At 38.8% G+C, this 127,288-nt stretch overlaps 1 protein-coding gene across 2 annotated transcripts; it reads right to left on the bottom strand.

Annotated features, from left to right (window-relative positions):
- Positions 1 to 51,568: 51,568 nt before the first annotated feature.
- Positions 51,569 to 113,809, bottom strand: LOC139456411 (acetylcholine receptor subunit beta-like 1). Of its 2 annotated transcripts, none has more exons than XM_071238234.1 (6): positions 113,427 to 113,809; positions 60,566 to 60,699; positions 57,232 to 57,276; positions 55,624 to 55,733; positions 53,854 to 54,826; positions 51,569 to 53,514 (listed from the first exon to the last, which is right to left on the bottom strand). In XM_071238234.1, exons 1-6 carry the CDS (start codon positions 113,497 to 113,499, stop codon positions 53,353 to 53,355), a joined length of 1,497 nt encoding a protein of 498 aa, XP_071094335.1. In that variant the 5' UTR covers positions 113,500 to 113,809; the 3' UTR covers positions 51,569 to 53,352. The 2 variants fall into 2 exon arrangements, with proteins under 2 accessions (XP_071094335.1, XP_071094251.1); XM_071238150.1 differs by lacking the exon at positions 113,427 to 113,809 and adding an exon at positions 74,423 to 74,839.
- Positions 113,810 to 127,288: the final 13,479 nt, after the last annotated feature.

Raw genomic sequence — 127,288 nt, forward strand, 5'->3', positions numbered from 1 at the left:
TGAAACTGACGCGGGAACTAATACAAATCAGAATTTTTGCATTCGAATTCAGTCGACTATCTGAACTAAACTTACAATAAGTAATATAGCTAGTCAAAAAGAACTGGGCCCACTTGCACAGAACATGTTTTAGTTTCGCCGCTATTACAAAGGATGTTTTTCAAAGGACCTTTTCAAAACACAGTAAGACGGGAGATTTAAGAATGCATGTACGGGAAATAAGAATAATGAATGATGTTTCAAGAAAGCAGTTGTTTAATATATATTCACTGGGTATTAATTACATATTTTTAAAAAGTGTGAATTTTACTTTTGCTGTTTAAGGGATATTTTACACAAACTTCAAATGTCTCATCATGTGTAGTTGCTTGTTTGATGAATATTTGTATTAGTTTCTTATGAATTCAGATATTACAACCGCTCGAGCCCGTCCCACTCTATTTTAGATTTTAATTTGCACTTCAACTTGTGTTTACTTGTAGATTAATTTAATGATAAACTAAAGACAAAATAACTGACACGAATGTGACCCAAAAGATATATAGGGGGAGCTCGGCGGTTCTACAACATTAATACACTGGGCAAGGTAGATTCTACGATACTTATACCAAGGGAAACCACTCCCATCTAGAGTATAAACTATGATTAGCTGCCCTTGATTTATCTAAAAGGTCACGGACGTTACAAATCGCTTGCAGACGACTTAGGTTTTATCCTTCCCTTGATAAGGTATGTTGTTTCAGACTTCCTTCAGCATTGAGACGGGTGTAAATGGTACTTTTAGCTATCGACTCGATAGTTATGTGGTTCACTATCGCAATTAACAATATTTCTGACGTTAAATCTGTGGTGCGGTCTTCGTGTTGTTGAGGTGTCGATTCGAATCATAACATTTAACAAAATAAAGAGGCACTGTTTGAACGTAAAGCAGAATATTAATGTGAAACAAGCCCTGTCTTACACGCCATTTTGTCAGGGACTACAACGATCTCAGCTTCTTAAGATTGGTCCGGACCAATTGTAAGTTTCGATTGTAGTTTACAATGATCTTAGCCTACAATCGCTTTGTGCAAGTGGATGGCGATTGTAGCCGAAGCCTAAGATCGCGATCTTAAGGATTTACAATAATTGTAGCGCTAAGATCGCTTTGCGCAAGTGGACCCTGATCAAGTAAAGCTGCGAAAGATTACGTTTTGAGTATGTTATAATGACTATACACATTTCTGGTGAATTGTTGAAAATACAAATATGTTCCATTTCTGGCATGTACAATTTATCAAATGAAAAGTGACACACATTGACCGTCATGTGTTTAAGCTACAGTAAATTATATTTACTGGAATAAATAGCTGTGTACCAAGCTATCCATCTTATTCAATGTTTTACGGACAAGCGCATGATCTATACTTTGTGACTCTTTCTACGCAGTCATTAAGAATATACGTATGATCTATAACGACAGTACGCTTAGTCAATGTTTCGAAAACCATATATTTTTGTCAGGATTCGCAAGAGATTCAATAGCCAACTGAATGTACCTGTCGATGAATATAGTTTCGACATACTTCACCACTTCTCTGCCACAGGTTTATGGACTCGTACATTTTCCTTCTGGTGTAAATCGAACGAAACCCATCCAATTAATACTTCCTTCTTGTGGTATCCCTTGCATTATTGGATAACGATTCGTTATGAGTTATAACATCTTGGTAGTGTCGCAGTGTCTCGCTAGAGGGAGCCAGATGCTCACACCCATCAGCTCTCTTTTGTCGAGGCACGTTCTGTTTCGAACTGCCCTCAAGCGGTGACCCTGTAAACCATGGCACATTACCCAGAGGAAATAATCAACAAAATTGCTAAAACTCGGGTTTTCTCTTGCACCTAATCCAGATCGAAGACGCTGAACAAATGCTTGAACAAGATTGAGAAGATTGATCTGCGGCTAATGGGGGTCTGTGTGTTTGGGCCATCAGGTCAGTGGACTGCACACACACACACACACGCACGCACGCACGCACGCACGCAAGCACGCACGCAAGCACACTGTCAATACTTCATTGTGACGCCCCTTTAGTCGACTTGTTCGTTTGAGAAGTTAGATATATTAAAGCAACTTCCAAATCATCACTGAATCAACCGCTGTGGAATAATTGTATATTTATGTTCGTTCCCATAAACAGAAATATAAATAGAGCAATCATCATGCTCTTCATATTCATATTTATCTGTCTATTGGTTTAGGAGGGTAAAAACAATAACATAAAGCAAGAATGTATTATCATTTAAAATGGGAACGAACAATTGGATGTGTCAGTTTTCGCAGTTTTACAAACCAAAATAGGAATGGGGTGATACTCATCAACTGTGAGTGTTTGGACGGGCCCCACGTCAATACAGCACTATAGTACCACGGTCACCTCTGATAAATGACTTGGAAAGTTCGGCCCTTGGGTAATGATGTGAAAATAAGAAAGTGAGGGATGGCCAAGGGATATGGTGGCACAACACGTCTGACTTAGTGACTTGAGTCAAATGCCATGTGGAATGTATCATCCACTACTGATTGCGGATCCAAGGATCTCCGTTGCCACTGTCTTTGATTAGTGCTGCGGAATAAAATGGTTTTCAGGAATCAGTTTGGTGATCGTTGCTCTAGACGTGGACCACGTTGAAGCCACTTTAGTCCGATTGAACAAACTAGGCTTTACAGTGCTGGCTGTTCGCAAAGACAGGCATGTCAACGAAAGACTATTAGCTGTTCTGTGTTGCCATGGATGTCCTAGGCAAACTGCAGCAATTAGTGCGTTGGAAAGTTGAAGGAGGGTGATTCAACAGACATGGATACATTTGTTGTCTCTGTATCTAGTTTTGAAACAATGAGATTAACTCAGCTAAGAAGCCAGATACTCAATCAAGTGAAATGTTTTCCGTGACATGTAACAAAAAAAAAAGTACTGTAAGATAAAAAATACAAAAAGTCAGATTAATCACAGAATTCTTTTTGCGGTTACATGCTTGAGAATAGCACGATCTCTATCTACCTACCCTACCATAAGTGCATACAAGTATTTCGGATTATTACGCATTGGTAATCGAGTTCGATCAGTCAGATATAAAGACATATACAAACTTAAGACAGTATACCACGAGTTTTTTAAATACACTGTTGGGGCATGTCACAACTAGAAGGCCAACGGGATCAATACAACGGGTGGGGTCGGTTGGACAGAATGGACGGGCTAGATAAACGCGGGAGAATTGAACGTTCATCAGCAAACATGATGATTGTTTTAGGGATTGGTTCTTGGGAAAAAAATACTGTTTCTAGGGGTATTAGAGTTGAACAGTTATTGTTGTTTAAATATTGATCATATTCTTGAATGAATATTTCAGTTCAACTAACCACTTTGAAAATTGGGCACCCTCTGTGAGCGTCATGGGAATATTGGACAAGCATTTCATCGCAAAGAGAGTTACATACATAGACATGCCTCCTGAAATTAAAAGACCCTTAAAGTTTAGAAGTGAGAACAATTCTTTATACACGGGCTACCCATCATGGCTGTATATACTCCATGTATACCTGAAGCTTAAGGTAAACCTCTAGCCAAATAACCTTGTTTGGGCTTGTGTTGATCAATACGAGCAGAAATTCCGACTCTTGTGCATAAATAAAGTGACAAAACTGTTTCCATATTCATTAGAAATGTCTGCCGAAAGCAGAGTCGATTGCACGATTCCGACAGGAGCTTGAGCATGTGTTTATAAATCACTATCAAACAGTGGTGATACCAGGTGTTCGCGAACGGTGAACGTATCCTGCCCTACCGATTGCACCCGTCACAAACACATGCAAAGGCCAGTCGGTTATTCATCTACAAAACACAGAAACATAAGTCAAAATAGGGAATTGCATCATTCTTGTTACTAATGCGTCAAATTTGAAAATCTAACCCAGCTGGAGCTGTAGAAATCTTGCTCGACACAAATGGAAAGTTGAAGTCATCCTTCTTGACACATACTCTCCTTGAGAGTGTTTTGTCACTATGGATCTTTTTGAGGCGGTCTCACTGGTCTCCTTTTATTTCTTTATTTCAGGTGGGTAAATCAGTGGAGTGAGTGAGTGAGTGAGTGAGTATGGCTTTACGCCGCTTTTAGCAATATTCCCGCAATATCACACCGGGGGACACCAGAAACGGGCTTCACATATTGTACCCATGTCGGAACTCGCTTTAACCACTAGGCTACCCGACCGCACCGTAAATCAGTGGAAGGGAATTGGCTATTTGATGGTTATTCAACGATATCAGATCATCGATATACCTGAAGCTTAAGTTAAAGTTATCTTGTATTAACTCTGCCAATTCGAGCAGAAATTACGATTCATGCATCAAGAAGGGGAGCACAGTTGGTCTTACCCCCAAATTATGCATACATCTGACTATGAAACAGCTGCGTAAGGGGATCATTACCTACATATACTTCTTTGACAAGAACCCGTAATACATCTGTGAGTCGGAACTGAAAAACGTGATTATTGTGTGTGATCGTTAAAAGTGAAGGTTGATCAATCTTTGTTTCCAGTTGTGATAGATATCACGCAGATACGGGGCTTCGGTGACATATTGAAACTTCATATGCAAATATTTGATAGGATAAAAGTGTTTTCAGAGGTGGGACGTGTAGTCAACTGCAAGTCGTGCACTGCTGTTCGCTCTGCAGATTTGCAGACCTTATATAAGGTCATGTCTTCGAATTTCCTGTTCGACCTGGTTTTGCTTGATAGTTTCAGCAAGTGGTAAAAAGTCACTCACTCATCCAACCTCCCACTAAAAAATACACACTGACACTCACTCATTCACTCACTCTGATATTGATATATACCCACCGCCAAAAAACCCGCGAGCCATAGAAACATATAGAGAAGTATGTACGTTGAGAAGAAATGTTTCCAATGTGTACCAATTAATGACAAAACTAACAATCTGTGTTACCACAGAGTGACGTTATTCTTATCACGATATGCTGCACGTGATTTCCAAACTTTACATGTTACGCCTGCACGAGACAAATGATGCATCTCTAATCAAATGGACCTATGACGTCACATGTGATGCGTTAATGAGCATCGGTCCACACAACAGACAATTATGTTCGTTTGTACATCGAACCAATCTAATATCTCTTAAATATGAGTGAGGCTTCATCTACTTACCCACATGTATGGTGTTCGCGTTTCTTTGGGCGGTGAGTATATACAGAAACAAGTCCTTGACGCAACCTTTGCAGCGTAGAATAATGCTTCAGGTATAGTTACATTATCTTCAACTGTATCGCAATCGCCTACGTAACTATGGAATATGTATATCTGGGCAAAAGCATTGAGGCTATCGCAAAAAAGAAAATCCCCCCCAAAATATGTAAAGTAAACAACAGATAAGGCATAGAGCAGTCATCTAAAATTAATCCAAAATAACGCAGTAACGAGGAGTCGATGGTTATTTATGAGCATGTTTTTCGCTTTAGACACTGACAAGCTGTCTCAAATGCACACAACGAATGATATAACGCGTGAAAGACGAGTTTAAGCCAAGTGATGAAAGCCATCAATTGTCTTAATGGAAGAACGATACACTTGATCTAAAGTTAATATACAGTAAGATGATACTATTTCCAATGTATTTTCCGCATGCACTACCTGTGTATGTACTCGTATATATAACAAATTCAATAACAGGGGACAGTGGCAAAAGTTTTTTTTCCGCCTTAGTTCGCTGAGCAGAGTTGCGTCCTTTGTTTGTGCAAGAAACCTAGGATTGTGGGTTCAAAACCCAGTTCATCATGATTATGTTTCTAGCTTTATCAACACGATACCCATGCTCGTAGGTTTCACCAAACTAGGAACTGGTGATCTCTTCTTTCGTTCTGATGACTCTTTTTGCAATCAGAAATGAAAAACAAATTGCAATCAACAGGATAGTTACATATAAGCTACCTGGAATCGTGTATAAATGTTTATGGAAATTATGGTGTTTCTGTGACGCCACTTTAGAAGTCTATGACGTCACACGCTTGTAATTCATAGATGAATTTACCCCTTAAGACCATTGCTTTCGTCGATAATTTCCTAAGATTACAGCTCAAGCACGGTGTCGCGGTTTCATTCACTTGTAATCATGTCATTACTATTGGGGATAACGTTCCGTTTGAACCAATTATCAGACACATTCGTATGTGTATACCGATTCATGATTCATGATCACATTGACGATGGGAATATACTTATTACAAAATTTTGTTGCATTTCCTGCTGAGACATATTTCAGCAGCAAATGGCGACCTAACTGTAATTTGAAAGAATTAGCTTGTCTGTTTTCCTGTTTACAGGAGAAAAATCGATGAAATTTGTATCAGAGCGATAGTTTGTATGTCCAAACATTATTATTTGAGAAGGAACTATAACCTATGTAAATAGCGCCTCAGTAATTGAAAATTGGTGACTCAGAAATACTTTTGATGTCTTTTACAACTAGAAATGAGTGTTGGAAGCTAAAGTACTGGCGTTTATGAATTACATCATGTGTTTAAACATATTTTCATGCTCCATCACATATGACTTTCAAGTGCTTGGAGACTTCATTCTGCACGGTTGCGGGGCCTGTTCCGAAGCAACTATACTAGCCACATAAAGAAACTGTGCACGGAGAAAATATATTCTGGATTGAAATACAACACAGCAAGAACAAAATGATGCAGACGCTGTAGCAGCTGAATGATCGGACCATTAGAAAATGTCAACGGGACCTGAACAACATCTATTACGATGACGTCAGAAGATCAAAATGGAGTAGGGGGTCAAACGACAAAGTCACAAAGTCAATAACGGGTATGACCACCCTGTGCATGAATCACAGCAGTGCATCGGCGACGCATGGAGTCCACCAAATGGGCATGGAAGGCCTGGGGAATGGCCTGCCATATCCTCCTCAAATCCTGTGCCAAGTCACGGACGTTATCTGGAGGATGTGGAAGACGACGCAGACGGCGCTCCGTTTCATCCCACACATGCTCTATTGGGGAGAGATCTGGAGAATTTGCAGGCCATGGCAGTAACATGACATTGCTATGGTGAAGGAAATCCATTGCGACCCTAGCCGTGTGAGGACGAACGTTGTCCTGTTGAAATGTCAATCTCGGGCCATGACGTTGCAGGAAAGGAATGGCCACAGGCCTCAGAATCTGATCTGGGTGGTCGGCAACGTCATTTGTGTTCTGATAACGCCTCACCAATGCCGATATCGTGTTACGATGGCATTGGAAATGTGTTGCCACCTGTTGTTGCCTCATTCCCGCTCGGATCATTCCAATGGCTTCATGACGCTGTGCAGCTGTCAATCTTGGCATGATTTGCTGGTGATATGCTTGTGTCTGCGCCTGAGAAGTTTTGAATTTTTGAATGACCACAGATCATGCTTTCCAAAGTGACAGCGAATTTTGAGTTGCACATGCTGTGTACAGCTGCACAGGATGCACGTGCAGTAACACATTGCACGTCCATAGGCCACCATCAATGACGTCATATCGCATGGCACGTGCATGAGCGTTTGAATGTCTCCAATAATTGCTGTGTTCAAACCTATATTTCATATGTGGACGGTGTGCCCTTATATCTATATTTTGTCCGTGCATAGTTTCTTTATGTGGCTAGTATATTAAAAGTTTTAATAGTTCGGGCAAAATAACGGTCATATCGATACAATCATGTACTCTTCATCGGAATATCAGAATGGCTGGCAGAAATTGGAAATCGAATACTGGAGTCTGCTTTTAGCAGAGATGTCTTATGGTTATGGTGAGGGTTTGGTCGATTTTACTAGTATATATATATTCCTGGATAGATTAATAAGAACACTGATGTAACTTGATTGAAAACTGGAAACTTGCACATTCTTACTTTTGCCCATTAATATTTATGCAGGTGCTGTTGTCCATAGGAACATCCTGTGTGTGACAGGTTGACATAAAATGGTACACATCTCATACTTTTCCTGGATAGATTAATAAGAACACTGATGTAACTTGATTGAAAACTGGAAACTTGCACATTCTTACTTTTGCCCATTAATATTTATGCAGGTGCTGTTGTCCATAGGAACATCCTGTGTGTGACAGGTTGACATAAAATGGTACACATCTCATACTTTTTTATATATATTTTGCTCTAAACACTGCATATAGAAATGTTCTTCCTCAATCATATTCATGTATTGTTGAGACACCCAACTTCAATTTTAATCGATGAGATGACGTTCTTAGCATTGTAACAAATGTACGTCTGCAAACGTGTACGATATGATGAGACTGTTCATATGCAAAAAATTACAATTTACATAAAAATATAAAAAAGTATCACTTAATTTACAATCACTGAGTTTACATGTCGTTTAACTTATGTACAAAATAATTCCGTTGTCCTATCTTTCTTAAGGGATATCTCAGAAAATGGATCACTAATATGAACCACTGCAGGTAACCTATTAGTAATATAGTGATATGAAAGAAGCCGGTGTCCTTAACTTCTTTAGAGTAGTATAATGTATTATCCGTTTCTTCTTTCAGTCGATGTTTCTTAACGTATCAATTAACAATGGGGTTCGATCTCATCATTCTCGTGAAGGGGCGTCTCTGATTTCTGTTTTCAAATTGTCTTTACAAAGAAACATTTTTTTACTGGGACAGCAGATACAATACTTCAGTGCACACCTAATCATTTAAACATAGTGCCATGAATACCTCCTTTACACTAATGTACGTCGTAAATGAAACAATAAAATGGAGAATTACTCAATCAGGGAGAGTTGACATAAGCTTGCTATGATTATTATAAATTAACGCATAATTATCATGTCATGCGTTTTGGCGTACACAATAATTGATTTACAAATTAACAAATTCGAAAATAAAATGTACATTAAAACAGCATAACTAGACAATAAATCGTCGCTGGAACCATCTGAAGATGTTCAACGTCATGTCATTCTTAGGCTGTCGTTGGTTCCATGAGAGCTCTGCGAACATCAACTGCTGAAGTAAAGTTAATGACCAAACAAGAACGCGTTGGCAGGAGAAATATTAATCTAGCATTTCACATCCAAAATCATATGAAGTCCTGAGGAATTGATGAACTAGACATCGAGAAATCATTTCATATTGTCTAACTCGGTGTGACTGCGATTTGAACCCATGAAGTGACACGAGTACAAGATGTTATTGATGGCTCCTCATTTCATCAGATAGACTTTGACATCACCGCTGGTGTGTGATACGGCCTCGGATGACGGCTGTGCCGCAAGAGGTCGTTATATGATATATCATTTGAAGAAATCAGATCGAAATGGCGCGCCGCGCGGTCCCTTTGGCATCAATATTGCAATGTCGAGATTGGAGAAGAACACATAGATTAGGGCAAACATTACATTATGTAATTACAAATTTATTTGGCAAACATGATCGCTGGTCTAAAACAATAAAACAACAAAAAATAAAGCATATTATTTAGTTTTATTGACAAATATATCAAAGATATTCACCATTCACCAGAAATGATATCTTGACGCTGTAATGAAATGTGGCATTTACGTGGCGACATTTTGAACTTCAGATTGGTAAGGGAATATAATATGCCTATACCAGCGTGCCCATGATTATAAAGGAGTATTTTATCATTTAAAATGTAACCTTCGGCGTCGGGAATGCTACGGAATGATTTATGAACGATATAGATATGCATATCGGCCTACTCACTTTAATATATTCCAATTCCGTCCAGTGACTTAGAAGATGCTCATGCGATTGTCTTTGGAATTCGTTAATGATGGTTTTATGTTATGGCCAATTGAACCAAGTTCGTGAAAATAATGACAGTTCTATTGGTCATTTTAGATTTGCTGTTGGGCTGCAAATAGAAAATTCGATTTCTTTTAACCCGAATATAACGCTAACTGAAATGTGGCGTAAAGATGAAACAGGCTGAAGCGGTTGTGATGTATAGAGTGTCTCAACTTAGGCCCGTCTGATACCAGCTTTGCTCTGTCTTGTAGCGCTGGACACTCCATGTCTGCAGTGAAATGACAGTGCCTGAAGCTGTCGCCTCAGGTTTAATCCAATAACAACATAAAAGAAGTTGAAGAGTAGATAGTCGGCAAATTTCTTTGATGTACGAACAACGACCCCCTTTAAAGTGCCAATCAAAGACATCCCCTAATGAATGCACCTCTATTGATTTGTGTACACTATTTCAATAAATCGCAAAAGTTTCACCGATTGTAGAATGAGGGTTTCTGCTACTCATTTCCCGAGAGTACTTTGACTGATTGATTGAGTATAAGGCCAAAAGCTGTCATCATAGATGGTCTGCGCGTGTCCACAGATTCACTGCCCTCTAGATCAGATGCAGATGGACACACATGCTAAAGCCATAGGTATTGTGTCACGGCTATTGATGTCATTCTATATTTGTAAACTAAGTACCTCCAAGAAGTACACTGGGTAATAATAGTAAGTCACATATATTACAGTCGTAGAGTGCCTCACAGTAGGCACATATCATTTTAACATGGAACATATCATTAGCTTGAAATGCATGCCGAATATGAAGTCGACTGAGATAGACTTAAAGTAGAGAATGTCTTTGCTTGGCACTTTAATAAGGGAGCAATGTTCCAGCAGCTCCAGTCTTTGGTGTGTATATTTCACACCTTTTAAAGAACAATTTAGCATTCTCTTTCTACGAAGATTTCAAAACGCGCACAAAATATGTTTGTACAAGGTCAAAACATTCAAGGCCTCAGTAAAGCTTTCAAACGTAATATAGTAGTTAGTGAATGACATTCCTAAATTTGACGCATGTGACTAAAATTATGTCTGATGCGATTCCCCATTGCACATTTGTTCCTGTGTTTCTTCGGGTTAACAACTGACTTGCCTTTGGAAGTGATTGTGACGGATGCCACCGGTGGGGCAGGATACGCTCACCTTTTCGCGAACATCTGGTACCATCACTATTTGATAGTGATTCCTAAACACTTGCCTATGGTATACTTGGAATCGCACAATAGACTCAGCTTTCGACAGAGATGTCTTACGAATATGGAAAGGGTTTTGTGGCGTATAAAGGGAGTCTAAAAAAAGAATGTTAGAGAAAGATTCAAGCACAGATTTCTGATTAATGTTTTATCGTCTTTATTGCAAATGTGACATGCGCTCTGATTCCCTTTGCTGAAAAGTAAAAATGCCAAGAATGTGCTGCACAAGACCATCGTCATAATTTCCTCGGACGCCTGGAGGTAGGGCTAACCCATCAGGTTGTTGCTATTGGCCACGAGTGTGTCCAGGGCGACCATGTGCAGGTTGTGGTTGCGATACATCACTGCTGGGACAATCTCTGATACCCAGAGGACCGAAAAACGAAGAGTCATCACATTGCACGTACATGACCACAACGACATCAGCACCTTCGATATAGCTTTAAATTGTAACCACTCACCATGGTGACGCATTCTTGAGATTTCGGATCACACGAGCGTAAAAACCTGACGGAAGCTGGGACGTCGAACCACAAGGCGCAACATCATGACGCCACGTCTCTACGTTCAATCTTTACATTGGTTGTGACGGATTTGAGTCCTGTTCCGTGGTGAGTCACGTTATCTGCTGTGAAGTGCTGACGGAAAGTAATCTGTACATGCAACTTAACGAACAGTTAGTCCTCTGTGGCTTCGTCAGTTCGTTAATCATTATGTTTTTGATTGTACTACCATATGTCGTACTTATTGTCTGAACTTGAAATTGGAAGTAATTTTTCTTTTTCGGAAGAGTATATACAGTGAGTTTTCTCATCACCACACTCGTGCTCACCATATTCCTGCTTTTAACTGTTAAATGCTTTAGATATGTCCTGTATAAAACAGACACAGACAGCAGACACGGCGTTAAACTTCATTTTTCATTGTCCCTCTCTTTACCTCTCCCTACCTCGGCCCTCTCTATCACACACACACACACACACACACACACACACACACACACACACACACACACACACACACACACACACACACACACACACACCCTCTCTATCCCTTTCTGACACACTTTCTGACCGTGGTAATAAACTGACAATAGTCCGGACCAGTACAAACAGCCACACACACACACGCACGCACGCACGCACGCACGCACGCACGCACGCACGCACGCACACTGAACTGGAACAGGAAGAAAGAAATTGTATAAAAACAGAAAGAATAATCATGCAATCTCAGGCAGAATGGATAGAAATTGGCGAAATGCCAACTGAATACTTTTTATCCTCAGAAAAGGAAACTATTTGAATAAGGCTATAGTTAAGCTAGAAACACAGAATAGTATAGACCCTGCTTACAAATCGGGTCACTCTTATTAATTCCCTTCTAAACAACACAACTTTTTTTAAAGAAAAAAACAAAAACAAAAGAAGTAAATTGAAAATACAATAGAACAATATTAAACTTATGTCGATGGACAAGGCAATGCCAGATTAAATATAGATGACAAATATGTTTTCAAAACACAACTGTTGATGATAAGCGGTCAAACTATGAAACATTCCTCGGAGAAGAAACGAAAGCGAGATCAGAAAGAAAGCTACTTACAAAAACATATCGAAGAACTCAATCTAGATACCTCAAAGGATATACAAATTAAAATGAAATATCGAAGAAACGTAAAAAGGCAAACACCGAATTGGAAGAAAGAAATTGCATAAAAACAGAAGGAATAATCATGCAATCCCGGACAGAATGGATAGAAATTGGCGAAACGCCAACTGAATTATTTTTATCCCTAGAAAAGGAAACTATTTGAATAAAGCTGTAGCTAAGCTAGAAACAAAGAATGGGACATACCATAACTGCAACAAAGATATTATCAACGAAACTCAAAGTTATTTCCAACATTTGTACACTAAACAGACATGTAAAAACGAAAACCTAGATGATATGTTTAATGACCTAAATATTCCAAAACAGAGCACACCACAACAATTAGGCCTTGGAGGTGAGTTATAGTTATATAGTGTTTTATATATATATATGATATATATACTTAACAGCAAAAGTTCCTGTGACACCAATAATTTAGTGTATTTTTCAAACAAGTAAAGTTTGATTTTTAATATTGTAGTACATGTATGGAATCAAGTCAAAAAAACGCAACAGCTACAGAAAAGCATGCATTCCATGCAAAAGTTGACTTTAATGCAAGCCCCATGCATTTCACTACCCAAGAATGGGTATAAAAAACAAGTGCGTTAACGGGATTCCATTAATATTGTTCAGCATCGTACTGACGACAACCACTCACAAAAAACAACAAAATTACGCAATTATTCAACATTACGAAATGCCACGCCTGTCCGAAAATGAGCGTCTGCGAGCCATTGGTATGCTTGAAACAGGATCGAGTCAACGTGATGTTGCAAGACAAATTAACGTCCACAGAAACACCATTTGGTGTTTATGGCAACGTTGGCAACAGACGAATGCAGTCAGAGACCATCCTCGGAGTGGAAGGCCACGCGTAACCAATAATCGACAAGACAACTGGATTCGAACAACACACCTACGAAATCGATTCCAGCCAACAACAGTGACTGCAAGAAGCATCCCTGGCCTTCGACGAATATCTTCACGAACTGTACGTCGCCGCCTCAGATGTGCAGAGCACATGTGGGATGAGATGGAACGGCGCCTTCGACGTCAACCGCATGTTTCACAGACACTCAAGGAACTTCGAAATATGCTCCAGCAGATATGGACAGATATCCCACAGGACTTTGTGCGACGCCTGGTCCATTCCATGAGGCAAAGATGTGTTGCTTGCATTGCAACCAGAGGTGGATACACACTATTGATTTGTAAATTTACATTTTGGCATGTTATGAAATCACGCATTTTCTGAAGTCAGTATGGCAAATAAAACCTTTGAACTCTTACATGAGTCTTTTATCTGTTGCAAATCGAAATTGTTTCAGATTTGGTAAAAAACATAATTTTGCATTAAATCTTATTCAATGTTACAGGAACTTTTGTTGTTCAGCATATATATATATATATAGATATTGAGTTTCCTACTGCATCAAAATTATCCCGCAAAGCTAATTGAAGATAGCATACAGAAGGCGCAGTATTAAGCAACTAAAACTGAGAGAAAAGTCTGAAGAAAACAATAGGGGGAATAATTTAACTCTAGTATCTACCTTCAATCCTAATCATGAAAAGATATTAATCAATGGTTCAACGATACCTGCCTATTTTGAATCAGAGTATTATAATGGAGAAGATATTGAGCAAATACAAAATTATCAACAGCCAAAGACAACCCAAAAATCTTAGAAAGATTTTGACAAGTTCTAAATTTGATTCTGTTGTCATCACTCCACAGGTTTCTAAGTGCGGTGACAAACGTTGCCTAACTTGCAGCAATATAATAATTGAAGGCTGTTCAGTCCAAATTACAAAGGACACTAAATTTACTGTAAAACAAAATATGACTTGTGATACTAGAAATGTTATTTACTTGATTGTTTGCAGTGGATGCAATGAAAAGTATATCGGAAAGACAGAACTTAAATTAAAAAGAAGAATGAATCTTCACCGCTCACAAATAAAGCAGCCACAGAACCGCACGATTCCACTCAGTGAACATTTAGAAGCATGTGGAAACGGAAACTTTTCAGTTTTCCCGCTATATAAGCTAAATTTTGATCATGAACCTACATTGTTTCAAAAAGAGCAACATTTCATTCATAAATACGCGCCTAAGTTAAATGTAAAGGCGTAAGTTATTTGTCCATTGTCACATTGGTATTGTGACGTCATAGTTTCCTAAATGTTATGACGTCACGTAACTATATGTTACTACTTCGTGTCCGTTATTCAGTTATGGCCTGATGAGACTCGTACGTGGTACGAGTTGAAAGCGCTAGCCTATTAAAACTGTTCAATCTTACTCCACTTATTTAATTATTACTATATTGTGCCTGGGAGTTAGAACTTTACTGTGCTTTTTATATATATATATATATATATTGTGCACTATGTTTCCACAATGTCAAGCTTCAATGGCAATTATGCAACATCATGTTTATCTGTATATAGGGGCTAGGCGGTAATAAGTGTTGCATTTGTGCCCAATCCCTTTGTCTTTTTGGACAATAAAATAGGTTTACTATAATACATGCTGATGATATGGTCAGAACCGTACAATGGGCTGTGGTTTTAGCAGCGATTGTTTATGCTTATGGATAAGGGTTTTGTAGCTTTTTTGTATACAAGTAATATGCCAGCTTAATCTTATCTGTAAAACGACGATTGGCATGATTATATACATGACATTACTCCTTACTCTGTGCCAATAACACAGTTCCCCTTCACAAGAACTTATATAAATAATTTGATACATACTTATTTTCTGTCTTGGACGGAAACCCGACAGGCGACAACGAGATTCTCGTATGCATCATCTCTGGCAGTTTGTCTATTGGAGAAGTTCAAAGTTTGTGCAACACAGTCGGTAGAGGTCAAACTTTATTGACAGTTGGTTCGATTCTTTTGGTCAGATCTGTTTGAAGGACAGTTAGTTCAATTGTTTTAATAACAGTAATTATGTTTTCGCTGGTTGTGTTCATATACTGAGGACAAAGGGATTTTCTATCCATGATGACCTTTACGCTGATTCCCAGGGTGAGTGAAACTGTATTGCCCATGAATAGACATTTGGAGTTCATACAGTCTAATGATGTCTGTGTTTCCTCCTGTCAACCTTGGCAAGGAGGCTGATGTTTGCTTTATAAATACATACCCTTGATGCGTATTTTGCCCGGTGTAATAAAATCAACTGCCAAAAGGTTAGGTTATTTTTGTATGAAAAGATGGTGTTTCCAACGACCAATCAATAAATGCGTTGATGTCCCACCTGGAAGATAATGGAGATTGAGGCACACCTGTACATTGAGCCTTTTACAAGCTGCACACCCGTGAACTCCATGTGTTGTCCCTAACATAATGATATATACTCCACCATGTTAGAGTCTGCCGAGGACATTCTAACCCCTATCTGGTTTTGCTACCAATGGTGTGAGTTGGTGGTATATGTAACATTAATCGTCATTGACCCCCACGTGTTAAAGGTACACGCTGACATATAATTGTGTCTGGCATTGTATCTGGTTTTGTCATCAGTGGTGTGAGTTGAATATTCAACATCACTTTCCTATTGATTCTCACGTGTTAAGGGTACAAACTGACAATATCGGGTCTGGCATTGTATCTGGTTTCGTTCCCGATTGTGGAGTATTTTTTGATTCTCGGACCATTGAGGAACCTTAATATTCATGTATGCATTCAGTTGTGAAATTACAATGATATATCACAACATATATTGGTTTATCATTTGCAGCAGAATATATTTTCGGCCAATGTTTCAAGACATCCCATTGTTAATTCAGCAAACAATTCGTCATGCCGACAGAACGTTTTCTTCAGATCTTAAAGTAAACAAATATTTCTTTTCTATTTCTATTTATTTCTCAACCTGAGACCAAAGTTTTTTCCATAATACTCAGTTAGAAATTAATGTTTTTGAAATAAACATTGCTACCACCCCGACACAATATGAAACGGTCTGGATCAAACAATCCAGTGAAAGCTATCCACGGTGTGGTGGTACGATGACACGCTATCAACCAAGTCACCGAACCTGATCAAGCGATCTATTTGGTCGCCTCGTGCGACTAAAACATAAATATATTGCTGGAGACCCATTCTGATCCGGAATCCCAACGGAGTTGCCGAGTGTGAAGCTACATGTATGAGATGCAGATAATAAGGTGGAGATGGGCAACATAATTATTTCTAAACACAATAGCAGATATTTCAACATCCTTAAATGACAGATGCACATAACTCATTTGAGAATCAACGCTTTCTGTCTGCAGTATACAAGATATGTATATGGAATATGTATGATCGCACACGTTAGCTTTCTTCTGAATCTAGTCAAAGGTACCGTCAAAGACCATTGTTACTCTTATAACCCAGGGAAACCTTTGAATTAATATTCCGTAAAAAACTACTCATTCATAAGTCCGGAAACTGACAGAGGGGTTTACACCCACAAGTAGCGTGTGAAATTACCGCTTCCTTTCAAACATGAAATCTAATGTACACAGCTCTATTTTCGATGAAAGATGGGCATCACAAGAGCACTTTAGTCTAAAAGTATCCACAGGTCTGATATGAACGAGATCAGGAGCGTGTGATGAACTCCGCTTTCGGTTTCGAAAGGGGAAAAACTTTTGATTTACGCTCAGTGGGCGTCTTGGGTCCTGCGTGGCGAAACGGTAAAACGTCTGTGAGCTATTGTCCCGTGATAGTCCGTCCAACACGAGATCCCCGACTGTGGATTATATATGGTCTTCATGGCTAGCAGGTTCTATTCAAAACACGCTTTCTGTGTTGGAGAAAATATGAATTGAATAAAGTAATTTGTTGCCGTGATTATTTTGTGCACTCAAACAGAGAATAACGTTTGTGAGTTATTGATCACCTGACATGTCATGTGACAAACTGCCGATATTTTCCTCATGACTTGTTACACGAAGCTGTTATTGAAAAGCGCCAGATGAATGTCATAAAAACGTGTTTGTACAAATAGGCTAAAATATTAAACTTTTGTCGACGCATTCTGCTCCCGAAAAAGTCCTCAGCTCGAGATGCTGTGATTTATCAATAAAAATGATCATTAATCTGATACATCGAACGACGTCAAGCAATATTGTATCCGATAAATTATGGAAACATTTCTTATTAGCCTCATGACGCACGCTGTAAAATGTCTGAGTAGGGAGTATTACATTGACCAACGGGAATCAGGGAACCAATCAAAATGGCTTTACAAAACATTGTGTGTGTACATCCGGAGCAGGACAGTCATTCTGTAGCAGGAGGCGAGGTGCCACCATGCGTTGGATATGAAAAGTGACTGACAGCTCTGGATTTTAGCATTATGGTCAGATTTTGCAATTACATGCTAATTTGAGTTCGAAAACTTTGCGAGGCTAACCAAAAAACGTTCAATACATATCATAAATGTGACAAATTTGAATCGAGCTGAAACCAGATATTTTAATCTGACGATCTCAGGATCAACGTTTCAAGAAGACACATTACTGGCACATAAACACATGTGCCTGAGCTCCTATGGCTTCGGGGTTTACATGCCGTTTTAATTCAATTAAAACTTACTCAAATAAAGCCTGTAAGATTGGTAACAAATATATCACTTTTGTCATTAATTATCTTGCTTACAGGCAAAGTAACTGATAGATCGGTCTCTACATAACCCTTCCTGACATACTTATCATAATGATACATTCCGTCCGGTGTAGATTGCAACAATTACATCAATAAACAGTGGTTATGTCCATCAAGTACACGTAGTTTTGCTATCACAGATGAGGGCCGCTTGTCTACTGTACGTGATTAGTGAACTATAATCAGGGTCTCGGTTACTGTTAGTGCTTCATGCAGACTTCCAGGAGTATCAGCGCGGCTAGAGCATCCTGGACTGTTGCGAAGCACCCTCATTATCTGGTCAGCTCGCTGCCGATAACTACCGAGCGTTTGTGGTGGAAAACGCTAGCCGAGTATCCGTCGCACAGGCGTTTGAACGGCTGTTGATGTTCGTAAACACAAGTAAAGTCTCTCAATCTTGCAATTAATGCAATATTCCAGCAGTGTCAGGGCGGTGGACACAAGATATTTGCTTCACACATTGTACCCTTGGGGGATTCGATCCCGGGTCTTCGGCGTGACAACTAAACGCCTCAACCACTATCTTGGCTACCCCATGCCAACACTCCTCGATGGTAGGAATCTTAACACAATAATATTTTGACATCTCTATTTATCACATGCGCAGAGACATACTTATTTGTACATTTCAATATTGCAGTTATTTGGTGATCACTTCATACATAAAAAATCATTGAATCCTTGTCTGTGTATTGATTTAAAAACTGTTAACTATTACATATTCAAAGTAAGCATTAAGTGGCTACATTATCGTCAGTGCTGGATACAGGCATCACCGAAATTAAACCTTTGAAGTGGGTACTATGTAATGTTTGTATTCGCAAAGCATATACATATTGTATTGCACATATAGGACGCCTAACGGTAACCTGCTATAGCGACATTACCAAAACAAATAACATACTCATTATGCTAATATTTCCCAGAATGCTGCATATTTTCCCAAATGTTTGGGAGAGTATATTTTTCTATTTTCGCTGTTCCATGCTTTTGAGGGCAGGAGATACCAAAAAATATGCTTCACACGTGTTGGACATCAAACCCAGCCTTTCTACGTGATAAACCAACGCTTTATCCGCTACGCTACCCAACCGTCCCTTTCAAAGATGAGAGAGTAGTGAATACACCGGTTGTAGAATTAATTCAGCGACGTCACGGCGGGGCTCACCAGAAATAGGCTTCAAACATTGCACTCTTATAGGGAATCGAACCCGGGCCTTCGCCCAAAGGAACGAATGCTTTGAATAAAACGTTTTCCCACTGCACCTAATGTGAGAGAATATGAAGGACGTCAACGGATATTACTGAATAGAGGAGAAAATGACAAACTTCTTACCGGACAAGAGCAAAAAAGTTAATTAACTTCCTTATAATTTATGAGTAAAATCCTTCACACAAAAAAACAATTATAAAATAACCTGACCTATCCCCTACTATTAATTATAATTAGTCCCCTGCCGTGTTCCATCATACATGATGGTGGTAGGGCCTTATGAGTCGTTTTTTAATCAAACGATACCAAGCTAAATAATAGGAAGTTCAGCTGCTGTGATGTCACGTCATATTAGTTTAAAATGAGCTTACGAGGCAAAAACATCGGCTAGTAATTTATGTTAACAACACTGTCATTTAAAACATCCTAGAAAATTACAATGTTGTTTTTCCTCCAGGTTAAATGTCTCTCATTCATAGTATTATATTACTCACTGTTTTAATGAGATGAAATGAATAACACCTCTTGGGTTTGTGTTTGTGACCGTTGGGGCAGGATACGCAAACATATTCTCGAACACCTGATACCATCAGCCTTAGTAAAGCTTTCAAAACGTTTTATGGAAGACATGTGGAGGATATTTCCAATTTTGACCCATCAATGACAAAAATGATGTCCCATGCAATTCCGTATTTGACCTGTACCATATTTTCCCGTGCTTTTTCATGTGAACAATTGACTTGCCTTTTGCATGTGTTTGTGACGGGTGCCACCGGTGGGGCAGGATACGCTCACCTTTTTGCGAACACCTGGTATCATTACTTTGTGATATTGATCATTCATAAACACCTGCTTATGGCATAGTCGGAATCGTTCAATGACGATGTCTTATGATTATGGAAATGTTTGGCCGCATGTTTTAAAGACACTGATTCACATATGTTTCGCATATGGGATTCAGTGAAGTAACCATTTCAATCTCCAAACAACATATTCACCATTGCAGAAACCAAATACATAGTATCGTAAACGATTACCTGTCGGTTTCACCATGTTTGTTCGTGACAGTGGGTGAGTGGGCATGTGAGTGCGTGAGTGATGTACAGTCTAGTGACTCGGATTCCCAACAGGAAGGTTTACATTGTTACACACCTGTGAGTGGAAGTGATTGAAATAATTAGTGAGCTGGGTTAAGTGAGTGAGCGAGTATGGATGTACGCCGCTTTTAGCAATATTCCATCAATATCACGGCGGGGACACCAGAAATGGGCTTCACAAGAGCTGGGTTTAACGCCGTATTCCTGTCATGTCATGGCGTGTCAGCTTAATGTGGGAGGAAAGTCCAAAGTGATCTAAGGACGTTTACCACGTTGGTGAAACCCAAGAACACGGCGGGTATGGTGGTGACAAATGATAAAATGCACATCCCCTGAAATGATCCCCCTGGTTCATTACATGCATCTATTGGTTGAGCTTACAGGTAATGTAACTTCGTAACTTGGTTTGTAGTATTTAGTTTACGTAATTGCTGGTTTTAAGTTAACCAAGGTGGTATACGAGAATGAATCTGCAAGTAATGTTTAAGTCTACAATATGGTACAGACTATTTGCTAAAATGTGACAGGTGTTTTCCTCAGTTACCTCTACGTACGTTTTACATTTTTACCCGATGTCCGTCGCAACTCAAGAAACTCGAAACTCCTCTTAAATATGCTCATAGTTCTGTTCAAACTAACCGCCATTCTGAAGTCCCGCGGTAAATATATCCAGCGAATCCGGTGGACCTAGTGGGGACAAATACTGGTCTCCTAATCAGACAAAGGGCGACTGACGTCAATCTGGCACCTAATTCTGATGTTTCAATTCACGAACACTCGTATTTCAAGGATCGGTTACAAATCAATGCCTATCAGGGAACGAGGAGGGAGCATGTATTGATATCTATTGCCCTGTTACCCGACGTCTAATTACCTTGTCGGGGGAATTGTCCAATATGTGTGTAGACCTATGTCTAGAAGGGGGACAAGAGGTTACTGGCAGGTTATCGTTAGTTTTCAATATGCTCATGTCTCTTTCAAACGGATATGGAGGGGCCTTTAACGCTTAGGAAATACATTCACACTACTTAGGCTGGAGGAATTGATATTTACGACCCCTAACAGCAATTTATAACTTGAAATGTCGATTTCATTGTATGGGCTCTCTATTATGGTCTGTCAACATATTTTACTATGTAAATTATATTTCGACGTTCCCATGCTCGGAATAGCTTTTTTCTCATAAATACATTACTTCAATAGGATTCAATAGTCACTTGTCAAACCAACGTAATTAAAATCCTTTAAAAGGCCACTCTAGACCATGCATAATATATCCCATTTCATCTCATTATATTTAGTTCTTTTAAAATCAAAACAAAACATATTTAAAGTACAACTAAATCAAAATGCCAGGTTTTATTGTGTCTGTGGAAATAAGAAATAAGAACCTAATTAAATCAACTGTCATTTCTTGAAGCCCTTTTGTCGAAAAAACGAAAACATTTATTTCCTTGAGTGAAACATGCCCTAACGTGCGAATAATGTTCACTGAATTTTAGGATTTCATCTAAATTAACCTCAGCAATGAGAGTATTCGCAGCTGTTGTGTTGGAAAGGACGAAAAGATGCTTTGGAATTCTTTTCTGGCCGCGGGCAGTTTGTCTGTTTGGACGCAAAATCCTGGCTAAGAGCAATGTTTGTTGAAAATGAAGCCCACATTTACGGCAAACAGATCCAAAGGCCTCATGAAACAAACTGATGTGGCCGTCCACCAGCAACACACCAATTCAAAATCAACAAAAAAGGAGCCCATTGCATTTAACCAATGAAGCAGATTACTGTTTTCCATTATATTTTTTGCATGGTTGCTTTTGTTGGCATTATCGTAGCAAGCCGGGGGCCAAGTTGCATCCATAGGATGACTCTCCTTTTTATGTTAACGAGAGAGAAACCTGTAATATGATATATTTCCAAATACAGCAATATGCCTTTGAAATTTATCAAAGATTTCATACAAATTTGTTCATGAATGAAATGTTTTCAAATTAATATCATTATACGTGTACAACATGTAAGGGACACTATTCATAAACAGTAAAAAAACCCAGTGCCAATACATTTGACCCACGGGAATCCATTATTATGATAATGATACAATATTGGCGATAGTTTGTGTTTCCATATTGTAGACTGTTGATTCTAGGTGTATATTTGACATCAATAGGATGCTAGGCTTCATGTGCCAACCCATTAGTCTGACAGACAGTGTTCAATTGGGCATAATACTCCAGCACGAATAAGATCCAGAGTGTGAAATTACTGGACAATTCTGTTTTCAAGTTTTGTGAATTAAGGCCCAACGCATGTAAATGCCTGGGTTAATGTTGTCCCGTAGACGTACATGTAGCATGATCCGGTGTAGGTTTGTTCACATTCCAGATTCCATCTGATCGTGATCATGTGACTGCCAGCATCGTGGGGTTTCCTGGGTTTCCCTAAAGCGGTAAACGTCTACTACATGAAGCACCACAAACTGTTCTTAGCATTTCGTGTGTTCATTTGTTTTGGGGAATTTTGTCGTCGTTCCCTACGTTCAGCAGGCTGTGGGTTTGAATCCCAAATGAACCCCGGTAATGAACCTCAATTGGTCAGAACTACACACATGCTCATGGGTTCACTTATTAAAGTGGCAAACATTAACGACCGACCTATCTTTATGTTTTCTACCTACATTGAGTTGATATGCAGTCACACAACTGACACACTGTACCGAAGCGGCGTTCAACAAAACTCACTCACTCATTGAGTCCATGGATAACCCATTATGGTGCCATCACTGATAATACGCTTACAACATTTCTGAACAGCATGAACAACACACCAATTCCATCAACTTAACACTTTCTATCAGTCAAGCAGAATATAGAGAGAATGGTATTGAAGGGTCCAGTATATCCACTCGGCATTTGCAATAATCATTCATTTCTTCTTGCACAAGATTTATACATGTGAGCATACAAGAGGACAATAAACACTACTTATAACAAACTCCCAATTCATTACAGACCTGTTCTCTGGGAAAGTTTCAGTCATCTAGTTGCAAAATGAAGTTAGCAATCAATATAGTTGCCATTGCCCCCTTGTGTGAGAAATGTACAATGGAGCCACATCGATCCTTCCCATCATATTTTCTTAGTAATTCACGATGCGATCCATACCATCATGGGACACTAGCCTCAAGGCTGTAGCTCAAATTTGATTTCTTGCTAAATTTTCTGCAGGACTACCCAGGACCAGTAGAAATTGTCTACATCGCTGTAAGACCTCTGGTGGGAGATGGGCTGCTCACTTGGCTCATTCTGTCCCCTCCTAATGAGAAACGGCCTACAGGGCCCACAGGAGCAATAAAGCAAATTTCTAAAGGCACTGCTCATGTTATCAAAAGGGTCTTGGAATAAAATCATCCGATCTCAAAAGCCTCTATGAATGAACTTCCTCCCGAAAGGCCTGTTTGTATGTATGAGACATCTGCCGGCTTTTACTACGGATTATTTGGTCACGTAATACCTGACTGTATCACCCAAACCGTTCTAGCCCGCTGAGTTGAAGGGATTTACATTTCAGGGCGTATTCAATAACGCTATAAAGACCGTCTCTGACGTGTTTGGTCAGAAGTTACTACCTGCGGGCGTGCCAACTACGTACGTGTACAACACCGACAACAACGTGTACAACAACTGTACAAATTAGTTCCATGTAGTTCGGTTTTACCCCAAAGCAGAAATATTCCATCTACGTCATGGCGGGGAAAACAAAGAATCGGCTTCACATATTGTATCCACGGGAATCGAACCCAGGTTTTCGACTAGACTCAACCTTTCCTTTCCAAGGTGAACAATGTCATGTGAGAAAGCACGATGTATGAAAAACGTGAAGGGAACCAAAGTACAGTATCTCAAAAGAACTTGACATGGACCATGCACTGTGGACACGAATTGACTGCTAATTTATTCATTAAAAATACCTAGTTAGTTACCATGTTGTTGAAGCCAACGTCCACGGGTATGGTGACGATAAACCAAACATTATAAACAGTTTGTTATTAGGATTAAGGATTCGAACACCCAAGGAACGTGCCTTTGCTTAGGCAATTGTAGCTTCTTGGCCAAGTGGGCCATCGGAGTCCCTGAAACTGTTGATGGAGGCTCTGCTGTATGTTGTGTGTCAGTGAAGACAGTATTACTTGTATTATTGCTAGTGCTGGTGATCTTCAGCGTAATCACACCAGTGCATATTTCATGTCAAGATATTTAACTCTTCTACAGTCCTGCGACAGCTATCTCTAAAAGAAAATTCATAAATGGTTTACGCGGAACTCATCGTCATATCATGTACATTCTTTGGCTGTAATATTGGACGAGTCCACGAATTGATACAGAGAGTTCCCCAGGCGATTGCACATATCTGTCAAACAGACAAAGCGACATCACTCAACCCTTACACAATCTTAACTCAACATCAATCAGATTATTGAGGACGACCACCGTATCCACTCTGTTTGGGGTTGAATGGCATTAACATGTTTGAAATTGATGATCGCCACTTGAACTGGAATCCCTTTGTCAATGATCGGCACATTGACATAAGGGTGGCGTAATCTTTGTTGATTTCGTCACTGATGCTACCTCTTTGAAACCAGAGATCGCGTAATTGAAACAGTTAAGTACAACAGAGATGGACTTTATTCCTGTTTTACGCTGATCGTGTTGGTTGGAATTGACATTAGTGAAGGGTTCTTCATTCTAAACAGAGTTCCGTGTTTTCAGCGTTATTACACAGGATTGTCAGCTATTGCAAGGCAACTGACATGGGCCGTGTTGATGATGAGATAATAGGCAATCTAGCATGGCAATAAACTCGCCGGGTGTCAAGTAGAAGCCATTTCATCCTGTCCCAGATTCGATCAGTTGAAATGAACATGTCAGGAGACTGGTCCGACGAAAAGGCTTCATTTACTGCTCTTTTGAACAAGGGGATTTCACACAGTCACTCATCTATGCACTAAACTGGTTTGGTGAGAAAAACGGAGGGGAATGGATGGTTCCCGGGGGTTATTTTGCGAAAGGCATTCACTCGAGGGCTTGGGTACGACAGAAAACTCAAAATAGTGAAAGGTCCGAGCAGCGAGCGTCGAAATTGGGAAAGAATGTTGTATTTTGTTATGCTCGTGTTCCTCAACACCTTATAGTTTACAACATTTGGTTGTCAATTAGTTTACAAGTGTTCTTTTAAACCTTACACTATGCACGTCGCTATATAACAGAAACAAGTCTGATTGCATGTTAGTACATGTTTCGTTTGTTTTTTAGTTCGAATTCGACCTGAAAATGACTATTGATGTGTCACCGTCAAGTACCCGTGCTTGTAGGTTTACCAGAGTGGAATGTCTTCTTACATACAGCTAAAATGAAGTTTAAAGTTAAATCCCTAGTCACGCATACATTTACGTGCGGTGTACATGCGCTGACTTAAATATACAGAGTTAGTAGTATGTAATTACTGTGGTTGTATGTATGTATGTATGTATGTATGTATGTATGTATGTATGTATGTATGTAAGTATGTATGTATGTATGTATGTATGTATGTATGTATGTATGTATGTATAAAATGGAAACGACATTTCACAGAAATGAAAAAAGGCTTTTCTCAGTGACTTTAGTTCCAAACTTAAATCAGAAAGAACACAAATAATAAGTAATACATTTGTCTTTTCTTGTCAGATAACATATTTGTCTCATCTGATGACCTGAACAAAAATTGTCAGATCACTCGATGAATTACAAAATTGTCAGATCACTTGATGAAATACAAAATTGTCAGATCACTCAATGAAATAAAGACTAAAATATCCTTCTATTATGAGAGGAAGACGGTTCTTTCTGAATGTATCTGTGAAATGTTGACTGACTGGTATTACATTATTTGGTACCCATGGCGCTTCTAACAATAGAACACACAGTTTGCTTACCGGACTCAAATAAGATCAAATACTTATAAATCTTATTACATATCTAAAGTTGACCAAAGAAATGATACAATTAAGTCAGTATAAAATCATATATTAAGCTCTGTAGAAAAAGGAAAAATATTTACTCTTTCACACCAAAGACCGACCTTTTGACACATAATTATGAAATGAACAAAAAAGAATCATAGAATCATCGTTATACAAGCAGTTGGCTCCGAAATAGATACCACGATCGATGTTATCTGTACTAGGGTAATCCTTGTGTTAAATATGTGGTGACAAGTAGTTCCCATCACAACTGTATCTGTACTGCAATGTATTATTATTTCAGTTAAGGATTCCATGTCTGCGAAGAAGACGTACTAAAATCATTCGCTTATCCATCTTTGTCAAGTGTCGCTTCGTCTCAGATGAACATGACATTCTGATTGGCCAATGATTCAATCAAACAGATTCATGTTGATCTGATTTGTCCACGTGACGTTTATGATGATTAACGATCATAGATTTCCATGCCAAAATTAAGACCTTACAAAAACAAATAATTGACAGAGAAAAATCACAGTCGTCTAAAATAACATGTATGTTTGTCTTGGGCACGGATCAATGCAGATACACCTTCTTGAATCCAAGATGGCGACTTCCTGTATGTCCGCACGCACTTGTTTTCCCATTATTGATTGAGTAAGTTTTACCCAATGAAAAGAAGCGAACATAAGGAAGACAAATCATGTCATTACTTTACCACTTGTTCGAAGAGGAACAGAATCGCTCAAGCGGTGTAATTTTGGCGTAGCAATTATTCTTGTCATAAAATTCGATTATAGAAATGTCAGTAAACCTATTTGAGATCTTGAATAGCATGACTGGAAGAGCCAATAAGTTTTGATGGTTGTAAATACTGAAGTGAAAAATATTAACGTTTGCTGCAACCATTCCCATTCGTTTTCTTAGGAACCGACATTCGTCTGGTCCAGCGGAAACACATTTGATCTTGTTCGTAGGCATGAAGTCTACCAATAACACTATCAAAGGTTGTTATATAACACTGCAAATATGCTTATGCTTATCTGCATCGCTAAAGTACGTTTCCCGTAGCATACTCTCAATATTGTCACGAATTAACACCTATCCATCACGATGTCACACACACACACACACACACACGCACGCACGCACGCACGCACGCACGCACACAAAACAAACCCGGAATGATCTGTTATTATAGACCCTAATAAATCCAAATTATGTCGAATATTTTTTTAATAAATGTATTTTATTCGGCTTTTTTTCGTCATGGATCTAACTGAAAAGGTTTTTATAACTGCAAATAACGACACGTTGTTTGCCCGTGGCCATGGTTCGTGTTGATCTGCAAATAACCTTATAGATTTGTTCACTTACGCCAATCGTTGTATGAGATCATGTTTCATGGCAGTAAATATGCCTTATACTTCACCATTGACATATGTCAATCAAATTTGTTATCACTCAAAGTTGACATTGATTCATCTTCTCGACTCTTGTGTGGTGATAGATTGCAGCTAACAGTCGTCATATCCCTGCGTCTCTTTTCCGTACTAATTTCCCATCACTTTTTAAAAAATAAATCTCCTATTTACCTGATGTAATTACATTTAAGCGAAAGTATTGACATATATATTTGTTTTGTGGGAAAAAGGGGAACATTTGTTTGCGTTGGAACATAGTCGTCTGAATGTAAATAATGTCTCGACGAGAACGTTAAAGTACGGACGGATAATATTAGTTTATATGTATGACTAAAATAATTAAACTGTGGAATCTGAGGTTCTAATATATATTGATATTTATTTATATTTTGATCAAAACGAATAGTTATTTGAACAATAGACTGGTTTCTGCATGTGTTATTGGTGGGTGCCACCGTTGGAAACAGCATAGTTAACTTTTTCGCGAACATTACTATTTGATAGTGATTCTTATGATATACGCGAAATCGTACAATGGACGTAGTATGCTTTTATATGAGATTTCTTATGATCATGTAATTGTATTTGCCGCTTTTATTTTAATGGACATATTGCTATATTACAACTAGACAAATGTAGATAATTGATAAAACCAAGTTAAATATTTCTTGTTTTTTGTTTGTTTGTTTGTTTGTTGTTTAACGCTAGACTCAGCAATATTCCAGCTTTATGGCGGCGGTATGTAAATTATCGATTCTGGACCAGACATTCTAGTGATTGCCATCATGAACATCGATCCACGCACTTGGGATACGATGACATACATCAACCAAGTCAGCGAGTCTGGCAAACCGATCCCGTTAGTCGCCTCTTATGACAAGCATAATCGCTTTTTACCGAAAGCAGTGGTTGCTAAAGACATATTCTACCCAAGATCCTCACGGGTCTGAATGTTTCTAATATAATGTAGATATATCCTTTTGTTATGTCGTATTGAGGAATTGCTTTTCCCGAGACAGAGGATAATCTTGATGTAGATTGCCCCCTAATATGATATGTAATATATATGTTGGTTAACTGCTACAGTATCATTTCACAGTTCGTGTCATACACGATGACCCTCTCAGTTGCGCCCTAATATGATATATAATGTATATCATGGATAAATATCACAGTATCATATCAAAGCTCGCGTGATACATAATGGCTCTCAATTACGCCCTAATATTATGTAAAATAAATTATATAAAATACATGGTTAAATGCAACAGTATAATATTGTTCGTGTAATACATAATGACACTCTAACTAACGCACGTTACAACGCTCCAAACGTTTGAAATAAAGATCTTTTTATCCGATATAGAGATCATGTATTTTTTGTTACCTCAAACGTCTTTTCATCAATAGTATTGAAAGAATCTGCGATTAAGCTTCAGAAGAACGAATCATTCATCGTATCAACGTCCAGATGCTTTTGTCCACAAAACAATGAGAAGACTGATAATTATACTGACTCTACCGTTAAACAGTCATCAAACAAAATACCGTGTTTTGTTGACCCGTTTTATGTTTCCATATTATGTGATTTTTTTTATGAACTGATCAATGTTACCCGTTGGTTAATGAGTACTTTCAAGAAGCAACATCGTTGAAAACAAACGACAATGCAGCTGGCTTTTCGCATCCTTGACCTAGCGGCAGCGACAACCTAAAACAAAACAGACTGCTGTGATTAGGAGCTACAGATCTGCATATACTTTATGACATTGCCATCATACAACCACCTTGTTATTTCGCTATAAAGAAGATGATGTGCTTAGAAGCTTCCACTGTGATCAACGCTGTGGGATCCCCGTCAGCACGGCGGTGTTATGGCAGATGGCTGGCTGGTCACGTTGTTGCAGTTATCGTAATTTGGCTCTCATCGCGATGTTACGTACGGCTGTACTCCTCACAACATCATCCTTTGAAATATGACGAACACTTTTTATCTAGTCTTGAATCTTGACATATCAGAGTCGTAAAAGGTAGCATTCAACATCAAAATTAACGTCGAACACTAGATGCCAAAGGAGTAAGCACCTGCATGTTTTTTTTTATCACAAGACACATGGAAGGAACAGTTATAAAACAAGACATTCATGAACTATTGTATGTTCATTGTGTGCTATTGTGAACCACGTGAAGACACCAGGATATAATCACATAGTATGATACTGCGAAAATACTGAAGTGAACAATAACAAAATATTTGCTATTTCCAATGCAGACTTAGAAAATGAAATTAAATATTCGTTTGGATGGATAGTGATGTAGTGTAAAATGATGTTTAACTTTGCTTCCGAGATTTTTGCACTTACATGTTCATAAGCGACGTGTGTGTGCGTGCGTGCGTGCATGCGTGCGTGCGTGCGTGCGTGCGTGCGTGTGTGTGTGTGTGTGTGTGTGTGTGTGTGTGTGTGTGTGTGTGTGTGTGTGTGTGTGAGGCCGTGCGTGCGTGCGTGTGTTTCAGAGACGGAACTGGACTGTTTCTAGAATGTTTTTGGTACTACATTACGACAGACATTTTTTCTCTGAAACGAGAAGACATTTTTATCTTAATCCTCCACAACGAACATTTAGGACATTGAATTTTTCAGTCAACAATTATCTTTTTTCGGTATAACCTGAAGCAAAATGTTTTTCACTTAGTTTTTTAAAGTATTCTTTTGTTTAGAGTAAGTGCACCACACTGCACATGCTAGTTCGTGAAACTACTACTTCTGCTTCTGCTACAAATGTTACTCTTACACCATTTACTGCTATTGCTACATGTATTATAGAAACTTGGGGAACGGAAAAGGGTGACAATTAACAACCTTGTGACATAGCTTAGCAAGTCGACTATCAACTCAAAACGGCAAGTTTACTAAAGACCATGAAAGAAGGCCCCATACAGACTGGTTGTTTTGAAGATTGTGTAAATTATGTTACAGTTGACTCCTCCTAACACAGGGCGCCTCCGTGGTCTAGTGGGTAGAGAGTAGGATATAGGGATTCGATCCCCGGCCGCGTCATACCAAAAGACAATAAACATTATACTTCAGCTAACCCAGCGCCATACATGCTTGTTGTTGAATTCAGCGTAAAACCATTTGATATGGGTAACCCGCTGCTAAATAAATTTGATGTCTGCGCAAGACCAATAGATATTCTTGACAAAAGTAGGGGACACACGGAAATAACTTACAATGACACCTTACAGCCGGTAGTGAAATATGACAGTGGATTTTAATACCGCCAACGATCCTGAAGGACGATAGGCTTAAGATTTGAAATTTGAAAGTTGACGTTTTTTGGATCAGTCGTGCGAAATACCGCCACGATTCATTCATTCACTCGACGAGGCATACTGCGTATGAATCTCCCAATGGCAATTTCAGGGAGTCTGTCCCACTTCTCTTGCACCAACGTATGTGGTTGGCGGCACATGACGTTGATGCACACATTTCGCTGTCATGTCCCGGGCGTGTTCAATGTGGGAAAGGTCAGGATTCATTGTTGGCTATGGTATCCTATGGATGTTGTGGTGCTGGAGGTGAACATTGACGATTCGTGCACGGTGAACGCGGGCTTTGTCGTTCTGAAACACACATCGTCGACCCACACGCCTTCCAAACGGGACAACAAAGGATGTCAGTATGTTGTCCCGATAGAATTGTCCAATGGCCCTTCCTTGCACAATATGGAGTGGGGTTACGTCAGTCATAGGGATCCAACCCCACACCATGATAGATCCAAATCTGTTAGGTTGACATTGGCTTGATGTTCATTTCGACGTCGCCAGACACGACCAAACCTATCAATGAAGTGCCAAGTGAATCGGGACTCATCTGAAATCATGACACGTGACCAGCGACGATCACCCCAGTTTTGACGTTGACGTCTGATGGCAATATGACGATTTGTAAGGGCGGCACACCACGTGACCGTTGAGCATGGAGATGACCTGCATGATCAAAGTTTGCAGCAATTTGATTCGCCGTGAAGCCTTCTTTCAGATTAATCGTTCCTGTACTCTTGACATTGACCCGGGAAACCCTGAACGGAGTCGATCTTCAACATTTTGGGTTTGTTGATACCTCTTCCATAGTCCACAGACTGTGTAACATTTAACATATTTGCCACTGCACGTTTACAGCATACCAATAGCCCGTAGACGCCCCGCGCGTTGCAGACGCCGCATCGCTAGTTCATACACAAACAATGAATGAGATCAAGTAAATCACAACTGTATCATAAGCATAAACAACAATAAAATTAACACAAATAATGGCCCACAGAGATTTATCAACCTTCTTTGACAGTGTGAAAATCAGGTATGACACCCTTCGCACGTGTGTGGCCCTTTCAAGGTACGTTCAAACTGCAGGATTTATGGGTGTAAAGTTCTACGTACAACGTTCTTGCATAGGATGTTTGTCCTCAACACTTCTGATACTTGGTATTAACATTTATATTTCATGATCCCCCTTTTTTGAATAGTCGACAATGTAGACGGCTCATTTACATGTATGTAACTGTGCCAGTGCTGAAGTAGTTCCAAGACCATCATGCAATCATGTTAACACGGCAATCTACATCGACATAAGTATCGGAGCAAGACGAACCGCTATTCCTGTACAGGTGAAATTTACTATTCGATCAATTCTAGTATAGCAAGCATCAGCTGATGGCGGATGAACCTTCGCAAAACGGGGATGCCAATATATCACTGTTCTAAGCAGCAGATTGATGATGTAAAGTAGAAAACATAAAAGTGTCTAGCGTAATCCAACACGTGTCTTCAGGTGACAGAAATACATTAACAGAGTATATGCCTGTAGTTTCCCTAATGCACCTAGCGGTAAGAAGAAAGTGGCAAGAAAGAAATATTGACATAGACTACTTCAGTTAAAAAACATAAAATATCTAGTGTATCCTGTATCCCATTTCACATGTCTTTGGTCAATTTGGACATTTTGACGGAATTCAAATGCTGTGATGTGAGCGTGTCAAGATGCGAATTTACAAATCCGTAATAATTCCGAGGCTTTGCGTATCAGGTGTATCGACGCCCGAACAATGAGGTCCAAGTTTATGTATTTTGAGGTTAAGAGTTTAGTGGTGTTGTGGAGGTTCGAGCTAAGGAGGGTCAAGTGTATCAATTCTGATAGCGAGGCTTCTTTGGTGTCCAGGTCCGGACAATGGAGGTTCCAGCTCTAGGCTAAGGATTCTCGGGTGCCGAGGTCCGGACTAGTGAGGTTCAAACATAAGCAGCTAGATGGAGACTTTTCTTTGGTGTCGAGATCCGGACAAGGGAGGTTCTGTTTTAAGTAGCTGGAGGTTGAGGTTTCTGGGGTGTGGAGGCCCGCGGTATGGAGGCTCAAGCTTAATCAGCTCGAGGCTGATGCTTCATGGGTGTCGATTCTGGACTGGACTGGTTTAAGTGTAATCAGCTGGAGGCTGACGTTTGCGGGGTGTCGAGGTCTGGATTAGGGGGTTTCAGTGTAATCAGCTCGAGGCAGGTGTTTGAGGCGTTTCCTAGTCTGGACTAGGGAGGTTCTAGTGTAATCAGCTGGAGGATGACGTTTGCGGGATGTCGAGGTCTGGACTAGAGAGGTCCCAGTGTAATCAGATGGAGGCTGAGGTTTCTTGTGTGTCGAGTGAGTGATTGAGTAGCAATACTCCAGTAATATCACGTCGTGGGACACCAAAAATGGGCTTCACACATTGTACCCCTGTGGGGAATCGAACCCGAGTTTTCGCGTGAGCGAACGTTGCAACCACTAGCCTACGCCGCCACCTCTTCTTTGATCTCAAATCTGGACGAGGGGGGTTCCTGTGTTATGAAACATTTTGGGCGTTTTGGTAGCCAAGTGGTAAATGTGTTCGCTCGTCACACCGAAATCTCGCCTTCATTTCCCTACACATGTACACTAGTGCAATGTGGGACAATGTGGGACACCATTCTTGGTGTCTCTCAGCTTGTTGTGGCTGGAATAACGGTAAAAGTAGTCATCTCACTCACTCATTGAATATGATTTAAGATAAAATAATATGATTATGAAAAAATACATTATGATACATAACAATTGCTGCAAAACCAATGCATAATATAATTTTTAAAATGAATCCTCTAGTGATCAAGCAGTTTGAAGCCATGTAAACTGTGAACAAACAACGTTGAACATAATTTCTCTCAGGATGCATAAACTACCCAAATGATGTAAAGCTATTGATATAGTCAAATACATAGAAAAACAGTGATATTCGACTAAACCTTGTAAGACCATAGAAAAAGAGCAGTTATAACTACAAAACACTCTGATTCCACCTGTACCAGGGGGAACGGGTAGCCCAGTCGTCTAAGGCGCCGCGTTATTCTCTGTGCAGAGTTGTGTCCCTTGGGCGCGCCAGAAACCTATGAATTGTGGGTTCGAATCCCGGTTCGCCCCGATTATGTTTCGAAGTTTGTCAGCGTCATACCCGTGCTCGTGGGTTTGACCAAAGTGGTAAACGTCTGAGACCTGCATCACTTCGAGCTTTCCTCCCACATTAAACTGACACGCCGTGATATAACTGGAATACTGTTAAAAGCGGCGTTAAACCCAACTCACTCACTCACTCCAAATGTACCAAGTGTTTAATTACTGAGATATGATTAGAAATCGCGGATGTTCAGCGTTTTGGGGATGCAAATCAATATGAAAGCAACGACACACATCCAGATTATACCAGCCGAATAACGACTGGGTTTCAGACACGGTTTTGACACAGAGGCGGTTAGGGCTTGGCAGTGAATCAAAGATAATGGGTGCGAGTGAGTAAGTTTGGACAGAGTCCATACTTTCTCTGTGAGGTTTTTTCAATGCAATAGACAGCTCCCCTTCGCTTGAGTAACCTAACATGCCATTAAATATTCTAGGTTCCCGTTGCGTTGCCTTGTCCTACATTCGTGGTAATCAATTCGCTGATGTATGAGGACGGCTAATCGCAGGACGCTCTCTTGTTTTGTAAAGTTATCGAGAACTATTCACATAACAGCGATGGTAAAGGAAAAAAAAAATAGGATACAAGTTTCATTTCCAGTTAAAGTAATTTTACTTTAAGTTACATATGCATGTATATCAAACATGCAGGATATATAAACGGCCGGGCAAAAGAAAGATGTTTGATGGTGGCTAGAAATGAAACAAACAAGAACTTGTTATTCGATGGTGCTTTACACCACAGGTTTGCGATTTTCCACTGTTTACAGGCTGGTAACGTTTTGACAACGCTTTGATTGATTTATTTTTTGGTCAAATCCAATTTTCAAGTGTGTGTGTTTTATTTGCCCGGCAGTTTTGCATAAATGTATGGGATGGTGACTTAATCATCATCTCAGGGAGTAATACCGACATCTAAGTTATAAAACTTTAAAATTTGTAAATCTGGAAACACATCTTATATACTGAACCAAAAATGTTAGGCATTATGAATGCTTTTGGGGATATTTCTATGAAATTGTGTGCTCAGTCTTCACTACAAAAACATCCACTAAAATAGCCATGATCCCAAACTGTTTTTTCACATCTATCATCCATGTTTATTTGATGCTACTAATAAAGCCACCGGCGATAGCATCACTATTTGAAACATAAGGCGATAAAACTCAAAATAGCAGTCAAATATGACCCCGCTTGCACTTAATGGTTTAATATGATTAAACCATGAAATTGAACCTCAAAGCGATCAACAAACGTCGAAAAGTGGACATCAATATCGCAAAAAGTACTCGAAAGTTCCATCATGACATTCGACAACCTCATCAGTGACATCCGTCGAAGCCAAATTTCAGCAAACACGTTGTATTTGGTATCTACTTTGGTAATAAAATTACATTTACTTACGAAAGCATGTAATGCAAGCTTTTGTGTGCAGGGCAAGCCCCCTAACCCCCCTTTTATTTTAGCTAGGCGACAAAGATGGCGTCTGAAAAACTTACCAAAATGGCGGAAGGTGTCCAGTATGCTACTTTCTTCACAATATAGTATAACGAGTTTAATTCAATCCCAACTACATGCGCATATAAGTGTTCATAAAGGGCTTCCGTCGACTTCCGAACCTCATTTAGGGACCCATAAGTATCTTCAGAGATAGTGTTTTTCAACACATGCAATATATTTACCGACTTGGAGTAGCAGGGACTATACTCCAAAATTCTTTCTGTTTTTGACGGACACCTTTTCGAACAGGATACACACAAACACATAATATAGAGTCCGCAACATCAAATTATGGTCTCAATAACATCTCAAGCTTTTATACATATTAATCTAAAAACTCAATGTCGAGAGAACAGTGTACTCGTATATAGTGAAACATTGGTAGCCAGAAGCCATTTAGTCATGAAGCACCTCTTTCCGAACATATGTATAAAAGGGTGTTACTCTAATCAACGATTCATTAATCCGACCGTGTCGGCATTCCGGCTTAGAATAAGACCCAGGTGATTATGCTTGTCGTATGAGGTGATTAAAAGGATCACGCGATCTGTCGAGGCGACCTGGTCGACTGCGTCTCGTACCTTGACGTTACGCATAATATCAATCACAGGTTTGTCTGGTACAGACTTGATAATTTGCAAGCTGCTTTTGCTTAATACTACTATCAGGTATTGCTTAATATTGCGTTACAAACAAACAGACGTTTATACAGAAGTAGGTTTATCTGGAAGATTTCTCTGGGAAAACCTACTGTCGGGAATAAAGGGGTTTCACTTTGTAGTGAAGATGGGGACGTCAGAATACCTCCAAGAAGGAATCGTAAAGGTTCGTTCCGCACTCGATGAAAATGGTACGTCACTTGCACAACTTAGGTTTTTAAATATACACATTTGCAAATTTAAATGTGTTACAAGGCTGAGTGGATCATCTCATCGATTAGAAACTGAAGTAGGGGGTAATAAGAATATGAGGGAAGAGCATGTATGTAAAAAAGATATACATGAAGTGGGAAATAAGTACTATTTGATGTTAATTAGTCCTCGGATGTCAATATACAGCAGTGCAATCAATAAAAAATACTGGGGAAAATCAAATTTGCATCCAGTTCTAATATAGTGCACATAATCTGTCCATGCATGTATACTATTGTTTGACTTAACATTCGAAATATCCATTCTCGTTTCACTCTTGTCCAAATATCAATAAATGATTCTTGCAATAAATATTTCAATCATCAACTCGTCCTATAACTACCCACACCATTGGTGTCAAATGCGGTTTCATTAACATGGCATTACAGCTAAAATGGATAGAATTATCATTAAACCGCCCGCATGTTATCAGAAATGAGCAGGCCACTGTAACTTGATGATGCCCTCATATTGCTTGACGACGGGCCATTATCACGCCCGTTGTTAGGTGACACCTTAGGGATAGGGAAAGGTGACGTCACGTTCAATAGTGACGTCATCTGGTTTGTTCTATGACGTTTCCATATTTGTAAAAGTTTGCCAATGGTATTCTTTTTGATTGCAGTAAATGTTTCAAAACCGGTATTGTTCTTTATTTCTATTTGATATCAAATTTTATCCATTTTAGCTATAATAACGGTAACGCTATTTTTCAGGGCATTATTATTTCCTTGGACGGGCAGTTAATGGGAGACCTCGGGCTTCTGCAAATGATAATGCCCTGAATAAAAGCGTTACCCTTATATTATGAGTTGTTGCTAAGGCCATTCAGCTGTAATCGCTCTGAATCTCGACAGCCTGTAAAAGATCGAGCTCGGCCCGAATGAACCAGAAGTTAACATCATGAGCATGATCAAAACCTTCCAACGTCGGGTACTAAAACACAAGTCAGTCAGGAAGCCTGACAACTTGATCCAAACTCTCGTAGGCTCCTGAAGTAGTATGACCCGGAAAACCTACACACACGTTAGTGAGTTGGCTTAACGCCACAGCGTGTGAGCTTGATGTGGGAGGAAATCCCAAAATGATGCAGGTCCTAGACGTTTACAACTTTTAGGGTATGGTGCTGACAAACCTAGAAACTCAAGCATGGATTCGAACCACAGGTTTCAGGCACGCCCAAGGGACGCAACACTTCACAGCGATTTGCGTCGCCTTAGACTTCTGGGGTATCCTCGACCCCTATACTATGAAATATCTCCACGGTGTATGTGTTTCAAAGGAAGAGCAATGTATGTGCGTTTATCTTATTGAATTTGACTCAGCTGTGTAATAGGGTGAAAACCTTTTTTTTTAAATTCAACGTCCCCCGTTTTTGTAATTCTCTTTAGTTGCTGATTCATCTAAAATGATTGATTTGTTCATTCATGTTGTATCCTGCTACATTTCACTTGTAAGATATCACATAAACATTAAAAGGATTATATTTTTTTCTTTTCCTTGCAAGAAAATGCACTTCCCTAAGAGTTTGGATGGGATTTGATAGTTTCTTCACTTTTTACCACTAAATCCACACATGAGCCTGGCTAGAACACTTGTCAATAAAGTGTATTTCCATGCTATTTGAAATGCCTACACTAGGTTATTGATAGCATTCAATGACTCGTTCTCGAATATAACAAGGTTTACTCCCTGCCTGCTCTTGGAGTCGGGATGTGCAACATAGAGAGACAATAGTACCCTTTTTGTCAATACTGTAATTGGTTGCATTCATTCTCCAGGCGGAGACCTGGCGCGGCAACCTCTAATCACAACATTATCCACTGTCGTAAATGCCTTTATAAGTAGTCAAAAACTCCTGAAAATGTACGCAGTATTAGAAATGTCCTTTAAGATTTATTTGGAACGTGAAGATGGTTTTGTTGCACGAAATCTCGTGTCGCCAACCATCCCAATAGCCAATGTGATGCCTCTGTAAATCTTATCCCGCCCAAAGGGGAAATGCGATCAATACCCATTTAACTTTCGAAGGACTTGAAAAAGGCATCTTTCTTTTCTATATAGGATGGACATTTCGACTTCCTTCCTCAATAAATCTCTGAGGTTTTCGATATTGGCAGAATGTGGTTCCACAGTGCGTGCAGGCCTTTGTGATCTATAAAATAAGTTTAAGGTTCTTCGAATATCATAAATTTACGAGGATTTTGTAATGGGGAGTCTCATTACAGATCTTGACGTGATAACTAGCAACTGTAGACAATTGCGGAGTAGATACATATAAACTTAATTTATGACTGAAGGAATAAGAAAGGTCGACGAAGGGTACTCGTGATAAAGAAGTCAGCGCTATGATAAAAAGCTCTGTTCTTATGTATCAGTTGAAAAATCATTTATTTTCTTCCCCGTTGAGTTTTGTGCAGCGTGAAGTAAATTTCCACTTTTGTGTCTTAAATTAAATGAGAGTCACGTCCACAGTTAAGTCGGTATAGGACTGACGGTGATTCAAACGCGACCAATTACGATAAACTGCCTCATTGACTCAAGTTCATTCCCACAATAACTGGTTACCCGAAATAAAAAGAAGTAAGGTCCTAATTTACACAGCGTATTAAATAGTGTCTAGACCGGCACTTGACAGAAGTACAATGGGTACGAATTTCACGTATCCGTCAGTGTTATCTTCTGATGACTCCGACTCTATAATGCATATCTGTCGGGATAAAATTTTGATAACGAACCAACTAAAACTTCAAACATTCTAGGGGTTAGCACATTTGCATCAAATTGCATTCTGCTCTTTACTAGTATTCCCTTGATAACTTGTTCGATCGCGACCTACATTCTTTTATATCCATTGCTATCTAAACACAAATACTTGTACCAAGGATATAGTTACGAGGGTGGCTGAAAAGTTCTGAGCCTAATTATGATGGACTGCATTGACGGAATTGGTTGCTAATTATTTAATCCAATCCGAAATCAACACGCTTCTACAAACGATGCCGAAGCGCCTGGATCCCATTGGTGTTGAAGACTTCTTCAGGGTGGTGTAAAACGTCATCCACAGCAGACATGACGCCATCATCAATTGCATAATGATTACCAGACAATTCTTTTTTTACGTGTTGGAAGAGGTAGAAATCTGGCGGTGCCAAATCTGGTGAATATTGAGCATATTAAAATAAACAAAGCGCCCAAACCCTTTACATATCCAATAGAAATCTCTGCATAAAGCAGAGTCGATTGTACGATTCCGACTATATCATGAGCATGTGTTTATGTAATCATAACAGGTGTTTGAGAAAAGGTGAGCGCATCCTGTCCCACCGAAGGCACCCGTCACAAACACATGCAAAGGCAAGGCAATTGTTCACCTGAAAAAGCTCGGGAACATATATGGTACAGGTCAAAGAGGGAATTGCATCGGACATAATTGTAGTCACTGATGCGTCAAATTTGGAAATGTCCTCCACATGTATACCATAAAACTTTTGGACGCGTTACTGAAGCCTTGAATGTTGTAACCTTGATCTAACAACGTCTGAGCAAGAGTCGTATGACGCTCTTTGAAATCTTGGTAGAAAGAGCATGCTCGATTGTATCTCCAAAGTTGTGAAATGTTAATACCAGAGGCTGGAGCTGCTGGAATATTGCTCGACATGAAGGGAAAATTTACTATTGGAAAGTTGAAGTCATCCCTCTTGTCATACAGTCTTGTGGAGAGTTTTGTCACACTGAATCTTTATGTACAGATGAAACAAATGAGACGGTCAAGGGAATAGGCCATTCTCACGCAGTTGTTTAAGCAGGTATTTGCAATTAATGATCACACCTTCAGGGAGATAGTCCCCCTGTAGGATTCCTTTGGAATGCCAGAAAAACGAAGCCATCACTTTGACAGCTGATGGAACAGACTTTGCCTTCTTCGAAGGAAACGTCAGATGGTTCCACTGTTTCAACTGTTGCTTAGTCTCTGTTTGGTAGTGGTGAACCCAAGACTCGTTACAAATCGCTCAACAAAATTGGCTGGATCTGCTTCAAAATGACGTAAATTCTCACGAGAGATGATGAACCTGGAGCGTTCCTGATCAGGAGCCAGAAGCCATGAAACCCATTGTGCTGAAACCTTCGTCTAGTTCATTCCTCATGAGACTCTATCGTGAGATATGGGCACTGTATGGCTATGTGACGTGTGGTGAGGCTCCCATCATCCATAATCATATCATGTATTTTAGTAACATTTCCTTAGTGGTGGCATCTTTGAGGCTCTCTCATCCCCATTTGAACTCCGCTGTCCACCTATTAACAGTGGCAAAGGATGGAACATCATCCCCTAAAGTTGACAACATGTCTGCATGGATGGATGTGAGAGTTACTTCTTTTAGTTCGAGATACGACATATAGGTGACAGCGTAGTCGCCAATTTTTTCCATTTCCATCGACAGATACTTTGTCACTTTGATGCTTGCAGACATATACTGCTTGATTGTATATTTGGTTCAAGTGCAACCAGTAAATGTGGAAAGGATTGTGCACAATATTACATAAGGGTGTACTCGGCATCATTCTTTGTTAGGCTCAGGTCTTTTTACCACAATGGTGTATAGACATGCACTCTATGCAGAAGGGTACATATTGAAATTTTCAACATTGAATATTAATCGTAACGCTGAGTGTACGTGATCAACTGATGGTTCGGATGGCAAGGTTAGGCGACTTGGCAGACTGGTTGTTATCACACTTGATGGCATGGGACGTTGTTCATAATATCAATCACTGGTGTATCTGGTCTCAATTAAATTATTTAAAGTTCGCTGTTATATAGCTGGCATATTGACACCTGCGGCGTAAAACAAGAAACAAAGCAAACACTAAATGTATGTGGGGAGTTGTTCATCGCCTTTCATATATAGCTACACGTGTAGCTGTTTTGTAAGGGTACATACACTCAGAGGCTTATGACAGTTCGCGTCAATACAATGAAAATAATACGATCTGTTTTATAGCAACCCGCATAATTCAATTCCACAAAGTTTTCAAAACAAACATTAAGTTTACGGACAATGCGAAATCTCCCCTGACCATTGACCAAATTATTTCACTGAAATGACCCAAAAGAGTCATAAATTTGAATCGGAACAACGTCTCCATTTTCCAGTATGAAACGCAAATATATGTGCAATTTGGTAACATGAAGTACAGCTCGTGTCCGTTTAAAAAATAAATGAAATATATATATAAAGTTTTTGGATGTGCACAGACCATGTCATGACAAATCCATATGATGTCATTCCTATTGACACCACACGGAGTAGTTGCCATATTATATAAATTATCACGTGAGTATGTGAGTGAGTGGGGTTTGTTATAATTAATATCACAGCTTGTCGGCTTACCGTCAGTAAGGAAACTCTAAAGGTGACGCAGAGGTGTGGTGCTGACAAACAGAGAAACAAAGTCGGGCGAATATTTTATTCGAACTCACTAACATGTGATTCTGGCACGACTAAGGGTCGAAACTCTGCACGGCGTCAAGTATTAAATGTCCCTTCTAATAACTAAAGAATAAATCATTAAGCACGTTTGGAGCACTTGCTGCCATTTTAATGAATTCTTGAGAGCACGTTTTGATATATCGTCAAATGTTGTTCAAATTGAAAAACGTGCAATCGCTATGCCTGTCATTCATACAAGATTCTGTGTTTTTTTATATATCCATTTGTTCCATTGTAGTGCCAGAAACATAGAAAATGTTGCAGCACCTGCATAAACTAATTAATGCTGGTGCTGTGATATTGGTAGACTATATATCAATAAGAATTACCCAGAGACTATGCATCGTCAGAAACTTGCTGTCATCTAGACTTAACAGCTGTTATAGACTTGCATGGGCTATATTGGATATATTTGTTTCAGGCAACATTTCACTTCTAATATTAAAATATTTTTCAGTTGTCTTTATATTATGTTGAAACGTCCTGGGGCGAGGCGGGCTTGAGAAGACATTCAAAGAAGATGTATTTCATTATCTATTTTCTTAAAACGTTACAACAGAAAGGTATGTTATGGCTTGACCCTATAACATTTTAAAAGCCAGTGCCAACAAAAATGCCTTGAACATCACTGAACAAGTGCATAGTTGTTTGACTACAGTGTGGGACAAAGGTTGAGCGTCATAATCACCTTTTCTGCAAATATTGAAAAGTCGGCCTTCTTTATGCATCAGTCATTAACGTTATTTAATGTTGTTGTTACCTGAAGTTTAATGTGTTCATTATCTAAAAATGCTGGTTGTTATTTCATAACAAGTTTTCAGATGTTTTCCATAAAGTGGACCAAAAGTGGCTCTTGTCATGCTCCGTCAACTGATGCTTTGAATTCTTATCGATACCGCGCTTCAGTGAATGGCGATATGTGTGTAAAATCAAAATAATGTATACTTTGATAATGGAGAGAAACCAACATGTTATTGAAATAAAAGCGACAAACCATACCCATATGTAGTGGGTGGACATACTGATTTCTACTTGTTTAAGTCACTCATCTTATCATTTCTAAATTTCATTGCATGGAATATATACGCAGTCAAAGGCTTCAGCACATTTATGTTTATAGAAGACATTAATTCATTAAACTTAAATATATTTGGAAATTGATACATTGATGGATGTAGGTATGCAGTTCGTAAATTCTGATAAAAAGGACAAATTAGAACGAAATGGTACTCATCCTCTATTTGCTGTAGATTACACATTCTACATAATCTAATTTCCTTTTGGATTTTGGAATATCTTCCCGTTTCAGTATTTAATTCATGTGATGATCATCTGAATCTAGAAAATGCAATTCTACGTTCGTACAAGAGTGGTTTCAAAAGATACATTTTGATTTCCATTCGTGTCATACAATACCATGACTTCGTAACACTTTCTTGGGTATCTATCATTTGGCATCCGTAATAACCTTACCCAATATAGCCTAGTGGTTAAAGCGTTCGCTCGTCACGCCGAAGACCCGGGTTCGATTCCCGACATGGGTACAATGTGTGAAGCCCATTTCTGGTGTCCCCCGCCGTGATATTGCTGGAATATTTCTAAAAGCGGCATTAAACCATATTCACTCACTCACTTACCTAATACTTTCTGATTTTAATATATGTATGTATGTATGTATGTATGTATGTATGTATGTATGTATGTATGTATGTATGTATGTATGTATAATATATATATACCACATTCACCATATACAACTACATTGGGAGTGTATATCTTTACTCCTAAATATCTTTTGCATGCACATACATGCACCTTTCAACCAAATCTAACTGATCTACACCCCAAACCTCAGCACCATATAACAGAATTGGTTTTATTTTTTTGTCAAACATTTAAAAATATACATTAAAATTTACACTCTCAATAGATCTGACTCGTATTAGTATCCCATAGAGAATTTTCTTTGCTTGTGTTGCAGCCTGTATTGAATGAAGATTCCAAGATAATTTAAGAGAAAAATATACTCCCAAATATTTATAGCCTGTAACTACGTCCATATAATTGTCTTTTTGATCTGACTTTGTAAGTACTCGAAATCATTACGACATCATCAGCAGACAGAAGCAAAAATATTTTAACAAAACCTGGATGTAGCTGTAGCCTTTGCAATTATTTTGTATTTCTTCTGCTAGCTCGTTTATAAAGAAAGTAAAGAGAAAAGGACTAAATATACATCTTGTCGAACACCTACATTACATTAAAACTCTTCTGAGCACTTAACATTACTTCTTACACAAGCCTTTACTTGTTCATAGACCCTTGATAATAGTTTCAACATCTTGCTACATACTCTTCGTTATGTAAGCAAGGCCCAAAGGTTACCTCGGTTAACTTAGTCAAATGTTTTAGAGAAATCTACAAAAAGCGCATGAAGTTTCCCATCTTTATTATAGTACCCCTGTCTAAAACCAGCTTGTTCACCATCTATTTTCTTAAATGATTCATCCCAAAATACTAATCTTCTATTCATGATATCTAAGAATATATAATTTTTGCCTCTTAAGTATGCTTAATAATGTGATGCCTCTGTAGTTATTCGTATCATTTACATTACCTTGTTTGTGTAGAGGAATGATCATGCCCACTGACCACTCTTTGGGAAAGTTGGAATCTTCAAAAATAGCATTAAACGAAACTTCTAAATATGGGAGAATTATATCTGATGAATTCTTTTAAAAAACCCGGGTATTACGTGGTCAATACCAGGAGACTTTTCTGTTTTCAATCTTTGCATACTTGAAGTGATTCCTGCTTTTGAAAGAGGAAAATCTAATACTGTATATAAGCTACAAAACTATCCTGATCACTGGCTATTTCAATGTCTTCCTGCAAATCTTCACTTCACAAAGAAAATAAGTCTATAAAATGATTATTCGAGATATCTATGTTTATGTTTTTTTTATAAACATGTCTTTTGCCATCCACAACATTTACTAGCATGCTCGATTGTAACTCAAAAATGAAGTCAACCCACTTGTCATATAGTTGTGGAGAGTTTCTGTCACAGAAAGGAAATTGTTATTTGATAATTACTGAAGGTATTACATAATAGAAATACATGATTTCTTTTTGCGAAGTCAAAGTTTCATATTTTACGATTTAGGCAATCCGAGCAGAAATTCCGATTCATGTGGATGCCATCTTCTTGCCTAAATGACTTTGCCCTGAATTCACACACAATTTATCAATGAGGAAGTCCAGGATTTGTTCACATATGGTTTTTTTCAGTAAAATGCAGATGGCATTTGTTTTCATTTTAGACAAATTGTCCTGAAGCTTTTAAGATCGAGGTGTAACTGTGTCTACAGTCACCATGGTAACTGACAAACGCAATGCAATCTGATATTGAAATACAAAACGTCAATGCCAGAGAATAACCATTATCCGTCTCCATTATCCATTGGGCGTAAAAGGTAAATTAGCTGTGAAAATTATATAAATGGATCACTGGAAATCAGTGGTGACACCAGGTGTTCGTGAAAAAAAGGTAACATGTCCTGAAGAAAACTTTGAATTTAAATTATTAAAATAAGCTCAGGATAATGAATTTGGTATTTGTCTTGCCCTTAAAATGCAATTTAGAGAAAAAAAACCAAATACTGACTCGCCAGCATTCTTTGAAAAAAGATATTGTCAATGAGTTTGAGTCGGATTACTATTCCACATGTAGAGATTGGAATCTTATCCAAAACCCAGTCATTGATCTGTAAAACTATGAAAACGTTAACAACCCAAAAGCCAGAGAAAAAGTTTTAGAATGCATGGATGAACAGTCCTTTTTTTTACCCTTGGAGAGATATGAACGCAGACAAGAGACGAAATACGTGGAGACAAACTGAACCGATAAAACAAGCTAGACTAGATTACTATTATATCAAAGGATATACAAATTAAAATGAAATATTGAAGAAACGCCAAGAGGCAAACACCGAATTGGAAGAAAGAAATTGTATAAAAACCGAAGGAATGATCATGCAATCTCGGACATAATGGATAGAAATTGGCGAAAAGCCAACTGAATACTTTTTATTCTTAGAAAAGGAAACTATTTGAATAAGGCTACAGCTAAGCTAGAAACAAAAAATGGACATAATATAACTGAAACAAAGGTATCATCAACGAAATCGAAAGTTATTACCAACATTTGTACACTAAACAGACATGTAAAAACGAAAACCTAGATGATATGTTTAAAGACATCAATATTCCAAAACTGCATCAGCAACAATAGCAAATAAAATTTAAGAAGTCCTGCCAACAATACTTAACGTCGGTTAACGATGATGTATGTCAAAACAATACATTGTAGAATGCACTAGATTAAATCACCATGTTATGGACTATATTAAATGCATGGGAATCCAAGGATTATTATTACTTGACTCTGATTGAGTCTTTCGATTAAGCAGATTCTAATGCCATTCAATAAGCTGTTTTTACCGTTGGACCTTCAGTTAAGAACTGGATAACAACTTTTCACAAAATCTACAGTTTCAGTAAACACTTTGGCGTCAGGTTGTCTTAAAGTAACAAGAGGCTTTAGACATGGTGATCGTTTATTTCCTTATATATTCTTGTTAAGAACTGAAATGTTGGCAATAATGCTCCGAACTAATGAAAAACAACTCTTCAAAAATGTGTGTCTTTATCGGGCCTAAAAATTAACAAGAAAGTGTTGTGGATAGGCTCACAACCCTGAGACTGATGAAAATATGTTCAAAAGTGTCTTATTTAACCCACACTAACCCACCGTTTTTCATCCCTACCTAATCCAAGTGAATGGTCAATAAAAGAACTCGAAACAGTGTGCTGGAAAACAAGAAAAGTAGAAATATAATAACAAAACATTAGAGGTATAAGAGTGCGTGATATCAAAAATACGATCACTACTCAAAAGATCTTGAATTAAAGGTTTGATTCATCCACGCTCACACTCTAAACTTACCGCTCATTCGATTATTTATACAACTCCAACACAAATTGATTTTCTGCAAAAAGAAAGCCTATTTTACCTTTCGGAAAAAGTTATAAATGCTAGGAGCAATATAGTTTGGAAAGATGTTCTACAGTATGCATGGGGAAGCTTAGTAGAAAAAAAAGAAATTCTGTCAGAGAGAAAACAAATATCCTCTTATTAGCACAACCATTATGGAAAAATACGGGAACACTCCGGTATATAAATAACATTACTAGGGAAAAGGTAATAATCTTATAAATGATTTGATAGACGAGAGTTGAGATTTCCAGATCTTTTAGACCTAAAACAAATATATGACTGTTCAACATCTTTTCTGGAATATTCTACTCTTAAAAAGCCATAAGTGTAAGAATATGTAACTAACATCTAAGTTACATCTTAATACCGTGATGTTTTAGACAACTTGGTGGAGAGATAGGGATGTAGAATATTTTATGATATATTAAAAAAGGTACCCAATAATATATCCGAAAAATGCACTCAAAGATGGGAACTTAAGCTTGCCTGAAAAAGATTGGCAAATGGTCAATCGTAGCCCCCACAGATATAACGTGTCCTCACAACAAAAATGGTTCCAATACAGTATCATAGAATTATATCAACAAACGAGTTGTTGTAAACGAATAAAGCAAATCCTGAAATAATTTGATTGTGAAATTGTAAGATATGTCTGGAACACCCTTGCAAAATGGACCAAAGACAAAACTGGAATAGAACTAGAATTTTCCAAATTGATAATTTTATTAGGATATAAAGAAAATGAAATGATATTCAAACCAAACGTTTCCGAATCCCTACAGCATTTCCAACTCATCAAACAAGTCATCGACAGAAATAAATGTTATTCCAAGTGTAAATACTCACAGTTAATAAAATTTTGGTCCTTTTATCATCATCCATTCGAGTAAACCCACCAATTCCAACACAGATGACTTGCCACTGGAATAGTTTTGTTTGCTATTATCCACAGATGTACTTTGCAACTTGTATGTATTTAAGATTATATGTGTATAATATTCTGTAAACGTGTTGTTTGTGTACGCCAAAAGGATATAATATGATAAAAAAGTGTCCTGCAAAACATTCCAATCTGATATTGCATCTTCTCCTTGTTTAGAAGTCATGCCAAACAAAACTTTAAATTAATAGATCTCCGATGCGGACATACAAACACTGAAAAAATATATGACCATGGTTTGATTCTCTTTATCATTTTTTTAATTAATCCTGTTATAGGTATGATTATGTCTGAAGAGATATGGCTGCCAAATTGTGTAACCTATAAAAAGACACTCTGGAAATTTAAACAAAGGGACATGGAACAACAATGTAGCTCATCTGAATTGTTAGGTATTTGCAACAGTGTAGTTACATCAAAATTAAGAAATGTATACATTTTAGTAGATTCAACTATTCAGTTGATATAATGTGTGGACAGAAGCTACAGAAGCGTGTCATGCACGTTTTGTACTGTTCTCTCACTCTTCCCGGTTTATTATGTACACGTGCATTTGTAGTACATTGTAACTACATGAGTATCCCATTGTATTTGGCATATATTTTATGACCATATGACATGTTGAACATTGTGTGAAAATGCAAAGTTTCTAATTCTGTAAGAAGGTAACGAAATACGGATAATTTAAGAGTCAATGACATTTAATGCTAAATTTTGATAATTGCTCAGGTGTGAGAAGAAAATGCATTAATATTACTGACTATCAAGAAGCATTTGGATGTATTTATGGGCTGTGCTGGGAATCAGAAATCGATTCCTCATGTCATGAAATTGTCTTCATGTCCGGGGTATGTTATAATGGTTTGAAACCTCGGATTGACAAACCAGAAAAGCTTGTTATCGCCATATAAAAGCGATAAAACGCATTCAATAATCATAAGTAATCATAAAAGTCCACTGTACGATTCCGACTGTGTCATAAGTACAATGTATGTGTTTAAAATCACTATTAAACAGTAATGGTACAAAGTGTTCGCGAAAAGGTAAGCTTCTTATCATGGTTTCATGGTAACATTGTGGTTTAACACTGACGTTAATAGGTATATGAAGTTCCGTAAACTAAATCCCTCCCTTCGAATGCTGATGACTTATTAACACACTATCAGGGAAAGGTAAGTATGTTCAACCTAAATATTTGGTTAAATTTAAGCCCGGTATTTTCCCTATTGTTGTTAACATTTCAACAGCTTGATATAAATCTACATGCGTTTATCATTCAAATGAAGAAGATGAAAAATTCTCCGATGTCAAATTATATACAGTATATCATTTAGATTACAGATGAAGCAACAAATTACTTCATGCTATGTGTTTACATTTCACCAGTTTCTCATTCATCACAGTAAAATGTAGTAAATGTAGAAATGAAATTAAATCGAAACTAACAATCGATAACATCCAAAAATAGATGTAAAGATTGTATCCCCATATAGGGGTCCGCTTCTTGGTATATTCGGTCCACAATTCAACATAATGCAAGGTTATTCTGTGTATTAAATTGTTTTCTTAATTTCTGATGTAAAACCCAATAGCACATGTAACACCAGACAAAACTTCCACGTTATGTTGGTGCTATTGGAGATAAATTCTCACTGGGAGTATACGCCTCCTAAATGCACCATGCGCCCTTTGTGCATGCCCTTGAGTATAGTCAATATGATGACCTTGCTGAACATAGCGAGTGTTTTGTTGGGATATTTATTGACTTGTATGCATTCTCTACTTGTTGCGGAGTTGTGTCCCTTAGCATCACTCGCGTGTGGTAAATGTAAGAGCGAATCACCAGCCCGTCAATGCCTTGCTCGTAGTCATTGTCATCTTAACATCATAATATATGCATCCTTTATGAAGACAGTATCACACAAATATAACGTTTACCCGGACCCTACAGATTCGGAATCCATGCGGTCTGGGAGTAACTGTTGGACTGTCTCCTTACCCTTTTCAGTGATCCATTCATATAATTTCCCTTCTAGTTTGCCATTTACGCCCAATGGAAACTGCTCCGACAGTGAGTATTCACTGACGCTGACGCTTTATATTTACATACAAAATGCCCTCGTTAACCGAATTCCGACGGTACCATCGACTGAGTGAACGAGTATAGATTTAAGCCGCTCTTAGAAATATGCAAGCAATACCACATAATGTACCCATGTTGGGTATCGAACCCGGGCCTTCAGCGTGACGAGCGAACGCCTTAACCACTACCCGCCCTCGCCTCGATTTCACCAAGGATGGTGGCGTTCGGATGAAAGAGATTTCATTGTGTACAGGTTTCGTGTTCCTTTTCAGCCACAGGGAGTTGTGTTGCACTACTGATATGCACAGTTTTCCATGATGGCGACAATGATGCTTGAACTTTAACAGGTATGAATTTTAAAAGTGGGTCCTTCGCCGTGGTGCAATATCGAGGTTGAGTATTATTGGTATCACGTTGTATGTCCGTGTACCGTCTAACGTATTGCCAGAGAGAACTATCTGAGGTAATTTGCAGGAAACCCTAATGTTTAGGGAAACCAAATTTAATAAGCCAGTCCCACTCAATACGCGAATAAATATTACCCAGTTCATGTCTGTCTGTGTACTGTGTTCATTAATTATGGTTAATATATATAAATTATCTTTAAACAATACTCAGAAACATCTTCGGAGGAATATGCTTTACTTTTTTCATTTCAATTTGTGATCTAAAACCACAATGCCAAAATGAGTGAGCGAGTGAATATGGTTTAACACAGTATTTACCAATATTCCAGCAATATCACGACAGGGAACACCAGGGTGCTTCACACATTGTACTCATGTGGGGAATCGAATCTGAGGCCTTCGCTGTTAGGAGAGGACGCTTTAACCAGTTGGCATATTTACCACCTCCCATATTAATATTTCTGGAAATTTCCCTAAGCATAGTAGTAATTCCCCATTATTATTCACGTAAAGTACGCGTACAATTCAGTAACATGTTGCACACCCTTTATCGCAGATCTTCTTTCAAGACTTATACCCTAGGCAATGATGCTTCTACCAGTAGTGGTAGACATGCTAATCACAAGTTGTGTCTTTGGTGAGTGTTCTGCGATAGTCTCTGAAGAGGACAATTCCCTGAGTATGTAATAGAAACAATGCCATCGACATGTCCTTGTCCTGAAAACAAAAACTCTGTTTGTCCACCGTCAGAGAAAAGCAGACACAATCAGCTTCTAAAAATGGTTTTAATATAAAGCCAACCCAGGGTTCGACACACAACATTCGGGACGTTAACTAGAGATTATGAGATAAAATGTCTGAGACCGCCACCAAAGACAGACTCCCACCTGCTGACCAGGTGAGCTAACAAAAGGGATGTAAACAGTGAAACACAATAGGATATAAGTAACATAGGGCAATAGTGTGAACAGATACCCGCGCAAATGTCAATATTTGAACCAAACAAAATAAGAACTCGCGTGCAAATGAATTATTGCTTCAGAGTAATTTACAACCATTTTCAGTGCCATTTGACTACATTCATTCCAGCTTTTACATTTAACCCTGATTTTGAAATCTACTGGTCTGAGTGTTTTTGAAATTTCGCATTCGAAAGAAGTATTTAGTAACAAATAACAATACACGGGTAAAGGAGATAAGTCCCTGTCTATATGTTTGCTACAATAATTCGAACCCTTTCTAAATATTGCCTACTTGCACATTTGTTGATCCTTTCTAAATCCTGCAAAACGTGTATGTTGGTCGACCCTTTCTAAATCCTGCATAACTCGTATGTTGGCTGATCCCTTCTAAATAGTGCAGATCGATTTTATAATATCCTGTTTTACCCAGAGATTTACGTTTGTACAGAGAGATATGACATACCAGTCCACAACACTGCACCAAAACACGCCTGTATAAAATATATGTCAAACAGAACATAATTTAACAAGCGTTAATGTCTAATTATTTCTTGTCAAGTTCTTAACTCCAATAAATTCACCAAACGTATAATCCACAAGTAGAAACATCCTAAACATGCTTTCATTTGTTGGTGAACAGTAACCCGATAACGTTTACCCACCGTTTACTGGCGTAGACTATTGTGAATAGCATAACTATACGTATGTATCAAAACATCTTCAATGGTAATTCTACGCTAGCCCAATCACAATGTCAAACCGGCTGACATTGTCAGTGAATTGTACCATCTATCACATGAAATAAATATCATCTAGAAAGTAAACAACGTATTGAAAACAAAAACACTCGTGAGAATCCATTTTGAGAATTGAAACCATTTGCATTCATGATGATTATTCCTTGGGCCCCCTTGTGTGTACACAGAAATACGACGGGGGAAAACTAGGAGACGGGATTATATAATACCCATTTCGCTTCAAACAGTGACTCGTCATTCATGTTTATGAGAGCATGGAAAGGTCAAAGGTTGGATGAAGAACAAGTCGACATCCGTTGCATAAGACAACATACACACTTCACCCTCAAAGCCTTTTAGGCCTCTAAGATCATTTGCCTTACTGCACGATCGTTCATCCTTCGTTTATGACGTCATTGTGACGTCATACTTGTCACAGACTTGCACGTCCTTGAAAAGGTTTCCAACGTGATCAAGAAGTGTTGTGACTCTGTCTCACGTGACCAGACAATTGTCCCATGAAAACACGCTGTTGTCGGTCTTCTAGACACCAAAGGGTGGTGCCATCATACAAATACAAAGACGTCATTGTCTCCTTTCAATTTTTCCAGCCTTCCAAAATTTTATCTTGGTCTACATATTCGAGAATATGCGGCGCGTTGATAAGGATCCCCACTGTTCCACCGAACGTGACGAAGAGAAAAATGAGCAGCATCATCCGGTCCAGAACTCGTGCGACGTACTTCCAGTCATCTAGCACCTGTTGATATCAAACATACATGTCAGTTCAAACCTAGTAAGATTTCATGCAAATTATGAAAGACAGGATATATGATACAGAATATCTTCACAATACAAGATACCTTGATCATGCTCGGGGTTAGGCGAAATGGGGTTTACCTTGGCGTTCTGGATTATCGTATAACGTCATAAATTCAGGTGTGTTTATATGTGTGTGGATGCTTGTGTAACAAGTACCATACTTAACTGATATAGGGAAGAATGAAAAGCGACAGTTGGTATTTTTAAACAAAACAATTGTGTTAATCGCAATGTTATAAATGAGTGAAAGCTCTTCAAACGTATAACCCATCCTTACTGTTTCATAGTCTTCCTCTGTTTTCAAGTGTTTGTAGATGAATCTCACTGCTTCTGTTGCCTTGTAGAGGTCAGGCGTCATCCTGAAAGCTTCTTCCCCGTCGTCAATGCCATTACCGCGGTCTAGCGGAGGATTCAATTTGCAGTGAGGGTGGTGGATCTCCGTAAGTTCTAGGAGGTCTGAGGTCATATTCAGAGGCACCCGCCTTGTTTCTGGTGTGTTCTGATACGACGGTGGCGGAGTAATCTCTTTCTTCTTCCACCGCTCTTCATGATCCGGTCTTTCCATGAGTAAAATCTTTGGAATATAGTAAAGAAATAGCTTTCGTACCCATTCTGGCATCTGATGAGTACGAGGGCTCCGGTAATTTCTATTTATAATAACAACAGTCGACAAAATGGCTATAATATTCATAATGAACGTAAATAGTAAATATTTGGCTATCAAAGGTATCCTCAATGATGGAGGGAGGATCTTTGAAACTAGCAACAAAAACACGACCAACGCCAGCAAGATGGATATACACAGAGTGATTTTTTCTCCGGCATCTGCGGGCAATGCAAACACACAGACGCTGACAAAGCTGATGAGAACACACGGGATGATAAGATTTACTGTGTAGAACAAGGTCTTCCTCCTTAGTATGAATTTGAAAATAATCAATTTGCGTATTTCACGTCCATTTGTTTCATTCACAATTTCTCCAGGACAATCAATCAAATCCCATGTACCGCTCTTCAGATAATCTGTCAGATCCAGCTTTGTACGTCCATCCCTGAACCCAAACGACAGCTGGTTCCCCTGGAACGTCCAAGAACCGAATTTCATCTCACATTCCTGCTGATCGAAGGGAAAATACGCGACGTCGATGGTGCAAGAACTCTGGTAAATAGCAGGGGGGATCCAGTTGACTTCACCAGTGGCGTAGATGACACAATTGGACTTGTATGTTACTTCATAGTTACCGTCGGCGCTGAAGGAGTAAAACAATATACTTTTACATGTGTCAAGCTTTGTCTTCCAACTCTATAGAGGAAATTGCCTATCACTATTGTAGAAGGGTGTTTTTACAATTAACTCCGGATTCAGACCACAAAATGTGATAAACAGCTTACTTGATAAGAAACTACAATTGTTCTATCTATAAGTTATTGTTTATTTATTCTTTGTCATTGAGGCAGAGTGACAGTAGTTTAGGCATAAAGTGATATTTACTCGAATGAAAAATTATATCTTATCGAAATATCTATTTCATATCTTCTTGATTCTACTTGATACATAGTAACAACATTTGTTACCACTCCTGGCGGAAAGTACAACAGGATTTGTGGTAAGGTAAAGCTAACCAAAGTATATCCCATTGAAATGTGAATTACCCCTTTTTGTCGTGTCCTTATACTTACATATAGGAAAGCACCCCGGGTGGATACGAAAAACAGAAGACCTATTTCGTTTAGTTTATAGCACAGTTTATTTGGGTAAATATGTCCAGTATATCCAGGTTATGCATCAGAAAATGTCCACAACCATTGGTTTTAAAAACGATTTATCAGAACCCTAGCTACCCAAGCAAATGGTCAGGTTCACTGATTAGCCGTTTTCATAAACGAATAACACTATTTGTATCCATGCTATTTACATGGACATAAAGTCGATGATATATTTGACAATGTTTAATAACGTGTCTATACTATAATTATTGCGTAAAATACAGTGTTGATACCCTAATATCAGGCTTATTGTGGGGGTGATTTATAATGTTATACTCACTTATTAAACAGCACGATATCCGGCGTCCATACCGACTCTGGTCGGATCCTGATAGAGTCGATGTTCCCGTACTCTGCGGTGTTCCAGAACAGCTGCGTGTCGTTCCAGTACTTGAACAGATGAGTAGCACATATAAACTCGTGATAGTTAATATGACTGTAAATGCACGCACAGTAATTGTCACTATTTTGGAAAATACAGAGTCTGACCATTTTTTTAAAAAGAAACAAGGTTTTAATGACATTTTACCTGATGTGACTTGTGTCGGATGCTGATAAAACTGGTTTGTGTTTGTTTACGTGCATGCCATGTTGTATTAAAGGATATATATTAAAAATGCGTAAAATATGCATATATGTGAGGCGGGTGGGTTAGGGTGTGGTGTGGCTGCTTGTGCTTGTTTACACAAATGCAAGTATTATAGTGCTAGACCATTGATATACAATGAGACAGTGTAACACTGATACCACATTTGGACACAGTATACTGTTTTCCTGAGCAGATTCTTTTCTCATTATAATTCCCTTACGAGATACCATGTCGCAGTTTAACATGGATACCCTACTCAGACACACTGTACAGACTACGAGTCGGCCAATCCTTTGTTATCCCTATAATGCCAAAGTATATTTTTTACATCTTCGGACAGACGCTCTATCCACTCGACCACGGAGGCGGTCATGCATAGGTTTTGAAAACAAATCTGTGATGATTGACAGTTTATTTTCTGCGAGCGACATAATTATCACAAATACATATTCTTCAAACTAGATGAAATATTACCAAAACACGTCACAAATAATTTTGCAAAGACGAAAAATGGAGAATAAAAGGAAGAATAACGAAAGAGAAGAGATAATATACTTATCTAACGAAAATGATTGTGTTGAAAAAGAGGAATGCTAAATATATTTGAGAAATATATTCTCAGTTAGGTATAAATAGATAATGCTAGCATTCTAACCATACTTATTGTAATTAACTATTTTGGCGATCAAAGAAAACGTACCTTCTGAAATCTCGTTGACAAACAATATATCAGTTTGTCGTATTGAGATATAGCGTAAAGCTAAATGATGTCTAAAATACTATAACGGTACCTGGGAAGACAAATTGGCAACACTGTCTAGCAACACTGACCAAGAAGCGTACTGGTAAACACAGCACGTGTTTTAAAAACGTGGAAAACATTTCCGTGGGCATCTGGGTGAGAGTAGGCTGCTAGTCCGTGCAAAGTGACAGTACGTTACACACAAAGGATGTAACTCCCATACCATTTAAGAGATAACAATACCACCATTTACAGTACGTCCTCGATTTGAAGTTACTACACTTCATTTTGATTTGAATGCGTTCCGAAATGACCTCGTCGTTTTCATGTAGTTTTTCAACGTATATTGTCCAAAGAATCTGCATCTTAGGAACTTTTATTTGCTGATTATTAATAACCAAGGTCCATTTTTAACATCAATATGTTATTATGAAGTGATGTGAATCGGATATATTTTAAGTCGGTTGTTTGAAACATCCGATTGTCCAATCAGAATCGAGTATTTTACACTGTAGTGGTGGAAAATAAGTCTAATGACACATCTTGGAGATCCTTACCATTTGCAGCCACACATTTGTCTTCATCACCTGGTTCTTTTCATCCTGAAAGAAAAGATAATCAAATACATATACTAATTACATTGTCAGGTTATGTTAGGCCATAACAGTACCAATGTATCCTATGACTATTTCTTTTCAAGACTCTCACACAAAAGAGTATTGATAACATATCGGATGAGGTATTGACATATGCCATACTCAATTTAAGCGCTACTACCTCTTAAATGATTCGTGATTGTGTGTGTGTGTGTGTGTGTGTGTGTGTGTGTGTGTGTGTGTGTGTGTGTGTGTGTGTGTGTGTTGTCGTTGTTTTTTAAATTGTCACTTTTATTATGGATGTTAGGCATGTTCCCGTTATGTCAGGTTCATAATATAGGTTTGATATGTGGAGATTTCTCATCGACGGGCCTATGTTCGTCAAATAAATACATTTATTGCATTTATGAATTGAATTCAAAGTTATAATCAACATTTTATAAGTACACTTTATTTTCTGTCGCAAAAGTATGGCTCTTTTAAGATTTTCCATAATGAAATACAGTAAATGTTTAAATATTCTGTTCGCAATATGTTTTTAACAATAGAACAAAATGTGAACTGAATAACACACTATTACCAATATCAGATGAAAAATCTGAAAGGATCCGGCATAGAATTGATAATCAACAACCCATGCTTGTATCAAGAGGCAACTAACGAGATCGGGTGGTCAGGGTCGTTGAATCAGTTGATTAACGTCATCGTATCACAATTACAAAGATCGAAGCTCACGATGTCAATCACTGGGTTGTCTGGTCCAGACACGATTACCTACAGACCGCCGCCATATACATGCAACTGGACTATTGCAGGGTTGTTTGTTAAAGAAACAAACAATCTGTATTTTGCAGATGGTTGAAACAGCATACCGCGGGCAATATGACACTATGATTCTGTGGTTACACCCTTAAATCGGTGATTTCTTTACCAAGATGCACTTAAATTGAGTTCTTCCAGTGAAGCCTCGTCTGTGAATGTAGACAAGTTACTGTGGTGGCAGCACGCCCAACAATAACCAAATTAAATCCTTTCCTTCCTCGACCACTCGAGGGAACTTTAATTTGGAAGTTTCCCTCTTGTTACCCCGAAAATTGACATGCCCATAAGCCTGAAGCACATTAGAAGACTTAATTGTATGACACGTTCAATCCTAGAAAAGTTACTAGTGACTTCTGCATTTTCCTTCTGCTTTTTCTCGACAGCCTGCTGATAATTTGGATAGATTTTGTTGACAAGCAAATATTTACAAAGCTACAAGTTGAACATTTTTTTCTATCTAATGTAAACAAGAAAAAGCCAATAAAATGTTATAATCATGTTTTGTTGTTTGCTGTCAAATATTTAGACAGCAATGGCGAACACTTCATTTTATTTGCACTACGCAATCACATGTCATAACCCACTAAATTGACGTCATAATTACCTGGGGCAATGCGACGACTCTGGTATTACAATTTTTTTGGTACAAAAAGACGATGTCTCTTATGTTTGAAAAGACTATACATGGGCCTCTTAAAGATCAACGGGTAAGTGTCCCCGGGGCGAACACAATGTAAATGTTCAGTTTTCATCGTCAAAGCCGTATAAAGGAATCTATATTTGCTCCAATGAATAAAGGGCCTTACTTTGGGACACATCGTCCCGATTTGATGATGAAAAAGGCAGTGTTATGTCATAATTTCTTTTCCCTGTTTTCCCTGAGGGCATGGTTTTCGTAATAATTGTCATGAATACATGGACTGTGATGTTTACATTTATTCTCGTGTAATATATTGAAAGTGTATTAAAAATGAAAAGAAATAATATTTTCAAACACAAGAGTTGGAATGTCAACAGAACAGTGCTGCTATAATTAAAATATACTGAGAGGATTCATGCTTACAAATAACAGAAATAACCAAACCTAGAACCTGTAACAATTATTTTTGATAATGTTTTACACACGATTACGAATGTGGATTTCGTAATGGAGAAATAATGATCATCTGTTGATTCTGGAAGTAGAATAATCGAGCCCTGAATTCTTGTGATTTCCCAGCCTTATATCGTGTTATGGTTGATATATCATTTTCCTATAAGTTTGCATAATGACCTAAAGTTGCATCAGTGTTACTTGTTTAAATTTGGTTTAGAATCACCATTAAATACCTGGCTCAGAATCAGCTACAGCAAAAGGATCGGTAATGGTAAAAGGATAATGGTTTAAATGCCAAATGATGGCACTTCCCCAAGCATTATAAGTGGTTTAAGGATTAAGCCGTGGTAAACAATTGATGCCAATAAAATTCACGTAATGGCTGACTTGACAGATTCATAGACTAAGACGATGAAGTGAGTATGTGGAAAAGTTTATGACATACAGGATCCTTACTTAGGTAAACTACAAAGTGGTATAGACTGAGATGTTATTCCTGGTAAATGGCAGGAGTTCCTGTGGTGGACGTGTCCTCATTTGAAGGCCCTGAATCAATTCAATAAAATCTGCGATGGGGAGGAAGCCCTGTGACGTCAACACAGCGTCAATTAGGCATCTATGAAAATATAAAGCCGGTCGTCTTCGTCCTTTGAACCATCAATAAGATTCAGCGTCAGATTATGTGGCTCGGGACGCACAACGTATTACGGTAGCTCTGAGACAGGTCAATGAAGTCACAATTTGTTTTTCGTATCACTTGTAATCTTCAAAAGACGCTTTTTTAAGGCTTTTAAAGGGACGATCCAACAAAGTCCAGCCTTTTTAATGTCAACAAATATTCGCGTCAGTTTGATCAGCATAGTGACACCACAATGTGACGCCTTCAAGATGACATTTAATAACTTCTATTGCAAACACCCATCAAAGATGATATTACACGTATAAGAACGAGAGGACAATTTGTCTTATCCTATAAATATCCAAAATAAATGCCCAAAAGTAACAGAAGCTGGAAATGAAGTATTTATTTTCATCTAATACTCGTAACCGGAGACCTGTGATATAACCCCAATTATTTTAGGGTTATGTCGCTTTTAGCAATATTCCAGCAATATCGCGGCGTGTTCCTATATGGGAAATCGAACCCACGACTTCGGCGTGACGGGCGAACGCTTCAACCTACACGATACCGCACTGCCCCACAGGACAGAGACAATGAAATCAAACAGTCCTCACCAGAACAACACACTTGACTTAACCACGCACACTACAACACTAGAGAGTTCCACACACATTGAGATATTCATGTACATGTACAATGAAACACCTATATGTGTATAAAATGAATATCGAAATAAAAGAAGATGTTGCACTTACCAGGCTTATAATCTGGCTTAGCTGTAAACTGAAGTCTATATGGAGGGAATCGTTCACTTCATTTACTGGTCTGATGAGAGGATTGTACCCGTTCTTCGTGAAGAGGTCGTACACCAAGCGGTCTTGGTTCGCCGCTGAAACAGTAAATTGGTAAGGAATTAATAACAGAGAAATGGTCTACGTCACATGCAATATGCAACCATCATCATCATCATCATCATCATCATCATCATCATCATCATCATGTGTATAGAATAGCAAGTAAATGAAGTTTGTTAAAAGTTTCAAATAAAGGGGCAGAGACTGAGAATATAAAAGACGCCTCAGAATCTCATCATCTACATCGTTACCTACATCATCGTCTACATCACCATCTACATCATCTGCATTACCATCTACATCTCGGCCTACATAATCATCAACATTACCATCTACATCAACAACTACAACATCTACATCACAATCTAAATCACCATCTACATCATAACCTACATCATCGTCCACATCACCATCTACATAATCGTCTACATCACCATCTACATGACCGTCTACATCACCACCTACATCATCGTCTACATTACCATCTGCATCAACATCTACGTCACAATCTAAATCACCATCTACATCATACCCTACATAACCTCCTACACCATCATCAACATTACCATCTACATCACAACCTACAACATCATCATCTACATCAACATCTACGTCACCATCTACATCATCACCCACATCACCACCTACATTATCATCTACATGTATGTCAATGGAAAATATCCACAAAGCGTGAATTAGTTTGATTTAACGCAGGATTGCCTGGACCCACTGGTCGTGGGTTCAACTCCCAGATTCCACGTCATCATGATGTTTTATCTGTCAGTGTGGTCACACCGTATGGATTCCGGTTTAGAATTGGTCCCTAGCCACATATTGCTGTCGTAAGAAGCGACCATATGGATTCAATAGTCAGGCTCGGTGACTTGGTTGATGGCATGTCATCGAACCCTGATGGCGTTGATCGGTGTTCACAATACCTCTCATTGTCTGGTCCAGATGAAATTATTTACAGACTGCCGTCATAGAGCTGGAATATTGCTGAGTGCGGCATTAAACAACAAACAAACAGACACACCGGAATTGATCTTAGAAGTCAATAAATAACTGACGTACTTTTCAAAACTTAGTCACACAAGAACACCTTGTAAATATATAAGCTTCACCAATACACATATATCATGTCTAATCTCCTGATAAATGATAAAGCTTGTACTGCAAGTGAAGCCGACATACCAACCTAGACAGGAATGTGAGATGCAAAACCAAACGCGTACTAAATCGAAAGTTGGACTGTAATCCTCGTGGATCGAGAAGATCCAATAAAATACTGCCACTCACTGTAAAATGAAAGGAATATTCCTAATTTCATTTCGCACATGATCCCCTGGACCCGTCCCAAACAAAACATGGCGTGAAACACTGTGATCGCCCAAGTGTAAATGTAGTTCGGTCCACGGCCCACACGGAGTTAACTATCCGATAGTGGCACGGTGCTATCAACTCCCACGATGCCTATTTTACACGCTGGCACATTTGTTCAAGTCCGCATCGCTACTCGCACATACAGTCACAGTTACCATACAGGTAATAGTTGCATTACCCAAATAATATTGTTCTTGCAGTGGATTCTAATCAGATGGGAGAATCACTTCAGTATTGATTAAGATGGAGAGCACGTGTTGTTTTTCCTTTGCATGAAGAGACTGTTTCGGTCTGTTACAGCAGCTTCGTGTAGTGAGGTAGAGAGGGAAGATGACTCAAAAGTCTATTTACATAATACTCCGATACCTATTCTCCTATCGCAGTGTATGTTCGCTGATATGAAAACTTACATAATAGTCTAAAGAATATTTGCATAATTTACAAATTTGATGGAATCTCACCCCAAAACGATATCTACACTTACATGTTATATCATTTACTGAATATGAACAAAGAGTTAAACATTATATACAAACATACTTCCACCGTTCTCAAATGAAGCATGGTACGTGTATTCAATCATCGACAAATATTCTATGCCCTGTTCCATTAGGTTCAACACGCAAATATGAGACGTGTGGTGAAACAAGAATGAAAAGCGTCTACGTTTACTGAGTCAGTGTGGAATGGCATATCTGGATCGTGGAGACACGTGTTATGTTTTCCGTGTTGGCTGGTAAACTATGCTTATACGAATAGGGTTTGCAGTCATCTCCTGACAGGCTTCCCCCAGGCGCTATAGTTAATGAGTCTTTTGTTCTTTTTCTCAGATGAACATGGAACTCTGCCAGGTGGAAGCTTTGGCACACATTTATTGTCCTAATTTTGGACGGGCTATGACACACATGGCATAGAACACCCTCTTTAATTGGAATACTATTCTCTTTACAGATACTCCCATCAGAAGGTTGTCTGCAGTTGTGGAGCAATGTTTGAGGAAATCGAGGATAACGCAGCGGATATCATCCTCCAGAGGATGAAATTCTCATAGGTGGTTCAAAGAGTAAAACGACGATGTGCCCTCGCGCCTTTAGCACGCGCGGTTGCCTAGAAACGGAATTCTGATCGCTCCTGCCGGGTGCTAGATAATGAAATCCCGTAGCATTCAAAAGCTAAACATGCTCAATATTGACAAAATCTTTAATCAACTGTATTGATATTTCTTCAAAAGGGATAACAAAAAGATATCTGTGTCAAAAAGGAATATTCGACCGGAATATTTTGAATCATTGCCCATTTTTTTTAATCTGTGTACTGTTAGGATAAAATCTTGTAGGAGGTCAGTACGAGTTCAAACCGAATACGAAAATAGCTGTAATATTGTTGAAATGAAATATGACGATATGCGTCAGGCTGTTGCGCTATGTGTGTAATACATGTATAACAGTGATAATCAACATCGGTGAAAAGGTGCTTTAATTGTCAAAGCCAGTCAGCTAAAAAAACCCAGGAAATTACCCATTTGTCACGTTACATAATTCCCTCAATTTCTCAATTTAGGATTGGCCGGTAAAAACGTCTTTCTAAATGACATTCATTTAATCTATCAAATATAAACAACCATCTTGTGTAAATATGGTATCAAGTTAGAGAAACAGTTGTGTGGAGTATGATTTTCACTTCAGCGATACAATACCATAAGACTTTGCAACGGATATCATTCTTCGCTTTCACTACGCTTTATCATACTTTAACCACACGTGACGTAAACTAGCAAATCACTTGTCCATACTTTTCTTTTGATCTTTACTAAATTCCAAGAGCAAAACTACTTTTGAAAACTCCACTTGGGAACTGTATCATACAAAATCGTGGTGCTCATCCGAATCCCTTCGTGTGAGGAAATATTATTGCTAGTTAGCAAAGTACTTTGAGCCTCGTCGTTGCTCTAGGGACAATATTGAAACTCTGAATCGGCCATTATGCTCACCACCTGTTGAATCAACCAACATCAGCTCTTAAACTAGGGCAGGATTACGATCAATAGCTTCATGGGCAAGCCATAAGCACGGGACCAGCAGTGTGTTTTAGTTATCTTGTAGGATATGACTGAACACCCAGCATACACTATCACTACGGGGTATATGATATATTAGAAAATGATTACATTTATCGCAAACAAGATCATATCACAAGGGGTGTAGTTGTTATGAAGGATATGACTTAATCACCCGCCAATCAAAATCACTACGGGGTATGTTTGTTACTTTGATTATGACTAAATTTATCGCATACAAGATCCAATCACAAGGGGCTCTAGTTGTCATGTAGAATATGACTTGATCACCACCAAAACAAAAATACTGGGGGATCTACTTGTCATGTACAATAAGAATGAGTCTCCTCATATAACAGATAACCGGGTCTACTTGTCATGCAGAATATGAGTGGATCTCCTCACATTCAACCTCACTTAAGGGTCGTGTGGACATGTAGAATATGTGTAGATCTCACATTCAACTTCACTTAAGGGTTTAGTGGCCATGTAGAATATGAGTGGATCTTCTCACATTTATCATCACTGGGGGGTTTAGTTGTCACGGAGAGTATGTGTGGATCTCCTCAAATTCAACATCACCAGGGGGGTCTAGTTGTCATACAGATTATGTTTGGAACTCTTCACATTCAACATCACTTAGGAGTCTGGTTGTCATGCAGAATATGTGTAGATCTCCTCACATTCAACATCAATGTCTTGGTTTGTCATGTAGTATATGAGCGGATTCCCTTACATACAACATCAATGTCTTGACTTGTCATATAGTATATGATTGGATCTCCTTACATACAACATCAGTGTCTTGGTTTGTCATGTAGTATATGATTGGATCTCCTTACATACAACATCAATGTCTTGGTTTCTCATGTAGTATATGAGTGGATCCCCTTACATACAACATCAATGTCTTGGTTTGTCATGTAGTATATGAGTGGATCCCCTTACATACAACATCAATGTCTAGGTTTGTCATGTAGTATATGAGTGGATCTCCTTACATACAACATCAATGTCTAGGTTTGTCATGTAGTATATGAGTGGATCCCCTTACATACAACATCAATGTCTTGGTTTGTCATGTAGTATATGAGTGGATCCCCTTACATACAACATCAATGTCTTGGTTTGTCATGTAGTGTATGTGTGGATCTCCTTAAATACAACATCATTTCTAAGTTTGTCATGTAGTGTATTAAAAGATCGATGTCTAGGATTGTCATGTAGTATATGAGTGGATCTCCTTACATACAACATCAATGTCTTGGTTTGTCATGTAGTATATGAGTGGATCCCCTTACATACAACATCAATGTCTAGGTTTGTCATGTAGTATATGAGTGGATCACCTTACATACAACATCAATGTCTTGGTTTGTCATATAGTATATGAGTGGATCTCCTTACATACAACATCAATGTCTTGGTTTGTCATGTAGTATATGAGTGGATCTCCTTACATACAACATCAATGTCTTGGTTTATCATGTAGTATATGAGTGGATCCCCTTACATACAACATCAATGTCTTGGTTTGTCATGTAGTATATGAGTGGATCCCCTTACATACAACATCAATGTCTTGGTTTGTCATATAGTATATGAGTGGATCTTCTTACATACAACATCAATGTCTTGGTTTGTCATGTAGTATATGAGTGGATCTCCTTACATACAACATCAATGTCTTGGTTTGTCATGTAGTATATGAGTGGATCTCTTTACATACAACATCAATGTCCAGGTTTGTCATGTAGTATATGAGTGGATCTCCTTACATACAACATCAATGTCTTGACTTGTCATATAGTATATGATTGGATCTCCTTACATACAACATCAATGTCTAAGTTTGTCATGTAGTATATGATTGGATCTCCTTACATACAACATCAATGTCTAAGTTTGTCATGTAGTATATGATTGGATCTCCTTACATACAACATCAATGTCTAAGTTTGTCATGTAGTGTATGTGTGGATCTCCTTAAATACAACATCATTTCTAAGTTTGTCATGTAGTGTATTAAAAGATCGATGTCTAGGATTGTCATGTAGTATATGAGTGGATCTCCTTACATACAACATCAATGTCTAGTTAGGGACGACTTTTATTGCTTAAAATATATCGGAATCCCCATCGTACCCTCTAGTTAGAATTGCATTGTTCCACTGAAGCAACTATACCTATGCTTTTTTATGTCATGAAGTGAAATGTGCCATCTTAATGCTGTCATCAAGTTTTCACGCCCAAGTAACTTTCACAGTTAAAGATGGACATATCTGATAAAAATTACGCGAGATACCGGACTGATAAGAACAGTTAAATATGGCAGCACAAGGGTATATGTGTTTTTTTCCTTCCTTGTGCATGGAAATGAGACTGTTAGATTAGTTTAGACATGTGTTTACAATTAAACATCAGGGGAATACAAAAAGTTATGTATCGAATACTCCCCAAAAGAAGTAAATAAAGGAACTTAGCATTAACATCCACAAAATATAATATAATATAGGAGCTTCAACCCATGGCCTTTCTCTTTGAAGAACAGGGCACAACTAATCGATTCATTGAAAAACCATATCACACAAATGATATCCCATAGCCACAAAAAATGGGCGTCCAGTTTCAGAGTATTTTAACACGTTGTGAAGAAGTACCACAACTCATACATTGGAAAACCCTCCCACATCATTTTGACCGCCTTGGTGTATCTGAAATACCACCCAAAGCATCGACAAACCCCCAATCACTGTTTACATGGTTGATATGTGTACGAACATCGAATGTGCCTTCGGCGCACAATAAATAGGGCAATAAAAAACCCAACAAATATCCAAACCATACTTCGATTACACTCATGATTTGTAGGCATACATACTGGACTAGTGGACACCACATCTACCCTGTAACCCAAATTTCACTCTTTAACTTTATTGGGGATGTGGACAACAGATGTTGTGTCTTCATAATTTAACATTCATTGTTGGTCCATTACTTGGGACACGTAACACCAGGCACACTCAATTCCTACGGCTAATAAAGACAGATCCTTGCCTTTTATGGCTGCATTACTCTATTTTGATATAAAAGTTCGGTTTTATTGCCTCCAGTTTAATGTCAACTCTGGCTCAACGTTTACGATGATACGATGTGTTGATCAAAGATACATGGCCTTTGATGAATCCTGGACATTTATTGGGACGTCAGGGTGACGCTCCTGTAGCTACAAAAACTGATTTTTCTCTTCTATTTTGACCATTTGATATTCCCATGAAATCTCCTGAAGTAATATTATGGTTCTTTATGGTAACGCTAGACCGTTTGCAACTCAAATTTGACGACTATCGTTGATGGCTAAATTGTCTGATGAGAAGAGCCGCAAATGCATGCAAGATTGTTTTGAAAAATTTCTTTTAATATGATATAATCTGTATCTTCAAATCATACACAACATGGTTAGAGCTGTGTCGTTGTCAGCAATAATAGATAGCTATTGTGTACTCGAGATTCGAACTTGGATTTGTTTGTGAGAGGGAAGCGCTGTGACTAATTGGCTAAGCAATCGCATCCCTACACTATCCATTACAGCTTGTGAACAGCTTTGTACAACCCTTCACCGTATTTCTTATGGATGGTGACTAATCTCGGGGGGATTTTCGACTCCGTATGACACTATGATTGTGAAAGTCGATTACGAACATTTGTGATCTGTCGAAAACAAAACAAAATCCCTGGTGCTTCAGAAAAATACAATAAACAATTATATTAAAGTGTTTCAGTAGAGTACAATAAACACAAGTGTTTCAATAGAAGAAAATCCCTTTGTGTTCAGATGAAAACAATAAACACTAGTGCTTCATTAGAATACATAAAACACTAGTACTTTATTAGAATACAATAAACACTAATGCTTCAGTCGGATTCCATAACCACTAGGGCTTTAGTAGAAAGAATTAACTCTTAATTCTTCAGTAGAATACAATAAACAATAGCGCTTTAGTAGAATACATCAGACACTTGTACTTTAGTAGAACACAACAAAAACAAGTGAATACAGTAGAATACACCAAACATTGGTGCTTCATTGGAATCAATCAAAGATAGGAAACCGATGAAAGCGTCTCCATGCACATGTTTGAACAGTCGAAGTTGTTCAATGCGTCATATACTAGTAACTAGTACTTGCTGAAATACGCCTTTTCTTGCACAACATTTTCAATTGCACAACGCTTCCTATTGCTTCGCGTGGGTCTTCTCTTCAGTGCGTACACTGGTGGTCTTGGGTGTACCATCAAGGCTAAGTGAAAAAGCACGATGAGGAAAGAGACGTTTGTGCCAAGTTATAACCAACGCTCATAAATCACTGCATGTTATGACGTCACAACCCGGAAGCGGCTAAGGCTAATGCAATTGGACCGAAGTGTTGCTCCAAAACTATCCGATGCAGGGTTAAAACAACGATTCAATGATTACAGAAAAATCTTTTTTCTTTTTCTTTTCAATGCATTTCTATTACGAACGGTATATTTTGGTAATATAAGGAATGATTCACGTTACTTACTCAGAATATATTCATTAAGCCGCATATTTTACAGTTGATAGAGCTTTATGCAATAGTCACCGATATTCACTCTATATTATGGTGATTTGTAGGATGCGTGCCTTGATTGAAGCAGACAAATCAAGGGTATTTGCATGGGTTTCTTTTCATAGTGTTGAGGTACGACGACAAAGTAATCAAACATAATCTCGCTTCAGATTGGTGTCATGTGTTTAAGCATCAATATATGTCATCGGGTGCAGTGACCAACGAAGTCATCTAATAAAATTCAATCAAATTCTCCAGTGTATGGACTTAACGTCATGTATATCACAATTTCATAGTTTTATGCATCCAGTGTGGTATGCATGGGTATACGTTGCTGGTACCTAATCTACCCCGTGATCCCCCGAACAATGGGTCAGCGTCGCCCTGATGTCATTGTTACAGTAGTAAGTCAACTCCTGTATGATTCATGAGATTTCAATCAAGTACGGCGACCATATACCTTGAAACGCATTGTAATATACACCGAGAAGGTTGGCATGAATGAACTAAAATCTCAGAGTAACCAATACAAACCCTAATCCACACTTTCCTTCTCTTAGACAAAAACCTACTATATTTTGTGGTGTTCGGATCATGTATCATGGTTTTCATTTCAAGAAAACACCTGCCTATATTGAACAATTCTGCAAAATGTACTATAATATATACATAAATACCAATATATTTATGTATATACAGGAAAGAAGCATAAAAAACAAAAAGTTTATGGCAATGAAACTGAAACTTCATCTGCTCGAATTATGACACACCCAATGAAAGACATATAAGCGATTTCAACGAGGAACTTTGTTTTATAGCATTAATGTGGAAGAGATACATTCTTGTTCTCCTACTTCCTCCTCCTTCCAGCTGAAAGATCGAGCCCCAAGCTTGTCTGTGGTGTTCGGCTTTGATGTATCTTTAAACACGTCTGTAATTGATAATGTTTTCCCATACCTTCGCCGCATCACATGTGCTTCCCATATGCAGTTGTGAGCTATCTTCTTAATAGGCACGTACTCTTAAGTGAGTATTGTAAGAAAGGGTAGAGTACAGTATTTCCATTACAAAAATGATAACTTACAAATTAATTAGTCATTAAAAGGGTGACTGTAAACCGTCTGCTTTAAAACGGAATATTAATAACACATAAACCTCTCTTATACAGTTGCATTAGCATATAATGTTTTGACCTCAGTGTGCTGTATATGATGTTGGACGCCCAATAGCAGGAAAAGCTTGATCAATGAGACACGTGTATATTGTTCTTTGCCATCTTCGTCTGTATTGACGACCCATACTGCTGGTTCAACAATATATACTAAAAAAAGAATATGACCACTTATACATTCATACATTAACATGATACAAACTTATCCTTCAACATTATACGCTATAAGCATGAGACTCGCCATGTCGCTGGTCCAATTTACACTATGAACATGAAATATACAATGAAGATTGGTTCAACAGTTTACACTATGAACATGAAGTATATCATGCAGATTGGTTCAACAATTTACATTATGAGCATGGGCATGTTGTTTCATCTTCGGACTCTCAATATTATTTCGAATATGTCACCATGTTCTGTTCTAGGTTTGTGGCAATTCCCAGACCAGATAATGTGTTTCTTGCATGACATCCGCGAAGCATACACTTCTGCCACGTGAGCACTCGCAGACCCACACACCTGTTGACCCTGGGCTTACACCCCATTAGGCAATACTGGGAATATGCCCTCATCCCCCCTTCCTGCTCCCCAGAGTCATTCAGCAGTCATTACTGTAGCGTACACTGTGTCACTGCGGCAGGCTCGAACATTCCGATGTGGGACATACCTGGAGGAGCTGTAGGAAGAACGAGGGATATCCAACATGTCACTATACTGTCAGGAGTTGGAGTGGTGTACGTGTCAATTTAACGGTGGGTTGATGGAACAGGTTACTGTGACACAGCGGTGTGAGTTACTTAGGTTTCCTTCCAGTACCATTGGCCATAGCATCGAACTGAGTTATGATGATGAGATTATGGAAGTACAGCAAAACTAAGCGAAAGTATTGGAGTATATCTTGTGCAGCAAAGTAAATATATATTTTAAGACGATTTGTCATGAACTAATAGGTAATTGTATAGGTTGCTGGTTTTATACCTACTCGCATATTCTAAGTCTGTTGTTTGAAGATATAAGGGGTATTAAATGTTATTTGACTTTAGATGTACCTACAGCTACAATGAGGCAATATGACTATGTGTGCAGTACACTATGAATATGAGACTCACCAGATACCTGGTTCAACAATACACACTATAAACATGAGGCTACTCCTTTTGCTGGTTCAACAATACACACTATGAACATGAAACTATCCAGATTGCTGGTTCAACAATATACACTATGGACATGAAACTATCCAGATTGCTGGTTCAACAATATACACTATGGACATGAAACTATCCAGATTGCTGGTTCAACAATATACACTATGGACATGAAACTATCCAGATTGCTGGTTCAACACTATACACCATGGCCATGAAACTATCAAGATCGCTGGTTCAACAATATACACTATGGACATGAGGCTATCCAGATCGCTGGTTTAACAATACACAATATGGACATGAAGCTATCCAGATCGCTGGTTCAACAATATACACTATGGACATGAGGCTATCCAGATCGCTGGTTCAACAATGCACAATATGGACATGAAACTATCCAGATCGCTGGTTCAACAATATACACTATGAACGTGGGGCTATCCATATCGCTGGTTCAACAATACACAATATGAACATGAGGCTATCCAGATTGCTGTTAAAACAATATACACTATGAACATGAAACTATCCAGATTGCTGTTTCAACAATATACACTATGAACATGAAACTATCCAGATTGCTGTTTCAACAATATACAATATAGTCATGAAACTATCCAGATCGCTGGTTCAACAATATACAATATAGTCATGAAACTGGCCAACAATACCGATTAATCCAACCATTCACCATATCCAAAAGCTAAAATGGAAGTGATAAATAATATTTTAAAGTAATATTGATATGTTTCAAGTGAAAATAGTGGCCATGGGGCCGCCTGTGGTGCTCATCTACGGATCAGTTCCAAGAGGCCTGAATTCGGTTGTATCTTGACATTGATACATCTGCAGCCCCAGCTACACCTTACCATATCACTAACTCACATTCTCAGAAGTATATGTTCGCCTAATACTAATGAACTATCATGTAGAGTAAGGTTAAACTAAGATTTGTCAACAGGCACAACAACCCGAGTTCTTAAGTATCGAATCAAGTAATAATCTGTGTCAAAACAACATAGTTTCATATACATCCCGAGAACGCACAACCACAGATGGCTTCCGTTTCCCAACAGCTGTGCTTATGGATCAGCTCTTTCACTTCAGCCATATGTATGCCCCAACGTATACAGCCATAAGAATGACAATACTAACACATTGAAACAGATACATCGTTTCTTTCAATGTAAGGCATTCTCTTGAGGAAGTTGTGGATATTATTGTTATTATGAAACTAAACTTTCCAATTACAGTGATAGAGAAATGGGGAAATACTACGTCCACTCGATAAACATAGTGAATGATGGGTGAGATATCTAATATTGCCAATACATGAGCCAGTACTGGATGTATTTCACGAAAATAACCTTCTCACTGAAGACATAGATCATACATGTGATGATACGTGATGCAGCCTTACTGACGTGAAAGTGTTCGATCTGTGCTCTTAATATATTAATGACTAATATAAACATGCGCAATGAGGAAGCACCTGACATACACAAAGACCCAAGTTAAATATGCCGTTGCCATTATATATAAAAATAATAAAACTGTTCAATAAGGCCAAGTACAATACATTGATTGGCTAACGCTTAGGTATCCACTCTGCAAATATATAGCCTAAATAAGGATCATCAGTGGTAAGGGCAACTCATACCCCAACTGATTTACAAGGAAACCAAATATACGATAACTAGCCAGCTGATGAGGAGTAGGCGCTAATATGATGATTGAATGTGTGATGTCCATCTGACTAATCCACGGCTGTCTCCAGGGTTGAAATCCTGCTTGTCGCACTGCCCATGTCGCGGCTGCATGTATTGATCTGCATGTGCTATCATTACCACTTTCATTCACACACACATGTCTGGTCGTAGGCCATGCTGGAATAGGCAACTGACTAGATGTCATGAACATGTTGCCATTGTTTCTGGTTATTTCAGTATTGAGACCAAACTATGTCTGGATCCATGGACTTTTAGGAATAATGCTTAATGTATGTGTAAACAAACACCGGGGTGAGGGTCAAATTGACTCAAGTTTGTAACGAAGATGACACAAATAAATGCTTTTCTCAAATAAGGATTACCTTTATACGAATACACATACCATGTAATTATGCCTATAAGAGAATTCTTAATTGGTTCTGTGTTTCAATACATACAAAAAGAATTTTCTAATGATGTTATTAGAATGAGTGTTTTGGATGATAAGATGCATCTGGTACTGATCAATTCTGACCCATAACACCATCAGTAAACATATAAATAGGTATCTGAATCTTTACAAAATGCGAACAGTCATTAACTATTTTTGGCACATATGCAATGATGATTTATCGTGTAACAGATATGTGATATTACCTACATTCATAACAATGCATGTTCAACCACGACAGCCCTGTCTGTAGCAGACATCCAAATTAAACATATATACAGTGGAGCCGAATACTTATCCTATCAAAAGCCACATCTCGCATTTGACCCCGGATCTTGTGCATAAGCGTACCATAGTGACAGCAATGTAGCATCGAGTTCAGCAAGTATCTCGGATGGATGATAAACTCAGATATGTTAACGATTTCCTCGTTGTTCGCTGTATATTCAAAAGCCCTCAATCTAGTGGAGTGATGGGACGATTGTAGTAAAGACTTTGTGTAGCAACCATCATCGGTCAATACTGGAGTTTAGAGTCTCACAGCTTAGACACTGCGTGGTCTTCTCAGCGCCTTAGTATTGAGAGACTAGCACAACATGTCTGTCATATATCCCTGGTAGCGTATACAGCACACACGATGGCTTTATTGCGTCGACGCGCATGTTTCTTTATGTACACTATCTTATTAAGCAGTAGTGAAAATGTGCATGAATTGTGATTGTATCAGTGTGTACCATATGAAAGTCTATCGTTCTAGTCATTAAAAATAATAGCCCTCCCCTCAACGTGAAACTTTATCCTAATGGAGGGATTGATTGAACCCAAGGGCTGGCTATTGATCAATTTATAGCATGCTAATATAATGAACGGTCGTGTCTTCAACATTTGTTCACATGTGACATTAAACATTGCCGCGTTTACATTTTGCCGACGCTCACAGCCAAATTTACTCCAGTCAACATAAATTCCGAGGCAATATTCGTAAACACATCACATAAAGTAAATGGCGACTTCAAGTTAGAAAGACATCTGATCCAACCACAACGGCCCACAATGATAAGGTCAGTTTGGCCGTGTTTTGGTTCCGAGGGAAAGAAAATGGGTGAAGCTATGGACGCTGCGAGATGCTAAGCGTCAAGGGGATGAGTGTGCGAGGGAGAGCGGTGATTATTGTGAGGGCTTGAATCAATGGAAGTTGGGAAGAGATGGCGCTACAAGGGTGGCATAACTAAGTCTCTCTTACCTCGCAACTCGTACTGCTCTTTGGCTTCAACTAAAACACTGATCAGCGTCACCGCAGCTAACAGTAATCCCGAACTCTCGATCTGCATAGTGCATGATCTCTCCAACTCCGACTATCACTCCGAGTCAACATAACCTATTACTACAGGTTTTAAGGTCGGTTGTTGTTCGGTGTGTCAAGACACTCAGTACGCATGCGTCAAGGTACTTCCTGTAAAGTTTATAGTTCCCATGACAGCACGTGCTTCGGAATATCAAAGTCAGTTAGCTGGATGGAAACTGTTTGGTTCAGGCAGTGACACAGTGGGATATATGCATCTATTGAATATTGCCTAAGCGTCCTTTTTCGCCGTATGCTTCGTTCGTGTGTGCGGTGCGGTTGATTCAAACTTGTGGGGGAATGGCGAGAGCTAGCAGAGGAAACAGCCGGCGGGCAGAGTAAGCAGGATCTCGCTGATGCTGCAGGAGTTAGCCACGTGGGCGCTATGTTGCCACGGGCACGCCGACTCGGGAGCACTCAAACATACATGATATATACATAGATTGATGACATGGAGAAGGACATCTGTTTTTTAAGTGGATTGGGGTAACTGTAAAGGGTAAAATGGAAATTAATCATATGCATAAGTTGGTGTGTGATTAGATAAACCAAGGATGTTTCCATTGTTTTCGTGATCATGAGGATACTTTTCATGAGGATTATGTTTAAATGCATGGGCTGTTGATGCACTTCAAACGAGACCATTGTCATTGTCATATCGATCACTACAACATGAACATTTGCATCTTTCAGTATTAATTACTTCCTCTAAGGATATGATTATGATAACTACAAACTTGAGTTACCTCATAGGATAAGATACTTCGATGCCACCTAAAGACGATCGAGCGCCCTAATGATCGTGGGTTCGAATCCAAGATTCTCCCTGATTATGATCCCTTGTTTTAATTTAACCCCGTGCTCGTGGGTTCTACTAAAGAGGAACAGCTGAGACCCGCATCACTTCGGGCTTTCATCCCACAATAACACTGTTGAAGTGGCATTAAACAAAACTCACTTCTTTCACTGTAAGTCCCCAAGTTTATTCAACTAATAATTATCACTACATGTTATTTTGTTTGATAAATACCATCTTTGTAAATAATGCAAACCTTTAATTTCGATTATCCGAGGTATCCATCGAAATTAACAAACAGTAACAATTAACGTTACATCAAATTCATAAACAATAACAGGAAGAATTGTTTGATAGGCATTGCTTAGAAGTTGACGGATGACAAGGTAGGCGCAATTTTAGGAAGTCCAACATTTCAAAGATAAACATTAATCGCAAAACATGATCTGAAACATTGTAAGTTTTGACAGCATATTTGTGTGCAGGGAGCACCTTCTAACTACAGTATCGTTATCCGACCCCTGAGGCTCCCGGGGGAATGTTTCCTGAATGACTCGCCTTCCCCTGTGAGTGCCTAGGTACTTTGAATACATCAAAAGCTAGTCATCGAGCTACGGGGGGTAATTCCGGGAAGGATTATCATACTGTGGAATTCCAGACATTGGTAGGTTGTAAGGCACCTAATGCAATCTACAAATAAAACCGTTGGTCAGGTTGTCGTTGGATTAATGTCCATGTTGATTTCATGAAAACATGTTGATAAGCGGGTTAACTTTTGTCATGACATGTCACTGTGCACTTACTGAATTAACAAGGGTAGCCTTGTGTCCTCGTCGCGACGAAGGCCTGGGTTCGACTGCCCACACTGTGACGCCCAAGCATGTCTTGTGTACCCCGCCGTGATATTGCTGTTATATTGATGGACTCAGCGTGAAGTTAACACATGTGTTGATAGGGTGCATGTAAAGTGTTTATGAAACATACATCGCACCTTGACGCCTTCCTTATTGTTTACACTGAATTAGTTGTGTCGAATTATGTTTTGTCATGTTGCAACTATGTATATATATTGGTCGTTTAAGATTTGGATATCGAGTTAGTGAAAGAGCTAGTTTGACTCCTCTTTAGACAACATGTCAGATATAATTCTCATTTTGACATAGATGCTGTAACACAGGTGAATCCTAAGAACACGAAATGTAGTGCTGACAGACCAAAGATTATGTTCTAGATTAACATTGGATTCGAACCCACGATTAGCGGATCCTTGCACGGTTAAGGGACTCAACACTATTGACCATAACGTAGGAGGCATGTAGTTTAGGAAATATACCTGTTCCTGAATACAATTAAGATCTAAACAATTATTTGATTGTGGGTCACGTGTTAAACTAAGCAGACATTTATTTTGCCCAACAAATCCACATATACTGGGCTCATATGTCCACAGCGCCCACAGGATTTAGACATTATTGTAACTAGTGCATTGAATGATATTGAGTCGTTGTCTTAGTTTAATCAGGACACCGTTTAAGTTTATGATTGACTGTTGACCAGATTACTCAGACGATCATCCGTGAAGATTTGGATTAGAATTGGTCTTCAGCAGCTCATGCTTGTCGTAAGAGGCGACTAACGGGAACGGGAGGTCAGGCTCGCTGACCTGTTTGGTACATGTCATATATATATATATAGTATCAAAGTTGCTTAGATCGAGGCTCATGATGTCAATCACTGGATTGTCTGGTCCAGACTCGATTATTTACAGACGCCGTTAACAGCAAACAAACAATAAACCAACACAACTAAGACGTTGTTCCGTGATAGCAATTTGAGCTGAAACTCATTTCTAAATCCACACAATATCTTTCATAGAAAGTAACACAAACAAACACTGTAAATCCCCAGACAAGACTTTGATATTGAATGTAGAAGGCAAATAGGGCGTTCGACCATGACTCAATCCTCCTATCAATTTTATTGTGAATAATGTAGTGTGAAGCACAGCCTGTTAGACAGCCCCAGCTGTGCCTGACGACCAGCTGTTGTGTTCCCCGCCCTACCGTCGTGCATTTTGCCGTGATTACCCCAACCCCAACTCCACGCTCAATTAATGATCACATTCCGCTAGAATTGACATGTAAACAAATTAGATTTATGTTGCGGCATGGGGCAGATGTAATTGACATATGTCAGTTATGTTGGAATATTTTATCCCCAAAATCAATTACAAGCTTTCACATTCCTTTCACGTGAAACATGAGCTTGATGCGAATATGAATGAAAAGTCGTTCAAGAAGGAAAAAAACACAACTGAAATGTGAGATCAATGTTAGACATGTTTTCATATGAATATAATATTGAATTTTTATGTGAATGAAACTCTCGATATGATGACGCAGTAATGACATACATGTATCATAGTGGTTATGCAACTTCTATTCGGGGCAGTGGAGTAACTCAGTGCCTGAAGCTAAATCGTTCGCCCATCTCTGGGTCCTCCGTTGTGATATCTTGTTTCACTTACCCCTTCACTCGCTCGCTCACTCGTCACCTTAATATTAAGTTAGAAATATACTTATCAGCTAAAAATCACCATAACTAAACTTTGCACTCTTAAGGCGTGCTATATACATAGTACCTATCTAGTTATATGTGCTAACCATATTTTCTGTGTTCTAATCACAACCATACTTGTGAATATATACCGCGCAGCTGAACAGATGAGCGTGCATTTGGCTGCCTGCATCCAATTCGCGATCAATTAACGACATCAATGTCAAATCGGTGAGTCATGATTTTGGGGTGATCACGCTCGAATGATCATAAAGCGGTAATATTAGCGCTGATAGCCATTACATTCTAACTATTGGACCAAAATATTACAAGAGACATGACCTCAGTAATCAATGTAAACAATGCTGACACCAGGTGTTCCCGAGCACATGTTCCCGAATTCCACGAGTGTTCTTGTCCTGCACCCGCCGTGAGTGAAGGCGCTGTCATGACACAGTTTATCTTAGAAATAATCCGTGAACAGTTAAATATAAATACAGTAAACTCCGGTTATAACGAACACGCGGATATAACGAACTTACTTTTTAGTCCCGACTATTTGCTGTAGTTATGCTGTATATATGCTTATAACGAACTACGGTTATAACGAACTAAAAATAGTAGTCCCCTTGAGTTCGTTATAACCGTATTTTACAGTATGTGTCCAATCAATCAACGCACAATTGTAGAGAAATCATTGAAATACAAAATAGACCTTCTTATGTACATAATAACATAACATAACATAATTAACAGGGATCAAAATCAGATATTGACGTATGTGTCGAAATGATTATGCAAAGAAAATTAATCGTTGTGAGAGAGTGGGAGTGAGTGTGTGTATTTTTGTTCGCCGCTTTTAACAATATTTCAGCAATATCAAGGCGAAGGACACAAGAAATGGGCTTCACACATTGTACCCATGTGAGGAATAGAACCCCGGTCTTTAGCCACTAGGCCAGTGGGCTACCACACCGCCACTAGGCTACCCTACCGCCCCTGTGAGAGTGAATGAGTGAGTGAGTCGGTGAGTGAGTGAGTGAAGGACATCTACCCGTAATGCGCACTGTTAAATCATTACGATTATAATGAACTGTGTACACTTGAATCAGTGTGACCCCTGGTATGAATTAAAAATCACTTGTCATAGATCATCATAAATATAACGTACTATAAACAATGTATCCTAAAAGTAATATATATGATACATATGGCTACAACATGTACGAAGTGCTCAGTAGTACCCTCAGCAGGACGTCCTTGCAATAACTCAAAGTCAAAGGATCTCAACAGTAACCGTGCAATCTCAAACAAAGGTATAAACAGCAAGGAACATACACTGATCGACAATGGTACCTCTGTAATTAAATGCTAATGATTTATGTTCCAATTTCTTTCTTTCCCTTGGTGTACGGGTCAAAGCACTCTCATCACTGTAATAAATTCAATAATATGACCCAGAAAGTGCCCCAGTTACCCCTTCCTGTCGGTTCGAGCATCACAGTACAACACAAGCAGGTCGATGCACCGTCCTACCCTCATCTCAACCCACACAGTGTAGAACAGGGAGATACTGGTGCCTCGTTAGCGGAATAATATAGGGATTGTTTCACCATATTCCCACTTAGCAGGCAGGTCGAGAAATATGAGAAATATTTCTGACATTTTAAAGCTATTAATAAAGGAATGCGTTTCAAATTTACTTTGACATTAGTATGATATATAGGAGAAGAATAAGGTTACCATGATACCTCAAACGTGGGTGTATCAATGGGTAATCTTCAACTCAGATAATATGCCCAACAAACCATGTGTGAGTCCTATAGACGCCCGCCTGAGCAGGATACATACATGAATCATTGTCTAAACACATGTGTACGTAGTGTATCATAGAGTCAGAAGATGATATTTTTTTCCTGTGATGACGACAGCTTGAGACATCTGTTTGAAGATCGGGCGGTGGGCTTGTCTGGAGGCAAAAGAGTTGGCTCTTCACACTGAGAACTTGAATTCGAAACAAATGAACAAGACTATACATTTGATATTAATGATCAGCTTTCACACATGAGTGAGTGAGTATGGTTTTACGCCGTTTTTAGCAATATTCCAGCAATATCACGGCGGGGGACACCAGAAATGGGCTTCACACATTGTACCCATATTGCTGGAATATTGCTAAAAGCGACGTAAAACCATACTCACTCACTCACTCACTTAACACATGAATCATCTTTGAAACAGTTTTAAAGGCAGGAGTTATCACAGAGATTATTGCATCACACTTCGATTGTGTTAGTCTCCATGACACCCTCGTAAATCAAGGTTTCAGCAGACTCAATTCGCAATCAGAACTAATATTTCTAAAGCAAAAGACAAAGTAAATGCCATAAACAGGAGCAGAAACTATATATTGCGCATTTATGAAGAACCAAAACCATGTACGTAAATAACGATTTTTTTTATTAAGGCACCGTTAAGTTTGGCGACCAGTGTGTACAATGCATTATCTATGAAATTTCACGATTGAGTGAGTGAGGTTTAAGCCGCTTTGGGCAACATTCCAGGCATATGCCGCTGGGGATAACACGTTTGCTGGTGTGGGAACCAGGGTCTTCGATATGACAGAGCAGCCTTCCAACAACAAGGCTACTACGTCTTCAGTAATTTATTCTGGATCAGGCAAACCTGTTACTGAAAATGCAGACCATCGTCGGTTCTTGGACCTATTCCTAATCGGGTTCTGGCGCCAAGAAAACATGTACTCCTGATTCTAAGAAGATATAATACCCTGATATCAAGAAGACATATAATCCTAATATCAAAAAGCAATATACCACTAATATCATGAAGAGATATATCCCATATATCAAGAAGACATACATACATAATCATGATATCAAGAAGAGATATCTAATTATGTCAAGAAGAGATATAACCCTGGCGACAAGATAAGTTCTAACCCTGCTACCAAGAAGAAATATATCCCTGATATCAGGAAAACATATCCACCTAATATCCCAAGAAGACATATTGATATAAAAAAAGAGATATAACCCTGATATCAAGAAACGTCTGGTACATGTATAAAGTAACCTGATATCAAGAAGACATATTTAACCCGACATCAAGATGTACATGTATAATCCTGACGACGACGAAGAAGTTTCAGTGAAATGATTTCTAGTACGATTGTGAATGCTGTTACATAACAGTTAATTCTAAGCCACAAATATTTTTCTTCCTACTCTCTCCACTCAAAGATGTCCAGAGAACGTAACATGCAATACAATTTGCCACAGTCGATTTCTTATGTGGGATATTTTCAATTAAAATTCCAAACGACTCAGATGCTTTTTATCTGTTTACAGTGATCGTATATTGTGGATAAGGCAAATTATACCCCAGTTAGTGTCCCATATCTCGTGGGTAATTGGATGTACTTAATCGGCAACTGAGGGACATACACAAAGGGTACGAACGCAATAAAGTGCGCCTAATGTCTTGAATATCAGTGCTTCAGGCGGAATGAGTCATTTTCCATTTGGTAGCATTCTGTAGCTTCTTATATTTCCTAAATGAATCAATTATCTGGTAGTTAAATGAACTTCAAAACACCAGGCGCAGTCACTTCGTAGGATGTCAGCATAGAATGCGAGTGTAGGATGTCAACCTTGGACATAACGAATTGTGGTATTTTGTGATGTACAGGGTTCTGGAGAGTACTCGTGATCATGGCGTTGCATAACATACAGTGGACAGGAGATTGTGTTTGTGGCCTTCATGGTACATGAGGTTACTTGGGATCAGGGCCATACAGGATGTACAATAGCCTAGAGATGTTTCATGACGTGAAGGTGATTGACTATTGAGAAGATGCATAACATACATTAGGTTTCACATCGTAATGTTTTCTTACATACACGACAACATGAATGTGGATAGGCCATGCGTCTAATGATAAGCATAACACACCGATTGTGAAATAACTTACGATAACAACCAACTTAAAATACCGCAGTACTAAGACAGGTGATGTTAATGTTACGCTTCTTTTAGCGAGTAAAGAAAACTAAATACCGCTTACAATTCAAACTTGAATGAATCGTGCGAAAAACCGATTTGAGTTATGCTTTATGCAAGTAGATGGTGAAAAGTTTCAAGCAGTCATGACAGTCTCAAGTGAGGTATAGACTATATGGGGCATTTTGCACCGATGCCCTCTAAGATTCCTTACACGTGGCAACAAATAAAAGCCCAAACAAGCTCTATGTTGTCTTGTACCTCCCAAGTGTTGTGAAAACAGTGCCAATTTCTATTCTTCTTTTTCATGCCATGCACTTAACCATTCATAGGAAACCATCAAAATATTTACAGGATGTAGACATAAAAGGAGTCTATCTCTGCAAAGATGTGCAATATCCCATCATCTAGACTATGAGGGAGACAAGATGGAGATAGTGCCGTGTTTATCAGTAAACACAGGCACGGCATAGTCGGTGTAAACATGGACGAGTCTCACCTCCTCCAGTGAAGAGCGACACCCACTTTAGGAATATGGCTCTGACTTCACCCAGGGGAATATAGAGAAATATGTACCGAGAACCAAGAAAGTACGTATCTTATACTGAAGGTTATAACCTTAAAAAGAGGGAATCAGCATCAGAATCAGAATGTTTGTAAAGGTATCATCTATGTTAAGCTGCTGACCAGAATAACACTTTGATGTTCAATTATGTTTTCTAATCCAATACGAAACTACAAAAACAAGAGGCATAATAATATTATAACACACTTGATATTGATAAAATGTTTAGTTGAATCTGCTATGTTTTGGTATTTATGTGTTTCAGTAGGTATGGAGTGTGAAGTTAACCACCCTGGTGAACAAAACGGATATGAAGTTTTGATCAAATTCGAAACAAAATAGCCTCTAACCTATGCGGCTGTAATGTAATGGCATGCGTAAGTAAGTATTGAAGGAAAACACAATGTCCTGTCCACATACATACAGACTATGGTACTGTCTCACTACACTCTCAAATGCAAGCTACTCTGGATGAAACGAACGACAAGAAACCCTTTGTTGGTTCTCAAAAAAGGACATAACTATTCACAAGACTAATGGCTTTATCTTTTACTCTCTCCCCCCTCTCTCTTTTTCTCTCTCTCCCTCTTTCCCTTCTGTAATGATTTTGTAATAACATCTATGCGTTATGGAGACGACAATGTGTCCGATCCATTTGCATTTTTACAAAATAAAATGTTTCATTTACTAATCGCTGATGAGAAGTTGACCTCGTCATATCCGATTTTCGACAATTGGATTCGACATTTCGACATATATTTAGTTGGTTGACACAATGGTGTTCCCAAAGCCTTTGTCAGAAACCACCAATTTGTATTGGTTCTGGCGTCTTCATACATTGATGGGTGTTACCGACATATACTATCCTGTCGACAGACAACATTGCATAGAGTTCACACATACCACAATCTCACTCATAGGTCTTCATTACTGGATGTGCATTTTCCTAAACAACTAAAACATAGTACTGGTACAGCGTCATTCGAAACTACCTTATATTACCCGAGTAATCTTCCACTCTCTTTACGTCCTTTCGTACCCAGCAACAAGCTGCATATGTGACAGTTCTGTCAACTGAATTCATTTGACAAGTATTATTCAGCGAAGAAAGGATTGACCTTCCTGTTTCAATTTCCTTTCTATTTTTTCAGTGTGAAGTTTCGGGAAAGATGATTCTTTTGTTTAGGCAAGCAGGCAAATGTAGCACTGTAAGAATAAAAAGAATATACGAAACGTTGGAAATACCAATACATAGGCACCAGATCATGTCCCGAAATGTCGCAGTGAAGGAATAGAGAAGTTAAAATCCAAAAGTGACATCTTTGTTACTGTATCTTCGACATACCATCTACATTAGATAATGAGGTTAACATCAGCCTGCTTGATATTCTCTAAGCCGGCAAGTATAATTTTAAATATGCCTTCTTGCGTCTTCGTCTTGTGTAGCAAGTGCTAAATAATACATGTCTTGTGGATACGGCCTTAATGCACATATTGCTGCGTACGGCGTTAAACAACAAACAAACACATTACACACCCATGTACATGGTAGTTACCTAAATGTAATTCAGTCCCAAAGTAATATCGATAAAAAAGTGCCAAAGTTTGCAAAAATGGTACTTAGAAATGTATGTAACTCGTAGAATTTGCGGTGTCCTGTCGTACTGATGGCACCATGTGTTCGCAACCTGTGGGGTTGTCTTCTTACCGATGACACCAGGTTTCCGCAACACTGGGGTGTTCTGTTGTACTGGTGACTCCATCAGAAAATGTTCGAGAAAACGGGGAACATTTTCTAGCTTATCGATAGCACCAGTTGCCAGCCTATAAAACGAGTAGCAAACATTGACATACGTAAAATATATATCATTAATGTACATTCCCTGTGTGCTCACCAACAGCTGTTGGGCTAAGCTAGTGACTTTAACAAGGCTCAAACCAAGAGCTGTCACCGTTTCAGATAAGCCCCAAGATCAGACAAGATCAGGCCAACAGCCTCTGGTTAAACATAATAAACAGAAATGCTTGCCATTGTAAATGTCTGTCTGAATCAGCTTTTTCCCTACTGCAAATGTACTGTTTTACAAAGAAATGCCCTTTTTATGCCCCGTTTCCCTCTTCGCCAACTCTTTAGAAGGGCTATACGAGGAGAGAAATAACTAACCCATGCGAAATCAATACTGGCTTGTTTTAGTATCCTAGTCTGCTTCAAAGTGTGTGTTTTGTTTTGGCTTTGAGGACTCAGGTCTGTCATGACACAAGCCAATTAAACAGTACTTCTGTGGTCCCACTTCTGTTATGAAAGAAAGAACATAGTGCAACGCAAGTGAGTGAACCAATTAAAGCAGACCCCCAAAGGCGACACTGCGTGGATATACGAATACGTTAGTAATAAAAACAAAAATGATTCATTTCCAAACAGAATATTAATTAGTTTCGTTTAACATTAACTGATCATTTTTGTATAATCATATTATTACGGAGTATTAATCTCGAGCAATTATGATACCATAAAATATGTTGGTAGTATTGATACACCTTTGTCATCCAGTAATTCATGTATTACAGTTTCGATTTCTTTCCATGCAACACAAGCTGTCTAATGAGCTACAGATACAATAGAGCAGTAAAAGCGTTCGTCCAGCCACTTACAACGGGACCATACGTGCGATCATGACCTTAGTCGACCGTTTACGTCAGTAAAAAACGGGGATTATAAGGCAAGAGATGGATAGTGGTCCACACACCCACTTCCTTTCACAATAAAATCACTATAGAAGTAACTAAGTCACGCAATAGCATGAGCCAAAAAAGTACCCTGGTGGATCTTCCCGACAAGAAGGCTAGGCTGATAATGAACTCAATTTGAAAGCCATCTATTTTTGTAACCCTATACATTTGCAATGTGTTCATGTGTATATCATAAATAATTTATATTTTAACTGATAATGTGGTTGCAATTACATGATTACATTTTATTTGAAACATGCAAGTTTCAACACACTGGCTTTAGCAGATACAGGATGGATTTGAATTTGATGTGTATTTCACAAATAACAGTGTCGTTTTCGCAACAGGACCTACATCATTCCATCAGAAGTCGTTGCCGAGGGTTAGTCTGTTTAGGGGAATATGCAGGAAAGATGTAACGGATATATGGCATAACAAGTTAAATATTGTAGGTTAACATTGACAGTGCGGCCACTTGATGAGATCAACATATTTCCTGTGACCATCCACTTTACCTCAATAAGGACAAAACAGATTGGACAATATTGGATAGAATGATATCTGGTTGCCATGGCAACCTAGGGACACCTATTGGACAAACTCGCCTTTGTGATAACGATAGTTCGAGATGACGACATCTGTAAATCACATCAAAATCGTCCTTCCTATTTATCATGTGATGCATATGTGGGGAAGGAACGTGCTATTAATGATGACATCAGAACATATATTACACAGAATGTGATCAATATTACTATGTAATTAGTTCCTTTTGATGTTACGATACAGGAAAATAAGGTACACATGCACCAAACATCACATACAAAGAAATTGTAATTGATCATAATTCGATCACCATACACGACAATTTACACACATGTTAAATTCTTCACACTAAACGGATATGGAGTTATACATTATCGATAAACCTAAGCGAAAACACAGAGGCGCAGAGGCAAGTTAGTAAGAAACACTTATACTTGGTACTTAAGTGTACTTTATGTTGTCATGTTGGATTATGGGACAAAAAGGATGACGAAGAACATTTCTTCTGCTGAAACTGTATATCAGGTGGCATTAAGCCCACATGAACGACGATGTTCCCGATTAATAAAGGACGGAAAGTCCAACATGGCGCACATCAAAGACTTGGTTAATCTTAGATATTACCATATGCCATCCGGCGACTTAGCATGGTTAATGGTTCTAGTATAGCCATAAAATGTAGTTAATAACAGAAACTGCTCAAGGGGAGGTCTGAACTTCATTCTGCACCCTACTTTGTAACTCTTTTGATACGTGGCCGTGAGTTGGGTATTTGGTGACCCTTGTAAACCATTTTGAAAGTAAAACATAAAACTGTATAAAGCTTTTGCTAATTCCACGGATTAGATGCTGGAACCATGAAATAAACCCTTTACAGAGTGCCATGGCTCATTTAGAGAACGGAAATACAGTTCTACGTGGAACAATAATAATTTGTTAAAGGAAAAACCAAACAGACATCACAAGCATTTGGAAAATACGGGAACTACACCATGCTACAGTTTATTGAGATAAGAATAGACAAGCTGTTCAAAGAATTGACACCAAGTAGATTGTTTGGGTATTATTCTACCGCCTCTGATCCTCTTTAACCACTTTAAGGTTAGGCTCCAACGCTCCATTGCCAGATGGTGTTAACGTCTTTAGTGAAGCAAATTACAGCCTGACCGTATCGCCTGAAGGTCATGACCTTTTACTGGACGGTTCGAAATGGGTCATTTTCGTTAAAGGTCATGTGAATATTCTTATCAAAGTACATGTCTTGTTATAGTACTGATTGTAATATCTATGTTCTTGGAGAATCTAAGCGGTCACGGAGCTTGTTCCTTCACCTTTCATCAAAGTTGTTCTATCAGTGAAAATGACAGGGGCGCTCTCAACAGTGCCAGATTAACAGACAAAGGTCTTGCAACAGCTTGCATTCTCAACTATTGAATCCATATCTGGATGAATTAGAAACATTTTTTTCACAAGGCATGATAATCATTTTATTTGTTAGTTCGTATTAAAGACAATAGAAACAAGATCATCAAGAAAAGCAATAATTGGTTTTAAGCAGAGTATTCAATTTTATGAAACTTTATATGGATTAATTTCAATAACAAAATCCAAATCTGTGTTTTGTGTGTGAATCACATCTTATTACAGCGATGAAGTAATCATGTGAAAGGTGATGTGTTCTCTCTCTAAGGGTAAAGCTGCAGCAAATCTGACGCACGTCTCGAAACCCCCATTGACTTGAGCGAATGCATCATCTAATACTATTTACCCCGAGGCAAATGACACGTTAAGAGGCAATTATAACAATTGACAAGTTCGAAATCGCCCCAGGTGAGCACTGATATTGTCGAGTGCGATCCAAGGGGAGCAACTCTATTTCATAGCTAACAAATTTGGATATAAAGAAGTGAAAACCTATTTTCAGTTTACGTCATTTCAACGATCGGAAGGGAACGGAAGGCTTAAGATATTTTGTTCATGGCTGTAGTAACTTTCTTTCAAGATTACCGGAAAATTCTTTTTTTTTTGTCTCAACGTATCCATTAGAAAAGTGGTCACGTGATATCCTGTTGTGATTTATCCAATGAGAAGCATCTCGGTCTCTTTCACTTGGAATGTTCAGCACTGCGTGACCCTTAACTGGTCGGTATTCACCAGTGAAGAAAACACAGGAAGAAATATTCACCAATGTATTTGAAACAGAATCGAATATATAATATCCAACAGTAGATTTATAGCAGATATAATACCATATTTACCGGGAGATTTGAACCCGAAATGGGATAGTATTCATTGTCGAATATGAAGGTGTATGATGCAATATGTACCAGTAGATAAGAAGCAGATATTATGTTATATTCACTAGTGGTTTGAAGCAGATATGACACAATATTCACAAGAACCCAGGCATCTGTAGGAAGCAACACCTGGTGCTCTGGTTAGGAAATTTCCTCTGAAATATAATATCCTGTGTTGGGTCACTTTATTGCTCTCACATATGATTTACTTTTCCATGACAGATCAAGGTGATACTGCAGGCGAGATATTGATGACTATTGATTCAATGCACAGATGGGCTGTGCATTAACGACTACAACAACTGTAGGTTGTAGTGAAGCCAGCTGTAAGGGAAGGAAGTCTGCCTTCACTGGCACTATAGTTTCCCCATCTCATGAGAATACATCGACGGTGCGCAGGTAGTAAAACAAAAGCAGCGGCAGTAAAATGTAAATACCTGCGCATGATTAATGACTCGTCGGAATAGGATATGGGTGGTATCTGAAGAAAAAAAATACTTGGATGTGAATGTATTTTGCTTTTGATGATGATAGCTTGATATAAAATACCTTAGGACATTAAACCGATTTTCGGCATGGTTTGATCGAGCTGATACATTTATGTAAATAGGTAAGTAGGTCCATGCATGTGAATCAATATATCAATTTGTGCGAAGCATTTGACATTGCCTTTGATTGGTAAATCTATCTTAATAACCTTATGATTGGTACTCAAAGACACAGTTGTGATATCGTGTCATAGTGTATCAACTAGTCCTTATATTTGTTATTATCATTAAAAGCCCCCAAACACAAAAACTTTATTAACTCATTTTTAAGGTTTTCATGATCATGAAGTTCTCGAACGTCCAAAATCTGTAAAAACAAGATGTCAAAACTACATATGTTTCGTTCGGGAAAATCGTCGAAATGTGTTAATATTAAACAAGGGAGATGGTTCTATAGATATACAACTTCTTTATTACAATTAATAAGACGTTTCTGTTTTGATACTAATACCGTTAACAAGCACTTGCCCAAGAAACAGCTTTGGACAGTGGGTCAAATGTGGATGATGTTATGAAACTTCAATATAATTCATTATGAGTTGTTTGACTGTCATAAGACCGACATCACGAACGCATCTGACATTAACAGCAGAACTGATGTGACATCTCATCTTTACATGACTCAGACACGCTGCTACAAATGAAAAGTTGTATACAGAGTTTGTACAGATTGTATACCTTTGAAAAGATTTAATAAATCGCTTGCTTGTTAGATGTCCCTTCGAACAGCTATATGGAAAAAGACAGATCTATACTACCAAGAGCTGTCTGGTCAAAATGGAAAGCAAACACGGACTCGACAGAGGGTGAACACAAAGCGTGAGAGTAGCAGTGCCCCTTCATTGATTGGTTCCAAGTCGCCATTCAAATCTTCTAGCCATGGGTTAATACCAAACACTAGACCGGCAAAGGCCGACCTTGTCGTTTTATTCAACGTAGTTCTGTTTGCACAGTCTTTGTTAGGGTAAATCTATCGTGAAACGTACTCCCAATCGAAACACCTAGAGCCCGTTTGCTAAGTTCCACATTGAGGGAGATCAATTCACACCGACATTTATGACGTGCTATCTTCTTAAGAATATATGGATGGACACGTGTACGAGGTCTAAGGGATTGATACTGGAACCGTGGTCAATGTCTAAGTTTTTGGTTATCAGGTTTCCAACGAGACAACCGTAATTCGAATCAAGATGAGTTCATATATAAGGATGCTGAAGAAAAATGTACTCAGACCATATCACCTCAGGCAAACATCGAGACAAGGGACTGGTAATTTATTAAAGGGAGGGGTGTCATGAAAACATTACACAGTTCTATTTTTTCAAATATACAATATGTAAATGTTAACATTATTTTGGGACATAAACTTTATTATAAAGTGTTATTTTTATATCCATGTGTAGGAATGGAGTTGCATGCTTTGGATAGAGGTTAACACAACGTAAAGGATACACATTCTGTCCAATGGAGATTCGAATTCAAAATCTAACCCGAATAGCGAACATGCTAATCGCTAGTCTACCCTTAACCCATGTTGAACTGAGAAATAGTTTTGTACGAGCAGTATCAAAACCGTGAAGCAATTTAATGATAAAACATAGCCATGTATATCATACGATAGTCGTCAAAGTGCATCCAATTACGTTGTTTTTTTCATTTAACATATAATCCTCTAAGTAGTGTAAAAATGACATGATTCATAATAAACCTCATTTTATGATAGCATATAGAAATTATTCCCAAATATCCCAAAACAAAAAATAGAAGTTAATATTGTTGTTTAGGTATACTGCTCTTTAAATCAAAGTAATTCTTTATTTTATGGGTGGTTCAATGCCATAAAATAAAAATTACAGTACTTTGGTAGGGCGTAGATGCCACCATGATTTACAACGATTCTTGCTCATATTCTCAAATATGAGAGACTTACCCTAAGACTCAATTGGTCGCCAATATTTGCACGAAAGAAACATTTGTCGATTTGAAAAATTCACTTAAGTAGTTTTATAGATCCGCTAGAATTTTTATTTTCCCATTATCTCCCAGAAAATTACTGTATCCAGCCGTAATCAAAGAGTTCCTTTCGTGCTGCTGGCAAATAAAACGAGCAGGCTGCGTGAGGCGGGATTCCGTGTTCGCTTCAGCTGATCTGGTTCATATTTTGTACAAGAAGACTGACACCATGGCGAGCGTGAAGTCGTTATTCTATGAGTGTAGGAATCCTGATCGCTGTTGGCGGTAAGCTCCCATAAATCATGGAACACCCACCCGTGAACATGTCCAATAAGGTTCGGTAGACATGTTTTCATAAATCCTTTAGGGTGTGAGCAACAGTGCTGAATTTGATAGGGCACGCTCATCTGATAATTGCAATACACATTTGAACCTCGTATACAATCATACGAAATCATAGTAGATGAAGTTATCACGCCTGAAAATGGTTAGGTATATGATTTGCTTAAAAGTGGGTTGTTTGTGCACCCATGTCCAAATGGTTATTTCCTTGTGCATCCTGTTCCTACACAAGCTAAGAAATGTAAGGAGAGACAAACATAATTTCAGAAGGCGATTTACGTGGTTTAATGTACCTCTCTTCAGTATTTGCTAATTAATGATTTTAACGTTAATTATGTACATATATAGAATGCCATGTTGTTACAGAAACACTTGAAATGAACATGTACTTGCACTAAGTCTTGTTTGTACCACGATGATATCAACAATCAATATTTACACGAATTGGTCCGAGAAAACATCACAGGGTTGGAATCTACGCAGTTATCGGGGCGGATCTAGAGTGGTTGAATGCATGGTATTAACGTCAGTGCATGCAATAGTACTGTTATGTTACGGTTGAATCCAGTGGAACTTGTGAGATAGAAGCGAGATAGACCTTGAGTCTCTTGAGTCAGTCCACGTGGTCTTCCATGCAAGATTTAGACACATAAACACTTTAACCAAGCAGCCTCAGGTATATTTGTTTCTGCAGCAACTTTAAATCTTTTCAAACTCGCATACATCACAATATAGATTGCAACATGAAGGGATATCTTTACGACCTTCGCAAAAGAAGAATGTCAAGGATGAACAGAACTACACCTTGCATATAATTGAATGTTACACATATTGTCATTAAACTGAACGCAAAGCGTGCAAAACGTGCACATGATCATCATTCAAGACATGTTTGTTCCATATTCGCATTCCTACCGTCGACCCAAATCGTTCTCATAATATTGCAAACACTTTTGATCAGTGCATTAAGTCTACAGCCAGTTGATTAATGTACTGAAGTTTGGATTAAAGCCTTGTGATACCCCTTCAAAGAAAGGCTGGTTTCAATCAGTTGCTGAGCATTCATTACAGGGGTTGGTAAGTACATACAGAGAAAAAACAATGTTTAGAAGGAAAAGCACGATACCAGACCTTGTAATCTTTGCATGTTGGAGTCCGATAAACGTGTGGATCGCTTTATCTGATGGAGACGACAGATCCAAAGACATTTCCCTAATTTCTTTTTGCTTAGAATTGTCATTGATATTTTGCCTAATAAAACAAAATACAATATTACCTTTCATGTTGAGCAGCTATATTAGACAGACTCCCTGTGTTAATGACACCCCCAGGCTCCGTGATGTCATTATCTGACTCTGTTGTTTACTCAGTTGGTACACCAACACGTAAACGTAGGTACTTACTGTAGATCATATTTTTTTACAAATATATGTATAACTACAGTCCACGCTTAGACTGTTTTCGTATGAAATAGGTGAGGTGAAATGGGGTTTAACGTCGCGTCCAAGATTATTGCACTTATATAGCGATCGTATGAAATAACTCAACACGAAACACGAATGAAAACCATTGAAAAATGTGTATATTCATTGGTACAATACTTCTAAGTGACCTAGTAATTCCTTTAACCTTTCCCTGAAATGTTTCTGACACAGGGCTTTCGTATGCACGCATTTAAAGGACGGCGTTACATATGACTGAGTAAATTTACGTATGTAAGCATAATCACAATTACGAAGAAGCTAGAAATGACATTTGAAAAGTGCACATAACTCTCATCCTCAAAAGTGATATTGACATTGTCAATACATGCATACAATGTATCACGTGCATATAATGAGCTTAACCCATTTTGTAATTAAATTAATAAATGAACTGGTTTGACAAATTATTTTCAATTATATCTGTTATTGCTTCACTTTCATCTTGTGCAACTCCATTAGATTCATTCCCTAAGTTTGAATCACTGAGGCGGTAATCGCACTTTAATGTTGACCTTAGAGGTGGAGTGAGGTGGGTTGAGGTGAGGTGAGGTGAGGTGAGGTGAGGAGAGGTGAAAATTGGTTAAACGTCGCGTCCAGGATTATTGCGCTTATATAGCGACGTGCATTCACGTGTGTGTGGTTGTGTGTGGCTGCTTGTTCTAGTCCGGTCTGATGCCGATTTATAGTGCTAGCTCACTGAGATACCATGCCGCAGTTTAACATGAATACCCCACTCAGACACAGTATACTGACTCCGAGCCCACAGTCCTTGTTGAAAGGGTAACAACAAGCTCCATCTTTTAACATCTTTTTGTATGACGCAGCCGGGGATCGAACCCCGGACCTTCCGCTCTCCGGGCGGACGCTCTACCACTAGACCACGGAGGCGGTCCCATAACAGTGAACTTAAAAACAGATGCAATACAAGGTGAAATAACATGCCATTACACACGGGATTGATTGAGTGAGTTGGGTTTTTTATGCCGCTTTTAGCAATATTCCAGCAACATCAAGGCGTGGGACACCAGAAATGGGCTTCACACAGGTCCTGTTCACCTTATAAATGATTGAATTATAGTTTATGGTTATTGCATCCGCTGTGTTGGTTTATGTTTGAGTAATAAACTCATTGACAGAGAGCTATAGGAAAAAACGACTTCAGGGTGGACTTAATAAGAAGTGACAGATGACAAATAAAACGGAATATGATCAAATAAATCAATAAAAATAAAAGTAATTGGGAATCAATTACAGAATGAAAACCCAGTCGAATTAATTTAAAAACTAATACAATTATATATCGGAATGTATATCTGCTTATATATATGATTTCCCCAAAAGATCTGTTTGAATATATGCGAACATGATAGATCAGCTCTGTCACTTTCTACCAATGCATCACTCTTCTCTGACATGACCCATCTGATGTTGACCGCATCATTAAGCAGCACAGTATTTACATCAGTTGTTAGGTTCCAAGCATCCATATTTATTTAATACTACGAAGCAGTATTCATTGTGGTATTAATGTTTGCTCTAACTGTTATCATGACATAGAAGATATCAAATGTTTTCTGTCTGGTTATATTGGACCTACACGGATCTACGACCATGTAAGTGCTCATTCAGGCGGTGATGATGGACCGCCTCTGTAGTCTAATGGTAGAGCGGAAAGTCCGGGGTTCGATCCCCGGCCGCGTCATACCAAAAGACGTTAAAAGATGGTACTTGTTGTTATCCTGCCTGGCGCTCGGCATTAGGGGGCTAAAACAAGGACTGGTCGGCTCGGAGTCATTATACTGTGTCTGAGTGGGGTATTCATATTAAACTGGTATCTCAGTGTGCTAGCACTATAAATCGGCATCAGTCCGGACTAGTACAAGCAGCCACACACACACGCACACGCTATATAAGTGCAATAATCTTGGACGCGACGTTAAACCCAATTTCACCTTACATCACCAACCGTGATGATGGATTGCTTGTCCACCTGCATCATCTGTAAAGCGTATGTTATGTGTTTGTTCGTGTTTGCATCTCATTCACTTGTTGCGGGCGAGATAAAGATAGCGCGTGTTTTAGTTATGATAATTAAACTTAACTAAGCTTGTCAGAGTGTAGCCCATCGTCAGCGTGCACGTGTTAACATACTTAAACAACGACATTGAGGAAGAAATATTCAAATTACTCATATAAGATTTAGAAACCTGACGAACAAAATACAGTACATGTGTTCCCCCTCGACTGGAGGAAACCTAGCCTGTCATACAGACCCTGAAACAAATATATCTAATACAGATCATGCAAGTCTATAAAATTTGGCAAGTCTAGATTACTGCAGTATCTGGAAATGAAGAAAGTCTGTTGGCTTCTGGGGGCACGGGTGGCCCAGTCGTCTAAGGCGCCGCGATTCGCTGTGCAGAGTTGCGTCCCTTGGGCACGCCAGAAACCTATGGTTGTGGGTTCGAATCCCGGTTCGCCCCGATTATGTTTCTAGGTTTGTCAGCACCATACCCGTGCTCGTGGGTTTCACCGAAGTGGTAAATGTCTGAGACCTGCATCACTTCGGGCATTCCTCCCACATTAAGCTGACACGCCGTGATATAACTGGAATACTGTTAAAAGCGGCGTTAAACCCAACTCACTCACTCACTCACTGTTGGCTTCTTTTTATTATATTGTATAACTACAATTTAACATTTTTTTCTGTAAAATATGTTCATTGCATGGACCAGAGGAACCCCCAAAAGACTATATTAATAAACGCATTAACAGCGCTTAATTCCCATCAGAAATCTACCGTCTTCACCAGGCATGCATTGCTCCCTAGATTACATTGAACAGATCGTTTTTCAATATGTTGTGGGGTCAAGGGAACAGGGTGTAGCTGTAAGTACTATTAATACATGCACAGCAACTGCTCTGGTTATTTTAAGGTCATGTTCACAAGACCAAGCTCTCCGATTTAGAGAGAGACTTGTCTTGTAGTTGAGGGTGACGTTGTTTTTGTTAAATTTAGCTTTACGTTTCCCGCTTCATTGTTTTTTTAACACAGCTCCATATGAGACTAATTCATAGTTCCTACGTGTTGTACATTTTGCGTTAGGGTTTAGCTGCATATACGTGTTTTGACATTGTCGTCCCACGCCATGGCTTGTTAAAGGTGAATTAGTAACTACAATCATAATTATGAAGGTTATACATCCCCACAGTAATATAAGTAAATATCATCATGCTCTCTATTGTGTCAAAATCTCTCAAACACATTATTTCATATGTGTCTATCTGTATGTCAGTCGGTCGAACTATGTATGCATATGCAATAACTATGGGTAAAAGGGTATACATGAATGCTAAACTTAATGAATTTGATCCTACAACACGTCCACAACTGACTTAACCATTACTATTCATGAAATATGATTCCGAACAAACAACGTCCAACAACAAAGCTACTTAAAAAGGTTGTTTACACAAATGCAACCCTTAGGCAAAATGCATATATCTTGGTTTATCGTACTCACAACTGACAGACATTTCTACAGCCCCGCCTTACAGGCTTTATAGAAATAAACCGAGAAAAACAAGGAGTAGCGATAAACACCCTTGTCACGATTGATGGAATTTATCAGTTCATTGTCTGAGGCGTACTTATGTGAGGGAAACCTTCAAGAAATCTCGACCAAGGTCGTGCCTATAGGATTCCTAGTTGATCTAAGTTGGGCAAGTTGGGGGCTATACTGAGCATACCTTCTTGCACTTTTTGTTGAACCGTTGAGCGAATTACCTACGCTTAACCAGAGCCGATATTCTTACAGGATGCCAGAAAACTATATTTAGCCGGCCGCGTGCGTGTCTTTACGTCAATGTTACAACGATCATGCGCACGTGAGACGAATTGTCTCAATCCGAGATATTTAGATTATATGTCCAAGGTGTATTATATGTCAGATGTTTCCCTTGCAGCAAGTACCATGCCAGAATGTAGCTTCTGTACACCATGCAACTCAGAGGGTATCACCTAGCATGTCCTTTGGTGCTTCTAAGCAAACAGATGCTTCAAATAAACAATACTTACACCAAGAGAGTCAGGTACAGATGACTGTAGTGCTGCATCCATGATAGAATCACACAGGAGTAACGTCCAGGTCACTATTTTCAATGACGTTGACTTTCGGACAATTATTTTATTTTTAACTCTAAACATATTTAATGCTGATCGTTGGTATGTGAACAAATACTATCATGTACCCGTTCCATACCGCTTGCTAAGGACATCAGGTTACAAAATACACGATTCCTGCCGCTTTGCCAACATATGGAGAGTTCTGGTTACTGAAACTTGGCCGTGTTGAAGGGATGCTGGTGGTACATGTACGTTAACATAGAAATATTTCAGCTAGACGTTACCTGATGAGTGAGATGATTATGTATTACTACGTAACACTCTCGTCAATTACGCATCTCACTGCTGGATTAAACTCAACTTTATAATTTAAATTAATTCATTTACATTTTCATTTTTTGGTAATATTCCCAAATCATTATCTGTACCGGTTTGACATATTTTCAAATCTGATGATATGATTCATAATTATGAAAACATTACATTACATTACATACATCTAAAAAAAGGACATCCATGTGTCGTTAAAACGATTTAAAAAATGTTGCTATCTAAATAGCTAACAGGCTGTTACATTCAAAAAGGTACTGTGAAACCCTACTAATTCGGACTGTACTATACCCCGTGAAATCGATATCGTCCGGAGATGTGGGGATAGATGAGGTAACGTCCCTTGTATATGTTGACGTTCTCAACAATGGTCATCCAGATGGCGAAGTTTCCGGTTACGAGTTACGAGGATCGAACAATACAGGTGTCACTGTATTTACAGGGACAGTTGCATTTTTTTCACAGTGGAAATTCGGTCTTACATTTGTAAACATTGTAATTAAAAGTACCTTTGTAGTATCTCGTCATTGAGAACTGATAATGTGAAGCATCACACATCATCACTAACTCTGAACGTATTCTTGTGTAAGAAATCCATTGTGTTCCTGTTTATAGTTTGTTTCGGAATTGGAGATGACAATCAGAGACTTACAGATGCACATATGAGAGTAATTCAAAGCCAACCCCAGAAGTATTCGACTTATTTGAATGTTCTTAAGACAGACCATAGCACCGACATGCCTGCTATCACAAAAGGAATACTGGCAGTGAAAATGTGATACAGCATTTTCCTTTATTTTACTATGAATTCTGCTTATTCGTTGTTGTATTACCACAGAAGAACCCATATGTTTTGATATTAATCTTATACTAATGATTAATGTCCAAGATATCTTTGGAAACTGAAGCCATATTAATGTTTGATTTTATAATTCTTTCAGGTGTTTTTATAATAAATAATGAACTATTTGATTTGCATTTTTAGAAGTTGCATAGTAACAGTAAAGACAAGATTATTATAGAATAAAGAAGTTGTCATCCATAAAAACGCCGCGATATAACTGGAATACTGTTAAAAGCGGCGTTAAACCCAACTCACTCACTCACTCATCCATAAAATATTTTGTCTTCACAGTTTGACATAATGTCGATGTCAGCCTAAATACTAAATAGTGAAACACAATGTCATCTATCTCCCTTTGACCAAGTGAACAAAAGTAACCGCCAATACTTAAAATAGTTAATCCTATTTTAGCCATTCTTTCAAAAGAAATACAAGCATTGTATCTCAAAGTAAAACATTATGGATCCAATACACATTCGTTCTCCGTCTCAATATGCGCGCTGTAAGAATTCTTTTTAAAATCCGAGCCTTAATGCATATGACGTTAAATCATTTAAAGCATCTAAGGATTAAGCTCTAAAAGTGGGCCATCAAAACCCACATAATCAATATATTTCAATCAGGATTCGCCAAAGATTAAATCAGTCTAGAAGCTGTGAAAAAGTCTGAAATCAATGAACTGAATGATAAATCGTCGAAATAGGAGGAGACCCACACGAAACTGTGTCATTTCCTGTAAGGGGAATTTATTGGAGGGATTAGGATTATACAAGAAAGGGAAGTGGCAGTGTATTTATCAGAATTACAGATCAACATGGGGGATTTTCCGTCTGTCTATGCCGTCGTTGCCGCCTGTTTGTATTATATGCAGCAACTATGATTTCACTGTTGAAAAACTACATTGCCTGGTGCCACCTTCTGTTACATAATGCAGACAAGCATGAAACTGTTTGCTGTGATAATACTACTTGTTTGAGCTGGTAGGGGGTGGAACAAACAGGTACCCAGCGGTGTGTATATAAAATAACCTCTACTAGACGTAACGGCTGGCTTTGACGTTATTTCTATATTAACACATCCTCTCATAACACAATTTGGTTGAAACTGAAAAAGGGTACGATAATGCTTGGTACCAACCTAAACACATATATGTCACTTTGTATGGTACGTAATGTTCAAGAAGTTTATATTCCTTGGGTGTGTTGTTTGTTGGTTGAATGTCTGGTTGATTGGTTGTAGGTAAACGCCGCACCCGGCAATACTCTAGCGATAGGACGGCGGTCTGTCGAAACGTCGAGTCTGGACCAGATAATTCAGTGATATATATCATTAGCAATTCTCGACACAATGGGGATACGATGACATGGAATCAACAAAGTCACCGAACCCTAACGACCAGATCCATTAAGTGGCCTCCAACGACAAGCATAGGTTACTGAGGACCTATATATTTACTCGGAATCCCGACGAGTCTATTCCTAGGGGTACGGGTACGTAGTTCTTTTTACAGATGCTAGCACAATTTTTGGAGTTTGGAATATGTCCACATATATCATACGTATGATATTTGCCTCTATATTCTCTGTTGATAAGACCTGAACCTTTAAAGTGTACATTTAGAACAAGTCGACTAAGCAAATGTGTCGTTCACCTTTTGATATGGTTATTTAAGACAGTAAAAAATAACATTTGAATACTCAATGAAAGAACTTCAAACTAAAACTAATACTTCATAATTTATTGTACCATTGTATCCAGTATTTGTTCCAAAGGATAAGTTATTAAATATCTGAAATATGTCAAATACGACATATTTTCATGACAAATCTGCATTGGTTTCTGATTGATCTGATCAGAATGTCTCATAACATGGGATTCTGAAGGGATCCGAAAACTATATTCTTGAATTTTTCACTTTTCTCTTTCATTTACTTTTGGGATAGATATATAAAAATGAAGACCCTTACACCATTGACGTTTACAATTATATCTACTAGTAGGCTTAGCAATAAGGCGTTCTATTTGTTCTACACGTGTATGGCCCTTTTTCTTTGGGCGTAGGAAATCAGTTTTATGCATTTCTTTCCGTTCTTTACCCATTACTACTCTTTTAACTTAATATATGTATACAGGGACTTATTGTACTAATGGTATGGATGTAATAACACTAAAAACTTATAAGGCCCAATAGTACGAAAAGGACACCTTCATTCAATTTCCTTTCTGACATAAGTGCTGCTTGAGGAACATCTTCCGGGTAATCACCACTCTGGAGCCTAGGAATAACATCCCTATTTCGTTGCCTTCTGTCAGTAAGAATAACTTGGTGTATCCGGCCTTGGCTCCAGAGAGATTTGGTATTACTATGATGTGTTACCTCAGCTTCCCATTGGCCCTACAGTCGATATCGTATAGTCATTCTCAACAATGTTATGAAAACATACCTAACATTAATGGCGGCGGATTATGAATAGAATAAGAGGCCACTTGACACTTTGATGGGATGAATGTCGTAGAAAATAATATTAAGACGTGAACACCTCTCCACTTATGTTCCAATAATAGTTTTTCTTGCTCCATCCCTCATAAAGAGGTTTAAGTCAGCATTTGGTTTCATGTTTTTGCGTTATTGGTAACAATCTTTTGGCAATAAGGAGAGAAGGAGAAAGACTAGCTTCGACATCTTAGTGGGTTGAATTTATAAAAATACACGCATCATCATCAAAATGGTGCAATGAATTCATTGCATACAGACGAGGATGCAATGATTACCCAATAGCTTACAAAAGTGAGTGAGTTGGGTTTAACGCCGTTTTAAACAGTATTCCAGTTATATCGCGGCTTGTCAGCTGAATGTGGGAGAAAAGCCCGAAGTGATGAAGGTCTCAGACGTTTACCACTTCGGTGAAACCCACGAGCACGGGTATGGTGCTGACAAACCTAGAAACCTAATCGGGGCGAACCGGGATTCGAACCCACAATCATAGGTTTGCCCATGGGATACAACTCTGCACAGCGAAACGCGGCGCCTTAGACCACTGTGCTACCCGTGCCCCCAGCTTACAAAAGAAAATGTATCAGAAGAAATCACTATGTGTGAATTAAGCAGTATGGCGACACTTGTGTCATCACGGATTTTCACTGATCCATTCATATAGTTTTCACCACTATTTTGCCTATTACCCATAATCTCTAATGGAATCTGTTTCGGGCGGATAATCGACACTGGTTTTTTTCTGGCATCGACATTTATATATATTTTTTCTTGAAAACGCAACGTTTTCGTATCCTTGCTACATTTGAAAAAAAACACACCCAAAAAACCAAAACACTAACGACCTGTAACATTTACACTACTCTTCAGAATTAGAACTCCACCTTCATGACGGTCATGCATACATACAGCAGGCCCTACCCACCCGCAGGAGACAGCTGATCTGTGGAAGGAGGAGGGTGGTAGACGACAATCTGTTCCTTTCAGAGATCACACAGTAGCTACGAAGCATGAACGTCGAATTACACAATGGGGTCACAAATTTGAAAAAAAAGTTTCTGGAGATGGTTTGTTCTGGCATAAAGGTACAACAAATGAAGACCAAACCACAGAGAAGAAAAGCTTGATCAAGGATGTGGGAGTTGGCATAACTCTGGCAGTAAACATTGTCTTCTTTGTCTCCTGGGACGGGGAAGACTCAGGAACTATTTGCGTTACTCATCCAAGGGATTCAAAGGTGTCAGGGGGGATGACACGGGCCACCTATTTCCCGATGCAGAGTGAACTAACTAACGAACTAACTAACTTTAACTAACCGCTGCTTAAATATACGTAAATCCAGCTTGAAACGTGAACTTCCCATTGGGAGCATTAACGAGGTACAATACTTCTCCTAACAGAATCAGATTAACCGCGAAATGAGGGTCGTCAAGTTATAATGATTATGATTCACCTTAAAGTACATCATGTCCAGAAAACTTAAATCTTGTTCGTAAAATTGTTTTCCTTTATTGTTTCAGACCGCAATGCACTCTTGTTAAGCACAATACGGTTGTGTATCATATTTGGTGTCTACTCGAGTTATGTCTAGGGTCTCTCTGGAATAGAAACAAATTTCCTTTTCTCATGTGATTTAACGTGGCAAGAGCAAACAGGGGTCTGGCACGCTTCCAGTTGATTAGTTAGTGTGGTGATATTTCCGACAGGGAAATATCGAATGTAGGTGAAATGTTAATTCGTAAACAATTTAACACCAGCAAAAGAGGCATCTACACACAGCCAGTTGATCATATTTTTGTTTTGATACATCATCAAGACTAATCATGTTACCTGTTAAGCGTATTAAAGTCTTATAAAGAATAACTTCAGTGTCGGGATGCATTTTATCGTTTTGTTATTTCTGTTGCAATGTAGGATATGTTAAGTGAAAGCCTTAAACATTAAGGTTCGTTGGACTTTTATTTATTGACTTTTTATGTATATATTTGATAACATGTGTGTGAGTGAGTTTGGTTTTACGCCGCTTTTAGCAATATTCCAGCAATATCACGGCGGGGGACACCAGAAATGGGCTTCACACATTGTACCCATGTCGGGATTCGAACCCGGGTCTTCGGCGTGACGAGCGAACGCTTTAACCACTAGGCTACCCGACCGCCCCTGATCACATGTGAACATACCTTGAGTGTACTGCAGGTGTGAAGCAGAATTAGCATAGATCTAAACAATTTGAAAAGTTATGTAACATGGCACTGGACCATGTGTTCCTGTTTTGGCTTAAGATGAACAGTTGACTTGCCTTTGCGCGTGTTTGTGACAGTTGCCACAGGTGGGGCAGAGTACGTTCACTTTTTCGCGAACACATGGTATCATCACTAATTGATAGTGATCATAATTCACAAACATATGTCTATGATTTAGTCCCAATTGTACAAACGGACTCTACTTTTGGGGGCAAATGGTTTTGTCGTATATACAGAAGTAGTCGACAGCCTGTTTTTCTTAAGAACAAAGTTATATATACATGTACCTTCACGTATAATGTTTTAGAGGGAATAAACGAAGTACAAAGAACTTAATGTTAGAGAGAGATTGATGTCAGTATGAGTAACTGAATGTAGCAGAAGCTGAAGTGAACCACTCTCGAAACGCCAACTTACTTTAACATCGATATCAGTTATGACACTAGACACTCGTGAAACGGCACACTGCCAACGGCGTTCTTACCTTTACCGCTGGTGCACAACGTAGTTATTAAAAACAAACAACCGAGAAGACACTGGAGACAAAACTATATATACATGCGGAAATAACACATTAAAAAGGATTGCGCGATGAACTTTTTAAAAAGTTAAGGACCGATGTTAAAGTACTCAAGTCTCATTACGTGTGTCAACAGTAAGTGATCACGAAGGGGATCATCCCTGAAAGTCAGATTCCTCAACGACCTACTTTCTGGTCATGTGTGATACCTCTTATCAGGTGTATCCAAACTGATGCATTTTCCATTAGAAACTAACCTCGAGCTTGATACGCGTACGGTTCGCAGCCTTCCTTCGCATACAAAGAGCTTGGGTGACTAACTACCCACTCCTGGTCAGGTGGTAACCCTCTTTTCCTTGAAAAATATATAGATTTACTTTGATGGGTGCCGTTGTACAAAACAACCTTAGCGCTGCGGCTGTCTTAAGTCTATGTTAAGGTGTGGGTGTTCCAATCACTTTTGCGTTAAAATCGCTTTGTACAACGGCACCCTGGTTGAGAAGTATTACGTTTCAGTCTTAAGAATGATTTATTAAACATGTTACAGTGTATGAAGGTCCTTGGAAAGCTGAAGTGTATACTATTCACAAGCGATACTCAGTTTGATCTTTTTCAAAGATGGAATTTCACTCAATTGGGCGTTCGGGGTTCATGATGACGTACGTGTATTTGAAATGCAAGTAGGTATATTGTAGTATACGTGCCGAACGGACATTCTTAATAATAACACAATATAGGTGATGCCTATATAGTTATTGAGATGGTTAAAAATAAACACACCGAGAGAGACAGGAAACTATTTCTTTCTAAATGGTAAAATATGTATTTCAAGAAAATTGCTATTCCATGAACATACGACTGTGCCATCCATCATTGTGTATATGCATGGTAATAGTGAACTATTGAATGTTAATTTTGAACTATTGAATCATATTACGATTGTAAACGTAAATGAATGATGATTGTGACTATGCCCCTATCCTCCATGGAGTACAATGAACACGAAAACCAGAAAGTCCTTTGGCATTAGAAGTCCTGATTGGACGAATTACACGCACGCAGCTTCGCGTTCCCTGAAGAACCGACAGAATACATTTGAAAGTAAAACTCAACCAAATATTCTGGAACGACTGAACCATGGGGATTGTATTGGAATGGCCTGGATGGGGCCTCCAAACGGAGCTCGCCCCAGATGAACGCAAAATTCTGTCGGATGCCAGGCACGAATTGATCGGAGTTTACTATCAATCGCTACATGTCAATCCTGCACATTTTCTTTCTGCCAGTTTCTCTCACATCAGGATTTTACTCTTGTAAAGTAGCAAGGAAGCGTATCTCTTTTCAGTCTGTCTGGCATGGAAGAGTTCAATTCAAGGTAGTACCTCTCGCTGACATTGATTTCAATCTGGGTTTATAGACCTGTCATCGGCATGTGCCATGAGAGTCCAATACCGAAGTTTCGAACCCACTTCTCCACTTTCAGCTATTCTTCACAGCTTCATGATTTACTTTTAAATCGGAAATTTTGATTTGAGCATCAAAAAGCAATTCTTTTCAATTGTTTTTTTAAATGTATTTATATTTTTTGCGGCTTGGTTGTTTTTTTCCCAAAACAGTTCTTGTGTTTGGAATTAATCCTTAATCTTTTAGAGAAAGTCAAGAATAATACATATTCGTCCAATCAGAACTTTGTTATCATACAACATTCATGATGCATTCAATGCTCACACGACACGCTTTTCAGCGTTGTGCTACTTGGGGGCCTAATTTATTCCGGAATTAGCGTGCCGTGTGAGCATCATGAATGTTGTATGATAACAAAGGGTCGCTGCTGATGTCGTAGATCTTTGCTCCTACTGTCAACCACTGGTTTGATTAGCCACCATGGTCCGGATTTTATCTACCTTCTCCCACTCTTTTTTCTATTCATGGTCAATCATAGTTTTTGCCAAGTCAATAATACGTCCACAACGAGTACTATACTCATCGTTTGATATGGATAATAAGATATGTCATTCTATTTAATATGATACACTTGACTTATTATAGAATCGGTATTGTGCATCATGGAAAGATGAAACTATCCGTAACAAAAGCGGCGTTGTATATTTATATATGGACATAATATTTGAAGATAATATCTATGATAATTTTTATTTTCTTTGGTCTTTTAGGCTTTTTGATTTTTTTCTGACGGTGGTAACCAATTCAACAAGGGCATACTTTGCCTTTTACTTACATATTTTGATAAACACGACTAAAATGCTTATACTTATACCTTACGATACATCAGACAGTGATACATGCTGACGTACACGTGTACTGTTGTAGATGTCCCAGTTAAAGGTGTATGCTGTTGAACACAAGACGGCGAGTTACCCACTGATGGCAATGCAAATAAACTAGAAATTCTATAACTATAATGATCCCTGGGGGGATATAGGGAGCTCTTACTATTCCAGCACTATCGGGTTCAGTTGAGTTCTCAAGTCTTGTACTATTCTCAATCACCCCTACACATCATAACCATATGTGAAGTTGCAGCACAACAGCTAGCAACACAGGCTCCGGATGGCTGAAGTTAATTGATTAGACTGAAAGATTCCACCTGAGACGTTCTTCTGCTCCTTGTAGGTTATCAAGATTTGTTGTACAGTCCGGGTCTGTCAGTACACATCTAGTATGATGGAAGTACATAAGTACGTTGACATGTATGAGTGAATGAGTTGGGTTTAACGTCGATTGCGTGGATCGATGTTCATGATGTCAATCACTGTACCTCCGTCATATAGCTGGAATATTGCTGAATGCGGCGTTAAACAACATACAAACAACCAACCAACTATGAAAATGAGTACACATTGCAGCTACAAATGAACATTGTTCCCGTCCTGATTTGTGATGGATCTAGACCTGAAGCTTCATTTTAAATGTTTTACCAATTCCGCTCGTAACGATGGCTGGTCACCCTAAAACCACAAGTTCGATTCTCAACATGGGTACAATTTGCAAAGATCAACACATGGTTAATGCAGAATAATGCTAACAGTTGTGTTCAATCAAACTGAGTATCTGACACCCGTCATCAGTTGGTTACCGTCTGTGACATGCTGTTTGTGTGATCCCACATGGGCATGGTTTTCCAAGGTACCATTCACACAACGTTAGAAGAAATTAGTTTCCAAGGTACCATTCACACAACGTTAGAGGAAATGAGTTTCCAAGGTACCATTCACACAACGTTAGAAGAAATTAGTTTCCAAGGTACCATTCACACAATGTTAGAGGAAATTAGTTTCCAAGGTACCATTCACACAACGTTAGAGGAAATGAGTTTCCAAGGTACCATTCACACAACGTTAGAGGAAATGAGTTTTCAAGGTACCATTCACACAACGTTAGAGGAAATGAGTTTCCAAGGTACCATTCACACAACGTTAGAGGAAATGAAGTTTCCAAGGTACCATTCACACAACGTTAGAGGAAATGAGTTTCCAAGGTACCATTCACACAACGTTAGAGGAAATTAGTTTCCAACGTACCATTCACACAATGTTGGAGGAACTGATGACCCGGCCAGCGTGTATTTGTACATACGAAACACAACCACTTTCTCAATGTAATGATATCATCCTATGTCGGAACAATGTATCCTCGCATGTGTTCAGTGGGCTTTGAAGCGTTTACCTTGACTATTTCACAAAGCGCGTGATTACGTATTGTTTAGGGTCTCGAAAAGCGGTGAGTCTCAAAAACATGTTACGTGGGGATCATGATACATGAGACTGTGTATCACCTCTAGATGATTCGGATCCGGACACCCATCTCCTGGGGGACGCAATGTGGAGTGGACACGAGGATCATGATGCGGTGACAAGTGTAATGTCGCCAGGTTTGGCAATACAATAATTTGCCATGTGTAAGATTTAATCTGTACCATTTAAGTTGAACTTGTGAATAAACCGGTTAGAGATATGCACTGATGAATATAGTTAGATGTAATAGTTCGATATTTTAGAATATCTGTTACATCTTACCCTAAACGCTAGAATTGATGACAATGGGTAATCATGTCTGCAATCCAAAGTAAACGAGAGTGACAAATTCCAATGTTAGAGTATCTAAATGGTTAAAACATTCAAAATTTCAACAAGAAGAAGGAAATGGCTTCTGATAACGGCTGTAACCTAACATTGTTATTATTAATCGTCAGACATACATCTCATTGCTTCATGTCCCCATTATACAGGTCATCATGTGGAAATTGTTTCGCTTCATCTGAACCACATACGACTTGTTCTGGAAAGTAAATCGAATATGAATCCTTGAAAGCGTCAAGTAAAAGTGTTTCAAATTTCCAGATAATACATGCTGATACTAAGAATACTATCGATTTGTCGCGAGAGTTCTGTCTCGACAGCTTCCGGTAACGTCATACACAAGCTAGGTTTCCGTCATGTGACCAACGACATGTTAAAATCAATTTTATGACCACTTTGACCGATGTACAGGAAGTGTTTGAGACTTAACAGATTTAGAAAAGCGGGAAACCTTGTACTTTGTGCATGGTGAATACAGTTCCACTAATTGCACTACCTATGTGAAACAATACATGTAGATGTATTTAAGGGTTCTTAGCTATGTAGCTTTCTTTGGACAGAACTATACTCGCCGCTCACAAAGATAATCTGAATCTATAGTTTACTTATAAAATTCTTAATGACGTTGACCATGAGGAAAAGCCATAAATGAAATATAAAGCCCAAATCAGAACATGTCCAGGATGATACATGTCCTCTATTATCCATCTAATACGTTCGTTTCATTGCTCTTCTATCATGTTATCAATGCGAATACCTGGGCGATATATTTCCTTCCCAAATACATTTCCCAAGCCACATTGAACATAATGGTAGAGATTCATCAAATTCCAATTTTCGGAAATCTTTTTAACGATATTGTTTCTGGTGATGCACATTTTGACATGAAGTCATTCCCCTGAGGTTCCCTTGCATTAATAACATTCAATCAAACGAGTTTTGTCTCCACTGAACAAGCGTCGCAGATCTATACGACGTTATGGACATATTTAAAACAATGCTAGTTTTTCAGCTATGTCCCTGCACTGTAGCACCGATACTGATGTGGGCGTATGTCAATTTAAATTGAATTTCGAACGACTGGTGTCGTGGTATCACCGCCCCAAAAGCCCCCCATTGCAATCTGAGGCTTTAATCAGTCACAAGCAAATTTCTTCTCAACACTCATGTCAGCCATTTGGGCACGGCAGTCTCTGTTCCAATCTAGATGTTCTTGATTAAGAACTTAGTGAGCCCTATTATTCTGCTATGTTGTATTCAGTATTGATTGCCTGTATGTCTCCAGGATTCAGGCCCAATTAGCTGATCATATCTAGTAATGCTCTTCTGTTTCATTTATCAACTACAGATGCAAATATTGTTTTTTGATGCCGTGCAGCCTCGTTTCGGTCATGTCTGGGTCTCACAATGTGTCGGCGTTTTCCGCTACGTCACGTAGTTGATCTAATCTTATTCGATCTTAAGCCGTTTCAGATCTTTAACATGAATGCTTCAGTCTGATCATTAAGTATGATTACATTAAGTGTAGCCGCATTGCTTATTCCTTGTTAGTCGATTATGGAAACGTAAACTGTAGAGGAATTTTGACGCTTTGAACGCTTGTTCATGAATTCCACATGCGGGGCTTTTGTCAACTTTACAGACATCTTCAGAGAAAGGTAACCGTGTAAGGAGATAAGTATGCAATACAAACTCATTTTGAATGCTGTTTATCGGGTCTGTCACTTAGTCTGAAAGAATCCCACTGGTATATTGAAAAGTACACAATCCGCCCACAGTTTCAGGGATCGATCGATACGTACACTTGCGGTACAAAATATTCTTTCTCTCGCAATGCATACATGTATATTCATTATCGAAAGTAGTATATGGGAACGTATACAATTTCAGGTGTAACACAGGATTATGGATATGTTTTCAATATTTGACGTAAATATGTAAACATCGATTTCGTGACCCCTATGCACGGTCCAGATGTTTTGCTTCATCCAATGTATTTGTATTTAAAAGGTCGACTTGCCATTCTAAAAGCTTCGGTATGATTCTTTTCTTCCGTCAGTTTATCTAAGACTATTTATAATGCCCATGTTTGCTTATGTTCCCTTGTTTGCGGGGACAATACTTAGATCAGCCCGTAGTATGTTACAATTCAAAACGTCAACGTTGTCAATAGAAAGTCTCGATTGTCTGACCTAAAAAACAAATAGCGATGAAATTATATGAATAGATCATTGAATAAAATCAGTGATGACACCAGTTTTTCGACCGCATCCGCCACAACATTATCTTCATTTAATATACGTGACATGATACTGATCTTCAACAACACAAATTGCAATTTGTACGTAATGAATATAAATAATTCACTGTCTTACAATTCCGAGAATTATTTGAACGTGAGGTTAAGTAAAGAAATTCTCTATTTACAAAATTTTAATGACAGCTTCTGAGAGAGATACGATATATACCCACGTATCGATAAGACAAGAATTGCGTATTTTATGTTTCTAGTTGTATACACAAAATTAGTAAATATATCAATTGTCATTGCAAGAGATTAAATAACCAGATTATCCAGATAATCCACCGACACAGATTCCATTTGTCGTAAAGGGCAAAATAGCTGAATAGTGATAGTTCTATGAATGGACTGCTGAAAATCAGGGATGGCACCAGAAGTTCGCGAACGGGTAAGCATGACCTGCCCCACCTGAAAGACACATGTTAGAACATGCATCAGTATGCCAGCGGTGCACAAAATCATTTAATAATACTATTCAAAGGTTTTCACTGCGATGGCAATGTCATTTGTAAGAGGCGTCGATACACTAAACATCATATACCTCCACTGTGATAATGATAAAATGTTATAATTATCTGGCAAAGAATTGAAGTGCCATGTACCGTACGATACTTCATTAATACTTATAGACTAGTATTCCATGTGTGGTCACAAAGTTTTGAAACGATTTGTACGCAAGTACGTTCTACATTTCTACGTTTTCACTTCGCATCTATTGAAATAATGGTTATCTAGAAAAAAACATCGATATAAGCTGTATTCTAAGTGACAAAACCCTTCATCGCACACGTTCACTTGAATCAAATTGTAACTTCGGTCTCAATTATTTCTAAATAAGCATTAGTAGCGTATACATGTACATGAGACATACACGTAATAATAAGAATACATATTTATTTTTACTAATTAATCTTCCATCAATGTACATATTATTATTATCGACAAGCTCATTCCACATTCGCCATGACAGGAAAAATACACTCATTCTGAATGCCATGTATTATTACATGTCTTCGCATACAATCACTCCGGTTATATCGATGTCGCAATTGCCAAACAATCGGTTATAACGAACCCGTTTCCAATTCCTCAGAGTGATGAACAACATTATTGGTCATGTGAATCGCCTCCCATGGAGATCGTGAAGCCTTGCATCGAATATGTCTTGTTAATATTGTACAAACTGTGACAAGTCTATAACTGATAAGTTGTTTCTGTCTGTTTAGTAATTACATATTATGCATTTTGATGTCGTTTTCTCATTGTTATATCAACTGATTGTTTTCTTATTTTCATTATTTAATTCGGAAAATTAAAATTCGCTACAACGAAGAACATTATTGAACGAGAAAGCCCTTCATATTGCAAATGGAGTCGACACTGCAATATTCAGTTATTGACATCAGTATCATCTTTAGAAATTAAAAGGTACTTTAGACTAGCTGCTTGTATGTGCGTAATGATTTAACGACATGTAAATGTGTCTATTTCTCGTCTAACAGATGGAAATACTATGCATTAGTTATCTCATTATCTTGTGTGTGGTGAGACTGTTTCCCCACTTACCTCGTTTATATAATGGATTCATACCAATGGACGCTTCATGCGAGCTTCCTCAAAGCATACCTATGTTTAATGAGACGTATAATTCATTCTAATAATATGCTTCTATCCTTTAATCACAACATATATACATATCCAATACTTTCAAGCCGCATTTGCACACTGGAGCATATGAATAGACAACATAAGCTATATGTAGTGAGAAATTTGGAATGAGATATGTGAAATCTGAAAACGTTCTACAAATGTCATCATCTATATATTAATTGAAAGAAAACGTTTTGGAACTGTGAATGCAATAGCATCCTAGGGCTAACTGACAAGTGACCGTGACCTTCACGGCTGGGTCGACATTATCATCTCTGGGATTACAATGAGTGAGCATGGATACTTGGAGATGTTGGTTCCATTTCTGGTGTGTTGGTCGAGTTCAGGGGATGGCGATATGACACTATAACAATGGCTTGGACCAATATTAACCCCTATGGATACGCATGACATTTTACACGATTGCAATAATTCGAGTTTTACTAACCTTTTCTCAGTTATGAACTCTTAAAACAAATATATTTCATTTATTTCAAACTAATAGACACACGTTACAAGCGATCCGTATCAGTTGTCACCAGGAAAGGATTATGTTTCAATCTTCCCCATGTCGTAAAAGATTTCAATGAATATATTCGGAGACCATATGCAAATGTATCATTTAAATATATGCAGAATTAAAGGAATGTTATTTGTATCAATACTTTACATGTTTTGAGTATATGAACCGGTAATTTTATAATCATGGGTATCAGTATCAATAGTTTGCTGCTTAGGAGTATTAGTACCAATAGTATGCAGGGTAAGAGTATTTGTATTAGAATATTTCAGTATCTGTAACGTATCTTACTTGTGAGTATGTGTATCAATATTCTTTCAGCTCTTTGAGCAGGGGGCGGTCGGGTAGCCTAGTGGTTAAAGCGTTCGCTCGTCAAGCCGAAGACCCGGGTTCGATTCCCGACATGGGTACAATGTGTGAAGCCCATTTCTGGTGACCCCCGCCGTGATATTGCTGGAATATTGCTAAGAGCGGCGTAAAACCAAACTCACTCACTCACTCTTTGAGCAGGATTGCAAGTCATGTGTATCTTTACGAGTATATGTTACAGCTGTTGTATCTGTATCAGTATTGCGTTTGTTATACGTATTTCTCATACGTATCTGTGTATCAGTATGATGAGTATCAGTATCAACATTCTCCATGTGATGAATATCACTATCGGTCCCGACAGAGTATCGGTATCAATAGCCTACAGGTCGTGACAGTAGCCACCATGATATCTGTATTGTTCTTGTATTGATTCCCGTTCTTCGCGATTAAAGGGGTCAGATGGCTTCCCACCGGACATGAATATGAATTTGTGGCGGCACATGGTCCTGCGTGCAGCACACAGGTCACAACGTTGGTCGCCTACAGAAGATGGACGGGGGACCGTGTGAACGGCAGCTGGTCCTGACCCACACAGAAGCATATGTAGCACACTGGTGACTCCTCAGGCGAGGGATTTTATTCGCAATATTCCTCTGTTCAGCAGTGAATGGGTACCCGGTAGGATGAGAATGGGATGTGATTGTTAACCTTCTAGCGCCACACATGCAGCTGGGGTTGTATATTCCCATGGGAGCTGAGAATGAGAATCGAGTGACCATTGATCCATTGACGAAGTAATAATGTAGCACTCGAGCATGGTCTAGGGAGTGGATTTTACGCATCATAAATATGCAGTTATTATTATTATTATTATTATTATTATTATTATTATTAATGAATCATAGAGACGTGGGCTGTAAGTGTAGGATCATAAAAAGTTGGTGTTACAGTTACAGCAAGCGCCGTTTACGAATATCTTTAAGAGACCCATGAGCTCCATGCAACTACGCTGTGCCATCACAAGAAGCCATCGCACACACCATAAAAAATATTATTAAACAGTCCTAGGTGTCTGGTTACAAGTCAGCAAAGCTTGGCATGTTTTAGTGTTTGCAAACAATTCACAGCGGGAGAAGTCATCATCATGATGTCATCTGCATATAGTATACGTTAGTACGTAAGACTGGGGCAGGGAAGGTTCTGCCTCATATGTCTCTTCAGGTAATACATAGAGGCAGGGCGTATCATAACTCACATCGGTGTCAGAAGTAACCAGTTTATGAATATACATGACACACGCTGAAGGGGCTGGAGGGCAGGATGTACGCACGTGTGACGCACAGAACACACGCGCCATAGGAATATAAATAGATCACCATGTCTATAATATTGAATAGAGGTGACAACTGCTTTAAGAAAACAAGGACCACAGTTCACAGTTTCATGAAATAAATCAATTAATTTGTTCGCTGTGGAAAACGAAAACAAACATTACACGCTGATAACGTGATTCTTGAGAAAAACATGTTATTGTTATCAATCGTGCACATGTACAGCCTCGGTGCGCCGTATGGCGCTAGCCTTAAGATGAAGATGAGGAACATGGGGTATGTATTGACATACTTACCTCCTATAGCTTGTGGCAGTTTGGCGTTCACTGACACTGTCATGCTTGCAAGGATCACAAAGAATAGGGCCATGGTCGGTGTGGCTGTTTGGCGCTGCAGTATATTCCTATTACCAACATGCCGCCCCTCTACGAGGCTATCTCAGTGATCTACACAACGCCAACAACCTACTCGATTCTGCAGGCTTATATTACACAGTTGTCTTTAAACACTTTCGGCTTTCTGCTATTTTCTCCATGGCCAAAGTTTGGGTTCAAAACGGGGTCGCTTGGTTATCGTAGTTCGCTAGTCTCCGCTAGACATCGCCTCGCTTCTCGCCTTGTATTATGAAGATCAGTTTGGCCGCTAACTGATCGAACCGATTTCCAGCCAATCAAATTGCCTGTAACAAAGAGTGGTGAAAGGTTAAACGCTAGGAGCTTTGGAACTGTATTGAACTGCTCAGCGAGATTTACCGGTAAGCGGGGTGATTAGCGACACAGTAGGAGTTAGGAATTAGCTCATCGGGGGGAAGGCGGGGTGCAATTAGTGTGGGGCGTCTACACATGAAACAGAGACAATGCAAAGTTTACATACCCACGGCACAGACTGGATTATGTTCGTGTCAAAGTTCATTTTTGAATGAAGAGGAGGGGTTGTGAGGGGAGGGCACCTCATCTTTTGAAGCAACGTTACGTTATGTTTAGCACTTGAATATTGAACGCCAACATTCAATAACATTGCTGTACATGATGATGATTAGTAAAACGGGTGGTGTGTGAAACTGTTTATATTTGTCGTGGGCACATTGTCAAATATACTTCATACTTCCACTTACAGTAAACTACGGTTATAACGAACACGCTTATAACGAACTAACGGATATAACGAACTAACTTTATAGTCCCGACTATTTGCTGTAGTTATACTGTATATATACTTATAACGAATTACGGTTATAATGAACTAACATTAGTAGTCCCTTTGAGTTCGTTATAACCGTAGTTTACTGTAGTTATAAACACCGCTCTTTTGACTTTATATTATATCTGCCAAGGTCATACATTAACACACACACACACACACACACACACACACACACACACACACACACACACACACACACACACACACACACACACACACACACACACACACACACACACACACACACACACATATATATATATATATATATATATATATATATATATATATCTGTGTGTGTATGTCAATTTATATACATATATTTATTTGCGCGCACGCGTTAGCCTGAAAGTAGGCCAGTTTATGAGTTCGTCGCTAAAAATAACCCCGCCTCATACTTAGTGCGTTTTTTCCTGACCTAATCATCATGCTGGCAGTTCCATCTTCCAGAGGCAGAATATTAAGCCTCAGCTTCAACGAAACCTCATTACAAGCACCACGTGTGTTTATTTCCTTGCGGTGTATAAACATCAATAACTTTCTGAACATTGTGTCAATTACGAGGGAATTAATGCACGCTTTACAACTACAACTTGCAACAGGTGCGCGTCTTTGTTATTCCTAAGCAATTGTTAATGTAGCTAACTCGGGGACTTTGATCAATACAAATAAGTACCTATTTGGGGACTAATCCTCCCAAGCCTGCTGGTACATAGTAACGTGGCCAACGATACAAAAACACAATGAAACGCAGCGCTAATCTATTCTAACATGTTTAATCTTGTTGTCATTTGCCTAATTACATGTTAAATAATAAAGCTGATTCTCTGGGGCACATGTCACGGAAAGCGCTGTGAATAAAGATTTAATTGTAATATTGCGTGGACTCGTGAATAATGATCTTAACGTCGAATGTAATTCGTTTTTGTATGCTGCATTAATAATAATTATAAACGTTTCATGCTCGTATGTAGGCTTACTGTCACTTTCACTTGAATAGCACCTCCCACACTCCCTAAGAATGGCTGTTGTGATTGGTAATTATTTATACATGTACGTGTATGATATTGTTTAAAAATATTTTCAGTTATTTTAATCTATTTAAAGATCCTATACACTTTTATTACCATTATCTTTTAAATATTGTGTTTAATTGTTTTCGTTTCCTCGTGTGTGTCATTTTAATCTTGTACGTCATGTCGTTTTCCACATTTTCGTTCACGGTAAGGGGGACAACTCTTCATACACCGGTTATCAGAGGTTAAAACTACTGCGTCTTCCCGTCAATATTGCGCAAACAAACAAGAGACACGGCAGATATTTTTACCTTAGATGTAACTCAAGCACATAAAAAGAACATGTAATATAAAAACATTAATGGTATCAGCAGCCATCGGTGACGTATAAGTACAGTGAATACGCGTACAGTGTGTATACCAGGAGATGGGTCATAGCGGTGTGGGGAAAATACCGAAAGTAGACGAAGAATAGTTAATTGCATACGAATAATTGTCCTAATTTTTGCTGGCACCCTGTTTACCACATGCGTGGTTTAATTGTTGTTTAACAACACGTTCTTTATAAATGACAGGGGCGGTCGGATAGCCTAGTGGTTAAAGTGTTCGCTCGTCGCGCCGAAGACCCGGGTTCGAGTCCCGACATGGGTACGCCTTGATATTGCTGCAATATTTCTAAACACAGCGTAAAACCATACTCACTCACTATAAACGGCAATTTTCATATTGATTGTTGCGTTTTCTTAATTATCTCATATGAAATAAAGGAGAAATATATTTTTGTATTCATTAAGACTTATACTTCACATATGCCGGTAAGGTTGTAAGTGAGTTGGGTTTACGCCATTTTAAGCAATATCACGGACGGGAACGCTGACTTGACCCATGTAGGATACCGAGCCCGGCATGTAGGTGTGGAGAGGGAACGCTTTAACCACTCAGCTACACCACCATCCCATCACAAGATGGGAAGCGTCCGCCTGTTCAACTTCTTAAATGCCACGTCTAGCGTGATGGTCCTTAACGAGGTGAGGTGAAATGGTGTTTAACGTCGCGTCCATGATTACTGCACTTATATACCGACGTGCAAGCACGTGTGTGCGTATATGTGGGGCTGCTTGTACTAGTCCGGACTGATGCCAATTCATAGTCCTAGCACACCGCCACACATGCCGCAGTTTAACATGAATACCCCAGATACAGTATACTGACTCCGAGCCCACCAGTCCTTGTTTTAGCCCTTTAATACCGAGCGTCAGACAGGATAACAACAAGTACCATCTTTAAACGTCTTTTGGTATGACGCGGACCTTCCGCTCTTCGGGCGGACGTTCTACCACTCGACCATGTAGGCGGTGTGTACTTTAATGGGACGACGTTGTGGGGCGACGTTACTGTTCAAGGCCGATAAGTGGTATCGTCCTTGCCACTTATATAGAAACACGAATATCGTGATTATGGATAAACGAAGATAGTTGCATGTGTTCTAATACTTTTAAAGTGAAAACAAGCCAATCCGGCGACGAGGAATATTATTTACAGAAATGACGAAAATTGTAAAGTGCGCGTTTTAAGAAATATTCATAACGTTAGAGCGATTGACGTCATCACTGAGTTGTTAACACGTGGTTATAATCCGGGTAACGAGCGGGTGTCAGGTGACTGCGAGAGACAATATTTCACAGCTTGTGAAATTGCCATCTCACGCCTCAGACTCGGTCACAAAAAGCACTATGACAAGGTTTTTCCATCTTGCAATCAACCTGAATCCATTGCTCATTTGTTACTGGAACGTCAAGACCATGCCCCAGCCCGGGTTCCGCTAATAGAAGATCCGCTATCTGTCGTAGATCTCCTAAAGCCAAGAGATGCAATAGCGAAGACCAAACTAACTCTATTTCTGAGAGATGGGCAGCTACTCAAACGTATATACACAGAGCAGCCAAAGATAAAAATGAAATTACATTGATATACGAAAATAGACATCATATCAATACAAAAACTGAAATTATAGTAATTCTAAAACTCGCAATAGATATGTGTACCCTACTCGCACACACAAGTCCCAAAGAGGGACAGGTCAGCCGAAATTGCTAAGGCATAAGGCAACAACAACAGCGTTCGTTCATCACCAGTACGAACTGAAAGAAAACAACGAGAACATGTAGTATTTCTAACGCTATTTACCCGCACGGAGTTCGAGATACACACGCTGCTAAATATAGCCGCTGGCAATCACATGACAGCCGACCCTCCCCAGATTGTAACCACGTGATCTAAATTCAATGATCATGCTTATCATGACATTTCTTGAATAGCGCAATTTGTAAAGTACTAGAGCACATGCAGCTATATTCGTAATTATCATCGTGATATTTCGTGATTCTAATTCAAGAGGCGAGGGCTATTTGTGTTAATATCATCCTAATACCTTAAGTCATAATAACATTGTTGTTAAATACATGTGGTATATCATCATAAGATGACGAGTAAGCGAGAACACTGTGTTTAACGTTGCTTTGGACATCATTTCACTGATATCACAGTGTGCCCAGAAGTGTGCACTTCTTTTGTGCTGACAAACCAAGAATCATGATCACGTGTTTTCGAACCCATGATCAGCGGATCCTGGAACGACTAAGGGGCGCAACACTTCAAAACGAATCGTTACCACTCCGTCACCATAAAGGGACGAAATAGTACATAACATGGGTGAGTGAGTGAGTATGGTTAATGCTGCTTTCAGCAATATCCCAGCCTTTTCACGACCGAAATGGGCTTCACACATTTGGAACAAACACAGTATCTTAAACGACATGATGGTGTAACTCGATCATTTTATTACCGTCTTCGCCATGTTTGTGGTTTTGACACAGAGGTCCACCCATGGTACGACCCGGAATAGGTAGAGGGCGTCATGGAAAATGATAAATAAAAAATTCTTTGGAATAGGCCCATTTACAGCCTCAGACGTATCCAGGCCAACAAATCTGATCTTGTCCTTTTTGATAAATCCATTGAAATCATTTATATCATTGAATTTTCTGTCCCCTTTGTCACTGATGTGATTGACAAGATTGAGGAAAAACATGGCAAATATGCGGACCTCGCTTTCGAAATGTCACGCTTGCATCCCAAGTACCAAGTTGTCCGACTCCCCATTGTTTTCGGTGCTTTAGGTTTGGTACTTCCCAATCTGTTGACTGACTTTGGGAGAATACCCGGGTTTGCTACCTGGAATACAGCCCTTCTGACAATCTGGGTAATGGAGAAGGCTGCAGTGTTGGGGAGTCTTCACATTCTCCGAAAAGTTCTGGGCGGGTTTGACTAGGCAGCGCTTCCTGGGAGAAGTCCCATTCGCTGTCTGGGCTGCGTCTTGAGAGGGCAAGGGCCCTGAGCTGATGATGAGCCTAACCAGCCTGACTGTGCCAGGATCACCCAAACCCTCTTTGCTGCATTTTTTAATTTTAATTTGTAAATAATAATAATAATAATAATGATAATAATAATATAACGCTGGTCTAATGATATGTACAATAAATGCCATTTCTACAAAGCGAATGTTCTCCCTTTCATCCGAATAACGATAGAATACATCAGAATTGATACTTCAGTTGCACGTGTTCACACAGTTGTACTGCAACATGCGTAATACGAGAAAAAAAACTCATAAATAAAAGTCAATATCATTATGGAGATTATTATCGTTAACATCTCGTCAACAGGTCATCGTATTAGTCATAGAATGTTATGAAAATATCTACATCTGTCAATAGAGGGGCTTCAAATATTCGGGAGCATTGTCTACGTCAATCATATTTTTTACTGAAAACAGAGTTGAATTATGGGTCACTGCATCTTTATTCTTTCAATGCAACGTTTCGGTATATATGCTAGTAACTTGGTAGTTTATCATCACCACGATTATCTTCAAGTGCCATTCAGTAGATGTAGTATCAATACAGGGTTGACTTAGTGTTTATTTTTGACGAAGGTACCAGCGTCTGTACGAAACGTCCAATTGAAAGAATAAAGATGTGGAATCCATAAGCTTCGAACCAATCGTTGATCCATACCTCGCACATTAACGAGGCACAATGCACTGCGTGTTGGACTATGAACACCAAGAACGAACCTGGATAACTGATAGAAGACGTGGAACTCTGGCGTTAGTTTCAGCACTACTAGGTCGAGGTCACTTGGATGACGAATGCTTGTACTTGAGTTCCTGTGAGCTTTAGTGCTGTACTGGGAAGTCCTTGTCCCCTCTTCGTTTCTGTAACATGTCCAAGGAAATTAGTTCATGCTGTAAAATGTCCCATTCATTGCAGCTATCAATTTTAAAATCAATAACAGTTATGGATTTCACGTTCCTTTTAATTAAGCAACACAAATACATTGATAACATAAAATGGAATCGTTTAGTAGCATGTTGTTTAGACATTGAAAAAACATATTGATCAAACGTTTTACATTTAATAATTAGTCGTTAATTTGCATTTGTGTGCTGTTGCAGTTATGCTAACTAATCTATTTGGGATCGACAATTTGATATTTGGAAGTTTCGAAAACGAATTATAGAAAATTGTTCGAGAAAATATTAGAAAGCAATACTTTTGCCTCCCATGTTGGTTGTTGTGAAATAAATGTGTCATTAAAATTGTTCTGGTCCTATATATTGAAGAAGTGAACGAAAAATAGTATTGTCACAAACAAAATCGCCAACCTTGAGAATAATCAAATCATCGCTCACTAACAGTGAAACACACCTGTCTGGACTACACAGATGACCCAATAGCACATTAGAGGCTACATGACATCATTCAAAACTGTATGGTATCGACATGTTGGTATGTATGAGGCACACATTGTTATATTCGCCATAATCCCTATGGGCGAAAGGATAGGATAGGCCTACACTAACCTATGCTTGTCTTAAAAGGCAACTAAATGAATCGGGTTATCAGTCTCGGTGACTTGTGTGGCATCGTACCCCGACGGCGTTGCACATACTTGGAATGACTGGTTGTCTTGTCTCGATTCGATCATTTACAGCTCGCCGTGATGTACCTGGGATTTTGCTGACTGTGGCATTAAACAACAAACACATTTGTCATTCTGTTTGCTTATGTTGCGAGTTTTGCATACATGCGTTTGTGACCCAAATGTAATCGTATTCAAGACCAACACGTAAGTAATATATTAACAGAGTTATTTCATAACTCATTTCTTTGGTTGTCTCCTTATGCAGAGAATATGAGAGAATATTTACTTTGCGGATTTGCGAAATATTTTGCGATGTTTCGTGAAGAATTATCTTTCTTGAAATCTGTCGTTACAACTCCACGTGTCAGCTTGATGTGGAAGGAAATTCGAACGTTAATAAGATCGAAGACGTCTACCATTTTGATGGAATCAAGAGCACTGATATAATACTGACAAACAAAGGACTGTAAGACTCAAACCCTTGATTTGCGGATCTTGACACGACTAAGGAACGCAACTCTGAATAGAGATGTGCATCGCCTCTAACAACCGGGCCACCCGTGGTCATACCGCGGTTGAAACCAGTAGCTTTGGACGGAATGTTTAAGTAGAATGCATGTTAATGGAATACTCATTTTCTAGTGCGTATAATCTAAGACATATACTATTTCAAAATTTCATTTGAGTCATGCTAAATAGTAGCGGCTATCCATGTGCACCTAGTTAAGTACGATTTGACTATATACATTATATCACGGCTCCCGTCCAAATCAGTTTTCATCTGAAATCCGGAACAGTGGTCCACGTCTTCAGGGTACGATAACACACAGAGCCAAGTCACCGAGCCTCCCCACTCGCCACTAAAAGGTTGCATTTTCCTGAAAGCATGAGTTTCTGGGGATCTATTCTGACAGGAATCCCCAAAGAGGCTGAGATAAAGAGTCTGCCGTAGTTGCAGCACTATATCCTTTTACGTTTTAAGTGCGTCTGATAAACTCGTCTTGGTGCCTGGCTGAGTGAGAGTGTTTGGTTTTTGAGCCGCTTTTAACTGATTTCAGTCACTTTAATGTGGGAGGAAAGCCCGAAGTGATGCAGGTCTTAGAGGTTACCACTTTAGTGAAACCCACGATCACGGATATGAAGCTGACAAATCAAGAAACATAACCATGTAGAATTTAGGATTCGAACCGGTGACCATAGGTCTCAGGCACGCCTAAGTGACCAATCCATGCACTGCGAATTGCAGCGCCTTAGATGACTGGGCTACCCGTGGCTCCGTCTGGCCGAGAAGGCGTTGCCTTGTGTAAAGTCAGGTGTACTGGTTAGCTAAGATCAGCTGACATAACACTGACCAATCCAAATATATTTGTCACTGTACTCCTTTCGTTTTGCATTACACAATCTTACCCTTAATTCATATATTCAAAACGTGACACTTTGGTAGACAATGGTCGAGTAGATTTTGTTTGGCACCAAGATCACATTAAGGTTTATTTCCTCGATATTCTTGTCACACAGACTAACTATCATATTATTAACTTGTTTTATTGATTTTTGATTTTCAACATCCATCTGTTCATCAATACAATAATAATAACTTATTAAAGAAAATATAAGCAACATAACCATTTTCGTAATCATAAGAAATCTCTGGAAAAACAATACCATTCAAATTGACGCTATTTCATAATAGTTGTAATTTTCACGCTCTGAAGCTATCGTTGAACGGCGTGTTATACTTCCACGAATTTCTAGGAGTAATTCTTATACAAAGGAGCGTTCTTAGGTTTGTTTACGAGAACATCTACGAGCGTCAATTATAAGCACATCTGTGTAAACACGCTTGTTGTGTTAACTTTCTTTCAAAACCAACTTGCCTCGATGTTTACATCCGTGAGATTGAAACGTTTCCCCTGTTTATCTGTTTTACATAAAATCCTAAACCCTAATCTCAAAGTCCAAGAAAAAACACTTTTTATATGTAGTTACTGCCACCATTAATGAAGCAGTGTTTTTGTTTATTTGTAAAGTAAAGACGCCATATGGATAGAGAGTGGGTTCGAATATTCAGGTTTGTCAACATGCTACGAATGACACTGTACATGCTAACACATGTTGGCAAAAGTATTTTTACTGGCTGTTTATATCAAACCCGAAGAATATCCAATGTACAAAAATTGAAATGAACTAAAACAACTGAGCAAGTATCACATGAACATAAATCTTAGTAAATAAATACAGCAAATGTCTGCCCAGTCGTCTTGAATAATATCGTAAGCTGCCTGACAAAGGGAAGGATTTGAACTTTGGATTTTACCCAAAGATACAAATGTCAACAAAACGTTGGCAGACTGAAAACAGTCGCTCAAACTCTGCAAACGTTAGGTCCAAAACACATCTCCGATTGTGACCTGTATCAAATACATCACCATCCAACAACATTTCTTTCTTTTTTTCATATTTCGCCATCATCAAAATTGGAGTATGCTTTCTTTCGCCCGTAGGTCTATATGCATGTTATTAACTGCATTGGTGCTCTGGTACCCTTGAAGTTGGTATTGGGGACATATGGAGTCTGAATCATAACCGGATTAGATTTTGGTGTATATTCAAATTATTAGATTAATATCGACAAAGGTAATTACATTTACAGAGGTTTCCTCTGACCTCGTGGGTGGGGTTATCACTCAAGGTGTCGAAACGCGGTAACATTTATTTCAAGGTAATACTATCCATACGGTTGACCTTGTTCTTGGATAATGGATCCGCTATGTGTAATGAATCAGTTATGACAGAGACAGTGTTAGCTCCATAGTTTCAACAGAGTGAGGTCTCCCCAACCTTACACCTTCCCATACAAGGCGTAGAAAGACTTGGTCTACGAATATCGATCCGCCATGTTAATCCACTCCGGAAAGTAGATCCGATCTGAAAGTAAAGCCAGGAGTGTAATGGTGGCCCATTGAGGGTGTTGGCCACAAGTCCCCTCCTTTCCATGTTTACATTTCCCATAGACTTCTCTAGCATTGATCCCCTCCCGGCACGCTCGCTGTTTGCTTTATTAAATGCGAGAAAATGTCAAAGATTCTCACAGATGCCAAGGAAATTCCTTCCAAAAGGTATTGTAACCATTGTTGACCATGCAGCCCTCTTGAGTCGCCTTGTCCAAGAATTTGATAAAGTGCTGTGTGCGTTATCGTTTATTGGACAACGACTTATCCTGAATGGACCAAGTCATGGATTTGGGCCCCTCCAGCCTGTCCTAGCCCCATGGGAGCCAGGGTCAGGGTACTGACACTCCTGGCTACAGATATTGAACTGTGTGCATGCAGACAGGTCCCGACAAACCATTTATCTTACCGCATCGTGGCTTGCCCAGCCTTTGAAAAGTCTCAGTATTAAGGGTGTCATCTCCCAGACACGCTCCGGGCGACATTTATCATACTATTATCTTTAGTGGTAGGAGTTGGCGTTTTTAATCGGCAAATGGCCCTCTTTGTCTATTCATGTTTCACGCCAATGTTTATATTTCCGTGAGGTGATTAATCAATGCTCCTACACATTTGTGATAATAGTAGGAGCTGTGCGGTAGCCTACAGGGTGAAGCGATCCCCCGGGTTCGATTCCCGTATGGTTTGTGCAGCTCAGTCTTCATGTTCCGGATTGATGCTATGGTTGGAATAATGGTGCAAGATGCATACAACCATCCCGACACATACGCTAAAAATTATAAGAAATAGTACTTACACCATTCATAGAACGTGTAGACCGCCACCGTGGTCTACTGGATAAAAGTCGACTTTAAACCTCTTTTCAGCTCACCTATATGGATTGACTGTGAGTCTGGAAATGTTCAGTGAAACCTTACATTGATGAGATAAGTATCTCCTGATTCCACTTGAGGAAGCGTATTCTTAAATTCCCAGCTTTTTATTAAAATTAAAGACATAGTTCTCTGTTTAATGGTTTCTGGCATATGGATCGATTCAAGAACATTTACAAGGCACTGGGCTTCCTGTACAGACAGAGAGTCTGCTTTAGTGTGAATTTACCTCTGGCATATCACCCGTATTCAACATTTATCAAGCCTATGATAATATTTTATGTATTGATCAATGATCATAACACAGACGCAATACATTACAAAATTAATCATTTCTCCCACCGTGCACAAAATGTATACCTGTGAAGGTATTTGCATTTGTATTTTTGTATTACGATTGTTCAGGTGAACAATTGACTTTCCTTTGCATGTGTTTGTGACGGATGCCACCGGTGGGGCAGGATACGCTCACCATTTCGCGAACACCTAGTTATCATCACTATTTGATAGTGATTCATAAGCACATGCTGATGATAGTCGGGATGGTACAATGGGACTGTGCTTTTGGTAGAGATTTCTTACGAAAATTGAAATGTTTTCTACAAATATATATGTATCCGGCTTTATCAAGTGACAATACATTACTAAAACATCCCCGTGAATATCCGGGTCTTCAGCAACCAATGCTTGTCTTAAGAAGCGACAAACGGGATCGGGTGGTCAGGCTCGCTGACTTGGTTGATGCATGTCATTGTATCCCAATTGCGTGATCGACTCATGATGTCAATCGCTGAAGTGTCCGGTCCAGACGCGATTATTTACTGAACGTCATCTTTGAACGAATTATTGCTGAGTGAAGCGTTAAACAACAAACAAACACGCAAAACAAATTACATGCAACCGTTCTCTTTCTGGAAAGTTAATGAAGGACGCTACTACCGCTACTGCGTTCATCTTACCAAAGACCCTGGTTCACATCCTCATATATCCACGAGTCCTGAAGCCGATGCATGGTGTCCCCAGCTGTGATATTTCTGCATTACTGCCATAATGGGCATAGAACATAGAAACCTTTTAACGTACCCATTTTAAAATGAGCCCCAATGACAGCAACAATAGAAACCCTCATAATTTACCCTATTTACAGGAGAAATCCATTTTGATACCTTGTCAATTTGCCTGCTTAAGTTCGAAGCACTGGATGCCACAGGAACAACCTTCACGAATCCATCTACCCATTAAATTTAGTATTTAACCATTCTGTAGGCGTGAGTATCGAGAGCATTTATAATATTGCAAAACACTACTGGGTACAATATAGGGTACATTTATTCCAAAGTATTATTACAATTATCTTTACCGTTCTACAACCTGTATTTATTTGCATTATTCAACGTGATGACAAAGACTTATTCGTCCGCCAACTCCTAGATTCACCATATTGCTTGGGACGATGTTGGGATTTAAGGGAAGTACCTCTCAGCAGTGCCGTATACAAATATAAGAGCACTTCCTGAATAAACAGTTTGAATAAACATATGTAGCTCATATGCACGGTATATCGTTGAAAAAAAAGAACAGTAAACCACAGTTATAACAAATACGCTTATAACGAACCGACGGATATAACCACGGACCTATATTATACAAGTCCGTGATATAACGAACTTACTTTTTGGTCCCGACTATTTGCTGTAGTTATGCTGTATATATGCTTATAACGAACTACGGTTATAACGAACTAAAACTAGTAGTCCCTTTGAGTTCGTTATAACCGTACTTTACTGTATATTCTTTAAACTGTACGATAGTGCAGCGCAGCATCGATGTTAACCGTTGCTATTGAAACTTGTTATCGATAAATTGCTATCGAAACAATTGCCAAGCATCGATAGAATGATCTATTGGTACACATCATTTTCTATTAGAGACCTGTCTAGGTATAACCCGATCAGCCGATTTAAGACCGTGACAGAAACGACATTTGAGTTTTAACTTATTTTGAAAAAGCTTTCTCAGAATACTGACATTTGACCTGACTATTATATTTCGACTACCAGAGATGACATTATCGTTTACAAGAGAATCCTAAATGGTGGTACATTAACCTTTTAAACTGGTTGGTACACGATATAGACAAGGAAACCGTTACAGCAACACTTCTTTAATGGCATTATGTGGATGAGCGCACATGGCATCAAAGGGGCCGATACACTATCTCAGGAGTTATGTCTCTATAACTCAGAGGTCCAATCAGGAAGGCCATGGGATACACTTTATCTATTCCCCATTAACAAAGTGCTGTAAATCTCCGTGCACTAACATCCAGGGATAATCAGTATGGTCGTTGATTTATTAGATTCAGCATCTAAAGAATATTGAACAAGGGATTTCAGATGCAAAGTTATGTTAAGACATGTTGGTTAAGAATGGGTACATGCGCCGCTGGCATAGTCTATCAACAAACGTGGTTATCCTATAAGAAGTCACACGAACTGACACAAATGACACAATGACACAAATGACACAAACACCGTCTACATAATTGTGCTGTTATAATTATCAAGGATTATTAGCACACGGTTTCGAAAAAGGATTAACATGGGAATATGTGTCACGTATTAACTGTTTGTTTGTTGTTTAACGCCACATTCAGCAATATTCCAGCCATATGACGGCGGTCTGTAAATATTCCAGTGATTGATATCATGAGCATCGATCCACGTATCTAGGATACGATGACATGCATCGACCATGTCAGCGAGCCTGACCACCCGATGCTGTTTGTCGCCTTATTTTTAACAAGCATGGTTTGCTGAAGACTTATTATAACCCGAATCTTCATGGGGCTATACACGTTAACTGACACAGACTGTTTTATCTATTCCAGAAGAACATTCCGAACTCCGAAAATAAGGAAAACGGATGTAAAACACTATTCGCATAAAACGGATTTTCAATATGCATGTTGATAGTGTGATTTTGTATTGTGCTTTAAAGGACCATTTTAGCTCCTTCTCTATAAACAAATGTATGTATACATCCCTCGCGGAGCTCCCAAAAGTATCATAGAGTTACGGTATCATTGTAGAGATAATGCTGTGACTAAATATCGAATCCTCGGGCTAGA

This window comes from Haliotis cracherodii, unplaced genomic scaffold, assembly GCF_022045235.1.
Source record: "Haliotis cracherodii isolate W230 unplaced genomic scaffold, xgHalCrac1.p SCAF_1, whole genome shotgun sequence".
Lineage (NCBI taxonomy): Eukaryota > Metazoa > Mollusca > Gastropoda > Lepetellida > Haliotidae > Haliotis > Haliotis cracherodii.

Coding starts and splice junctions, on each gene's coding strand:
- LOC139456411 (XM_071238150.1), bottom strand. CDS start 74,510: ATGCAGATCGAGAGTTCGGGATTACTGTTAGCTGCGGTGACGCTGATC. Junction 60,700..74,422: donor AGAGCAGTACGAGTTGCGAG/GTAAGAGAGACT, acceptor TTACTGTTTCAG/CGGCGAACCAAGACCGCTTG. Junction 57,277..60,565: donor TAAGCCAGATTATAAGCCTG/GTAAGTGCAACA, acceptor CTTTTCTTTCAG/GATGAAAAGAACCAGGTGAT.